The 101,962-nt window shown below is 42.0% G+C and overlaps 6 protein-coding genes across 9 annotated transcripts; 2 read left to right on the forward strand and 4 right to left on the reverse strand.

Annotated features, from left to right (window-relative positions):
- Positions 1-22,404: 22,404 nt before the first annotated feature.
- On the reverse strand, positions 22,405-30,680 carry LOC121569149 (solute carrier family 22 member 17). The gene is made up of 9 exons (XM_041879822.1): positions 30,279-30,680; positions 27,868-27,971; positions 27,234-27,388; positions 26,616-26,781; positions 25,985-26,100; positions 25,752-25,857; positions 24,909-25,132; positions 24,086-24,197; positions 22,405-23,888 (listed from the first exon to the last, which is right to left on the reverse strand). The coding sequence occupies exons 1-9, from the start codon at positions 30,600-30,602 to the stop codon at positions 23,612-23,614; spliced, it is 1,584 nt and encodes a 527-aa protein (XP_041735756.1). The 5' UTR covers positions 30,603-30,680; the 3' UTR covers positions 22,405-23,611.
- Positions 30,681-37,718: 7,038 nt separating this feature from the next.
- cebp1 (CCAAT/enhancer binding protein (C/EBP) 1) lies at positions 37,719-39,373 on the reverse strand. The gene is made up of 3 exons (XM_041881898.2): positions 39,256-39,373; positions 38,686-38,991; positions 37,719-38,513 (listed from the first exon to the last, which is right to left on the reverse strand). Exons 2-3 carry the CDS (start codon positions 38,989-38,991, stop codon positions 38,196-38,198), a joined length of 624 nt encoding a protein of 207 aa, XP_041737832.1. The 5' UTR covers positions 39,256-39,373; the 3' UTR covers positions 37,719-38,195.
- Positions 39,374-41,060: 1,687 nt separating this feature from the next.
- Positions 41,061-50,726, forward strand: ngdn (neuroguidin, EIF4E binding protein). The gene is made up of 11 exons (XM_041879823.1): positions 41,061-41,106; positions 41,416-41,475; positions 43,480-43,551; positions 43,675-43,812; positions 44,017-44,101; positions 44,229-44,281; positions 44,727-44,844; positions 45,004-45,178; positions 45,323-45,473; positions 47,225-47,291; positions 50,079-50,726. Exons 1-11 carry the CDS (start codon positions 41,083-41,085, stop codon positions 50,090-50,092), a joined length of 957 nt encoding a protein of 318 aa, XP_041735757.1. The 5' UTR covers positions 41,061-41,082; the 3' UTR covers positions 50,093-50,726.
- Positions 50,727-54,041: 3,315 nt separating this feature from the next.
- pabpn1 (poly(A) binding protein, nuclear 1) lies at positions 54,042-79,632 on the reverse strand. Of its 3 annotated transcripts, none has more exons than XM_045221395.1 (7): positions 79,144-79,632; positions 77,342-77,450; positions 77,060-77,127; positions 76,693-76,799; positions 64,233-64,320; positions 63,683-63,837; positions 54,042-54,571 (listed from the first exon to the last, which is right to left on the reverse strand). In XM_045221395.1, exons 1-7 carry the CDS (start codon positions 79,288-79,290, stop codon positions 54,385-54,387), a joined length of 861 nt encoding a protein of 286 aa, XP_045077330.1. In that variant the 5' UTR covers positions 79,291-79,632; the 3' UTR covers positions 54,042-54,384. The 3 variants fall into 3 exon arrangements, with proteins under 3 accessions (XP_045077330.1, XP_041735758.1, XP_041735759.1); XM_041879824.2 differs by lacking the exon at positions 54,042-54,571 and adding an exon at positions 55,388-55,469 and having other exon boundaries at positions 79,144-79,631; XM_041879825.1 differs by lacking the exons at positions 54,042-54,571; positions 79,144-79,632 and adding exons at positions 55,388-55,469; positions 78,760-78,859.
- A 5,443-nt stretch (positions 79,633-85,075) lies between these two features.
- LOC121569153 (zinc finger homeobox protein 4) lies at positions 85,076-97,518 on the reverse strand. Of its 2 annotated transcripts, none has more exons than XM_041879826.2 (5): positions 97,440-97,518; positions 95,356-95,514; positions 92,666-92,726; positions 88,171-92,384; positions 85,076-86,323 (listed from the first exon to the last, which is right to left on the reverse strand). In XM_041879826.2, the coding sequence occupies exons 1-5, from the start codon at positions 97,443-97,445 to the stop codon at positions 85,922-85,924; spliced, it is 4,842 nt and encodes a 1,613-aa protein (XP_041735760.1). In that variant the 5' UTR covers positions 97,446-97,518; the 3' UTR covers positions 85,076-85,921. The 2 variants fall into 2 exon arrangements, with proteins under 2 accessions (XP_041735760.1, XP_041735761.1); XM_041879827.2 differs by lacking the exon at positions 97,440-97,518 and adding an exon at positions 96,127-97,227.
- Positions 97,519-98,334: 816 nt separating this feature from the next.
- On the forward strand, positions 98,335-100,567 carry thtpa (thiamine triphosphatase). Its single transcript, XM_041881899.2, has 4 exons — positions 98,335-98,454; positions 98,676-98,751; positions 99,145-99,699; positions 100,329-100,567. The coding sequence occupies exons 2-4, from the start codon at positions 98,682-98,684 to the stop codon at positions 100,427-100,429; spliced, it is 726 nt and encodes a 241-aa protein (XP_041737833.1). The 5' UTR covers positions 98,335-98,454; positions 98,676-98,681; the 3' UTR covers positions 100,430-100,567.
- The last annotated feature ends 1,395 nt before the right edge of the window (positions 100,568-101,962 follow it).

Raw genomic sequence — 101,962 nt, forward strand, 5'->3', positions numbered from 1 at the left:
CACTTTTGCCTTATGGCAAGGTGCTCCATCATGCTGGGAAAGGCATTGGTCGTCACCAAACTGTTCTTGGATGGTTGGGAGAAGTTGCTCTCAGAGGATGTGTTGGTACCATTCTTTATTCATGGCTGTGTTCTTAGGCAAAATTGTGAGTGATCCCACTCCCTTGGCTGAGAAGCAACCCCACACATGAATGGTCTCAGGATGCTTTACTGTTGGCATGACACAGGACTGATGGTAGCGCTCACCTTGTCTTCTCCGGACAAGGTGTTTTCCGGATGCCCCAAACAATCGGAAAGGGGATTCATCAGAGAAAATGACTTTACCCCAGTCCTCAGCAGTCCAATCCCTGTACCTTTTGCAGAATATCAGTCTGTCCCTGATGTTTTTCCTGGAGAGAAGTGGCTTCTTTGCTGCCCTTCTTGACACCAGGCCATCCTCCAAAAGTCTTTGCCTCACTGTGCGTGCAGATGCACTCACACCTGCCTGCTGCCATTCCTGAGCAAGCTCTGCACTGGTGGTGCCCTGATCCCGCAGCTGAATCAACTTTAGGAGGCGGTCCTGGCACTTGCTGGACTTTCTTGGGCGCCCTGACGCCTTCTTCACAACAATTGAACCTCTCTCCTTGAAGTTCTTGATGATCCGATAAATGGTTGATTTAGGTGCAATCTTACTAGCAGCAATATCTTTGCCTGTGAAGCCATTTTTGTGCAAAGCAATGATGACAGCACGTGTTTCCTTGCAGGTAACCATGGTTAACAGAGGAAGAACAATGATTTCAAGCACCACCCTCCTTTTAAAGCTTCCAGTCTGTTATTCTAACTCAATCAGCATGACAGAGTGATCTCCAGCCTTGTCCTCATCAACACTCTCACCTGTGTTAACGAGAGAATCACTGACATGATGGCTGCTGGTACTTTTGTGGCAGGGCTGAAATGCAGTGGAAATGTTTTTTGGGGATTAAGTTCATTTTCATGGCAAAGAGGGACTTTGAAATTAATTGCAATTCATCTGATCACTCTTCATTACATTCTGGAGTATATGCAAATTGCCATCATCAAAACTGAGGCAGCAGACTTTGTGAAAATTAGTATTTGTGTCATTCTCAAAACTTTTGACCACGACTGTACATTACCACCTTGTAGACAGATTCTCACTTTCATTGTCTTGAAGGAGATACATTTCTTTCCAGCTATAGTACCAGTCAAACGTTTGGACACACCTACACATTCAAGGGTTTTTCTTTATTTTTACTATTTTCTACATTGTAGAATAATAGTGAAGATATCAAAACTATGAAATAACACATATGGAATCATGTAGTAACCACAAAAGTTTTGCCTTGATGACAGCTTTGCACACTTTATTACATTTACATTTTAGAAAAAAAATGTTGGTCATTTAGCAGTGAGTGCATACATTATTTTTTATTTTTTTCATACTGGGCCCTGTGGGAATCGAACCCACAACCCTGGCGTTGCAAACGCCATGCTCTACCAACTGAGCTACAGTGAGGGAAAAAAGTATTTGATCTCCTACTGATTTTGTACGTTTTCCCACTGACAAAGAAATGATCAGTCTATAATTTTAATGGTAGGTTTATTTGATCAGTGAGAGACAGAATAACAACAAAAAAATCCAGAAATACGCATGTCAAAAATGTTATAAATTGATTTGCATTTTAATGAGGGAAATAAGTATTTGACCCCTCTGCAAAACATGACTTAGTACTTGGTGGCAAAACCCTTGTTGGCAATCACAGAGGTCAGACGTTTCAGGTAGTTGGCCACCAGGTTTGCACACATCTCAGGAGGGATTTTGTCCCACTCCTCTTTGCAGATCTTCTCCAAATCATTAAGGTTTCGAGCTGACGTTTGGCAACTCGAACCTTCAGCTCTCTCCACAGATTTTCTATGGGATTAAGGTCTGGAGACTGGCTAGGCAACTCCAGGACCTTAATGTGCTTCTTCTTGAGCCACTCCTTTGTTGCCTTGGCTGTGTGTTTTGGGTCATTGTCATGCTGGAATACCCATCCACAACCCATTTTCAATGCCCTGGCTGAGGGAAGGAGGTTCTCACCCAAGATTTGACGGTACATGGCCCCGTCCATCGTCCCTTTGATGTGATAAAGTTGTCCTGTCCCCTTAGCAGAAAAACACCCCCAAAGCATAATGTTTCCACCTCCATGTTTGACGGTGGGGGTGGTGTTCTTGGGGTCATAGGCAGCATTTCTCCTCCTCCAGACACGGCGAGTTGAGTTGATGCCAATGAGCTCCATTTTGGTCTCATCTGACCTCAACACTTTCACCCAGTTCTCCTCTGAATCATTCAGATGTTCATTGGCAAACTTCAGACGGGCATGTATATGTGCTTTCTTGAGCAGGGGGACCTTGCGGGCGCTGCAGGATTTCAGTCCTTCACAGCGTAGTGTGTTACCAATTGTTTTCTTGGTGACTATGGTCCCAGCTGCCTTGAGTTCATTGACAAGTTCCTCCCGTGTAGTTCTGGGCTGATTCCTCACCGTTCTCATGATCATTGCAACTCCACGAGGTGAGATCTTGCATGGAGCCCCAGGCCGAGGGAGATTGACAGTTCTTTTGTGTTTCTTCCATTTGTGAATAATCGCACCAACTGTTGTCACCTTCTCACCAAGCTGCTTGGCGATGGTCTTGTAGCCCATTCCAGCCTTGCTTAGGTCTACAATCTTGTCCCTGACATCCTTGGAGAGCTCTTTGGTCTTGGCCATGGTGGAGAGTTTGGAATCTGATTGATTGATTGCTTCTGTGGACAGGTGTCTTTTATACAGGTAACAAGCTGAGATTAGGAGCACTCCCTTTAAGAGTGTGCTCCTAATCTCAGCTCGTTACCTGTATAAAAGACACCTGGGAGCCAGAAATCTTTCTGATTGAGAGGGGGTCAAATACTTATTTCCCTCATTAAAATGCAAATAAATTTATAACATTTTTGACATGCGTTTTTCTGGATTTTTGTTGTTGTTATTCTGTCTCTCACTGTTCAAATAAACCTACCATTAAAATTATAGACTGATCATTTCTTTGTCAGTGGGCAAACGTACAAAATCAGCAGGGGATCAAATACTTTTTTCCCTCACTGTACATCCCTGCCAGCCATTCCCTCCCCTACCCTGGACGACGCTGAGCCAATTGTGCGCCACCCCATGGGTCTCCCGGTCGCGGCCGGGAGACCCATGGGGTCTCCAGAGCCTGGATTCAAACCAGGATCTCTAGTGGCACAGCTAGCACTGCAATGCAGTGCCTTAGACCACTGCGCCACTTGGGAGATAGCTTTATGACAGCTTTGCATAACTCCTACCTATCTGTCAGCATGCAGTATTCAATGTGCAGGTGCATGGATATTATTTTGTTAACGGCTAAAAGAACATTGGAAATGAACTCAGGCTCTAGATGTAATATTAAAAGTTTTTAATGTTTAAAAATAATAATAGTATACTTATAATCAAAAGCAGTACATTTCCTTAAGTGCTTGAATTATACTTCAAATAAATTATTTGGGGACTTTTTTTTGTTTAAATTGGTCCACTTCTTTGTACTATTTGTATTCTCAATGCATTTTAGTCACATGTATTATTTTTTGTATAACTTATAACATAGCTTCCACAAAATACATAACCAATAAAAAGAAATGAAATGATTTTCCTTTGCTAATCAAATTAAATTATGTATTTGTATAATTAAATGTATGTCACTTAGGCTATCTAATATAAGTGGCAGCATATAATACTAATAATAACAATAATGTACTGTATCTTTGGTTAAACACCTCACCCCCATACACAGAGACCTGCATTAACGTATAACATATAAAAACAGACATTTAGGGCTCTATTCAATCAGATCCACTTTAGCCGACATCTGCATAGCGGTTGATTTAGCAGTGTCGGAGGTGGAACTGTGTTAGAGCTGTCAAATCCACAAGCGGCTCCAGGCATTATAACTTAAGCAGACATTGCCATTGGCTGCACTAAGAGTCACATTAAGAGAAATCCCATGCACCCTGGTTTACAAGTTAAAACACCGGGATGTGAGATGTAATCTACACCTCGATTAGGCTGATAGGAATCCTCATTATCTCGTTTAATGATTTTCATCTTGAGTGTCATTATTTCTATAAAGAAACTAAATATGCTTCTCTGCATCACTGCTAAAATCTCGGTAAAAGATTGAAAGGAATGTGTGCCGGTCTTGACACCTTAACACTGACATAAATTAGAGAGGAGGAGAATCTATCTCTGGCCCTCTAGTATGGTGAAAGGAATGCCTTTGTTTCAGATACAACATCCAACAATGAACATTGGGACAATCTATTTCAACATCCAAATGTTGGGAATGATGAGAAATGGAATATGGAAAATCAATGTCTATTTTGTGATGTCATTAAAAATGGTGTAAAGGCGTTATAAGGAAAACATTGTGACTTGAAGAGCTTTTACACTGTGGATATCAGGATTACATCCTTTACCTTGGGTAGAAAATATCAAGGAGGAAGGCAATGTTTTCATGAAGATAGGAATGTCATTTTAGCTTTCTAACAAGATCATAGTGATGATAATACTTTTGCCTCGTAAATAGCCACGCCCGAGGGAGCTCAGAGAGCGTGCCAGTATGACAGAAATGCCCCTCTTTACCAGAGTGCATAAAAGATTGAGTTAAGAATTATCAGATCAGAGTAGACGGACCTCAAGCTGCAGCGAGGTCCATATTGGTCCCGACCCTGAAAATCAACACGAGGTGAAGACGACAAAGTTGCCTCCACTAACCATCAATGTTACGGCTGAGTAGCTGTTCTAAGTACTGTATCTAAGAAGGTGAACTTAAGTGGGACCATCCTGTTACTCTCTTCAAACCATCGTCTACTACACTGCTCTCATCACCCCACAGGGGATCATCGACACGGCTGATTAGCCTTCCTCAGAAGATCACTTCCAGAACGAGTGAAAGTAAACAGACAACTAAGAAGAAGGACATTGTGACCTCTTGTGGACAATCTGAGCCTTCTGAAAGCGAAGGCTCAATCGACCCTTTCCCACGAAGGCCTTGGTCCAACAGAGATACACGACGAAGACCTCCAACACGTAAATACATGCAATAATTCTTACCAAACGGGCGGCAGTTCAGGGCAAGGTATTAGGATTACTGTGAGCGTAGGTCCATGTGTATCCAAGTGTTTTCTATCTCTCTCTCTCTCTCTCCTTAACTCGCCATCTTTTGTAACAAGTGTCATATTGTGTTAGTCTGCTAGGGACCCGTTTTCATTGTATTAAGTTTCTAATCCCTACCTATACCTTGTACGTGTTTGTATCTTGTGTTATCATTTTTAATTAGTTAGTAAATAATTAAATCAATTTGTGTGGTACGGAATGATCAGTAAGACCCGGGTTCGTGCAGACTTAAAGAGTCTACGACTTTCAGAATGAGACTGATATGAGGTAAATTATTAATAAATGACTGTTAAATTACGAGATCTTTAGAGTTAATTCGGGAAACGGTAACTCGTTAAACAACTTTTCCCGTGGTGCCCCAAATTCCTAATGAGTTCATTGTTACATAATTCATTTAATCTAGTAACAACTAAACATTGTAAGAAAATAGCCTTCATTTTACAGGACCTCACCTCAATGTTATATAAATTTTTTGGTGTAGGTGTTTTTAATTCAATATACGAAATAGTGTATGTTATACAGTACAATGCATGAGCTCTGATAACTTACCAGATGTGGCAGGAGAAGCCAGTACAGAGGTGGGTAATGGTACAGCTTATTTTCTACCTTGCCCAAGTGTACAACGTCGGAAATACAGGGAGAACATTCTGAGTTAGCAGCCCAGGAGGTCACACACACCCTTACTGTAGGCAGGGGAAAACAGAAGAAGTGTTAGCTAATTGTTTCCTTGTAGTCTTTGTATTTTTTATTACAGGTAAGCAAAACATTTTACTCCTTAGTGGGAAATAGATGTTCCTATATTCCTATATATATTTACCATAGTACAGTAATGTAATTCATGTTTTGTTGAATAAATATTGTGTTGATCAGTAATGAGTAATGTCATTAGTTCAATAAATTAATAAAGCAGAACTGTTTCAGTAGCCTAAATGTCTCTTTAATATTGTGCATTCATGTGACCCACAAAATACAAACATGTATGGTGTCTTTATACAGTAAGATATGTAGCCATGACCTCTTGCTTAGGTTAGTTGTCCATAACTATGACCTAATAATATTTATTATAACCCTACCATTGACATTGGCAAGCCTAAAACTGTCCAATGGACTCAAGTTTTCCTTTATGTCATGCGAAATAGACATCATGTGTTTAAAAGGGTAGCAAGGCTCTTCTGGCTGTTCTGATACACTTGTTTCATGCTTTGACATTCTCTCCAGTGTTAGAGCTATGTACAGCAATATGGCAAAACAAAAATGAATTCGCTTTAAGATTTCTGCAGTGACGCATGGGAGTGAAGTAGCTTAAGTTGATTTTACAGTGGTAATAATTACATTGACCTCTCAGACTGAAGTGAATCCCTTGCGAGTAGAACTTGTGTTTTGCATGCAGGAAAGCAAGCACAAATTCAAAGGATCAATGCAAATAGTTGAAGCACACACAACCTTAAAAATACAGTGCCCTCCGTAATTATTGGGACAGTGAAGCATTTTTTATTTTTTTGGCTCTATACTCGAATAATTTCGATTTGAAATCAAACTTTAATTTGAGGCTATATTCATCCATATCAGGTGAACCATTTAGAACTTACAGCACTTTTTACACATACACTACCAGTCAAAAGTTTGGACACACCTACTCATTCAAGGGTTTTTCTATATTTTTACAATTTTTTACATTGTAGAATAATAGTGAAGACAACAAAACTATTAAATAACACATGGAATCATGTAGTATCCAAAAAAGTGTTAAACAAATCAAAATATATTTTATAGTTGAGATTCTTCAAATAGCCACCCTTTGCCTTGATGACATCTTTGCACACTCTTGGCACTCTTTCAACCAGCTTCATGAGGTAGTCACCTGGAATGCATTTCAATTAACAGGTGTGCCTTCTTAAAAGTTAATTTGTGGAATTTCTTTCCTTCTTAATGCGTTCCAGAAGATAGCCCTATTTGGTAAAGGACCAAGTCCATATTATGGCAATAACAGCTCAAATTAGCAAAGAGAAACGACAGTCCATCATTACTTTAAGACATGAAGGTCTGTCAATACGGAACATTTCAAGAACTTCTTCAAGTGCAGTCGCAAAAACCATCAAGTGCTATGATGAAACTGGCTCTCATGAGGACCGCCACAGGAATGGAAGACCCAGAGTTACCTCTGCTGCAGAGGATAAGTTCGTTAGAGTTACCAGCCTCAGAAATTGCAGCCCAAATAAATGCTTCACAGAGTTCAAGTCACAGACATATCTCAACATCAACTGTTCAGAGGAGACTGTGTGAATCAGGCCTTCATGGTGGAATTGCTGCAAAGAAACAACTACTAAAGGACACCAATAAGAAGAAGAGACCTGCTTGGGCCAAGAAACACGAGCAATGAACATTAGACCGGTGGAAATTTGTTCTTTGGTCTGAGGTCCCAATTGGAGATTTTTGGTTCCAACTGCCGTGTCCTTGTGAGACGCAGTGTGGGTGAACGGATGATCTCCGCATGTGTAGTTCCCACCGTAAATCATGGAGGAGGAGGTGTTATGGTGTGGGGGTGCTTTGCTGGTGACACTGTCTGTGATTTATTTAGAATTCAAGGCTCACGTAACCAGCATGGCTACCACAGCATTCTGCAGCGATACACCATCCCATCTTGTTTGGTCTTTAGTTTTTCAACAGGACAATGACCTAACACACCTCCAGGCTGTGTAAAGGTTATTTTACCAAGAAGGAGAGTGATGGAGTGCTGCATCAGATGACCTGGCTTCCACAATCCCCCGACCTCAACCCAATTGAGATAGTTTGGGATGAGTCGGACGGCGGAGTGAAGGAAAAGCAGCCAACAAGTGCTCAGCATATGTGGGAACTCCTTCAAGACTGTTGGAAAAGCATTCCAGGTAGCGCTGGTTGAGAGAGTGTCAAGAGTGCAAAGCTGTCATCAAGGCAAAGGGTGGCTATTTGAAGAATCTCAAATGTAAAATATATTTTGATTTGTTTAACAATTTTTTGGTTACTACATGACTCCATATGTCTTATTTCATAGTGTTGATGTCTTCAATACTATTCTACAATGTAGAAAATAGTAAAAATAAAGAAAAACCCTTGAATAAGTAGGTGTGTCCAAACTTTTGACTGGTACTGTAGGTCCCCATTTTATGGGAACAAAAGTATTGGGACAAATTCACTTTGTGTATTAAAGTAGTACAAATGTAAGTATTTGGTCCCATATTAATAGCACGCAATGACTACATCAAGCTTGTAACTCTACAAATACGTTGAATGCATTTGCTGTTTGTTTTGGTTGTGTTTCAGATAATTTTATGCCCAAATTATTGTTAAATAATGTATTGTGTAATTTTGGAGTCACTTTTATTGTAAATAAGAATAGAATATGTTTCTGAATACTTCTACATTAATGTGGATGCTACCATGATTACGGATAATCCTGAATGAATTGTGAATAATGATGAGTGAGAAAGTTACAGACGGACAAATATCATAACCCCAAGACATGCTAACCTCTCAGCATTACAATAACAGAGGAGGTTAGCATTTTGGGGGGGTATGATATTTGTGTGTATATAACTTTATGACTCATCATTATTCACGATACATTCAGGATTATCCGACTATGTTCAAAAGGTGCTGTGATTTTGAAACGGTTCCCCCAATATGGATTAAAGTACACTCAAATTAAAGCTGACAGTCTGCACTTTAACCTCAGTTTTGAAGTATAGAGCCAAAAGAAGAAACGGAGGTTCGCTGTAAGTTAATGAATTTGAAAGAATGTATGAATTCCCCAGCCCCATCCCACAGCTTGTGGTGGGGCTGCAGTGTGCTTGTTAAGATTCAGCTTCAGCCTAGTAGGACTATTGTATCAAAGCATCACAGCATTTTCAATGTATCTGTTTTTGATCATTGCCAGAAAAATTATAGCTACATACATTTACATTTTAGTAATAGAAACATTATCAAATCTCAGAGAGAAAACATCAAATCTGATGTCAGAATCCTGAGCCTACCTTGTTCTGAGTACCCTACTTGCTGTGGAGAAGTATTTTTATTTGCTGTAGAGGAGCCTGCTAATAATAGGACCTGACTCAGTTCTGCGAGCAAAGACATTAATCAAACACTCCCATGAAAGTCCACAATTGCTCATAATATGGTAAATACACGCAGAACCTGCTACAATGTAATTTTATTTTACCATTATGTTAAACCTTTTCAAAATGCAGGCTGTTCATCAGAAATGTGTGTTAGATAATATCCTAATTGGTCAATGCAGCTTTTGTGTTTCACACTTGTTCCCTATTTTCACAATCAATAGCCCAAGTTAAAATAAATGTTATTGAAATAATTGTATTAATGTATTTATTTCCAGATCATCTTTTACCTTGTCTGACCAAGTGGAGAGGTTTACTTTGTTAGTAGACACAATGCAGACATTACACGTTTTTTTTAAAGACTGTATACCCTCTACATTTTGAGGATGTATCTGTCACAAAAATTGTGTAAGTAAATAAGACGTCCTAAATGCTTTATTGTTGTGAGTAGTGTAGTCCTACAATGTTTGCGCTTGTCCAATTTGTTGAAAGTTATTACAATCATTTGATTAGCTAACTCAATAGGGAAGGTATTTTGTCATTAATGTGGCTAGATTTTGTTACCTGAAGAATACAGAAATCCAACATGTCCCCAACAATGCTTTCCTTAGCAATCATATGATGAGCTGACAGATACTGTGCTCAGAGCTATGGCCTCTCTTTATAAAGAGCACTGGTGTCCGTTTTAGTGTTGGTATCTCAGGCATCCCACTGCATCAGTTATTGCTGTTGATTTTATTCATTCTTGCTCACAATTTACAGAAAAACTGAAGAAATGCAGAATTTACATTTTACAAATGACATAGAAAATAGTGTGTGTAAGCCAAATGTAGAATGTGGGATATAAAGAATAATGAGGCCTAGCTGTTGATATCTCTCCACTTGCTGGCTTGTGAGGTGTAACCTTAGCTGAGTCGTTCCACGAAATGAGTCCCTTTTGCGTCCCTTTGATATTTTAAGTAGACATTGTGCACCGATATTGCATTTTAAAAGCCTGTTATATTAAGTGAAGTGCCCTTTAATATAGACCACATGGAAAATTCAATAATCTGAATAAAGACTTGCTAAAGTGCCAAAAGTCAGCATTTTGACATGTCCCTCTGTCTCTGTGAGTTCTAGGAAGATTTTAACCCACTTAACCCCAAAATGTCTCCAAGTTTTCACCATCATTGTAAAGCCCTAGTTATTTCTTTGCTTTGACAAAGTCATTTCTAAAGATTATTATTTATTTAATGTGATTAGTGATTAATTTTAAGGAAGAAAAAAAGCCTGTCCCTCATTTTAAGGTCAACTCTGTTACGTGAACTGAACTCTTGTTTTAATAACTTATTTTTAAAATATTTTTTCAAAAGGAACTTTGAACATCTAATACTGAAACTATAGTGTAAAAGCAGGTGAGGTGGTTCTACTCTTTTTGACCATTTGCTGGTGTTTTGTGGTGGAAAACTGAGTGGGTCGAGCATAACATGTCAACCCTGTTACCCATAGATAGACAGACTATAAAAAAAAAAATATTTTAAACATTGTGTGAAGCTTACATTCAATTGCCCCTCCCTGTTGCACACAACAAGCTTCCATTCCCACTGTCACAAAGGGATTTATGGCTGATTTAAGATGAAATCGTCAACCCTGTTATGGTCAACCCTGTTACTTTATTTGGCACTTAGGTTGCCCAAACCTGTTACTTTATTTGGCACTTAATAGGCACTTATTATAGTATTTATTTATTTAATTAACCTCTTGAGATGGGAATATATATTTTTTATTAAGTTGAACATCTGCTCTTCATGACAGAATGTTAAAATTAGGTGATATCAAGTTTTTTTCACCAAATTACACTACCCAAAAGGGACTCATTTCGTGGAAAGACCAAGCTGTAATGTTTACACCACATTGTTTCCCTCCCTTTGTCCTTGAGTACAAAAATAACCCAGTGGCATTCCTGCTGAATGCCTTTGTTTGATTGAGTCGGACAGCTTGTGAAGTAGCCTACATTGTAGGGTCAATTCAATCCGCATCGTGGAAATTCAGTTTTACAGCTTGATTGACATTTAAAGGCAATGTTCCCACTTTAGCGGACACTGCATTAACGGTAAACACTGCATATGTCGGCTCAAACGGAAATACCTTTACATTTCTATCGGGGAATCTGTAACGGCTACGGGGCGGCAGGTAGCTTAGTGGTTAAGAGCGTCGTGCCAGTAACCGAAAGGTCGCTGGTTTTAATCCCCGAGCCGACTAGGTGAAAAATCTGTCGATGTGCCCTTGAGCAAGGCACTTAACCCTAATTGCTCCTGTAAATCGCTCTGGATAAGAGCGTCTGCTAAATGTAATGTAAATGTTTCGGATTTACAGATTGACCAGAGTCCCAGGTGCTATAAACAAGGTCACAAATGAATCCTACCACCTGCCTGATTGTCAAGGTCATGGACAGGAAGTCCTTTCTGAGAAGCATTCGCTACAAGAGAAGCAGCTGGTGTGTATGACAAGTAGCTGAGGGTGGGAATGTCGATGCTGATCTTGAATTAATTATCCAATGGACTCAAAATGGCTGTTATTAAGTCAGGATCATTTACATGCTTATTTTTATTTATTTATTTTATTTAACCTTTATTTAACCAGGTAAGCCAGAGAACAAGTTCTCATTTCCAACTGCGACCTGGCCAAGATAAAGCAAAGCAGTGCGATAAAAACAACAACACAGAGTTACATATGGGGTAAAACAAAACAAAGTCAAAAATACAACAGAAATAAATATATATACAGTGTGTGCAAATGTAGCAAGTTATGGAGGTAATGCAATAAATAGGCTATAGTGCAAAATAATTACAATTAGTATTAACACTGGAATGATAGATGTGCAAGAGATGATGTGCAAATAGAGATACTGGGGTACAAATGAGCAAAATAAATAACAATATAGGGATGAGGTAGTTGGGCGGGCTAATTTCAGATGGGCTGTGTACAGGTGCAGTGATCGGTAAGCTGCTCTGACAACTGATGCTTAAAGTTAGTGAGGGAGATAAGCGTCTCCAGCTTCAGAGATTTTTGCAATTTGTTCCAGTCATTGGCAGCAGAGAACTGGAAGGAATGGCGGCCAAAGGAGGTGTTGGCTTTGGGGATGACCAGTGAGATATACCTGCTGGAGCGCATACTACGGGTGGGTGTTGCTATGGTGACCAATGAGCTAAGATAAGGCAGGGATTTGCCTAGCAGTGATTTATAGATTGGCGACGAATATGTAGTGAGGACCAGCCAACAAGAGCGTACAGGTCACAGTGGTGGGTAGTATATGGGGCTTTGGAGACAAAACGGATGGCACTGTGATAGACTACATCCAATTTGCTGAGTAGAGTGTTGGAGGCTATTTTGTAAATGACATCGCCGAAGTCAAGGATCGGTAGGATAGTCAGTTTTACGAGGGCATGTTTGGCAGCATGAGTGAAGGAGGCTTTGTTGCGAAATAGGAAACCGATTCTAGATTTAACTTTGGATTGGAGATTCTTAATGTGAGTCTGGAAGGAGAGTTTACAGTCTAACCAGACACCTAGGTATTTGTAGTTGTCCACATACTCTAGGTCAGACCCGTCGAGAGTAGTGATTCTAGTCGGGTGGGCGGGTGCAAGCAGCGTTCGGTTGAAGAGCATGCATTTAGTTTTACTAGTGTTTAAGAGCAGTTGGAGGCTACTGAATGAGTGTTGTATGGCATTGAAGCTCGTTTGGAGGTTTGTTAACACAGTGTCCAATGAAGGGCCAGATGTATACAAAATGGTGTCGTCTGCGTAGAGGTGGATCTGAGAGTCACCAGCAGCAAGAGCGACGTCATTGATATACACAGAGAAAAGAGTCGGCCCAAGAATTGAACCCTGTGGCACCCCCATAGAGACTGCCATAGGTCCAGACAACAGGCCCTCCGATTTGACACATTGAACTCTATCAGAGAAGTAGTTGGTGAACCAGGCGAGGCAGTCATTTGAGAAACCAAGGCTATTTAGTCTGCCAATAAGAATGCAGTGGTTGACAGAGTCGAAAGCCTTGGCCAGGTCAATGAAAACGGCTGCACAGTACTGTCTATTATCGATCGCGGTTATAATATCGTTTAGAACATAATATCTTATGACAGTAATTACAATTCATTAAAACCTCAACATACTCTATCATACTTGCCAGCCAGTTACCTCATTTTCATTTGATTTATAGTAGGCTACATACTGTATCTGTGTGTGAGGGTTGAGATTGCATTTCCTTCTAAAGTATGTATTCCCTATACAATAAAACTGTAACAATGTTGCAATTGTACATTTGAAATTTGTTATCTAAATATATTGAGAGAACAAGTATCTATTCCCTAAGCCTAGTTTACAAACGGTTTTAGCCAGACAGTGTGATTATGAGTGTTAGCATAACTGGTGAATATATTGACCTGGTCCTTGACCCACTTTTTCTGACTGCTCTATTTCTGTTCCAAGATCCTGGTCATGACTTCACAGTCACCATCCTATTGCCAGGGAGCTAACATCAACCAACAGTCAAATTAAATCTAATTTTATTTTATTTGTCACGTGCCGAATACAACGGGTGTAGACTTAACCGTGAAATGCTTGCTTAAAAAATTATAATACAAATAAAAATAGTAACACAAGAGGAATAAAATACACAAGAATGGATCTATATACAGGGAGTACCAGTACCAGATCAATATGCAGGGAGGGGTATGAGGTATTTGAGGTACAGTGGGGGGAAAAAAGTATTTAGTCAGCCACCAATTGTGCAAGTTCTCCCACTTAAAAAGATGAGAGAGGCCTGTAATTTTCATCATAGGTACACGTCAACTATGACAGACAAATTGAGATTTTTTTTTCCAGAAAATCACATTGTAGGATTTTTTATGAATTTATTTGCAAATTATGGTGGAAAATAAGTATTTGGTCAATAACAAAAGTTTCTCAATACTTTGTTATATACCCTTTGTTGGCAATGACACAGGTCAAACGTTTTCTGTAAGTCTTCACAAGGTTTTCACCCACTGTTGCTGGTATTTTGGCCCATTCCTCCATGCAGATCTCCTCTAGAGCAGTGATGTTTTGGGGCTGTCGCTGGGCAACACGGACTTTCAACTCCCTCCAAAGATTTTCTATGGGGTTGAGATCTGGAGACTGGCTAGGCCACTCCAGGACCTTGAAATGCTTCTTATGAAGCCACTCCTTCGTTGCCTGGGTGGTGTGTTTGGGATCATTGTCATGCTGAAAGACCCAGCCACGTTTCATCTTCAATGCCCTTGCTGATGGAAGGAGGTTTTCACTCAAAATCTCACGATACATGGCCCCATTCATTCTTTCCTTTACACGGATCAGTCGTCCTGGTCCCTTTGCAGAAAAAACAGCCCCAAAGCATGATGTTTCCACCCCCATGCTTCACAGTAGGTATGGTGTTCTTTGGATGCAACTCAGCATTCTTTGTCCCCCAAACACGACGAGTTGAGTTTTTACCAAAAAGTTATATTTTGGTTTCATCTGACCATATGACATTCTCCCAATCCTCTTCTGGATCATCCAAATGCACTCTAGCAAACTTCAGACGGGCCTGGACATGTACTGGCTTAAGCAGGGGGACACGTCTGGCACTGCAGGATTTGAGTCCCTGGCGGCGTAGTGTGTTACTGATGGTAGGCTTTGTTACTTTGGTCCCAGCTCTCTGCAGGTCATTCACTAGGTCCCCCCGTGTGGTTCTGGGATTTTTGCTCACCGTTCTTGTGATCATTTTGACCCAACGGGGTGAGATCTTGCGTGGAGCCCCAGATCGAGGGAGATTATCAGTGGTCTTGTATGTCTGCCATTTCCTAATAATTGTTCCCACAGTTGATTTCTTCAAACCAAGCTGCTTACCTATTGCAGATTCAGTCTTCCCAGCCTGGTGCAGGTCTACAATTTTGTTTCTGGTGTCCTTTGACAGCTCTTTGGTCTTGGCCATAGTGGAGTTTGGAGTGTGACGGTTTGAGGTTGTGGACAGGTGTCTTTTATACTGATAACAAGTTCAAACAAGTGCCATTAATACAGGTAACGAGTGGAGGACAGAGGAGCCTCTTAAAGAAGAAGTTACAGGTCTGTGAGAGACAGAAATCTTGCTTGTTTGTAGGTGAACAAATACTTATTTTCCACCATAATTTGCAAATAAATTCATTAAAAATCCTACAATGTGATTTTCTGGAGAAATGTTTTCTCAATTTGTCTGTCATAGTTGACGTGTACCTATGATGAAAATTACAGGCCTCTCTCATCTTTTTAAGTGGGAGAACTTGCACAATTGGTGGCTGACTAAATACTTTTTTCCCCCACTGTATATATGTACATGAATGCAGGGTACAGTGACTAGGCATCAGTATAGATATTAATAAGAGTAAAATAAAGAACAGTAGCAGCAGCAGCATATTGTGTGTGTAAAAGTGTGTGTGTGTGTATGTGTGTTTGTGTTGTGTTGGTATGTGTGTTTGTGTTGTGTAGGTATGCGTGTGTGTGCGTATGTAATGTATGTGAATGTGTGTGGGTTTTGTGTGAGAGTGTCAGTGTAGTGTTAGTGTGTATATAATGTGCATATACAGTGCTTTCGGAAAGTATTCAGACCCCTTGACTTTTTCCACATTTTGTTACGTTATTGTTTTTTTCCCTCATCAATCTACACACAGTACCCCATAATGACAAAACAAAAACAGGTTTTTAGAAATGTTTGCAAATTTATAAAAATAAATAAAAAAATGAAATATCACATTTACATAAGTATTCTGACCCTTTACTCAGTACTTTGTTGAAGCACCTTTGGCAGCGATTACAGCCTCGAGTCTTACTTCGGTATGATGATACAAGCTTGGCACACCTGTATTTGAGGAGTTTCTCCCATTCTTCTCTGCAGATCCTCTTAAGCTCTGTCAGGTTGGATGGGGAGCGTCGCTGCACAGCTATTTTCAGGTCTCTCCAGAGATGTTCGATCTCTGGCTGGGCCACTCAAGGACATTCAGAGACTTGTCCCGAAGCCACTCCTGCATTATCTTGGCTGTGCGCTTACGGTCATTGTCTTGTTGAAAGGTGAAACTTCGCCCCAGTCTGAGGTCCTGAGCGCTCTGGAGCAGGTTTTCATCAAGGATCTCTCTGTACTTTTCTCCATTAATCTTTCCCTCGATCCTGACTAGTCTGCCAGTCCCTGCTGCTGAAAAACATCCCCACAGCATGATGCTACCACCACCATGCTTCACCGTAGGGATGGTGCCAGGTTTGCTCCAGATGTCACACTTGGCATTCAGTCCAAAGAGTTCAATCTTTGTTTTATCAGACCAGAGAATCTTGTTTCTTATGGTCCTTTAGGTACCTTTTGGCAAACTGGTGGCAGACCAGTGGCTTCCGTCTGGCCACTCTACCATAAATGCCTGATTGGTGGAGTGCTGCAGAGATTGTTGTCCTTCTGGAAGGTTCTCCAATCTCCACAGAGGAACTCTGGACCTCTCTCAGAGTGACCATCAGGTTCTTGGTCACCTCCCTGACCAAGGCCCTTCTCCGCCGATTGCTCAGTTTAGCTGAGTGGCCAGCTCTAGGAAGAGTCTTGGTGGTTCCAAACTTCTTCCATTTAAGAATGATGGATGCCACTGTGTTCTTGGGGACCTTCAATGCTGCAGACATTTTTTGGTACCCTTCCCCAGATCTGTGCCTCGACACAATCCTGTCTCGGAGCTCTACGGACAATTCCTTTGACCTCATGGCTTGGTTTTTGCTCAGTGGGACCTTATATAGACAGGTGTGTGTCTTTCCAAATCATGTCCAATCAATTGAATTTACCACAGGTGGACTTCAATCAAGTTGTATAAACATCTCAAGGATGATCAATGGAAACAGGATGCACCTAAGCTCAATTTCGAGTCTCATAGCAAAGGGTCTGAATACTTATGTAAATAACGTATTTCTGTTTTTTATTTTTAATACATTTGCTAAAATTTCTAAAAACCTGTTTTCGCTTTGTCATTATGGGCATTGTGTGTAGATTGATGAGGATTTATTTTATTTTATTAGTTTTAGAATAAGGCTGTAACGTAACACAATGTGGATAAAGGGAAGGGGTCTGAATACTTTCCGAAGGCACTGTACAGTATAGTCTTGTGAGTGTGCATAGAGTCAGTGCAAGATAAGGTCACTGCAGATAGTCCAGGTAACCGTTAACTATTACAGTGCAGGCGGAATTGTCGTGCTATCTGACATAAGACAATGGGGAGCTGACACATGCTCCTGGGCATGGGAAACGTCTGGAGTCACCCATACACTGGTAGACTGTGTAGACTGTTCCTATAGTATAATACATTTACATTTTAGTCATTTAGCAGACGCTCTTATCCAGAGCGACTTACAGTTAGTGAATACATCTTTTTTTATACTGGCCCCCCGTGGGAATCGAACCCACAACCCTGGCGTTGCAAACGCCATGCTCTATCAACTGAGCTACATCCCTGTCGGCCATTCCCTCCCCTACGCTGGACGACGCTGGGCCAATTGTGCGCCGCCCATGAATCTCCCGGTCGCGGCCGGCTGCGACAGAGCCTGGATTCGAACCAGGATCTAGTGGCACAGTTAGCACTGCGATGCAGTGCCTTAGACCACTGCGCCACTCAGGAGTTCGAAATATCAGAGGACCAGTAGTTTCATCAATATTTATATACATAAGGTAAAAGCATTACCTCAGATTTATTGCAGTTTAACAGAAGTAATGAACAGTTTATGGGAAATAGAATTAAGATGAAATATAGAACAGAGCCAAAAACAAACAAAAATCCTACATATATATACAGTGCCTTGCAAAAGTATTCATCCCCCTTGGCCTTTTTCCAATTTTGTTGCATTACAACCTGTAATTAAAATGGATTTTTATTTGGATTTCATGTAATGAACATACACAAAATAGTCCAAATTGGTGAAGTGAAATGAAAAAAAATTACTTGTTTCTAAAAATCAAAAAAACGCCCCTAAATAAGATCTGGTGCAACCAATTACCTTCAGAAGTCACATAATTGGTTAAATAAAGTCAACCTGTGCGCAATCTAAGTGTCACATGATCTGTCACATGATCTCAGTATATATACACCTGTTCTGAAAGGCCCCAGAGTCTGCAACACCACTAAGCAAGGGCCACCACCAAGCAAGCGGCACCATGAAGACCAAGGAGCTCTCCAAACAGGTCAGGGACAAAGTTGTGGAGAAGTACAGATCAGGGTTGGGTTATAAAAAAAACATCAGAAACTTTGAACATCCCACGGAGCACCTTTTAATCCATTATTAAAAAATGGGCCGCCCACGAAAACTCATGGACCAGACAAGGAGGGCATTAATCAGAGAGGCAACAAAGAGACCAAAGATAACCCTGAAGGAGCTGCAAAGCTCAACAGCGGAGATTGGAGTATCTGTCTATAGGACCACTTTAAGCCGTACACTCCACAGAGCTGGGCTTTACGGAAGAGTGGCCAGAAAAAAGCCATTGCTTAAAGAAAACAATAAGCAAACACGTTTGGTGTTCGCCAAAAGGCACGTGGGAGACTCCCCAAACATATGGAAGAATGTACTCTGGTCAGATGAGACTAAAATTGAGCTTTTTGGCCATCAAGGAAAACGCTATGTCTGGCGCAAACCCAACATCTCTCATCACCCCGAGAACACCATCCCCACAGTGAAGCATGGTGGTGGCAGCATCATGCTGTGGGGATGTTTTTCATCGGCAGGGACTGGAAAACTGGTCAGAATTGAAGGAATGATGGATGGCGCTAAATACAGGGAAATTCTTGAGGGAAAACTGTTTCAGTCTTCCAGAGATTTGAGACTGGGACGGAGGTTCACCATCCAGCAGGACAATGAGCCTAAGCATACTGCTAAAGCAACACTTGAGTGGTTTAAGGGGAAACATTTAAATGTCTTGGAATGGCCTAGTCAAATCCCAGACCTCAATCCAATTGAGAATCTGTGGTATGACTTAAAGATTGCTGTACACCAGCGGAACCCATCAAACTTGAAAGAGCTGGAGCAGTTTTGCCTTGAAGAATGAGCAAAATTCCCAGTGGCTAGATGTGCCAACCTTATAGAGACATACCCCAAGAGACTTGCAGCTGTAATTGCTGCAAAAGGTGGCTCTACAAAGTATTGACTTTGGGGTGGTGAATAGTTATGCACGCTCAAGTTTTCTGTTTTTTTTTGTCTTATTTCTTGTATGTTTCACAATAAAAAATACTTTGCATCTTCAAAGTGGTAGGCATGTTGTGTAAATCAAATGATACAACCCCCCCAAAAAATCAATTTTAATTCCAGGTTGTAAGGCAACAAAATAGGAAAAATGCTAAGGGGGTAGAATACTTTTGCAAGCCACTGTACAACATTCCTTACCCCCAGACACCCAGTAACAGTTAACTATATATCTACAGTGAGACAAAGAAAAGCTGTCTATGTATGCAATTACGTCACAATATGAGCCCCATACACTCTTAGAAAAGAAGGTGCTAACTAGAACCATAAAGGGTTCTTCAATTGTACCCATAGAAGAACCCTCTGAAAATAACTACTTTTGGTTCCATGTAGAACCCCTTCACTAATAAATGGTTTTACGTAGAACATTGTTAAACACAAAAGGCTTCTACCTGGAATCAAAAAGGGTTCTCCCTATGGGGACAAACGAATAACCCTTTTTTTCTAAGAGTGTATTACAGGAATTACTCCATATGAAAGACACAAATGCTGAAACACTGACCTTTCCATTCTGTCTCTGTCCTCACAGTGTTCTCATTGCAGTAGAGCCCAGACATACTTTAACTCCCGAGTCAGCAGGACTTCCATACAACAGGTTACGGGATGATATTTGCTCCAAATACAAGAAACGCTAACTGGGAAGTTGCTTATCCTGTTGAAGTAGCTTTAGGTTACACTGTTTAAACCATAGAGCCTGATCCATATATTTTGTCAGGGCTTTCTCTGTAAAACACGACAGATGAAGCAGTACATGTTAAATGACAGTAATGACATTGACACAGTGACAGTAATGTGCCAGTGATTGACTAGTAGATGGATGGATGAAGGGTGAGTTTGACAGACATAGGGTTTAGTGACCTCTGTAAAGCGAGGGAGTTAAGGGCAAATAATGAGACAGTGATGAAGGTGAAAGAATAGACACATGCAATGGGGCAGGCAAGACATGCTAACATCCAGTACTCATCCCAGATCCAGAGGAGGCTGCTAGATGTGACACATGTTAGAGGTCAGATTTATACCCCTAGCTGCCCAGCCCTACAAGGCCAAGGACACAGTATTCATTGCCCCTGCCTAACTCCTAAATCCATTGGATTTACCCCTTCAGCCATGCAGCCATTTATTACCCAAAGGGGCCATTCCTGGGCCATGGTCTGACTATTCCCAAACTGTGTTGTGACTAGTATCCGGGAAAGTGTCCAGGAATGCAGGATATTTTCTGTGTCATCTGCCTTAACTGGGTTTGATGTAGACCACAGGAGGTTGGTGGCACCTTAATTGGGGAGGATGTGCTCGTGGTAATGGCTGGAGCGGAATTGGTGGAATGGTATCAAACACATGGTTTGATGCCATTCCATTTGCTCCATTCCAGCCATTATTATGAGCCGACCTCCCCTCAGCAGCCTCCACTGATGTAGACCAATGTCTCATCGTGCTGCATATACTGTATATATTAAAAGCCTGTACAGGTCCAGAACGATGCACCATTTTATTTAGTTTTCCTAACCCAAGCTCACAATCACAACATAGCTGGTGCCGTAAAGGACCCGAATCAACTGTATCACTATCATTGCTATTTGTTTAGTTGTCAATTGTTTGTTAGTGTTTTACCTCTTATTGTATAAATGTGTTGTTTATGGGTGTTGTGTGGCTTGTCTGCCACCAGGTGGCATGTTTTTTCTTGCACAAAAAAAAGGAAAACGCCAGTAAAATAAAATCATCTGTATTACCTTACAAAACATTGCTGACACCAGTTCAACAGCTTTTGTCAACCAATAACAAAAACATAAGAAGTAAACAGCAGCCAGCTTGTCTCTGGACACATGAACATAGTGGTCCATTTTTAAGTGTCACTGTTTTTGTTATTGGTTGACAAAAGCAGTTGAACTTGTGTCAGCAATGTTTTGCAAGGTAATAAAGATGATTATATCATTGCTGGCCAGCATTCAATAACACTGAAATGATGTTACTGTCACACAAACATAATCTGTCCCCCAGTCATGTCATCGTAATCAGAAATACTGTCCAAAAATGTATTTACGTTGTTTTCTGGGGGGAACGGTGTACAAAACAAAAAGTCAATGATACAATGTTAAAGGCCATGTACAAGATCAATATGATGTGGGTCTGTTAGCTTTCTGACGACAAGACCTTCTGCATCCATCAATACACAGACAAGACCCACAACAACCCATTGTTTACTTAACATTTTATTTTCAATTAAATCAGGTTAAAGTTATTTACATCATTACATTGCTGTTATTACTTAATAGATCATCTTAAGGAAACAGCATTGTCTAACATTTTAATTACTATTGTCAAGTTATTAATAGTTATTTTCATCATCAATAATATCAATATTATTATTAGAATTGTTGAGTGCATTGTAAAGAATCTACCAAAGACCGGCAGAGGGAGGTGTTACGGAAGGTAAGTGTACTTTTCCCTATCCCTAACTCCCCGTCTTCAAACCCCATTCAGTCCTGTCTCCTGCCCACACCTCTGCCCTCCGCTCAGAGAAGGCTGTGGAATAGATCCAGTCAATGACACTATACATTATTTACCATTGATTTCTATTGGGTACAACATAATCCAAAATACAACCAAAACAAACTGCAAATGCATCTAACAAATTTGTAGAGTCACCAGCTTGATGTATTCATTGCGTGCTAGGAATATGGGGCCAAATACTACACTTTTGACAATGTAATACACTGTAAGTGAATTTGTCCTAATACTTATGACTCCTTCATATGGGGGGACTAGATTCATAAAGTGATTTCATTTCTAAATGGTAAAACAGACATGTATGAAAATAACCTCAAATAAAAGGTGACATTCTGTACTGTCGCCTCTAATGAAACATTTGATCTCAAAATGCTGGAGTACAGAGCAAAATTAAAAGTTTTAGCTTCACTGTCCAAATAAATACATAGGAGAGGGTAAAGTTGTGTCCATTCTCTACCGTACATTTCTATCTACACAAGGTTTTCGGGTCTGAATGCACAGGCACTCTTCCTATCATCTCTTTTTTTATCTTCAGATGAGCCTAGAGTAAGGCAGGTCTGAGAGCCCAGACAAGACCATCAAGATTAATTACCCATAAACAGTACTGGCTCCAAGCCACATCTGAAAATGTAATTCATATCATTTTATCACATTCAACCAAGTTTGCGGAACTACAGTACATTAAAATATAATTTTCAGTCTCTTTTTTTATCAACTGATTGTACGGACTCTTGGGTTTGAGGAGGGCACCTATGACTATTTATTTGATGCAAGTTCACAAAGTTTCCTCAAACTACCCTCAATTATAACGTTACTCAATTAATCTTCAATCAATCAATGTTATTTTCCCCCATTGCCTTTAAGAGCAGTAGACAAAAGTGTTCTATCATCTTGGCTAAGTGCCATGCTTTTGTGCAGTACAAAAGCAAAATTCCAAGATCCAGCACTGCGTAACAAATCTTCTACTGTTTTTTACAAACAGATAACCCAGCATTCATTCAGTTAAAGAAACTAGGTTTATGGTATTTACAGGACAGGTTCCATTGCAGACCTGCCTCTGTGAGTTTTGTGTGATGCCATGCTCTGTCAGATCATACACAGATCAAAAGTGGGCAGTCTGGAGCATGAGCACGAAGCAGCTGATGCCACATAGGCCTTATGGGAAAGGTGGGGGGGGGGGGATGCAGCAGTATGGAACATGTCACTGCGTGACAAGCTCTCTCCACGCCGCCATCTGACCAGGGCCACACACACACATACACGTGCACATACACACACATTCACGTGCACACACACACACACTTCATTGGCAGAAATGGAGACAGACGACGTATGGCCGCCCCACCTACACTCCTGTGTTAGGAATGACTAGAAAATGATATGTTAGGAAGAGTAGAGTGTGTGGTTGATTCTACCATCTCCCTTTACTGGCTCTACACAACCATCTTAAGCAGACAGCTCTTCTCCCTTTTCATTTTCATCCATCTTCCTTTCTGCAGCATGGACCTGGTGACACTCTGGGCTGGCGTTATGACTGATGTGTGACATTTGGGCGGCTAGGTCTCTGGGTTGGGGGTGGCCAGCAGGGGAACGTTGTCCCTCCTCCTCCGGCCCAGTGGGGGGCGTCGGTACTGCTCCCCGTCGGCCAGCGTCTGGGGCAGCGGTTTCCTCTTGCTCTCGGGCAGCAGCAGGATGGAGAGCACAGCCAGCAGGGCCAGGGAGGAGTACACCACATGGTGCAGGAAGTAGCCGTAGTGGTTGCGCAGGTCCATGAGGGGCGAGGTGAGGCGGCCCACGCAGCCTAGGGCCAACACCGTGCCCACGCCACTGCCCCTGGACAAGAGGGTAAGGTCAAAGGTCAGTGATCTCCAAAAGAGGAAGGGCCAGGGAAGAGATAATACGAGGACCAAGCCTAAAATGACACCCATTGAAGTCCAATATGACTTTAAGACCTAATAATACACTTAATACAAAGAACAAGCCTAGATGAGGAAGACTCATGTGACAGTCTATGAGTTGCTGGTCCTTACCTGATGATGGTGGGCATGATCTCTGCAGTGAAGAGGACACAGAGAGAGGCAGCCGCCTGGGAGGAGAACAGTCCCATCACTGAGAACACAGTGATGGCCGCCTCACTTAGATCTAAGAGAGGGACAGGAGGGAGAGTTAACTTAGCACTGAACTCCCCAGACTCTGACTGGTTTGTGATTACAGCTGAAACTGAGACATGGCTTTGACTTTCCTGCCACTGCAGTGTCCTACATGAACTGATATACCACTATTCAGCCACAAGGTGGCGCCATGCAAAGAGGGTCTGTGCTTCCAGTAATGAATGTCCATTGGGAAAATTATAGTCCTAACTACACTGAACAAAAATATAAAAGCAACATGTAAAGTGTTGGTTTCATGAGCTGAAATAAAAGATCCCAGAAATGTTCTATAAGCACAAAAAGCTTATTTCTCTCAAATGTTGTGCACAAATTTGTTTACATCCCTGTTAGTGAGCATTTCTCCTTTGCCAAAATAATCCATCCACCTGACAGGTGTGGCATATCAAGAAGCTGATTAAACAGCATGATCATTACACAGGTGCACCTTGTGCTGGGGATGATAAAAGCCCCGTTTTGTCACAACATAATGCCACAGATGTCTCAAGTTTTGAGGGAGCATGCAACTGGCATGCTGACTGCATGAATGCCCACCAGAACTGTTGCCAGAGAATTGAATGTTCATTTTTCTACGTGCGCAGCTTAGAGGGAACATAGGTTGGAACCGGTACCCGACCACGCAGGTCCCCAAAACAGGGGACTTTACATCTATTAAGGGCAACTTCCACCTTGAGCACCAACTTACACTCCATCAGTCCGAGGAGAATCAGAGATGCCAGCCCTGTCATTGTCATGGCGAGCAGCAGGATACCACGGCGGCCACACCTGTTCACGGTTGCCCATAACAACAGCCAGGCCCCTCCTCCCGCACAGACGGAGAGCAGATAGGTCCAATAGAAGCTGGGGGCTGTGCCTCTGACATCACCACGAAATGAGCTGTAACAATGACTGATGCCATGGGAAATGAACCTGACAGACAACAGGAGAGATGGAGATGGAAAATCATGGTCTGTTTGGCAACTACTATAATCCTATGGGTGCCTATGTTGATAGAAGTAAGGTTAAACCTTTACATTAGGTTGTTTGTATGTCATGCATACGCTATATGTGGCATACATACTGATACTACTATGTTTGGTTACCAGAATGTCGTACTACTTGGAATGAGTAACCAGTGCAGTTACTGAGTAGTTACATGTAATTACACAAAGAAGTTCAACTTTCATGTAACTACTGTAGTACTATTACTACTACTATGCGTGCAACTATTTAAAGCTAAAATCCTTAATTGAAACAATAACAAAGCGTCCACCCACCTCTCTTTTGGTAAAAAGCTGAGGGATGGGCCTGGAGAAATGTAACCACTCTCAAATTCATAGACAGAGCTATGGATGCAAGGACTGACCATCCATGATATCAAAATTATAGTTGTAACCATGTTTTGAGACTATACCGTGTTTGTTTACATTTATTTTGTTTACAATTCATTTATAAGTCCAAAAATGGATGTAGCAACTAAGGATTTCAGCTTTAAAGTGTGACCAAACGTGTGAGGGCTAACTTCAAATGGCACAGTTAGGTGACTTACGAGGTGAAGCCAAGCACACATATGTTTTTCCAGATGTTCCTGCTGTGTACGAGCTCTGGGAAGGACAGGTGGGGGCGTGTAGAGGGAGACGGCTCCGAGTCCAACTCTGCAATAATGACAACAATGTCATACCACCATGTCACACTGGAGGCATCAGCAGAGACGTTTTCAAACAATAGACAGCAAATCTCATGAAAAGACCCATGCAAAAAGACAAAATGGTTCCCACACACCTGTGAAGCTCTCATCATCCCTCTCTCTATCGCTTCCTTCACTGAAGGAATTCAGATCAGCTGATCTCTCAGAGAGAAGAAGCCAGCGAGGAGACTCAGGAAATACTCCTGGAATACTGAAACAAAACAGACATTTTCATGTAAATTCCTAGCTTCCATATTACTATTTTCTCTCTCCTGAAACGGCAATGTTGTTATATTAGAAAGGAAAAAAATAAGAATATGCCACTTAACGGACGCTTTTATCCGAAAGAGACTTTTACAGTCATGCATGCCCACTACAGAATCGAACCTACTATCCTGGCGTTGCAAGCACCATGCTCTACCAACTGACAGAGGACTGCATTTTATTTTCTCTGTGTTCAATTTGCTATTTGCAATAAAAGGAAATGCTGTTAACAAAAGTCTGAGAAGAACACTGCACCTTGAAGACAAATGCTAATGTATTCTGACTTTAGCTAATAGCTGAATGAAACAGAGGGCTTTAAATCAATACAATGCTGTGGTGCTCTCAGCAAGTCAGTTTGCATTTAGGTCTTTAATTAAATTACTACCATATTCCCCACTCCCTTGTCCATAGTTTTCTGTCCTCCAACACAGCACACACACACGCACGCACACACACACTCACCCATAGGTGAGGAACAGAGAGAGCGGTGCAGCCCCAGCTCCGAGTAAGCCCCTCCAGGACTGGCAAGACAGAGCAACACCCAGCAACAGCAGCTCCCCAGCAACCGTAGTTAGTCCTGCCACCATGGTGACCAGCAGACGTAGTGAGGGATCACAGAGTTCAAGACCTGTCAATCAAACAGACAAAACAATGAATGATTACAGACACAACAATGTTGAACAATGAGTAAATAGGTTTGGTCTTTGGTCAATTCTCAAAATAGTTTTAAATTGCAGTAGTCATGGCAGTAGTGTTTTGATGCTATTATTAGAGCCTTGTGTACTATGGCAAGGGTTCCTAAACGTTTTCACTTGGGCCCCCCTTACAGCATTGGGGAACATCCTGACAAGTTATAAATAGCTCTCTAAGGTATGCAATGACTAACATGACAAGAGGAACTGATGATGCACTAACCAATTTCGAAATCGCACCTTGTGCATTCTACTATTACAACTTTCAAGAGTACGTTTAAAGCCGGACTGAGTTCCTTTGTGGGGGTACGCCCGCGCCCCCCATGCCGACCCCTCGCGCAGTCTGGGAACCACTGTACTATGGAATCAGTATCTGGAGACTACTCACGTGTGATGTAAAGCGTGAGGTAGACACCAGCGCTAGCAGCAGCCAGGCAAAAGCGCATGACAATAAAGATACGGGGGGAGGTAGAGACACACACAAGTACGCCAAATACCACCGAGAGGGTTAGCGAGGTGAGCAGTGTCTTCAACCTGCCCAGTCTGAGAAAATAACAAAGAAGAGAAAATACAAAGATCTGTATCAGTAGGGCATAAGCAGAGGCCTCTGAACACCATGGGCCGGTTTCATGGAAATTAAAGCCTTGTAAAAACAGAGTTTAAAAAAAAGAAGTTAGTCCTGGATTAAGCTAGTAACGAACCAGGGTCATTTTAGATCAAATGTTTTGTAATGACCATTTAAATACATAGTAAAATACATATTATGGACACCTATTGTATATTCCCAGACTGATCAGGACTGAGACTACAAATATACTCAAACCATGTTCATTCCATCACATTTTCAGGATCCAAGTGTCTGGATTCAAGTGCAGTCTAGGCCTGAGTCTGTGAAACTGTCACCAAAAGCGTCATTCTTGTTTGCTAATTCAATTGGCTTCATCTCACTCTCAATCCTCAAGAGGTCTCGTCCCCCCAGTCTAACCCTCGCCTTATCCGCTGTATTTCTTGTATCATCTTACCTGTCAGCAGCAAAGCCCAGTCCCAGGCATCCTGTCAGAACACCCAAGATGAAGGACACCTCCTCGACTGGGACCAGCCAGTACTGACCACACACCAAATCCCACTGGGAGAGGAGAGAGAAGGAAGGAGGTGGAGAACCAACAGACGATTAAGGAAAGAGAAGAGATGGAGGTAGACATATGTTTTGTTACTCACAATCATTTCATCAATAGGACATTGTTCCAGATAATACAAAACAACTCATTTCAACCAAACTACACTATATTGAAATGTTATTTCAATCAGCTTGAGCATGGCTTTGTTATTACATCTGAAGTGCTCCATTGGTGCATTTGCTACTGTTGAAAGCGAAGTGATTACAATGAGATAGCATCGTTTCTGGGCAGAGTCAGTAAGCTGCTGCTAACAATGCCTTATGTAATTGGACCCTATGCAGGGACGCATAAAGACCCTGTCACATACTATCACTCGTCCTATCACTGGTCGGCTGCACTATATACACTGAACAAAAATATAAACGCAACACGTAAAGTATTGGTCCCATGTTTCATGAGCTGAAATAAAAGATCCCAGAAATGTTACATACGCCCAAAAAGCGTATTTCTCTCAAATGTTGTGCACAAATGTGTTTACATCCCTGTTAGTGAGCATTTTATCCTTTGTCAAGATAATCCATCCACCTGACAGGTGCGGCATATCAAGAAGCTGATTAAACAGCATGATCATTACACAGGTGCACCTTGTGCTGTGGACAAAGAAATGCCACTCTAAAATATGCAGTTTTGTCACGCAACACCATTCCACAGATGTCTCAAGTTTTGAGGGAGCGCGCAATTGGCATGCTGACTGCAGGAATGTCCACCAGAGTTGTTTCCAGAGAATTGAATGTTAATTTCTCTACCATAAGTTTTAGAGAATTTGGCAGTACGTCCAACCGGCCTCACAACTGCAGACCACGTGTAACCACGCCAGCCCAGGACCTCCATATCTCTCTTCTTCACCTGCGGGATCGTCTGAGGGGGGCTGGGGCGGGGTGCTGAGGAGTATTTCTGTCTGTAATAAAGCCCTTTTGTGGGGAAAAACTAATTCTGATTGGCTGGGCCTGGTTCCCCAGTGGGTGGGCCTGGCTCCCAAGTGGGTGGGCCTATGCCCTCCCAGGCCCACCCATGGCTGCACCCCTGCCCAGTCATGTGAAATCAATAGATTAGGGCCTAATGAATTTATTTCAATTGACTGATTTCCTTATATGAACTGTAATTCAGCAAAATCTTTGAAATTGTTGCATGTTGCGTTTATATTTTTGTTCAGTAGTTACCTCACAAATGAGAGCACAGTCGATAGCATTCATATGGACGACGTGCTTGGAAAAAATAAGAAATGCCAAACTTGCACACAAACAAGTTCACAAACTGCCCAAACCAGTTATGAACATGAATAAAAAGCATTATAATACCCTTGGCCCGAGACCTATGCCTTCCGTTTCTTCCCTCTTATACTAAAACCTCCATGTCAAAGGAGCATATAGACGTCTGCCCTGACAATCCTACTACAAAATGGTTTTACAAGGCATCTGCTTGTTTAGTTCAGTATTTCTACTGAAGCCTTATTGATTACTGGTGGAGACTGGTCAGGGCTGTTCTGGCTTCTGTGAGAAGTTGCTGAAGCAGCTATACTGGTCGATCATGACTAAAGGTAAAAATACACTCTGAAACCAACCGCTGAATCGAGCTATCTGTCTATGAACAGAGAGACGGGATGATATTCCTGCTGTCTATAAGCACATGGTAAAACCGTTGCAGTAGTCTGTCTCTTAAATTAGAACGACTCCTTGAGACCAGTGTATGTTTAGCTAACCACAGAGGGCAACGGGCTGATAGAACAGCTTACAGAAGCACTGGGTTTCCCACCCACGTCACCACACATGGAATTAAAAACAAATAGAGAGAGAGTCCACAGTGAGCCAAATGAGAGCTAAAGACCGCCATGGAAAAATGTGGGTGTGGTGGACAAGAGTTCTGCTAAAGACATTAGGCCTGAAGCGTCATAAGGTATTGTAGAATAAGTACACACATCATTAAATGAAGAAAGGCATGATGACATTACCCAAGACCTCACTCTACTGCTGCAAAGCCTTGGATCATGTTTTCTGACACTGAGAGTGCTGTGACTGTTTATGACATTCTTAATCAAAGCAGTGTTAATGGTGAAAGGATTTTTTACCATGTAAGGGTAGCAGAGCTTCACTTCTTATCAGAATCTACTCAGTAATGCATTATGTCATTGTTAAACAATCATTCCCTGTTCCGCTAGCAGCCATTTCGATTCTGAGATAGCAGCCATTTGGATTCTGAGACCGGGAAATACAAACTAATCAAGAAAACAATGAGACCGACAAAGTTCCTCGAGGTACCTCAGTAACAATGTTAATTCTCAATCCTTCTGTGACGTTGTAGTCCCAGCCAGCATCACAGTTCTCCACCCCGGACTGGGTACCGTTGATATACTGCTTGCACTGAGACAGCCCCCCGCTCTCCCCCACTCTGCCCCCCTTCTTCCAGGGCAGGGAGGCGTTGAGGACCTGCGGAGCAGGCAAAGGTCCCGGGAGTCGGCAGTTGTGGGGCGAGGAGAGGGTGAGCAGGGGATCCGAGGAGAGAAGGAAGGCCAGGAAGAGATTGGGCAGGATGGAAAGACAGATGAGCATCCTCTGTTTCTTCCTCCCCAGGGCCAGGATCATCACCTCCCCCGTGGGAGGCAAGGAAGGGGGAGGTGGGAGGGAGGAGGAGGGAGCAGGAGACGAGGGAGTGGGAGAAGAGGGGAGGGGGGGGGGCGGACAGGGGGAAGGGGAGGGGAGGGGGGACTCAGGTGAAGTCATAACTGAGGGTCAGAGAGGTTGTGGTCAATCCTCAGATGAAGTGGGAAATATCTGTGAAGGGAAAACATTAAGGATTCACCAGTACTACTTTATCCCAAATATATTATTAGCTACAGTGCACCTGCAGAATATGATGAAATAACAACAATTGTTCTGTGAGTGAATGGATCTTCTTTCTTATTTAAACAGTCCATTTTTTACTTTAATTGTGCATAATCATAAACCCTGGCAAATGACATCTCCAATCCCATAATAGAGGGAGAAACGCCAACCACATTAAGTAATGTTTAGCTTATTATTCAATTGGTGGATATATCCATTCTATTGCTGGGTGAATCACACAGGAAGTGTTTATTTGTAGCATGGTTATACACGTGTAGGGAATACGTTATACAGCTGTTTCCTATCGCCCAAGAACAAAACAAGGTATTTGGACACTGTTCTAAGCCTACACTATCAGCGATAAGTGCACATGGTCCATTCTGTTAATGTTCTAGGCTGCTACAAGGCCAGGAAGTTCTGCTAAAGGAATTCCAGTTACATAAGTGGCTTTTCAGACAGGGAACAGTACTGCATGGAAGGAAAAGAGCCAACGCATATTTTAATAGAGGTAACATAGAGCAACACACAAACCACCAGAAAAAAAACATTCATAACATTGTAACATCCCACTGGGCACGGACATCAATTCAACGTCTATTACACGTTGGTTCAACGTAATTTCATTGAAATTACGTGGAAACAACGTTGATTCAACCAGTCTATGCCCAGTGGGATTAATACATTATGAATAAATGACAAGCCTAAACTGAAATGGTGTTGTCATATTAGGTCACTGACACAAGTGGACGCACGCACCTGCCCCGGGCAGACAGAGAGCAAAACACATGATTCTGTAAATATACAATATTGTCAGTCTGCGTAGCAAGGGGACAGTAGCAGCAAAATGACTTACCCCTTTCCAGTGTTATTATAGTTGTCGGATATTATAATAAATCCGGTGGGTTAACGATTGCCCACTGTCACTTTCAAACGTCCGTTTTGGTAAAGCCAAAACATTGCAGGGGATAAAGGGAACAGTGTTCCGAATTGAGTTGGATTTTCACCGCATTCCCTTTACTCTTCCTATGCGTCTTCTCTCTGTCGGCTGTCTATTATTCCATCCTACTGTCCCGGGGTAGTATTGTATGAAGAAGCACTGTAAACTAAAGTCATGTCAGAAGAAAACGCAGTTTCAACATAGACACCTACTGAAGCAATTTTTTTGGCTGTATTGTCATGCTCGACTTCTACCGTCCCTGATTTCTAACGTTGTTGCGCGACCCAAGTTTATGTCCGCCGACATGAAACAAAGTGTTAAGTAATTCAATAATACATTATTATTTCAGACATTATCTTAAAGGGGACGGGTCACAGCCATAGTCGAACCGATCCTCTCTGGGACAAAGGGGTGGAAAACTGAATTGGGGAAGCGACATTCAGACTCGTGAGAAATCGGGCGAAATCGTTGAGGAGACGTCCCCCTCTTTCACTGCAAATGAAACCATCTACCGCATGGTGGGGCCATAAATCATAGATTATTCTCAAGGTTGAAAGAGCGCGCATTATTAGTTGTACTACACTGAACAAAAATATAAACGCAACATGTAAGGTGTTGGTCCCATGTTTCATGAGCTGAAATAAAAGATCCCAGAAATGTTCTATAAGCACAAAAAGCATATTACTCTCGAATTTTGTGCACAAATTTGTTTACATCCCTGTTAGTGAGCATTTCTCCTTTGCCAAGATAATCCATCCACCTGACAGGTGTGGCATATCAATAAGCTGATTAAACAGCATGATCATTACGCAGGTGCACCTTGTGCTGGGGACAATAAAAGGCCACTCTAAAATGTGCAGTTTCGTCGCACAACACAATTCCACAGATGTCTCAAGTTTTGAGGGAGCATGCAATTGGCATGCTGACTGCAGGAATGTCCACCAGAGCTGTTTCCAGAGAATTGAATTTTAATTTCTCTACCATAAGCCACCTCCAACGTCGTTTTAGAACATTTGGCAGTACGTTCAACCGGCCTCGCAAACGCAGACCACATGTATGGCGTCGTATGGCCGAGCTGTTTGCTGATGTCAACATTGTGAACAGAGTGCCCCATGGTGGCAGTGAGGTTATGGTATGGGCAGGCATAAACTATGAACAATGAAGACAATTGCATTTTATCTATGGCTCATTGCGCTCTAGCGACTCCTTGTGGTGGGTCGGGCGCATGCAGGCTGACTTCGGTCGTCAGTTGAAGGGTATTTCCTCTGACACATTGGTGCAGCTGGCATCCGCGTTAATCGAGCGGGTGTTAAGAAGCGCGGCTTGGTGGGTCATGTTTCGGAGGACGCATGACTCGACCTTCGCCCCTCCCGAGCCCGTTGGGGAGTTGCAGCGATGAGACAAGATCGTAATCACGAAAAAGGGGGTAAAAAAATATTTTTGATCTTTTAGGCATGTCATAGAGAAATGTGGGGTAACTAGCCCCCCAAAGTGTTGGAAAAAAATTGCTGGCATAAAGTGGTTTCTGTGCGGGGGTTTAACAAAATTATTCTGAGGTAAATTGATCTAATATTTCGTCATTTAGAAAAAGTTATATATTATAACCTAATTAAGTTAGATCTATACACTTTTTAAATATATACCATTAGGGGAGCCTAAAGACAAATAATCCACTTGTTTAGAGATAAAAATGGAAAACAGTCTTTAATAAAGCAGTAAAATTTAAGGTGAGTGTGTTGGGGACAACTGCAAAATAATTGACTAGGCAATCAGGATATATAATAAACAGAGTAGCAGCAGTGTATGTGAAGTGTGTCTATGTGTGTGTCTGTGAGTGTGTGTGTGTGTGTGGCATTAATATGCATGTGTGTGTGTGCGTGTGTGCGTGTGTGAGACAGTGCAAAAATAATTAAGATAAATACAGTGGGGAAAATAAGTATTTAGTCAGCCACCAATTGTGCAAGTTCTCCCACTTAAAAAGATGAGAGAGGCCTGTAATTTTCATCATAGGTACACGTCAACTATGACAGACAAATTGAGGAAAAAAAATCCAGAAAATCACATTGTAGGATTTTTAATGAATTTATTTGCAAATTATGGTGGAAAATAAGTATTTGGTCACCTACAAACAAGCAAGATGTCTGGCTCTCACAGACCTGTAACTTCTTCTTTAAGAGGCTCCTCTGTCCTCCACTCGTTACCTGTATTAATGGCACCTGTTTGAACTTGTTATCAGTATAAAAGACACCTGTCCACAACCTCAAACAGTCACACTCCAAACTCCACTATGGCCAAGACCAAAGAGCTGTCAAAGGACACCAGAAACAAAATTGTAGACCTGCACCAGGCTGGGAAGACTGAATCTGCAATAGGTAAGCAGCTTGGTTTGAAGAAATCAACTGTGGGAGCAATTTTTAGGAAATGGAAGACATACAAGACCACTGATAATCTCCCTCGATCTGGGGCTCCACGCAAGATCTCACCCCGTGGGGTCAAAATGATCACAAGAACGGTGAGCAAAATCCCAGAACCACACGGGGGACCTAGTGAATGACCTGCAGAGAGCTGGGACCAAAGTAACAAAGCCTACCATCAGTAACACACTACGCCGCCAGGGTTTCAAATCCTGCAGTGCCAGACGTGTCCCCCTGCTTAAGCCAGTACATGTCCAGGCCCGTCTGAAGTTTGCTAGAGTGCATTTGGATGATCCAGAAGAGGATTGGGAGAATGTCATATGGTCAGATGAAACCAAAATAGAACTTTTTGGTAAAAACTCAACTCGTCGTGTTTGGAGGACAAAGAATGCTGAGTTGCATCCAAAGAACACCATACCTACTGTGAAGCATGGGGGTGGAAACATCATGCTTTGGGGCTGTTTTTCTGCAAAGGGACCAGGACGACTGATCCGTGTAAAGGAAAGAATGAATGGGGCCATGTATCGTGAGATTTTGAGTGAAAACCTCCTTCCATCAGCAAGGGCATTGAAGATGAAACGTGGCTGGGTCTTTCAGCATGACAATGATCCCAAACACACCGCCCGGGCAACGAAGGAGTGGCTTCGTAAGAAGCATTTCAAGGTCCTGGAGTGGCCTAGCCAGTCTCCAGATCTCAACCCAATAGAAAATATTTGGAGGGAGTTGAAAGTCCGTGTTGCCCAGCGACAGCCCCAAAACATCACTGCTCTAGAGGAGATCTGCATGGAGGAATGGGCCAAAATACCAGCAACAGTGTGTGAAAACCTTGTGAAGACTTACAGAAAACGTTTGACCTGTGTCATTGCCAACAAAGGGTATATAACAAAGTATTGAGAAACTTTTGTTATTGACCAAATACTTATTTTCCACCATAATTTGCAAATAAATTCATAAAAAATCCTACAATGTGATTTTCTGGAATTTTTTTCCTCATTTTGTCTATCATAGTTGACGTGTACCTATGATGAAAATTACAGGCCTCTCTCATCTTTTTAAGTGGGAGAACATGCACAATTGGTGGCTGACTAAATACTTTTTTCCCCCACTGTAAATAAATAATAAAGAGGGTCAATGTAAATTGTCCAGGTAGCCATTTGATTAACTGTTCAGCAGTCTTATGGCTTGGGGATAGAAGCTGTTCAGGTGCCTTTTGGTCACAGACTTGGCGCATCGGTACCACTTGCCGTGCGGTAGCAGAGAGAACAGTCTATGACTTGGGTGGCAGGAGTCTTTGACAATTTTTTGGGCCTTCCTCTGACACCGCCTGGTATAGAGGTCCTGGATGGCAGGGAGTTTGGCCTCAGTGATGTACTGGGCCGTAGTCATATGATTAGATGTGCGTCTTTAAATCCTCTACACCTGTCTGAAAATGTGGGCACAATCAGAATGTAGACAAGATCAGGTCAAAGGATGCATATTAGAACCAGGCACAATAAACAGGGCTTAAGAAGTCTGAACCTCTTAAAGATGTCGCAAGTGGTGTTCACTAGGTCGCCTAACTACCCCGTTCCTTCGTAAAAGCGTGTCCCCCGCTACATTCTAACAAGTCCCTTCTAACAAGTCGCTTTTGATGGATGTGCTGGGGTGCCATCCCAATTCTGACACCAATGTAGACTGTCAATACACCAAAAAGGTCCAAGGTTTTAAGGTTTTAAGGTTGCTGCAATATATAGAAATATGGCAAATTAATTTGTGTGCCACTAATCAACCATTTGAAACCTAATTCTGTTTTTTAAAGCCACACTCTAAGATGTGCATATTACATCAAAGAGTGGTGGGACACCAATAAAAACGTAATAGAGCGATGCACCTCGTGACATTTTCACATGCAAATAGCACCTGATTTTTGTTGACAACTCAGGGGTTTGAATAACTTTTAAATAATAGGCTTTTTGAAGGTTAAAGGGGCAATCAGTGATTCGAAAAACAACAAGCAGGCACTAACTTTGGTAAACAGCTGATGGAAGGGCTGGAGAAATGTAACCACTCTCAAATTCAGGCAGAGCTATGGATGCAATGACTGGCCAACCATGCAATAAAAACCCTGTTTTAAAACTACAATGACAATGACAATGTTTACAAACAATATTAAAACAGGCTTATGGCCGGGATTCAATCAGAACACGCGTTGTAGTGCGCTAGACATTTAGAGGTATTTTCCGAGTAAGCTGACATCTGCAGAGTTTACCGTTTATTGAGATCTCCACGAATGCGGGAAAATTGCTTTTAAAAGCTGCATTGTCAGCAGCACTCTAACAATGATTTATGGCCTTTATTTTGGGGTTTGATGGGGTATGACAGTTTGACTTAGTTCATGTGGCGATTATACGTGAAATGAAATGATTCAATAATCAATGGCTATATCATTCATTTAAAAGTCAAGAAATGGATGTGCCAATCCCAGATTGTCCCTTTAAGCTTTGTCTATGATATTCATTATGACAATAAGTGCTTGAAAATCATCTGTTAATTTCCTGTTGCAAAATACCCCTCCATTTATTTTCTAGTTGTGGGTTTATATATCTTTTTCTAACATGCTTGCTGTTGAGTAACTTGGGATGAGGTGAAATACTGTCTTTCCTCATTCTGTGGAGACATTGCAGCAGTCCTGGGACCACAGATTGCCCCACAGAGACATTGAGGGTAATTTCAACACACACGTGAACTCTCATAGCCATTGCATGCACCAGCATCAGTATACAGCTAGCTATACATTGTCTTACTCCCTCTTTAACAAACATAACATTTCCTAGAGGTCATTAAAAACTGTGAGCACATGTCATGGTACTTTATCAAAGATGTGTGTCAAAAAAATGGTTTCCTATCTATCTGTCCCTTGACTGCTATTGCTGCCACAGGAAAGCTCACTCCTGTGTGCTGATGCTATCTGTTTTGGTCTCTGTCCTGTGCTGTGTTGAAATATTACCCGTCCCACAAAGGCCGGCCCAGATTTCTACCCATAAAACTACCATGTCATTGTGTCTGTTTTTAACGGCCTTTGTGAACAGAGTGAAGGGGGGCATCTCTATATGTGCCCTTACATAAAATACTACACTGGAGAAGCAAAATAGCAGGAGATAACTGGATTTAGGCATAGACATTATTATAGCCATTTTACATTTAAGTCATTTAGCAGATTTTTCACCTAGTCGGCTCGGGGATTAGAACCAGCGCCCTTTCGGTTACTGGCACAACGCTCTTACCCACTAAGCTACCTGCCGCCCCATTTTAGATGCAATATAATCACTTGGAGGAGATTGGGCTAAAGTGGAATTGTTATTATATTGGGATGCATTATATTATATTATCAGCTAAAAGGAGAAATGGCATATGCCTGGATTAATTTACAAATTTGTATTTCAAGCAGTAGTGGTCACACATGTTTAGTGTTGTTCCCAAAATAGTATTTTGGACCCTTTTTGTACCTTGATTTTCTGTAAGTCAGAATACACAGACTGTTGAGAAAGAGCCATAAAAATAATTTTTATTTTAAAAATGTTGAATTGTACAATTACATAACTTTTGCCTGATATCTAACATTTCTTGACAACTTCCTTATTCTTAGTGGTGCTTAATTAAATTAATATTTTTGAAACCATAAAAGGTATTGGGTAATCAGATAGGGTAATCATTCTTGCCATGCAATTTCCAAGAAAATGTAGTGGAGGTAGAAAGTGTACTGAAATCTGTGTCATCTAACCAAAGACAAAAGGCTTTTAAAGTACTTGGAACTTTGTGTTCTTTGACTCACAGCCTTTGTTGACTTACGCACTAACCCTGTATTATGTCAACTTTTGGGATACTCCCAGATGAAAGCACTTATGTAACTGTTTTATAAAAATGTATAGGAATGTACAATTTCCACCAGTGTGACAAAAGAGCATATTTTCATACAGAACCACACATAGTGGCTGTCATTCTCTACAGCGCTCCCCAACACACTCAACAGCCCTCTTCCCTGGCTGCATTCTCACCTCTGGGCTGTAGGTGACGCTGTGACAAGATGTGTTTGAGAGTGTCCAATTCATGTGTGAGTTGCCCTATGAGAATCTGCAGGCGGTGGTTCTCCTCATGCAGCTGCAGAGCCCTTTGGTGGGTGAGCTGTATGCGTCGCCTGGCCTTGTCTCGGCTCTTCCTCACGGCAATATTGTTCCTCTCCCGCCGCAGTCGATACTCCATGGTGTCCTTGGTCAGGCCCCTCTTCTGCAGGGGGCTTCGCAGGGGGCCGGGAGGAAGGGGGAGGAGGAAGGGAGAAAAGTCCTGTAGGACAGGGAGGAGGGATGTAGAGGGTTTGGAGGGAAGAGATAACTTAGAAATGTAGAAAGACAAAATGGATGCAATAAAAAATAAAAAAATTCAACATTGAACTACATGTTAACTGCAACATTATGCATTCTCATGAACACAGAAACCAAGCGGCGTATCCATATACCTGTTGCAGTATGTGACTCTGTTGGCCGGCAGTCTCTGTGGAAGGTGCGTTGTGGCAAGGTGCGTAGGACAGGTATGACAATCCCATCATCTGCTCTGCCATTCTGTTACTGCCAGTCCTAACCAATCCCTGAGCCCCCATCGACTGGCTGTATGGAATCCCGTCCTTCTGAGGCATATCATTGGTAAAGGGTGCCGGGGTCGATGGGTCAGGGTTCAAGGCCACGGTTGTAGAAGCGTGACTAAAGGTTGTGTATGTGGCAGAAACTGTAGGGCTGTACTCTTGAATCACAGAACACTGAGACATCTGTTAGGGATTCAGACACATTATAGTCACGTTCAGATACATTCATTATCACGTCCATTGTGAGTTAATAACATGATAACTATAGGCCTATTGTAGTGTTTTAAAATGCAAACAACATTCAAGTACTAACATTGTTAAGATTTATTTATATCCCTGATGAAATTCTCTTTTTGCACAACACGTAGCCTACAGTACATTATTGTCGGTTTTGTACTTGCTTCAATATATTATGAGCATTTCCCACCAGAACATTGACTGACTTACCTCTGAATTTGTTTATCGTCGTACTGCCTTTTCTGTTTTGTGAGTTCCTCCCTCAATGTTCTGCTCATAAACACTGTTAAGACAGGTACTCATCTGATCATCACACCATCACTTCCTCGTAAGTTAAACACCACCTCTCTCTCTCTCTCTCTCTCTCTCTCTCTCTCTCTCTCTCTCTCTCTCTCTCTCTCTCTCTCTCTCTCTCTCTCTCTCTCTCTCTCTCTCTCATGACCCATGGGCTTGTTTTTTCTTATCTCCTTGCTTCTTGCCTATAATTTACTTCTCCTTTTTTAGGATCACATCCTGACATTATAACTTTTTGGGGGACATTTTAAAAAGATATATGTGGCTGTACATGGGCATCATTAAAGAAATATTCTGGAATATTTATTTCATGCTGTTCTATGGTCAATAATATATATCCATTAATTATTTAAGAATATAACCTATAAATGCCTCATGAACTTAGTACATCTCAACTGTCTTATCTATAGACATACATAGCCTACAACATCATTGGTCTTATACTACACTGAGTGTACAAAATTGTAACAATTTCTAAAAACATGTTTTCACTTTGTCATTATGGGGTATTGTGCGTAGATGGGTGAGAGAAATAACAAATGTAATCAATTTTGAATTCAGACTGTAACACAACAAAATGTGGAATAAGTCAAGGGGTATGCATACTTAATGAAGGTACTGTATCTGTGTTTGGTATATATACAGTATGTGTTATATACAATGAATGTTCAAAACATTAGGAACCCTGCTCTTTCCATGACATAGACTGACCAAGTGAAACCTATGATCCCTTATTGATGTCACTTGTTAAATCCGCTTCAACCAGTGTAGATGAAGGGGAGGAGACAGGTTATAGAAGGATTTTTAAGCCTTGATACAATTGAGACATGGATTGTGTATTTGTGCCATTCAGAGGGTGAATGGGCAAGACAAAATATTTAAATGCTTTTGAATGGGGTATGGTAGTAGGTGCCAGGCACACCGGTTTGACTGTGTCAAGAACTGCAACGCTGCTGGGTTTTTCACGCTCAACAGTTTCCCCCGTTTGTATCAAGAATGGTCCACCACCCAAAGGACATCCAGCCAACTTGACACAACTGTGGGAAGCATTGGAGTCAACATGGGCCAGCATCCCTGTGGAACGCATTCAACACCTTGTAGAGTCCATGCCCCGATGAATTGAGGCTGTTCTAAGGGCAAAAGGGGGTGCAACTCAATATTAGGAAGGTGTTCCTAATGTTTTGTACACTCAGTGTATAAGTATACATTATACCCCTACCAAATCAAATCAAAGTTAATTGGTCGTGTACACAGATTTGCAGATGTTATTGCAGGTGCAGCGAAATGCTTATGTTTCTAGCTCCAGCAGTGCAGAAATATCTAGCAATACAAAAACAATACATACATAATCGGAAAAGTTAAAACATATTTGAAATATCAGAACGAGCAATATCAGAGTCCGGATATAGTTATATAGGATGAGCCATGACTAGAATACAGTATATACATATAAAGTGGGTATAACAGTATATAAACATTGTCTAAGTGACCAGTGTTCAATGACTCTATATGCATTGGGCAGCAGTCGTCCATAACCCAAAATATGAGGTTATTATGTTGTATTAGTTGTTTATGTTTTTGTTGTTTTGTCTTATTCACCATGGGCATTTTGCATAAATGCAATGTGCATAATCCATAATTATTTGGACATGATATTGTAATCAACGTGATACGAATTACGAAACTCTTTCTAGCAATTCCACTGTCCCTTAGCAAGTTCCGTACTTGCAACTTTTAATCAAAATGGCGGCTTCCTATAGCGAAAACGTGAGTTGGGCAATATGCTTTAGTTTTATGTCAAGATTTTGGATATTTATTGAAACGTTTCAAGATTATTAACCTTATTTCTGCCATATCTCATGACTGAAAAGACCGCAATTATCCAGCCACTTCACACAGGGCTTGCCATAGCTATTTAGTCAGAATTTGACTAGCTAGTTAGATAGCTAGCTTAGCTAGTAGCCAAGTCCTGTAGCTAGCTAGCTGTACTAGCTAACAATGGGACAGTGTTTGCCTGGGCTTACTAACTTTGACAGAAGTATTATTGTAATATTTTGATTTGCTATTTTCTTTCAGGATTTGATTGACAGTGATGGACCCAATGCTGTGCGGCTGTTGAACAGTCTCACTGAACAGGTTAGGTTCAGAATACAGCTAGCTACAGATTTGACACCAGATAATGAGAACCAAATATTTGTGGAATCCATTACTGAGCGTTACAGGTTTGCCTATACCAAACGACCTATACAAAACGTCTAAAATGTCCGTGACCAGTTGCAGGTGGTTCTTTTGAATTTCGAAAATGCTCCATTATTAAAATAAATAAATGTTTTGCTCCATGAAATAATCCAACAATATGTACGCCGCAATCTTGTCTTTAAAAAACGGAGCATTTTCTAAATTCAAAAGAACCACCTGCAACTGGACAAAGACATTTTAGAAGATTCAGTTGAAAAATCTATGACAACGTTTTGAATAGGCAAACCTGTAACACCCAGTAATGGATACCAAAAATCTTTGGCTATATCACATTATCTGGTGTACGATCTGTAGCTTGAATACAGCCAGCTGTTTGTCTTCTGTAGCTTCCTTGCTAATGATGTGACATACAGTACCAGTCAAAAGTTTGGACACCTACTCATTCCTGGGTTTTTATTTATTTATTTTTACTATTTTCTACATTGTAGAATAATAGTGAAGACAACAAAACTATTAAATAACACATGGAATCATGTAGTAACCAAATAAGTGTTAAACAAATCAAAATATGTTATGTTTGAGATTCTTTAAAGTAGCCACCCTTTGCCTTGATGACAGCTTTGCACACTCTTGGCATTCTCTCAACCAGCTTCATGGGGTAGTCACCTGGAATCCATTTCAATTAACAGGTGTACCTTGTTAAAAGTTAATTTGTGGAATTTCTTTCTTCTTAATGCGTTTGAGCCAATCAGTTGTGTTGTGAAAAGGTAGGGTTGGTATACAGAATATTTGGTAAAAGACCAAGTCCATATTATGGCAAGAACAGCTTAAATAAGCAAAGAGAAACGACAGTCCATCGTTACTTTAAGACATGAAGGTCACTCAATGCGGAAAATTTCAAGAACTTTTAAAGTTTCTTCAAGTGCAGTTCCAAAAATCATCAAGCTCTATGATGAAATTGGCTCTCATGAGGACCGCCACAGGAATGGAAGACCCAGAGTTACCTCTGCTGCAGAGGATACGTTTGTTAGCGTTACCAGCCTCAGAAATTGCAGCCCAAATAAATGCTTCACAGGGTTCATGTAACAAACACATCTCAACATCAACTGTTCAGATTTGACTGCGTGAATCAGGCCTTCATGGTCGAATTGCTGCAAAGAAACCACTACTAAAGGACACCAATAACAAGAAGAGACTTGCTTGGGCCAAGAAACACGAGCAATGGACATTAGACCGGTGGAAATCTGTCCTTTGTTCTGATGAGTCCAAATTTAAGATTTTTGGTTCCAACCGCCGTGTCTTTGTGAGATGCAGAGTAGGTGAACGGATTATCTCCACGTGTGGTTCCCACCATGAAGCATGGAGGAGGAGGCGTGGGGGTGCTTTGCTGGTGACAGTCTGTGATTTATTTAGAATTCAAAGCACACTTAACCAGCATGGTTACCACAGCATTCTGCAGTGATACGCCATCCCATCTGGTTTTTGCTTAGTGGGACTATCATTTGTTTTTCAACAGGACAATGACCTAAAACACACCTCCAGGCTGTGTAAGGGCTATTTGACCAAGGAGAGTGATGGAGTGCTGCATCAGATGACCTGGCCTCCACAATCACCCGACCTCAACCCAATTGGGATGAGTTGGACTGCAAAGGGTGGCTACTTTGAAGAATCTCAAATATAAAATATATTTTGATTTAACACTTTTTTGTTTACTACATGATTCCATATGTGTTATTTCATAGTTTTGATGTCTTCACTATTATTCTACAATGTAGAAAATAGTAAAAATAAAGAAAAACCCTAGAATGAGTAGGTGTGTCCAAACTTTTGACTGGTACTGTAGCTACGGTAGTGTTTATCAGTCATATCTATTACTAGTTACTGAGATCTATTACCAGTCACTCAGATGTATAAGGTCAGTCTGTACACATTCAATCCTAGGTGGCATCAGTTACAGGGCAGGTTCGAGATTTGCTAAAGAGGGTCCAAGATGGAAAATTCCAAACATCCAAGGTAAGTACTATTATAGGATTCACACATAAGGGCATTGAGAGTTCACATTGGCGTGGACTCAAACAGGCAGCATTGTCTCTCTCAAATGATTTATGCAAATGTAAATTTCCCACTCTCTTGTAGGGTTTGTCTTTCCTTGACCTTAGATATCAGCTGCTGCTGTTTTACCTGCAAGATGTCACTCACCTGATCAGTCTTAAATCCGAGGGTGGTAGTGTGAAAGACAGTGGTGCCCTTCACAGACTGGTCACCGTCAGAACAGTAAGATACCCTTCATTGCTGGTCACTACATGTTGTACCACTCAGTGTGTGGGGCTGTACATGTGCAACCTCTCCCATTTTCATCATCCCACATTCAAATGACTGTTGACTTCTTGCATAGTCTTCTTGGTCTTGTCTGGGCTCATGAATGCTATCTTGGACCTCTGTTGCTATATTCTAACTATTGTGATGCTCTACTTAAAGGTTTTGGAGAAGATGCGCCCTCTGGACCAGAAACTGAGATATCAGATTGATAAATTGGTGCGAACAGCAGTGACTGGGAGCTTAGGTGAGATGTGATATTGAGGAAAGGAAGCAAGTCTTTTAATTGTTATGAAAAATGTATGTACTTATCAGAATGCATGTGATAAACATTCCATGATTGTATTGCAAATAGTTTTTTTTATATTTTGTAGGGGAAAATGACCCATTGCAGTTCCGTCCCAATCCGGAGAACCTCGTTAGCAAAGTAAGCACTTCTCATCTCTTGGCATCCCTCAATCTATGTTAGATGAATACAATTATAAACTGGGTGGTTCGAGCCCTGAATGCTGATTGGCTGACAGCCGTGGTATATCAGACCGTATACCACGGTATGACAAAATATTTATTGTTACTGCTCTAATTACTTTGGTAACCAGTTTATAATAGCAATAAGGCATCTCTGGGGTTTGTGGTATATGGCCAATATACCACTGCTAAGTACTGTATCCAGGCACTCCGCGTTGCATCGTGCAAAGAACAGCCCTTAGCCGTGGTATATTGTCCATATACCACACCCCCTCAGGCCTTATTGCTTAATTATATTATTATTCATTTTGTTGCATTGTTCCCTATCGCAGAATGAAATCTGGTTTACGCAACAGCTTTTGAATGTCCTTACTTTTAAAAAAATCCAAAAAATCATTCCATAGCTAAGTGAATCAGAAGACTCAGAGGATGAAGATGGAGAGAAGGCTGAAGGCACTGAGAAAAAAGTGCCATCTAGTGGCAAGAAATATGTTCCCCCCAAGATTGCCCCAATGCACTATGGTAATGTCAAATATAACAGTATTTTATCTTCCTCTCTGTTGAATTGTATTTAGACATCCCCTCTTAAAAATGCACCCAAAGCTTTCTTATTTCTGTGATGGATGATAAAAAAACAAAACCATGGCTGTGATGTATAAGACCTCTTTACTTGACCAACAGAGGGAGACCTGACCGATGCAGACAAAAAGAAGGAGCTGGCGGACAAGCAGAGGCGTGCCGCACTCCGCAGCTCTGTGATCCAGGAGCTCCGGCAGCAGTACAGCGATGCTCCCGAGGAGATCCGCGAGCACAGGGACTTCCAGACGGATAGACAGAGCCGAGAGCAGCTGCACAGGTCAGTGCTGTCATCATCACACATTGATGACACAATCATTGATTAGATTATTGATTTGTTTCTCATTTAACTGTGTAGTACTACAGTAGTTTGAGCCCTCTCATTTAGAGGGAGTCCCTTCATGTATTTATTTTCTTCCTTTAGGAAAAACTTTGAGGAGTCGATGATGGTGCGTCTGCAAGTGCCCCGAAATGAGAGAAGTGCTAAGAAGAGAGGCATGCTGGGAATGTCTGGTCAGCTGAGCGGCATCACACGGTTCAGTGACATCACAGCCCTGACGGGCGGAGAGGGACAGGTGAGTTGGACACATTTAAGTGACACACACCAGTATTCTACAGGTCACACTCCTTGCTGATATGCAGTGAATGATAATATAAGATACAGTGTTGGAAAAAAGTATTTAGTCAGCCACCAATTGTGCAAGTTCTCCCACTTAAAAAGATGAGAGGCCTGTAATTTTCATCATAGGTACACGTCAACTATGACAGACAAATTGAGCATTTTTTTCCCAGAAAATCACATTGTAGGATTTTTAATGAATTTATTTGCAAATTATGGTGGAAAATAAGTATTTGGTCACCTACAAACAAGCAAGATTTCTGGCTCTCACAGACCTGTAACTTCTTCTTTAAGAGGCTCCTCTGTCCTCCACTCGTTACCTGTATTAATGGCACCTGTTTGAACTTGTTATCAGTATAAAAGACACCTGTCCACAACCTCAAACAGTCACACTCCAAACTCCACTATGGCCAAGACCAAAGAGCTGTCAAAGGACACCAGAAACAAAATTGTAGACCTGCACCAGGCTGGGAAGACTGAATCTGCAATAGGTAAGCAGCTTGGTTTGAAGAAATCAACTGTGGGAGCAATTATTAGGAAATGGAAGACATACAAGACCACTGATAATCTCCCTCGATCTGGGGCTCCACGCAAGATCTCACCCCGTGGGGTCAAAATGATCACAAGAACGGTGAGCAAAAATCCCAGAACCACACGGGGGGGACCTAGTGAATGACCTGCGGAGAGCTGGGACCAAAGTAACAAAGCCTACCATCAGTAACACACTACGCCGCCAGGGACTCAAATCCTGCAGTGCCAGACGTGTCCCCCCTGCTTAAGCCAGTACATGTCCAGGCCCGTCTGAAGTTTGCTAGAGTGCATTTGGATGATCCAGAAGAGGATTGGGAGAATGTCATATGGTCAGATGAAACCAAAATAGAACTTTTTTGGTAAAAACTCAACTTGTCGTGTTTGGAGGACAAAGAATGCTGAGTTGCATCCAAAGAACACCATACCTACTGTGAATCATGGGGGTGGAAACATCATGCTTTGGGGCTGTTTTTCTGCAAAGGGACCAGGACGACTGATCCGTGTAAAGAATGAATAGGGCCATGTATCGTGAGATTTTGAGTGAAAACCTCCTTCCATCAGCAAGGGCATTGAAGATGAAACGTGGCTGGGTCTTTCAGCATGATCTCAACCCCATAGAAAATCTTTGGAGGGAGTTGAAAGTCCGTGTTGCCCAGCGACAGCCCCAAAACATCACTGCTCTAGAGGAGATCTGCATGGAGGAATGGGCCAAAATACCAGCAACAGTGTGTGAAAACCTTGTGAAGACTCACAGAAAACGTTTGACCTGTGTCATTGCCAACAAAGGGTATATAACAAAGTATTGAGAAACTTTTGTTATTGACCAAATACTTATTTTCCACCATAATTTGCAAATAAATTCATAAAAAATCCTACAATGTGATTTTCTGGATTTTTTTCCCCTCATTTTGTCTGTCATAGTTGACGTGTACCTATGATGAAAATTACAGGCCGCTCTCATCTTTTTAAGTGGGAGAACTTGCACAATTGGTGGCTGACTAAATACTTTTTCCCCCCACTGTATATATGCCATTTCGCAGAAGCTTTTATCCAAAGCGACAGTCATGCTTGCATAATATTTTACATACGGGTGGTCCCAGGAATAATGGGCACACTTCAGATTTATTCTCCACTGCTGTGTTATGATATTAATATATGATAGTGTCATCCCTTCAGGACACGGATAACCCAGGGCCCAAGAAGAAGAAGAAGAAACTAATGAAGAAGAAAACTAAAAGAAAAGGTGAGCCTGAGTTTTGTTGACATCATTGAATACATTTACATGCACAGGAATAATTCGATATTAAAATGATTATGGCAGTATGCAGATTATGCAATAGTCATGTAAACGCCTTACTCTGCTTATCTTAATCGGTGTAGGGTCAAAATCGAAGTAAGCATACGCCGATTAAAACACCTAATTTTCTGAGCAATAATTAGAATTATTAAGACACAAACACCTTAATCGGCGGTCCAGCGGTGTATTTGATCTGTGCAGGTACTAGCACAAGCTGAGCGAGCTTCCCGGAACAATTGAATGCATGCGTCTTAGAAGTAGTTTTCACATGCAAACGTTATGTCAGAACTCAGAATCAAATATGCTTCCCAAAAATGACATGGGCTCTGTGGTAGAACGTTTATTTTGATTGGTAATTTTCTGCATTTATCAGAGTGCCATCAAATAAAAATCATATCACATTTTATTGGTCGCATACACATATTTAGCAGATGTGATTGCAGGTGTAGCGAAATGCTTGTGTTCCTAGCTCCAACAGTGCAGTAGTATCTAACGCTTCACAACAATCTAAAAGGAAAAGAATGGAATTAAGAAATATATAAATATTAGGACAAGCAATGTTGGAGTGGCATTGACTAGTATACAGTATATACATATGAAATGAGTAAAACCGTATGTAAACATTAAAGTGACCAGTGTTCCATGTCTATGTACAGTGGGGAAAAAAAGTATTTAGTCAGCCACCAATTGTGCAAGTTCTCCCACTTAAAAAGATGAGAGAGGCCTGTAATTTTCATCATAGGTACACGTCAACTATGACAGACAAAATGAGGGAAAAAAATCCAGAAAATCACATTGTAGGATTTTTAATGAATTTATTTGCAAATTATGGTGGAAAATAAGTATTTGGTCAATAACAAAAGTTTCTCAATACTTTGTTATATACCCTTTGTTGGCAATGACACAGGTCAAACGTTTTCTGTAAGTCTTCACAAGGTTTTCACACACTGTTGCTGGTATTTTGGCCCATTCCTCCATGCAGATCTCCTCTAGAGCAGTGATGTTTTGGGGCTGTCGCTGGGCAACACGGACTTTCAACTCCCTCCAAAGATTTTCTATGGGGTTGAGATCTGGAGACTGGCTAGGCCACTCCAGGACCTTGAAATGCTTCTTACGAAGTCACTCCTTCGTTGCCCGGGCGGTGTGTTTGGGATCATTGTCATGCTGAAAGACCCAGCCACGTTTCATCTTCAATGCCCTTGCTGATGGAAGGAGGTTTTCACTCAAAATCTCACGATACATGGCCCTATTCATTCTTTACACGGATCAGTCGTCCTGGTCCCTTTGCAGAAAAACAGCCCCAAAGCATGATGTTTCCACCCCCATGATTCACAGTAGGTATGGTGTTCTTTGGATGCAACTCAGCATTCTTTGTCCTCCAAACACGACGAGTTGAGTTTTTACCAAAAAGTTCTATTTTGGTTTCATCTGACCATATGACATTCTCCCAATCCTCTTCTGGATCATCCAAATGCACTCTAGCAAACTTCAGACGGGCCTGGACATGTACTGGCTTAAGCAGGGGACACGTCTGCCACTGCAGGATTTGAGTCCCTGGCGGCGTAGTGTGTTACTGATGGTAGGCTTTGTTACTTTGGTCCCAGCTCTCTGCAGGTCATTCACTAGGTCCCCCCGTGTGGTTCTGGGATTTTTGCTCACCGTTGCTGTGATCATTTTGACCCCACGGGGTGAGATCTTGCGTGGAGCCCCAGATCGAGGGAGATTATCAGTGGTCTTGTATGTCTTCCATTTCCTAATAATTGCTCCCACAGTTGATTTCTTCAAACCAAGCTGCTAACCTATTGCAGATTCAGTCTTCCCAGCCTGGTGCAGGTCTACAATTTTGTTTCTGGTGTCCTTTGACAGCTCTTCAGTCTTGGCCATAGTGGAGTTTGGAGTGTGACTGTTTGAGGTTGTGGACAGGTGTCTTTTATACTGATAACAAGTTCAAACAGGTGCCATTAATACAGGTAACGAGTGGAGGACAGAGGAGCCTCTTAAAGAAGAAGTTACAGGTCTGTGAGAGCCAGAAATCTTGCTTGTTTGTAGGTGACCAAATACTTATTTTCCACCATAATTTGCAAATAAATTCATTAAAAATCCTACAATGTGATTTTCTGGATTTTTTTTCCTCATTTTGTCTGTCATAGTTGATGTGTACCTATGATGAAAATTACAGGCCTCTCTCATCTTTTTAAGTGGGAGAACTTGCACAATTGGTAGCTGACTAAATACTTTTTTCCCCCACTGTACATAGGGCAGCAGTCTCGAAGGTGCAGGGTTGAGTAACCGGGTGGTAGCCGGCTAGTGACAGTGACTAAGGTCAGGGCAGGGTACTGGGTGGAGGATGGCCTTGAGATAGAAGCTGTTTTTCAGTCTCTCGGTCCCAGCTTTAATGCACCTGTACTGACCTCGTCTTCTGGATGATATGGGGGTGTACAGGCCGTGGCGGTTGATGTCCTTGATGATCAGTAGCCTGATTTCAGACGTGTCCATGTAAACAGGATTATTAGGGAACTTGTTCTTCTTGCAAAGCATGTAAACGTTAATTGAACTATTATTAATCTGACTATCCACAATCAAATTGTGTGCATTGCATGTAACCGTACTCATTGTCAGGCCATCTGATTTATTTTGTGTATTCAATTGATTCTCAATGTTAGACCATTTTACAATGACTTGAGTGCAGTGATTATGCATTGTTAGTTAATCAACATTGTTCTTTGCCTGCAGCTTTCAGAAGATAGGATCAAGAATGGAATCCTAAAACCACAAAGCAGGATGAAGAATGTTGTTTTAGGCTAAATGGGATAATTCACTTGGAATAGCTTTTCAGGATCATTTTGTGACTGTAGGTGCTCAAACCATGTGTATTATAAAGGAGCATTTTACCCAATATTTGTTTTCATACTATCATTAGTCCTTGTTTGAGTCCCTCATGCATTTTAAGAATGTTTCAGTATCATGATGCTCAAAATTCCATCCATTTGGACTTCAGAGCAGATATGTTTTCCTTATTGGGCAGAAACTGTGACTGGTTAAGCCACACATATTCAGGACAAGTGAGTTTAATTTAAAACAATGCAATTTAAGGACAATCAAACATGGTCTAACATTCATCCATACTGAATTCACTCTTGCTCAAATTCAAGTGTATTCTTGAAATACATTAACTAATTGTTCTCTAACGCCCATATTTTGTAGCATAAGGGCCTGTTGGATAGATTGTTTATTTTTTTCAATTTAAAGTTGAGTTCTTGTTTTTCCAATCAACAAACAAAACACAATCCACAGTTGCATACAATCAGGTGAAATGTCTATTTCCAATTACTTGATTGTTTCTGCCTAAGCTAATAAAACCTTATTCACTGCTTTAATACATACAGTAAGGTTTATTTTACATAACAGTACATGGCATGCTCCACGAATACAAAAACGCAATTTGCTTGAGACCTTTAAGTAAGATGTGTAAATTGTCATTCTAACTCACAAGGGTGTTGGGCACCTGCAAAAGATCAAGGCCACGGTTTCTTGTCTGACCTATCCATGTTCACGAAGCATAGTCCTGCCTTTCATGAAGAAGCTTTTACCCTTTTCGCCAAAATCAAGCCTAAAAGTAGAAACTAGTTTAACTAAAAACAGCAGAATGCCAACTTACAATTAAACAGTTATTTTGAGAAAGTAATGTCAAATGTAGATTTCAGCCTAAATGGACATACCCAATAGTAATTAATCATGTATCATGAGAGGGCCATAAACAATACCTAGTACTGCTTATTTATACTGCCAGAAATTCAAATGAGGGTACACAGTACAAATATTTTAAAAAAACAATCATGATTTGTTTTCCCCTTTAACAGAAGTGAATAGGGCTTGAAATGCTTTTCTAAATATAGTAATCAAATTATAAACGACTTACTATAATATTCCACATTAACTGTAAAATACATCATACTGAATGACAGTACAAAATTGGCACCATTTCACAACTGTACTGGTCATTTTCTGTGGAGCCAGATAGCTGCCAAAAGGTTTAACGTACGTATCATTAGAAAATCAATTTGTAAATTGTTAGGATCGTAAGAAAAGCCATGAGTGAAACATGAAACGTAAATGTGAAATTTCATCTGTGAACATACAAACACCATGTTACGATTACGAACTAATGTTTTAGACTTGAACAAATCTTGTTGCAATTCTGGCGTACAATAATACCTTTCAGAGCTTAAGTTTCATCTCACCAACAACAAAAAAAACATACAAACAGCCTGTGAGGAGTGCTACTTGAACAAGCATAATACGGTATAAAAAAAACAAGTCAGGGAAACCGGAAAGAGGTATCCTGCACGTAAAAGTCTCCATTCTCTAATACTCCTCAGTAAAGTTTATTTCACATTTAGGTCACTAATGTAATGGATCTGTTTGGTGTAAGGCCTCTAAATACTTAAGCAAAATTGTTGAAGCACATGCAGTGGCTGATAGGGAAACAGATCTGGCAATAAGAATAGGTTATAGATGGTCTTGACCATTTGGGACCCCATGGCTATTTAGCTCAGGACAGGTTATAGCCAAGATTTAATCAATATTTAGTTTTGTCTCATTTATTGATATAGCCTCTGCGTGATGGGGTTGCGCAACGCAAATGGCTATAACAAGCCTACATACAGTGGAATTCACAAGTACAACAGTCAAAATGGCTAATATAAGGCCTACAGTCTGTGCTCCCAAATACTGTAAAAAGTGTCATTCATTATGTTACATGATCGCCACAGTAACACCACGCAGCTATACAAATATAATTATGCAATTATATGGCCATTAAATAACACAACAGCATGGCATATTTAGATAGTGGAATAGGCTTAGCCTAAATCATATTTACTTTCTATTTTGCAGCCCAGGCGGTTATTCTAGACACGGCTCTTCTGTGTCTTTATAGTATCATTCTCACAAGTAATTTGCTGAAGGCCCAAGCCTATACTACGCCATCTACTGGTATAACGTCGTTTTGGAAATTAAACCGGAACCTGCAAAGCAACTCACTTCTGTGTTAGAGTTGCTTGATTGACTAGCTATGTTCGGTTCATGTCCTTTGCAGATGCCACATTCCTGACAAAAGTTTGTACATATAAAAATGATCTGTAACCGAGTAAAGGGAGATGTAAAGTAATAATTGACAACTCCGTTGTGTCCTCCTCCCAGAGTGCAAAGAGCCTTGGCGTGACCCTGGACAACATCCTGTCGTTCTCCGCTAACATCAAGGCGGTGACCCGATCCTGTAGGTTCATGCTCTATAACATTCGGAGAGTACGACCCTGCCTTACACAGGAAGCGGCACAGGTCCTAATCCAGGCACTTGTCATCTCCCGTCTGGATTACTGCAACTCGCTGTTGGCTGGGCTCCCTGCCTGTGCCATTAAACCCCTACAACTCATCCAGAATTCCGCAGCCCGTCTGGTGTTCAACCTTCCCAAGTTCTCTCACGTCACACCGCTCCTCCGCACACTCCACTGGCTTCCAGTTGAAGCTCGCATCTGCTACAAGACCATGGTGCTTGCCTACGGAGCTGTGAGGGGAACAGCACCTCCGTACCTTCAGGCTCTGATCAGTCCCTACACCCAAACGAGGGCATTGCGTTCATCCACCTCTGGCCTGCTGGCCCCCCTACCTCTGCGGAAGCACAGTTCCCGCTCAGCCCAGTCAAAACTGTTCGCTGCTCTGGCACCCCAATGGTGGAACAAGCTCCCTCACGACGCCAGGACAGCGAAGTCACTCACCACCTTCTGGAGACACTTGAAACCCCACCTCTTTAAGGAATACCTGGGATAGGATAAAGTAATCCTTCTACCCCCCCTTACCCCACCCCAAAGAAAGAAAGAAAAATAAATAAATGGTAAAGTGGTTATCCCACTGGCTATAAGGTGAATGCACCAATTTGTAAGTCGCTCTGGATAAGAGCGTCTGCTAAATGCTAAATGTAATTTAACGTGTAAATGTTGATTCAGTCTTAACATAGGGTGTGTACGTTTACAGATCTAATTTAACGGTTACGTTTTATATTTCACACATGGCTTTTCTTATGATCCTAACGTTCAACCTTTTGGCAGCTATCTGGCTCCATCATTTTCTTCCCAGCGTCCTCTGAGCAACACAGACCCTATTCAAATGCCTGTCGATTCTTTACAACTCCAGCTTTAAGCACGACATGATTTTGTCCCTCTAACCAACAAAATGTGGTCTTGTTTCAATTCTACTAAAGTACTTTATTTTTTAAATGTTGAAAGCTCTAAATCCATCCGAGAACATCACAGCGATATTATACTGCTTTTGCTGCAATCGCTAGGGTCTCCCGTTTCATATTCTGTATTGTAAACGGAGCTGCGAGGTTCACAGGCAGGGACGTGTCGCAATGCAAATGAGGTGTCAGATTTCACATACTGCATTTCAGAGAGCGGCATGTGAAGCGGAACAACCAGAGCGTTCACGGAGTGCACAGCAATTGATGTTGCGCCATTCACAGATCGCCCTGTACACATAAATGTCGGTCTGAACCGCTCAAAGTCCCCTAAATAGGAGACTTAATTTTCCAAAATGCTTTGCAACTCTTGGACAAAAATCAAACAAATTAGTAATTTTTACACAATGTCTTTATTTTTTTTTCTAATTACAGACTTATGGGTTAAAAATAAAAAAAAGCAAAACTTTTTTTTTTTTACCCACTCTCGTTTCCAAAAACCAAACCTCTCCACACAAACCCACCCCCTAACCCCCCCCTAAAATAAAAGCTCTGCTCCTCTTTTTAAATTAATCAATGACTTTAGCCCCACTCCTGGTCCTCAGACAAGCCGTGGCTGCACTGCGCACTGTCAGAGACGGGGCCAGGTAACCCCCACCCCTTCTCTGGTCCCATTTTTCTCACTCTCCCAACTAAAACAGCTGCTGCCCTCTTGACTTTAGCTCTCTCTCTATAAATATGTGTGGCGGTTGGTTGTGTATTGTCTGCGAAGTGTGTGGGCCTAGTGTGTGTGTGTAAGACAGCTCAACGCTTGTTGTAGTAAATGCCCCCTGCGGTGGCCCTGTGGTCACCCTGACCCCCTCCCCCCCACACAGACAGGATGGGGTGAGTGTGCATAGCAGGAGCAGAGAGAGAGAGAGACCCTGCCGAGACATTGGGGGGCGCCGCGGCCACCGGAGGAGGGGTTGTCAGCCTCCACTGGTCCTGAAACCTGAAACGACAAGAAGTGGTCTAATATACAGAGAGAGGAGAGGGGGAGAAAGAAGAGAGAGGGACATGAAGAGGAGGAAGTGAAGGACAAATGGGAGGAGAAGCAGGACAGAAAGGCAGAGGGGTGCAACGAGGGAAAAAAAGTTCCAGGCCCACAAAAATAAACAAATGGCAGAGCTCTGGCCATGCTTTCTTGGGGTGAATGCTATGGCCTAAAGGGTGGTACAATGTTTTTTTTACCCACTGAACAGCAACCACTGTCAAAATTACCAAATGCTGGAAGACACTGAAAACAAGAGAGCATGGGATGGAACCAAAGGGAGATGGTAACAAAAGTGATGAAGGTTAAAGGATGGGGCAGGGTAAGTGGCAACTGGTCAGAGAACAGAGAGACAAGGGAATATGAGAACTCCAATACCACAACTTAAAAAAATAAACAACATTCTTGCTATTGGAAGTTTCACATGTACAGTACATTAAAAAAACAAAACAGATTCCTTTCTCCTCGATGTTTGCTTTTCGAATGTAAGCATTTGGGGGCTGTGTTGGGTGTGAGGGTCACAGCCAGACAAAGGAGACACATCTGCAGCCTGAGATAACATCTTCTCAAAAGAAATGCCACCAAATCTCCCCCACGGCCATCATATACCTTACCAGGGTGACCGCACCAACTCCGCACACGCACGCTCACACACACACAATCGCACACTGCGGCCAGTCTGTCTGTCCAGGAGAAGTTTTTTTTTTTTTTTTTTTTTGTCTTTTTTCTTCTCAGGGTTCCTTCCTTTATTGGGGGACTTTTTTCATTCTTTTTTTCTATGGGCACAGGGGGGGGTGATAGTAAGGAGGTTGGGGGGTATTAGTAAGGGGAATACCACGATGTTGTTCGCCCTCGGCCCCTGGAAAAGAGAGAGAAAAAGAGGGTGAGTTTCTTGATTGGCTTAAAAAGACGGCCTGGTGAGATCTCAATCCTTCAGGTAGACTGGGGGGGAATGTATGCATAAAGATTTTTTATTTTATTCATACCATCATAATGGTAGTGTGCCTTTGATAAGTGTTGAATTACCACAATTTCAATTATGAAGAATAATTGACAGTACAGAAAGAAGCTGAAACCAGCTTTGTCAACAGTAAAATGTTTAATTCTCAGATTATACAGGACTATGAAAATAATAGTAGGGGTGTGGGGACAGTGAGGCACTGGCTCTCCCTCTTTCTCTCTCGCGCTCTCTCTCTCTCTGTGTGAGAGCAGCTCCTGAGGTCGCTGTAGGGAGAGAACCTGAGAACAGCAGCCTCCATCCCACCCTACAAACCCTCCCAGCAGAATGACAGGAGCACTAGAACAGTCACAAACAGTCATTCACATGGCACATGCTATAGGACGGGCCACATACATACAGCTCGAGCATGCAGACAAACAGACTTGACTGACCCATTCTCCTGACAACCTGGACCATCTCAAAACACAGACAGCATCAAAATCAAATCACACATTGCTTTTCCATTCTCACACGTCACCACCATCAGAACCAGGCATCCAGTGCCCACAAACACAGGGGTCACACTAGAGCAGAACCCACTGGTTAGAATGCTGAAGTCAAAATCAGGCTGCAGGAATGAACCCTCCATTCTGGAAGTGAAGGCAGTGGGTGGGACTGCCTGGCCAAGTGGCCATCTAGCCTATGTATCTGATGCACCAATGTGTAGTTAACAACCAAGTTGGTTTTAGCAACAAGGCAAAGCACCCGCACTCTCCCCATAGCGGGCCAACCATTCCTAGGTTAGCCCATCTATAGGCAATATGCATGAGCCCAACCTGGTCTCAGAGCATTTTGTATTATTCTGTACGTAAATTCGAGACACTCCATGTTACGTTTCGTATGTATTAATTTGTGGATGTCCATCACCCATTTCGTATGATATAATACTAATTGTAATTCGTAACATATGTTACAAATTTTCCAAATGTAAAACATGTTACGAATTTGCAAAACATATGTTACGTGTGGCTAACGTTAGCTAGCTGGCTACTGTTAGCTAGGCTAGGGGTTAAGGTTAAGTTTTGGAGTTAGGTTAAAGGGTTAAGGTTAGCTGAAAGGGTTAAGGTTAGCTAAAATGGTTAAGGTTAGCTAAAATGGTTATGATTAGGGGAAGGGTTAGCTAAGTAGTAAGTAGTTGAAAAGTTGCTAATTAGCTAAAATTATCTGTGACGAGATTCGGACTCCCAACCTTTGGCTATGTAACCATATTAAAACGTAACATATCATACTAATTTGAGTGTCCCGGTTTTACATTTACTATATTATGTCTAGTCTATGAGACCAGGCTGATGAGCCATCTATCATAGCACATGGGGCATGAGATTCTGACTTGAACAAAATAATTTCCAATCACAGGATGTCATCCTACTAATTGTCTTAAATAGGACTTTGCAGATTTAAAATAGGCTATCATTCAGTGATTGTTGATTGACAATCATATCAGCAGCTCTCACAGAGGGGCCAATGAGATACTAAAGATGACCAACTCCGATATCATTGGTCTAGGTGAATGGAAAGGTTGGTCCATTGGTCAGAATCTCATTGCCTGTCAGTTGGTGAGGATGCTCATTTTGCTTGCTCTGCAGCCCTTCAGCAATACATATAGAACAGGACATGGGCCCAGAGACAGAGCTCCAACACGAGGCCCACTGTGAGCACTCAATGAGTCATCACGGGAACCCCCCTCTCACCTCACACTGAGAGACACAGCAGGACACACACTCCAGGGAGACACACCAGACTCCTAGTGCACAGCGCTTTGATCCACTCCAGGTTTTACATACATAGGGGGCAGGCTTTTGTATGGATTGAAAACAAATACAGATAGCAGGGATGTTGCTTTGGAAAGGTCACAGGCAAACCACGGCTCTGGAGCAGCTGCACCTGGTGAACACTCAACACACTGTGTTGATGAGACGGAACACACAGATGGATATATTCTATTACTCTGAACACAGTGCACCCGTCTCCTAAAAGTGAATCATTAGAACAACATCTAGTTAACTGAGCGGAAGACTACAACAGGAAAACGAATACTAAACTCAGCAAAAAAAGAAAAGTCCCCTTTTCAGGACCCTGTCTTTCAAAGATAATTCGTAAAAATCCAAATAACTTCACAGATCTTCATTGTAAAGGGTTTAAACACTGTTTCCCATGCTTGCTCAATTAACCATAATTAATGAACATGCACCTGTGGAACGGTCATTAAGACACTAACAGCTTAGACGGTAGGCAATTAAGGTCACAGTTATGAAAACTTAGGACACTAAAGAGGCCTTTCTACTGACTCTGAAAAACACCAAAAGAAAGATGCCCAGGGTCCCTGCTCATCTGCGTGAATGTGCCTTAGGCATGCTGCAAGGAGGCATGAGGACTGCAGATGTGGCCAGGGCAATAAATTGCAATGTCCGTACTGTGAGACGCCTAAGACAGTGCTACAGGGAGACATGACGGACAGCTGATCATCCTCGCAGTGGCAGACCACGTGTAACAACACCTGCACAGGATCAGTACATCCGAACATCACACCTGCGGGACAGGATGGCAACAACAACTGCCAGAGTTACACCAGGAACGCACAATCCCTCCATCAGTGCTCAGACAGGCTGGACTGAGGGCTTGTAGGCCTGTTGTAAGGCAGGTCCTCACCAGACATCACCGGCAACAACGTCGCCTATGGGCACAAACCCACCGTTGCTGGATCAGACAGGACTGGCAAAAAGTGCTCTTCACTGACGAGTCGCGGTTGTCTCACCAGGGGTGATGGTCAGATTCGCGTTTATCGTCGAAGGAATGAGTGTTACACCGAGGCCTGTACTCTGAAGCGGGATCGATTTGGAGGTGGATGGTCCGTTATGGTCTGGGGTGGTGTGTCAGAGCATCATCGGACTGAGCTGGTTGTCATTGCAGGCAATCTCAACGCTGTGCGTTACAGGGAGGACATCGTCCTCCCTCATGTGGTACCCTTCCTGCAGGCTCATCCTGACATGACCCTCCAGCATGACAATGCCACCAGCCATACTGCTAGTTCAAGACAGGAATGTCAGTGTTCTGCCATGGCCAGCGAAGAGCCCGGATCTCAATCCCATTGAGCACGTCTGGGACCTGTTGGATCGGAGGGTGAGGGCCGATCCGGTGCAGTCCATGAGGAGAAGATGCACTGCAGTACTTAATGCAGCTGGTGGCCTTACCAGATACTGACTGTTACTTTTGACCCCCCCCCCCCTCATTTCTGTTAGTCACATGTATGTGGAACTTGTTCAGTTTATGTCTCAGTTGTTGAATCTTATGTTCATAAAAATATTTACACGTTAAGTTTGCTGAAAATAAACGCAGTTGACAGCGAGAGGACATTTATTTTTTTGCTGAGTTTATATCATAAATATACACACACATACCAATTAATGTTTAAGCAACAATGCTAACGTGTCTACCTAGAGAACTTATTTGAAATAGAAACCATCCATGGTACACTAAAGACACCTATTTGCATTTATATCTTAAATGGCATCTTAATTATCCTTATGGTCGCATCAACATTCTAAAATGGAATCCAAATGGTTGCATCAAGTCACTTTGCCTGTCACCTTTTTAAGCATTAATGACCAGCACTGTGGGAGAGATGCTCACTCTCAGTCAACAGTGTGTATACGTAATGAAGCTCCAAGTCGTACAAAGAGCCTGCCACTCATACATGTACAGCCTGGGAGGATCGCACTGCCGTGCACTGAGAGTTTGGCTGCCTCCTCTGAAACGGTTGTAGGTGGTGCATGCAACAAGACCGCTCCACACTGACTGACCCACCTGACTCCCTCCACCAGTCTTGCTTACCTTTCCACTCACCATAACCCCACTCTAAAAGAGAACCTCTCCTCCACTGTACTCTGGATACACACCTTCACTGATATTGCTGGAATGTTGTTCAGCAATGCTAGCCAACGCTTCAGTCCCTTCCCACTACCGACAGGCTTATAGACATTCAGTGCCTATAGAAAGTCTACACCCCCCTTGGATTTCTTCACATTTTATTGTGTTCACAGTGGGATTAAAATAGATGTAATTATCATTTGTTAACAATCTACACAATATACTCTGTCAAAGTGGAAGAATAAAAAGTTAGAATTTAAGATGAAAAATAAAACTAATATACCTTGAAATGGACAAGCATTTACCCCTCTGAGTCAATACAAGTTAGAAACACCTTTGAGTCTTGGGTATTTTTTTTTTTTTTTTTTTTACATTTGAGTCATTTAGCAGACACAGATAATGACTTACAGGATCAATTAGGGTTAAGTGCTCAAGGGCACAGACAGATTTTTCAACTAGTTGGCTCGGGGATTTGAACCAGCAACTTTTCGGTTACTGGCCCAACCCTCTTAACCACTAGGCTACCTGGGTAAGTCTCATAAGAGCTTTGCTGTATTGTGCAATATTTGCACATTATTCTTTAAAACATTTCTTCAAGCTCTGTCAAGGTGCTGGGGATCATGGCTAGGCAACAATTTTCAAGTCTTGCCATAGATTTACAAGCAGATTTAAGTCTAACTTGGCTACTCAGGAACAGTCACTCTTCTTGGTAAGCAACTCCAGTGTAGATTTGGCTTTGTGTTGTAGGTTATTGTCATGCTGAAAGGTGAATTCCTCTCCCAGTGTCTGGTGTAAAGCAGACTGAAGCAGGTTTTCCTCTAGGATTTTGCCTGTGCTTAGCTCCATCAAGCATACCCATACCATGATGCAGCCACCACCATGCTTAAAAATAAGAAGGCATTTACTCAGTGTGTTGTGTTGGATTTGCATTTAAGCCAAAAAATGTTATTGACCAAATACTTATTTTCCACCATCATTTGCTAATAAATTCATAAAAAATCCTACAATGTGATTTTCTGGATTTTTTTTCCTCAATTTGTCTGTCATAGTTGACGTGTACCTATGATGAAAATTACAGGCCTCTCTCATCTTTTTAAGTGGGAGAACTTGCACAATTGGTGGCTGACTAAATACTTTCCCCCCCACTGGACATATGCATGTTTTGGAATATTTATTATTCTTTTCACTCTCATTTAGGTCATTATTGTGGATTCACTACAATGTTCTTGATTCATCCTCAGTTCTCCCATCACAGCCATTGAACTCTGTAGCTCTTAAAATCACCAATGGCCTCATGGTGACAACCCTAAGCGGTTTCCTTCCTGTCCTGCAGCACAGTTCAGAAGAACGGTTTTGTTCCACCAGCTTCAAAAAGCTGCAATAACTATATTCTGTGTTATTGAAAAGATAATTCACAGTGATTAAAATGGTACAATGATACCCTACACTATTCAGTGCTTGTTTTCTCATATAAACTGAAATTGAGCGAACAGAGTAGAATTTTAGCAAACAGGAAATGACAGAGCGATTTCCACTAGATAACACAGCCACAAAGCCAGAACATTTTGACAACAGCTGCTGCTCTGGCGGGAGAAATCAATAGGCAAATATCACAGCCAATCACAACACTGGTGGGTAAGTGATACTATGAAACACTATTAGCGGCAGATATATTATGGATATATTCTGAAATTACAACGCAAACATTTTAAAAGCCGTCTGGCTTAGTTGGTTGAGCATGGAGCTTGCAAAGCCAGGGTTGTGGGTTCGATTCCCACGGGGGACAGTAACAAAAATGTATGTATGCGCTCAATACTGTAAGTCGCTCTTGATAAGCGCATCTGCTAAATGACTAAAATGTAAACATAAAAATAAAAGTGTAGCACCTTCAAGTCAAATTTTACTTCTGAAATAATTTAGGTTTGCCTAAGCAAAGGGGGTGAATATTTATGCCACAGCTATATTTGTTATTACATTTTAAATATTTTGTAAAAATGTGTAGAATTTTATTTTCACTTCGACATCATGGAGTATTGTGTAGATCAAAGAAATGTTTTTATTAAATCTATTTCAATCCCACTTTGTAACGCAACAAAATGTGAAAAAAGTTATATGGGGTGTAGACTTTATATACAGTGAAGGAAAAAAGTATTTGATCCCCTGCTGATTTTGTACTTTTGCCCACTGACAAAGAAATGATCAGTCTATCATTTTAATGGTAGGTTTATTTGAACAGTGAGAGACAGAATAACAACAAAAAAATCCAGAAAAACGCATGTCAAAAATGTTATAAATTGATTTGCATTTTAAATGAGGGAAATAAGTATTTGACCCCTCTGCAAAACATGACTTAGTACTTGGTGGCAAAACCCTTGTTGGCAATCACAGAGGTCAGATGTTTCTTGTAGTTGGCCACCAGGTTTGCACACATCTCAGGAGGGATTTTGTCCCACTCCTCTTTGCAGATCTTCTCCAAGTCATTAAGGTTTCGAGGCTGACGTTTGGCAACTCGAACCTTCAGGTCCCTCCACAGATTTTCTATGGGGTTAAGGTCTGGAGACTGGCTAGGCCACTCTAGGACCTTAATGTGCTTCTTCTTGAGCCACTCCTTTGTTGCCTTGGCCGTGTGTTTTGGGTCATTGTCATGCTGGAATACCCATCCACGACCCATTTTCAATGCCCTGGCTGAGGGAAGGAGGTTCTCACCTAAGATTTGACGGTACATGGCCCCGTCCATCGTCCCTTTGATGCGGTGAAGTTGTCCTGTCCCCTTAGCAGAAAAACACCCCCAAAGCATAATGTTTCCACCTCCATGTTTGACGGTGGGGATGGTGTTCTTGGGGTCATAGGCAGCATTCCTCCTCCTCCAAACACGGCGAGTTGAGTTGATGCCAAAGAGCTCCATTTTGGTCTCATCTGACCACAACACTAACACCCAGTTCTCCTCTGAATCATTCAGATGTTTTTTGGCAAACTTCAGACGGTAATGTATATGTGCTTTCTTGAGCAGGGGGTCCTTGCGGGCGCTGCAGGATTTCAGTCCTTCACGGCGTAGTGTGTTACCAATTGTTTTCTTGGTGACTATGGTCCCAGCTGCCTTGAGATCATTGACAAGATCCTCCTGTGTAGTTCTGGGCTGATTCCTCACCGTTCTCATGATCATTGCAACTCCACGAGGTGAGATCTTGCATGGAGCCCCAGGCCGAGGGAGATTGACAGTCCTTTTGTGTTTCTTCCATTTGCGAATAAATCGCACCAACTGTTGCCACCTTCTCACCAAGCTGCTTGGTGATGGTCTTGTAGCCCATTCCAGCCTTGTGTAGGTCTACAATCTTGTCCCTGACATCCTTGGAGAGCTCTTTGGTCTTGGCCATGGTGGAGAGTTTGGAATCTGATTGATTGATTGCTTCTGTGGACAGGTGTCTTTTATACAGGTAACAAACTGAGATTAGGAGCACTCCCTTTAAGAGTGTTCCTAATATCAGCTCGTTACCTGTATAAAAGACACCTGGGAGCCAGAAATCTTTCTGATTGAGAGGGGGTCAAATACTTATTTCCCTCATTAAAATGCAAATCAATTTATAACGTTTTAGACATGAGTTATTCTGGATTTTTTTGTTGTTATTCTGTCTCTCACTGTTCAAATAAACCTACCATTAAAATTATAGACTGATCATTTCTTTGTCAGTGGGCAAACATACAAAATCAGCAGGGGATCAAATACTTTCTTCCCTCACTGTAGGCGCTGTACCTTCTCAATGATTCTCTATACGCCCAGTTTGGGATTGGGATTGAGCATACTCTCTCCTTGAGCACTCTCTCCTCAGTACTCTCTCTTTGCTGCACATTCTGAAGCCAGGTCGGAAAAGCAACACTAGCGTCTACCCCTTCAGTGTTTGTCCTAACAAATTACTTACACCTATTCGGTGCTTTAAGGTCTGCAAACAGTGAGTGGGTACAGGCCTGGGGGGTTGGCTTCAGGCTTTACGGTGTCCTCTCTCCCCACCGTCTCCCTCTCTGATCAACTGCTCATCCTCACTACTTCCATAATTTCACTCAGTACTCATTCTATTGCCCTTCAACTCGCTCTCCCATACATTTCCTCTCTCCCCCTTTTACACCTCCCCCCGCTCCCTCCTCCCCCTCTCTCAGGTAATGGCCAACTGTCTCTCAGTCTCAGGGTATTAGTGTCCCGGGGTGCTCACCTGAAGGCCCGTCCTCTGCCTCTGGGCGGTGTGTAGCCGCTGTAGTAGCGTGCGCGCGACGGGTTGAAGTTCCCTCCTCGTGAGCGGAAGCGGGCACGGGGAAACCCGCGGTCTGTGGTGCTGATGCCTGGCCTGTTTGTTCTCTTCACGCCTACCTGCCAGGACCAAGACAAGGGAAACCACAGGTTAGACAATAGCACAGGGGACACAGAGTTCAGAAGGGCACAGGGGTCAGTCCCATTTAACTCCCAGTCAATGTAGGAAATCTAACTGAAAATCAGTTCATACAGATAAATTGCACTTTCACCACTCTGAAGTTCTGCATAACTTAATCTGTAACCTAATAAACTATAGTCATAGTGGGAGGACCACACAGCATATCATCGCGTGACTACAAGTTTACTTCGATATGATGGTTATTATATCAATATTTGCACATAAATATCTGTAGTTGCCATGGCAAGCCTGTCTGACTTTTTTCAACATGTACTTTACTGGCATAAAAAGGTTGAATGGAAACCTGGTCCATGAAACAGTGTTGCGTCCTCACCTTAATCTGCCTTCCTCTGAACAGAGACTCGTCCAATGCCATGGCCGTCCTCACAGACTCCTTGTCTGAAAACTCGATATAGGCAAACCTGCAACAGCAGCAGAAATATAATGGGTCACTAAAACGACATCTCAGAAAATGGGCGTCATGAAGCACTAAAATCACAGAGCACAATTCACTGAACAATCATGGACACCTATTTTTCAATAACTCCCTAATAATGAGAATAAAGTGTGTGATAAGCAACACTTTGAAACAGTTTAGCAACCCGATCATCCTAACTGGTTTCTCTCATACACAAATACGAGCTTTAGAAAATAACTCCAGGCTATTAGAATAAGCAGTTACTTTCAATGAACTAAAGTAACACTACTGAGACCTGAATCACAGAGTGCTATTAGCTAGTTTAATTGCATTACTTAAAGTGGAAAGGGAATGATAAAAGCTTTTATATGATTCATGAATTGTACACCTGTGTGCGTGGCTATTAAATGGACATGGAAATGGGCACGAGTGAGCTAGACCACCATGTCAGTAAAGAAATCCTCTGTGCTGCAGTCCGAGTCATCTTTATAGAGAGTTAGGGCAATGTGGTTTCAGTCTGAACCTTCAGAGAGCGCCACTTTCTCCTCCTTATGCAATTTGTTGACACACAACACCCCCCCATATGGGGGGGGGGGGGTAGATCAGCTTTAATATTGCAGATAGATTAACTTCCATCAATGTAATTGTCTGCATCACTTCCAATCCTCCATATGTTTTTTTTTCCTCCCCTTGCAAATATACATACACACACACACAAATACATATCCTTTAAAAAAATATATTTCCCTTTATTACTTTCCAACCCTACCACCCCTTCCCCAATTGGAGCAAACTAGTAAACATCAATGTTTGGCCTCTACTTCCAGCTTATAAATACTAGAAACATTTTATGGACACAGTCAACTCTACAATAATTCCACCTTGTTTGTTTTTACTCCTGAACTTCCTCTACCCTCAACCTCTCTGATCATTTTCATGATGTCCATCCGGTTTGCTTCTATATGCCATATCTCTCCAACTGTGCTCCTTCACAAAAGCTCTCAATCTATTACTTATTATGGACACAGCATGCCCTACATTAGTTATCTTGCTGTTATTAGTTGTTGTTAGTAGTTGTTAGTCCCATCCTTCAGCTCCATTCAACACCTCTCATCTATCTCTTAACCATCCATATTGGATTTCTATTTGCCATATATTTCTCAACTGTACTGTTTCACAAAAGTTCTGAACCCTTCTATTCTCATTGTTTCTACAGATTGTAAATTGAAAATATTTTTTTTTGCTAAAAGTATTATTATATTATTGATCGACTGACTATAACTTTTCAGATCACCCAGTAGTGCTATCTGCAGGGTTAGCTCCAGGTAAATATTGCAACCCTTCAGCCATTCCTGGACCTGTGACCAAAAACAAGCCACAAATGGACAGTACCAAAACAAATGATCTAATGATTCTGTCTCTTCGCAGCAAAACCTGCAGAGCTGGGAAGATTGTATCCCCCATATAAATAACATTCCATTGGTAGCAAGAATTTTGTATAATAATTTAAATTGGGCTTTGTGTAGCTTAGTTGGTAGAGCATGGCGCTTGCAATGCCAGGGTTGTGGGTTCGATTCCCACTGGGGGCCAGTATGATTCTTTTATTTGTTTTAAATGTATGCACTCACTAACTGTAAGTCGCTCTGGATAAGAGCGTCTGCTAAATGACTAAAATGTAAATGTTAATTTAAAAATGCAAAGTTTTGAATCCGGCGTCGTTTTGCATATCAGTTTATAAACACTATGCCATGGAATCGGCACGTCGAAAATCTCTTCAACTATTTTGCAATCAATACGGGATGGCTGTCAATCCTTTGGTCCTTAAATGAAACTGGTATACTTTTTTATTTAACCAATTATGTTATTTATTGCAGGGCCGACAGACAAGTTCCTTACTTTTTTCCCCTTCCACTTTCCTCTTCCATTTTTGCGGTAATGCTGCAATTATTTGGTTGTAATTTTGGTTAGAGCAGACATTTCCATATGTTATTGTTAGCTGCATGTGCGACATAACTCCAACAGTCCTACAGTTGAAGTCGGAAGTTTACATACACTTAGGTTGGAATCATTAAAACTCGTTTTTCAACCACTTCACAAATTTCTTGTTAACAAACTATACTTCTGGCAAGTCGGTTCAGACATCTACTTTGTGCACGACAAGTAATTTTTCCAACAATTGTTTACAGACAGATTATTTCACTGTATCACAACTCCAGTGGGTCAGAAGTTTACATACACTAAGTTGACTGTGCCTTTAAACAGCTTGGAAAATTCCAGAAAATGATGTCATGGCTTTAGAAGCTTCTGATAGGCTAATTGTCATCATTTGAGTCAATTGGAGGTGTAACTGTGGATGTATTTCAAGGCCTACCTTCAAATTCAGTGCCTCTTTGCTTGACATCATGGGAAATTCATAAGAAATCAGCCAAGACCTCAGAAAAACTATTGTAGACCTCCACAAGTCTGGTTCATCCTTGGGAGCAATTTCCAAACGCCTGAAGGTACCACATTCATATGTACAAACAATAGTACGCAAGTATAAACACCATGGGACCACGCAGCCGTCATACCACTCAGGAAGGAGTAGCGTTCTATCTCCTAGAGATTAACGTACTTTGGTGCGAAAAGTGCAAATCAATCCCAGAACAAAAGCAAAGGACCTTGTGAAGATGCTGGAGGAAACAGGTACAAAAAGTATCTATATCCACAGTAAAACGAGTCCTATATCGACATAACCTGAAATGCCGCTCAGCAAGGAAGAAGCCACTGTTCCAAAACCGCCATAAAAAAGCCAGACTACGGTTTGCAACTTCACATGGGGACAAAGATCGTACTTTTTGGAGAAATATCCTCTGGTCTGATGAAACAAAAATAGAACTGTTTGGCCATAATGACCATCGTTATGTTTGGAGGAAAAAGGGGGACGCTTGCAAGCTGAAGAACACCATCCAGACCGTGAAGCACGGGGGTGGCAGCATCATGCTGTGGGGGTGCTTTTCTGCAGGAGGGACTGGTGCACTTCACAAAATAGATGGCATCATGAGGAAGGAAAATTATGTGGATATATTGAAGCAACATCTCAAAACATCAGTCAGGAAGTTCAAGCTTGGTCGCAAATGGGTCTTCCAAATGGACAATGACCCCAAGCATACTTCCAAAGTTGTGGCAAAATGGCTTAAGGACAACAAAGTCAAGGTATTGGAGTGGCCATCACAAAGCCTGACTGCAATCCTATAGAACATTTGTGGGCAGAACTGAAAAGGCGTGTGCGGGCAAGGAGGCCTACAAACCTGACTCAGTTACACCAGCTCTGTCAGGAGGAATGGGCCAAACTTCTGCCAACGTATTGTGGGAAGCTTGTGGAAGGCTACCCGAAACATTTGACCCAAGTTAAACAATTTAAAGGCAATGCTACCAAAAACTAATTGAGTGTATGTAAACTTCTCACCCACTGGGTATGTGATTAAATAAATCATTCTCTCTACTATTATTCTGACATTTCACATTCTTAAAATAAAGTGGTGATCCTAACTGACCTAAGACAGGGAATTTTTACTAGGATTAAATGTCAGGAATTGTGAAAAACTGAGTTTAAATGTATTTGGCTAATGTGTATGTAAACTTGACTTCAACTGTACCTATGATATCATTTACGAAGATTATACCTTTAAAAAAAAAAATCTAAAAATACTGGCTTTTATCAGTTAGTATATTTGAGTTGAACCACAATATTTGTTGCATTATTTGTTCTGTCGTTTCTGGAGGATTAAATTGAAATTGTAACCAACTTTCTATAGCTTGTTTTAGAAATAGTGATATTTGAGAGATGATTGCCTTTTCAAATAACTGAAAGTGAGAGGTTGTAATCTGAATAAAGGGAAAAAGGCCATTCTTGAACATAGGGTGAGACAATCTTACTAATTTGCTAGAGAACCAGTTCGGATTTACAGTGGGGGAAAAAAGTATTTAGTCAGCCACCAATTGTGCAAGTTCTCCCACTTAAAAAGATGAGAGAGGCCTGTAATTTTCATCATAGGTACACGTCAACTATGACAGACAAAATGAGAAAAAAATCCAGAAAATCACACTGTAGGATTTTTTATGAATTTTTTTGCAAATTATGGTGGAAAATAAGTATTTGGTCAATAACAAAAGTTTCTCAATACTTTGTTATATATCCTTTGTTGGCAATGACACAGGTCAAATGTTTTCTGTAAGTCTTCACAAGGTTTTCACACACTGTTGCTGGTATTTTGGCCCATTCCTCCATGCAGATCTCCTCTAGAGCAGTGATGTTTTGGGGCTGTCGCTGGGCAACACAGACTTTCAACTCCCTCCAAAGATTTTCTATGGGGTTGAGATCTGGAGACTGGCTAGGCCACTCCAGGACCTTGAAATGCTTCTTACGAAGCCACTCCTTCGTTGCCCGGGCGGTGTGTTTGGGATCATTGTCATGCTGAAAGACCCAGCCACGTTTCATCTTCAATGCCCTTGCTGATGGAAGGAGGTTTTCACTCAAAATCTCACGATACATGGCCCCATTCATTCTTTCCTTTACACAGATCAGTCGTCCTGGTCCCTTTGCAGAAAAACAGCCCCAAAGCATGATGTTTCCACCCCCATGCTTCACAGTAGTTATGGTGTTCTTTGGATGCAACTCAGCATTCTTTGTCCTCCAAACACGACGAGTTGAGTTTTTACCAAAAAGTTCTATTTTGGTTTCATCTGACCATATGACATTCTCCCAATCCTCTTCTGGATCATCCAAATGCACTCTAGCAAACTTCAGACGGGCCTGGACATGTACTGGCTTAAGCAGGGGGACACGTCTGGCACTGCAGGATTTGAGTCCCTGGCGGCGTAGTGTGTTACTGATGGTAGGCTTTGTTACTTTGGTCCCAGCTCTCTGCAGGTCATTCACTAGGTCCCCCCGTGTGGTTCTGGGATTTTTGCTCACCGTTCTTGTGATCATTTTGACCCCACGGGGTGAGATCTTGCGTGGAGCCCCAGATCGAGGGAGATTATCAGTGGTCTTGTATGTCTTCCATTTCCTAATAATTGCTCCCACAGTTGATTTCTTCAAACCAAGCTGCTTACCTATTGCAGATTCAGTCTTCCCAGCCTGGTGCAGGTCTACAATTTTGTTTCTGGTGTCCTTTGACAGCTCTTTGGTCTTAGCCATAGAAGAGTTTGGAGTGTGACTGTTTGAGGTTGTGGACAGGTGTATTTTATACTGATAACAAGTTCAAACAGGTGCCATTAATACAGGTAACGAGTGGAGGACAGAGGAGCCTCTTAAAGAAGACGTTACAGGTCTGTGAGAGCCAGAAATCTTGCTTGTTTGTAGGTGACCAAATACTTATTTTCCACCATAATTTGCAAATAAATTCATAAAAAATCCTACAATGTGATTTTCTGGATTTTTTCCCCTCAATTTTTCTGTCATAGTTGACGTGTACCTATGATGAAAGTTACAGGACTCATCTTTTTAAGTGGGAGAACTTGCACAATTGGTGGCTGACTAAATACTTTTTTTCCCCCCACTGTACATATTACCTCAATTACCTCGACTAACTGGTACCCCCCCTCCCTGCTGTGATTTTATTTTACTGCTGCTCTTTAGTATGGACTCGACCTAAATTGTTTTTGTTTTCGAGATTTTCTGAATTGCATGGTCTCTAAAGGCACATTTAAGTGTCCCATTCAATAAGGGGATCTATGTTGTCGAAAAAATCAGTTATAAATTATTCTGTCCTAGTTAAAAACGAGTTAAATTTCCAATATCCTCGCCCATGTGGAAATTCAGTAAGAGTAATGTATATGCCATTTATATGATCGCCCGACCGCATTCTGTCCCCTATAAACACTTTTAAACTTTTGGTGCCAACAAGTACGACATAAGAAAGAAGTCAAGACGACTAGCTTGATTGAGTCTCCGCCATGTATATACAGTGGGGAGAACAAGTATTTGATACACTGCCGATTTTGCAGGTTTTCCTACTTACAAAGCATGTAGAGGTCTGTCATTTTTTATCATAGGTACACTTCAACTGTGAGAGACTGAATCTAAAACAAAAATCCAGAAAATCACATTGTACGATTTTTAAGTAATTAATTTGCATTTTATTGCATCACATAAGTATTTGATACATCAGAAAAGCAGAACTTAATATTTGGTACAGAAACCTTAGTTTGCAATTACAGAGATCATACGTTTCCTGTAGGTCTTGACCAGGTTTGCACACACTGCAGCAGGGATTTTGGCCCACTTCTCCATACAGACCTTCTCCAGATCCTTCAGGTTTCGGGGGCTGTCGCTGGGCAATACGGACTTTCAGCTCCCTCCAAAGATTTTCTATTGGGTTCAGGTCTGGAGACTGGCTAGGCCACTCCAGGACCTTGAGATGCTTCTTACGGAGCCCTGGCTGTGTGTTTCGGGTCGTTGTCATGCTGGAAGACCCAGCCACGACCCATCTTCAATGCTCTTACTGAGGGAAGGAGGTTGTTGGCCAAGATCTCGCGATACATGGCCCCATCCATCATCCCCTCAATACGGTGCAGTCGTCCTGTCCCCTTTGCAGAAAAGCATCCCCAAAGAATGATGTTTCCACCTCCATGCTTCACGGTTGGGATGGTGTTCTTGGGATTGTACTCATCCTTCTTCTTCCTCCAAACACGGCGAGTGGAGTTTAGACCAAAAAGCTATATTTTTGTCTCATCAGACCACATGACCGTCTCCCATTCCTCCTCTGGATCATCCAGATGGTCATTGGCAAACTTCAGACGGGCCTGGACATGCGCTGGCTTGAGCAGGGGGGACCTTGCGTGCGCTGCAGGATTTTAATCCATGACGGCGTAGTGTGTTACTAATGGTTTTCTTTGAGACTGTGGTCCCAGCTCTCTTCAGGTCATTGACCAGGTCCTGCCGTGTAGTTCTGGGCTGATCCCTCACCTTCCTCATGATCATTGATGCCCCACGAGGTGAGATCTTGCATGGAGCCCCAGACCGAGGGTGATTGACCGTCATCTTGAACTTCTTCCATTTTCTAATAATTGTGCCAACAGTTGTTGCCTTCTCACCAAGCTGCTTGCCTATTGTCCTGTAGCCCATCCCAGCCTTGTGCAGGTCTACAATTTTATCCCTGATGTCCTTACACAGCTCTCTGGTCTTGGCCATTGTGGAGAGGTTGGAGTCTGTTTGATTGAGTGTGTGGACAGTGTTCTTTTATACAGGTACCAAGTTCAAACAGGTGCAGTTAATACAGGTAATGAGTGGAGAACAGGAGGGCTTCTTAAAGAAAAACTAACAGGTCTGTGAGAGCCGGAATTCTTACTGGTTGGTAGGTGATCAAATACTTATGTCATGCAATAAAATGCAAATTAATTACTTAAAAATCATACAATGTGATTTTCTGGATTTTTGTTTTAGATTCCGTCTCTCACAGTTCAAGTGTACCTATGATAAAAATTACAGACCTCTACATGCTTTGTAAGTAGGAAAACCTGCAAAATCGGCAGTGTATCAAATACTTGTTCTCCCCACTGTATTTTAAATCATCCATCTACCTTGCGGATCTGTTTGGACAATTTGCACATTTGGATCGAAATTACGGTCAATTAATATCATCACCACTTTTGAGTTTCTTTGCCCATGGGAGAAGTATATTTCGCCCCCCCAGTCCTTTTTCCACACAACTTCATCTAGAATTGTTGAGTTTCCTGTAAACAATATATATTATATTACTTATCTTTGAAACATGTAAATATTGTTCTTCTTTTGTTATATTATCTGCTAAGCAATTACAATTATAACTGGCTATACTTATTTCACCACTTACCATAATGAGATACAGGTTTCAAATCTATTTATCATAATATATGTTTGTAAATTTACCAATAAAACCAGTGATTGAGTGTCCATATAGCTGTACCATGATATTTGCATTTCTACTAAGTAACCCTCCAATTGTTTGCCACTATTCCCCCCGCTAAAGCCCCTCCCCATCCCAAGTTGGGTTTCATCCCAGTGATCGGCATACCACCCCCGTCCCCTGGATCCCTAGGCCCCCCGAGAGGCCAGGACCCATCCTTCGAAAACAGCACACTGTGCCACCCACAAAACAGAAGCAGGTCAAACACCAAAAGCATTTCCAATGCTCTCACTTCAATATATTTATATAGCTATTTAAAAAATATCTATTCAAATATCTTGCATATCTTAATTTCCATCATTATCAATTAATATGCGTAATAATGTCGGCAGTTCATGCGAAGTATTGTTACCTATAACCCGGATTGCCATTGTATTACATTACATTTTTATCAAGCAATTCTTATTTTATCAAACAATTATTGTGGTCCATCCTATATTCTCCCTAACATCCTTACCCCCTTGCAACAGATGTGGGATACATACACACGCACATACTCTAATACACTCAACCCCTTTCCTCTACAATCAACCATAAGCTCAGATGCTCAACGGTTGTTACATCCCAGAGCCCAACTCAAGAAAGGACCTGATTTACAAATGCATATACAGTTACAGCTGTTTAAGAAAGCATGCAAGATTGAGCAAAAATTTACAAAAATGTGCGATTTGATTAACCTATGTCAAGTCCTAGGAGATGGAGATCAGATCCACCCTCTTCCCCTGAGACACAAACACTCTGGTCCCCCGTTGTAACGATTTTTCCAAGCATCTCCGAGCAGTCAGACCTTTGATTATTTTGTGCCACAAGGGCCACAATAATATGCCCCCTCTCTGATTGTCCGAGTGTGACCCCCTCCCCATGGGTTACTGCAGCCAGTGTTGCCAGCACTGCCACTACCTGGGTGGGGGTACCCCACCGGAATCCCCACCGGCTAGGTACAAGGTCGACAAGGTTCTCATTAGCAGCTTTGAGAACTTCCTTGTATATTATGCTCTCCCATCAGCGGGCTCTGGCTTTGTTGGACCAACCCTGCCAGGCAGGCTCAGAATCTTTAGGGGGCGGTGCTGCTCTAGTAGGTCTCTGACTGAATTTATCTTTCTATTTTGGCTGCATATAGGTAACTTACAGCTGGGCCATAAAACAGATGGGGACTTCTCTTTGGTGTATGGGTTGCTCAGGTGGGTGTCTAGGATATAGGGTTGGGGACCGTTCCATCATGACAGGACAATAAAATAATAGATTAGATGTATACTTTACTTTGTGTCGTGGAACATTTGGTTGTCAATATACAGTTTATCAACTACGACAGCAACACGCTTCCCTTTTAATCTATTTTCCTTGAAGATTGCAGAACGGCGCAAAGTTATTTTCCCAATCTCCCTCGGGAACTGATCATTCATGCCTATTTTCGTGCCAGCAAGTCTTTTACCTAGGCTTTTAACCATTCCTTTATCCTTAAAGAAAGCAAATTTGGCAACGATTGGACGCTCATACAGTGAGGGAAAAAAGTATTTGATCCCCTGCTGATTTTGTACATTTGCCCACTGACAAAGACATGATCAGTCTATAATTTTAATGGTAGGTTTATTTGAACAGTGAGAGACAGAATAACAACAACAAAAATCCAGAATAACTCATGTCTAAAACGTTATAAATTGATTTGCATTTTAATGAGGGAAATAAGTATTTGACCCCCTCTCAATCAGAAAGATTTCTGGCTCCCATGTGTCTTTTATACAGGTAACGAGCTGAGATTAGCAGCACACTCTTAAAGGGAGTGCTCCTAATCTCAGCTTGTTACCTTTATAAAAAGACACCTGTCCACAGAAGCAATCAATCAGATTCCAAACTCTCCACCATGGCCAAGACCAAAGAGCTCTCCAAGGATGTCAGGGACAATATTGTAGACCTACACAAGGCTGGAATGGGCTACAAGACCATTGCCAAGCAGCTTGGTGAGAAGATGACAACAGTTGGTGCGATTATTCGCAAATGGAAGAAACACAAAAGAACTGTCAATCTCCCTCGGCCTGGGGCTCCATGCAAGATCTCACTTCGTGGAGTTGCAATGATCATGAGAATGGTGAGGAATCAGCCCAGAACTACACGGGAGGATCTTGTCAATGATCTCAAGGCAGCTGGGACCATAGTCACCAAGAAAACAATTGGTAATACACTACGCCGTGAAAGACTGAAATCCTGCAGCACCTGCAAGGTCCCCCTGCTCAAGAAAGCACATATACAGGGCCGTCTGAAGTTTGCCAATGAACATCTGAATGATTCAAAGGAGAACTGGGTGAAAGTGTTGTGGTCAGATGAGACCAAAATGGAGCTCTTTGGCATCAACTCAACTCGCCGTGTTTGGAGGAGGAGGAATGCTGCCTATGACCCCAAGAACACCATCCCCACCGTCAAACATGGAGGTGGAAACATTATGCTTTGGGGGTGTTTTTCTGCTAAGGGGACAGGACAACTTCACTGCATCAAAGGGACGATGGACGGGGCCATGTACCATCAAATCTTGGGTGAGAACCTCCTTCACTCAGCCAGGGCATTGAAAATGGGTCGTGGATGGGTATTCCAGCATGACAATGACCCAAAACACACGGCCAAGGCAACAAAGGAGTGGCTCAAGAAGAAGCACGTTAAGGTCCTGGAGTGGCCTAGCCAGTCTCCAGACCTTAATCCCATAGAAAATCTGTGGAGGGAGCTGAAGGTTCGAGTTGCCAAACGTCAGCCTCGAAACCTTAATGACTTGGAGAAGATCTGCAAAGAGGAGTGGGACAAAATCCCTCCTGAGATGTGTGCAAACCTGGTGGCCAACTACAAGAAACGTCTGACCTCTGTGATTGCCAACAAGGGTTTTGCCACCAAGTACTAAGTCATGTTTTGCAGAGGGGTCAAATACTTATTTCCCTCATTAAAATGCAAATCAACTTATAACATTTTTTACATGTTTTTCTGGATTATTTTGTTGTTATTCCGTCTCTCACTGTTCAAATAAACCTACCATTAAAATTATAGACGGATAATTTCTTTGTCAGTGGGCAAACATACAAAATCAGCAGGGGATCAAATACTTTCTTCCCTCACTGTATCTCTGTCCTCTTTGTCAGAAACAGTGTACACGTTCGAGTTGGATTTTATCGACAGCGTCAAGTGGGATTTGAAGCGCTGTAAGAAAGAAGTCCTTCACAATTTTTTCGGTAACCTCTCCTTTTTCTTGGATACCCGTAAGTACTAGATTTTCTCTCATCAATCTAGTCTGTATGTCTAGTAAGGCTTCTCTCAGAAAGTTGTTCTCCCTTTTAAGTTCCTTAACGTCCGTTTCTATCTTAGTGACTGTCCCTTTTAGCTTTTTTGTATCTTTCTCCATTAATCGCAGCTTTTTCATCACTCATTGCAAGACTCGCCTTCAACTCGTTTACATCCTAACTGACCAACTCTAGTATGCCGAGGTTTGTCATTTATCGACTTCAACAAATCGCTTTCCACACTTACCAGTCACAGTGGTGAAAAGCATACATCATCTGTATCCGTCGAGGAGTCACGTTCTCTTGGAGATTGATTCTCCTCGTTTACCCTCCATCATGTTTGAGTGTTGCTTGTTGTTGTAATATTTGTCGATACATTTCTCTAGCCTTATGATTTGTTTGGTGTTATTATCCAGATTGAATGTTATCATTCACAAGTATATGAAGTGCTAATATTTAGTCTAACTTACTGATATTGAATATAACGTTTTTTTCTTGAGGTGATTCGCATCGCTGTGCGTTCAATACGCCATCTTGTCACGTGTCTGAATGTTTGTGTCCTCTGGTAAATGTGTGTATTATGTGTGTTAATCTTTATCTATATGTTTGTGTCCTCTGGTAAACGTGTGTAGTATGTGTGTTAATCTGTATCTATATGTTTGTGTCCTCTGGTAAACGTGTGTAGTATGTGTGTTAATCTGTATCTATATGTTTGTGTCCTCTGGTAAACGTGTGTAGTATGTGTGTTAATCTGTATCTATATGTTTGTGTCCTCTGGTAAACGTGTGTAATTGTATTTATTTTTGTAACCTGTATTTAAACAGGGAAATCCCATTGAGATCAAGGCCTCTTTTACAAGAGAGTGCTGCATGTACAAAATTCATAAAAATTCACAACATGACGATCAACATAGACATGTAGATGATCTTGAGGCTGAAAGTCTTAACTCTAGATCACACAGATCTAGATGACTTGGACAATGTACCTACGTACCTGTGAATAAAAGTGCACTACTTTGCTAACCTGCACATGGACTGTATGCAATTACCCTCTTGGATGCCGAGAGGGTATAGCTAGTAAAATAGTGTCTACACCATCTTTAGGGTGGAGACTGTAAACATGTGCTCACAGATCTGTAAGTGAAAGAGCACTGCTGCACATGGAGGGAATGGGGGTGTAGGCATTTACCCTTTGGGATGCCCTGTGAACTTGTCACACAGGATGGTGACTCTGTTGACTGAGCCGCAACCATGGAAGTGAGCTTCTAGCTCCTCCGCCGTGGCGCCGTAATCAACCTGTCCACCGAGAGGGAGAACAGTGAGATACCTCTGACACACACAGAGTGGCTAGTCAATTCCGCATACAGAATCAAACACCAAATTTAGGTTTTTGCATTCAAAGTAGTGTGAAAATCATGCATTGATGTCAATTTGAAACTTTGCTACACACATCATATGATAGAATTCACCTTGAACCCGATAGGCCTAACCAGGTGAATTCCACATACAACCCAAATAGAAACACCATCTGAGGTTAAGAGGGGGTGAAGCCTTACGTTTCCAACATAGATAGATCTTGCGTCGGCTTCCATTTTCTCCTCGATGGACATGATGACGGGACCGGCTAGAGAGAGCAAAATTGAGACGAGGAGTGAAATTTAAAATGGTGAACTTCAGAACAAACTTATACAGATTTGGAAGGGTCTGATATTAACTAATCTGTCTTGTAGCTGCTCTGGAAACTTCCGTGAAATACAACAATCATTCTGTCTTCTCAAACAGTCATTTTTGGGAGACATTCTGAGGCACATTATTGCTCTTTCTTCCCACAAACTCACCTGGTGGAGGGCTAAGATTCATCTGTTTCTCCACTTCGTTCTGCAACTCCTTCAGCTTTTCCGCTTCCTCCTCCATCTCTCGCACCCGAGCTTTGATCGCCTCCAGCTCCTGAAAAATCAATACACAGATACCCATCAATTACAACACACACCACACCGCAGGACTGACAGACATCATCGGAAGAAAACAAGAAATATTTACTAAAGGAATTAATTCATCATATTCATCCATGCCGTGCAAGCCATGACACACTTGACATTTCAGTAGCCTAAGCTGACACTGTTCCTGCACTGGCTGCTGAGTGGAACAGCCTTGCATATGACCATCCCATCAGCTCAGGGTCTTTGTAACAGGCAGCATTTATTCACCATTAATTTCACAGACTTCTCGCTCCGCAAGAAACCCCACCGCCCCAGTGATGGTCAATAAGACGGTGGTGCCACACGTCATGTTGGGTGGGATCCCTTATTGGTTTCATGCCTCACAAGAGCAGGCTCCCTTGACACTGCTGCATTGCAGCTCAATGGGAGTTGCTCCAAATCCATCCTGGACTACTGACACTATTTGCATTGCAGTGAAATCCATTCCGGGTCTTGGGGATATCATACATGGTCCCATTGATCATAAGAATCAATAAACAAATTCAACAGCTTTGACAGGCTTCAAGAGGAAACAGTGAAATTCATGATGAATACATGGCTTATTTGATTCGGTGATGACTGGCTGCATTTTGTTGCATATTTACTGTAGTCTCTTCCCTCCTTCCGAAAATATCTAAGGATGCATGCCCAGCCCTAAAAAAATACCGCACCCCCAGTCTCGTGCTTACAGAATTGCTTTCGAAAACATTCTATGCCAAAGACCACGATCACACTTGCATATAAAATCAGAAAAATTGTAGATAACATTTAAATGCAAGCCAACAGCTTTAATTTCAGAGTATTTGCAAACCGCATATTTGCACACTACTACAGTAATATCCATAACCCACTAATTTTTCAAGAGATAATACCTCCTTATAATAGTCAAAATTACATTTTTTTTTTTTTTATACTTGCGTTTTGCATGTCACTCATTGTCTTTAGTGGGAGAATACACTTGCATGTCAGGTGCATGTCAGCAACATCCCAATTATTAGCTAGCTAACTGGCCAACTAACATTAGCTCGTCGGCTCCCTCCACTATATCCAGGCCAAATATCCATATCCATTCATCCATACTACAACAGAGCAAGTGCCGCATACCCTTTGCTTGCATTTTAGTTATATACAGTTAGATAGTAAGTCAGCACATTACAACGCGTGTTTGCTAGTCAACACTTCATTTTCACGGAGTTGACGATCATGTTCAGTATGCGCATCAGCGCTTCCATTTCAGCAGCTGTCAGCGTTTGAGAAAATAAAGGAGGCGTGTTTACCGTGAGCTCTCACCGTGTCTGCGGATGGACTCGCAATACCGCGGCTAATGGCGGCCTGTCCTACCCTCGCCCCTGTCGACATCTCCGTCTTGCATTTTTGCGACGAATATTTTTTCCCCCACTAGGTCGACAGCACTGGCGCAGAGAAACTACCACCGCTGCTGCGCCAACATGGCCGCCAAAATCACGCATGTCACCACCCATTTGTACTAAGCCACAATGTCGGTTATCGACCAGGAGATAAATGACACACCACGGGGAATAATAATATAGCTGATTGCAGCTTAAAATAACGTATTTACACCCGCAACCTCTATTGTACAATACACATGTATTATCTCAATTTGAGTGAGGTTTTGGGCATAAACTATGTTCTTCACTTACCGGGTCCTCGATCGCGGCCTCTCCCTCCTCTAATCCCGGTTCCTCATCGCCAACACCCGGGTCTTCTAGTTCTGGGTGCCCTGGGTCTGAGTCCAGCAGGGATTCCTCCGTCATCCCCGAGTCCATTCCGTTACCGAACTCCGCCATCTCCCAATTCCGGCTTATCCGACGCGCCTCGTGGCTTAAAGCAACGTTACAGGCCCCTACTCACACAGCTGGAGAGTGAGTGGGGCGAAAGAAAAAAACGGCGGAAAACGCCGCTTAGGAAAGTTAAAACCTGAAATAAAAGGCCAGCTTCGACTCTAGCCACTGTCCGAACGGGTTCCAACTACAATTGCACAGGCTACTTCAGTTTTCTGTATCGAATTTTCAGCAGAGAGCCTAACGTTACAGTTTATTTACATTAAGAAATATACATAAAATCGAAGATTCACTTCAGAGCGCCGTGTCCTCACTTCAGAAATGGAAGTCGGGGGTGGAGTTACGTACTGCGGGCGTAAACTCGCAATCTTATTAGTCAGTTAAGCATTGTAGACACACCTTCTACCGTAATTTCCTGGCGTCTATTGGATAAATGGCAGCACATTTATGCGTTCCTACCAATTTTGCCTTACACTTCAAACTCTGATTCGATAAGAAATCTGTCAAATACAAAGCCAACCCCATTTGTCTTTCGACCTATGACTGTATTTTCAGATATTTCACCAGATGTATAAATGTGAAGCATCCGCTTCGCGTTTCCACAAACTACCAAATATGGTAGTGAGAAGAAGCCCAGTGCCCGGCATTTGGAAAAGATGGAAGGAGATGATTTTGACTAACATTCTGCCAAATTTCTCATCGATAAAACGTTTGATCTCAATACAGTTTTCTGTTCCCAAAACTAGAATCTGTTATGAATAGAGTGGACTAAGTCTTGTACACTTTACCCTTTGCCAACATGTTTTTTTAAATCGCGTTATTTAGAAGGAGTGCAAAGGCGAATTGAGTTAATGAACACGCGTACTTCACATAGTAGGCGTTCCCTAACGGAAATATGCCGACGCATGCTAGAACTGGCCAATAGGATCTCGCTTGCTCGTGCTTGGCTCTGCACACCTCCTTGCGTGTTCTGCCCACTATAACTCATTTGTTCCCATTGGAAACGATATGCTGTGGTCTATCTTGGTTTAGTTATATAAATCTTTGCAACTAGTGTGACACCTTCGAGTCAGGTGAATCCACCTCAATGACCTTTCACTGGCAGCAATGCACACTTTCAATATTGAAATAATAAAAATGACAAAAATCCTCAGAAATGGTGGTGATTGATGTTACTGCAAGAAACGTGTAGTGAGAGAAAGCTTTGTGAATAAAGCACATTGCTAAATGTAATTTATACCATTTGTTTATATTATACTACCAGATCAGGTTGCAGATTAGGTTGTAATCTAAAAACTAAATGGCTGGCTGTTTAATAACTGTAAATATCTAACTGCAGACGACCGATGTATATTGAGAGCTCCTCACAGGCAGTAGCACTATCATCACCCTATGCTACTGCGTCCACGTGCCCAGGCCCCATAGGCGTATCCAAATGAGCTTTCACAAAGGCCCAATAGGCATCCCACCTCTGCCACCAGTGTAGCCGACTGATGTATACAGAAGTACAGTAGTTGGGTGCGATTGTACTATCCTGCGGTCCAGAGACAAGAGCTCTACCATCCATGCCAAAAGCCCAGGGGCCTCATTTATCAATCACGCATAGGCACAAATCTGTGCGTAAACCATGCGTGGGATAATTTCCACGAAAAGTGTGAGATTTATCAATATGAACGTTTGCTTGAGAGTGTGCGTAAATTTACGCACAGCCATGACCATGTGTATGCACAGTGCCAAGTGGTGGAACTGCTTGTCAAACGTAGAATGGGGAAAAGGTGTTGGAAATGGTGAGAGTAGGCCTAATAATTAAATTATTTTCCGATGTAATTGTATTTCCATTGTGAATTTATGCAACATACTGTATCTTGATAGGCTATGTATAATTTGACCACATCAGTGCATTTGGTTACGATAATAATCCATATAAAGTAAAGTAATTTGTTAAATTAGAGGCATGTGTGAAAGTGAAACCATTGTTGAAATACTATTTTAAAAAGATTGAGATAATGGGAAATCGAATGCCAGATGGCTGATCTTGCTCTCTTGGAAGATTTGGCACACGCTACTTTTAGCAGAGAGCGCGTTTTTAGAGACAAGTGGGGCTTTTTTGCAAAGTACAGATTGGCTCATCAGATATCGTTTCCCAAAACCAATCTTATAGGATCTTTGCGAGGATTTAAGACCTACTTTAGACAGGCAAACACATGCCATTCCGGTGCACATCAAACTGCTATCCACCCTAGGGTTTTTGGCAACGACACTTTTAAGCGGGAGCTTGCCAATCCGCATCTCACATCCGTCGATGATCCAATGTTTCGGATGCAATCATCAGCAAAGCGAACTGTAACATACCATTTCCATACAGCATCGCACAACAGGTTTAATTAAGTCAAGAGGGGATCAATGGGTTCTCAAATATGAATGGAGAAAAGGCTTCCACTCTTTATGTGCAGGTGATAGGTTATGTGATGCGCAAAAGACGCTGCTGAATGTAGCGGCAATGTGGAACGCACGACTCCTTCATTCTGCAGAACAGCTAAATTGACCTAAACGCCTACATGAGCTGTTGGAGATGGATGCTTATTGATGAGTGTTGCCTACTCATTTGCCTACTCATTAGCCATTGCTAAAGCAACTTAATTGTCCTAATGGTCCACTTGAATGTGCACCGGAGTGGCATGTGTTTGCCTTCTTAAAGTAGGTCTTAAATCCTCACAATAACCCTATAAAATTGGTTTAGGGAAATTATATCTGATAAACCAATATGTACTTTCTGCAGAAAAAGTCCCACCTGTCTCTTAAAACGCCCTCTCTGCGAAATGCAGCGTGTGCCAAATCAAGCAAGATCAGCCATCTCTCATTCGATTTCCCATTATCTCAGTCTATTATAGTATTTCAACAATGGTTTCAATTTCACACATACCTCTAATTTAACAAATTACTGTACTGTATATGGATTATTATGTAACAAATGCACTGATGTGGTCAAATTACATTGAACAAAAATATAAACGCAACATGTGAAGTGTTGGTCCCATGTTTCATGAGCTGAAATAAAAGATCCTAGAAATGTTCCATACACACAAAAAGCTTATTTATCTCAAATGTTGTGCACAAATGTGTTTACATCCTTGTTAGTGAGCATTTCTCCTTTGCCAAGATAATCCATCCACTTGACAGGTGTGGCATATCAAGAAGATGATTAAACAGCATGATCATTACACAGGTGCACCTTGTGCTGGGGACAATAAAAGGCCACTTTAAAATATCACCGTTTTGTCACACAACACAATGCCACAGATGTCTCAAGTTTTGAGGGAGCGTGCAATTGGCATGCTGACTACAGGAATGTCCACCAGAGATCTTGCCAGAGAATTGAATGTTAATTTCTCTACCATAAGCTGCCTCCAACATCGTTTTAGAGAATTTGGCAGTACGTCCAACCGGCCTCACAACGGCAGAACACGTGTAACCACGCCAGCACAGGACCTCCACATCCGGCTTCTTCACCTGCCGGATCGTCTGAAGGGGGATGGGGTGCTGAGGAGTATTTCTGTCTGTAAAAAAGCCCTTTTGTGGGGGAAAACCCATTCTGATTGGCTGGGCGTTGCTGCCAAGTGGGTGGGCCTATGCCCTCCAAGGCCCACCCATGGCTGCACCCCTGCCCAGTCATGTGAAATCCATACATTAGGAGCTATTGAATTTATTTCAATTGACTGATATCCTTATATGAACTGTAACTCAGTAAAATCTTTGAAATTGTTGCATTTATATTTTTGTTCAGTATATATATAGCATGTCAAAGATACGTTGCATTCACAATGCAAATACAATGAAATAGAAAAATGATTGAATTATTACTCACAATTTTAAAACCTATTTTCCCCATTCTACGCTTGACAAGCGGTTCCCTTATTCTACCACTTGGCACTGTGCGTACAAATGGTCATGGCTGTGTGTAAATGTACACACTCAAGCCAACGTTCATATTGATAAATCTCACACTTTGCGTGGACATTTTCCCACGCATGGTTTATGCACAGATTTGTGCTTACATGTTATTGATAAATGAGTACTAACATGGCAAAAAGGAAAATATGCTATTGGTTCATCATGAATTTACAAATACATCAATTCTCTTGGCTATGATAACAAGGACAAGCCTATTACAAAGGACTAGTGAAATTCATTTACCAAGCAATTAACCTAATTCACATACCCATAACATGCTAAGTAGACCAGTTTTGTTGTTCAATTGATTTTATTTGTTTTCTGTATACCAAAAGAAAACTGAATGGAGATCCAACACAAAATGAAAGTACAAGTGAGGAAAAATATAAGCTTAATCAATATTCTAACATCTTATAACACACTGCCACCATTATTGTTCAATATTCATACCAATACCATCTTTCTTGAGAAAAGAGGCATCATAAAAACCGTTATGGGTCAATAATAATAAAAACAGTGATGAGAGTAATGATAACAATAGCAGAAGTAGTACAGTTATAACAATAGTGATAATCAAGTGACAATGAAAAATGATTAGAATAAAAAGCAGATCTCCATAAAACCTATCTACCTTGGACAGTGCAACACCGTGTAATCCCATACTTGAAGCACTGCAACCCAGTCCTTGTTTTAGACAAAAGCTACAGCTCAACACCATTAAAAAACCATTAGTAATTATTAAAACTTTTAGTCTTTGAGCCCAATCAAGTGCCTTCCCCATGTTGTGAAGGCTGAAATTAATTAATCTGTAGCTCATGGTAAAAATGTTGGACTGGCTCAAGTGTCAAGACATGGAAGTTCCTTTACAGTTTGCATGAAGAACATCTCTCCTGCTCTCTGTCAACCTCAAGATTGCTTTTTGGTTTTTTTAAATGACAGAAAGCAAAAGGAAGGATAACTTTGGAATATCAGTTTTTCGTAATATATTTCTTTTTAAAAAATCATTTAATTTTGCATTTTGTTAAAACTATTAATAGTAACATTATTAATAACAATAATATACAACATAAAACCGAAGGAAAAACATATTTAGTATTTTATGCGTCCTTCAAAACAGCACCTTCTTTGTTAGTGCCGTCTTGACTTTTTGTACGTCCCGATTGCTTACAAAAGGTGACTAGAGTACCCAACTGACTCCCCTCTCTTGGTTTCTGGACTAGTTGCATTATTTCTACCCGGTACAAAGATGACAAGTATTAGCTTGCAACCACATATGTTTAAAGACAAAGAAATATAAATTAAACCCCCAAAATTCAAATCCTGTTCTTTTCTTATCTTTGTCAAATCTGTTTCATTTGACCTCCACAGGAAGTTGATGTATATTGATGGTTATAAGCAATAGCACTTGTTCCAATCTTATGGAATGATCCGTTGTGGATATTTTAATTGACCAAATAAGAAAAAGGGAGGAAATATACAATTTTCTTGCTCCACATACTCATTCAATAGATCTTGCACACCAGTAGTGAATTAATAGGAAATAATTCAACAATAGTGTCTGGACTAAGAGACTCCTTGCACGGCAGTAAGGTCTGATCCGCCTTTTGTTTGGTGTTTAATGAGCCAATACATACCTTTTTCCTGACAGACTGCAACTATCAAAAAACAATGTTTCAATTTAATTATTGTGACTTACCATAAGATATCCAACATGCGCATATTTCATTAAGTAGAAAGACGCTCTGCATAAGAATGCTTAAGAATAAAAACGTTTCATACAATGTGAAACACATAAAAGTGCTGTATAATGAGTCTGCCCTCTTCAGCCTCTCATCCCCCCGCCCATCTATAGAGGATTGTCATGAGAACAGAGTGAGTTGGTCTCTAGTCCCATAGGGTTCTAGTCAAAAGTAGTGCACTATATAGGGAATAGGATGCCATTTCAGCCGCAGCCAATGTGTTTACAGGAGGGGATAATAATCTGTTCAGTTTAACAAGCCAATTCTAGTCACAACCAGTTAAAAGTACCTTTAAAATCCAAGTAAAGTGAAATACACCTTCTCCTCTAATTGAACACTCCACCTGTATCGTAACAAAAAGGTGTTGATACAGATCAAATCAAGACTGCTTGAGTTCAAAGCCACTAAAACAGAGCTACTTCTCATTTGTTCTGGTCAAATGACTTGGGAAGAAGTATACTACAGGAAATGTAATATCGGACCCCGTCTCAAACACAAGTGCCTGGTCCACTTTTAAAAACACCAATTTCTAGGAGCACTTATGAGGATAAGAATCTTGCAATCAGTCATATAATGGCCTAATCGTTTTGCATAAGCACAGTCTTCAGGGGATAATACACAAGTATTGTAAGAGTAATTTTAAGGACAAGGATGAGACAACAAGGATTATAACTGCAGGCCAGGAAAATATCAAAAGGGGACTGGTACATGTTCATCAGTCATTTGATAACTTTTGATGAAGCGTGAAGCAGTGTATCCAAATGAGTCCAGTTTGGAAACAAGAACTCGGCAGAAAGACGTCCAATGAGAGGGAGCAAGGGCGACAGGGCCTTTCCAAACATCGGAAACCAAAGAATATTAGCTTGGAAGACCAGTGCCCAATTTCTGTTTATTAAAATGTAAGGAGCCCAATGGGTCCTGAGTCTTTACCAGCACTGACGGGTGCCTTAGCTGATGCTGCTGGCTGGGGGTGGGGTTGGGGAAGCTGGAGGGTCCTCCACAACAGACCCTAAGGCGGAGACAGAACTGGACCCGGTATCAGATCCGTTGTTGATTATGGTCGCCGGCTGGCCAAAGTTAGTGGTTCTCAGAGTGGCTAGATGTCGAGGGGAGAAGACATGGGATCTTGCTGCTGCTCTGGACTCAAAGCCTGCATTGCAGGCCTCGCACCTGCCTCTCAGCGTCTCTCGACCTGCAGGCTGGCCCCTGGCTGGGGGAGAAGAGGGCTCCAGGACAGTCAGCTGAACCGGTTTGGGAAGGATAGGACGGTGGGCTCGCAGAGCGTTGTACTGCAGATAGCTGCCTGAGCTCATGTCAACCTTCTTGGAGGGATCTGACGACATTGGAGACTAGAAGAGGGAGAGAGAGGGGCAGAGAGATAAAGACGTTACTCCAACAGTGGTTTCTGAAATACATGTTAACAAAAAGCCGAAAAAGGTCACTGGTGAGTTACCTCAACGTACAGTACCAGTCAAAAGTTTGGACACAGCTACTCATTCCTGGGTTTCTCTTTATTTTTACTACTTTCTACATTGTAGAATAATAGTGAAGACATCAAAACTATGAAATAACACATATGGAATCATGTAGTAACCAAATTTTTTTTTAACAAATCAAAATATATTTTATATTTGAGATTCTTCAAAGTAGCCACCCTTTGCCTTGATGACAGGCTTTGCACACTCTTGGCATTCTCTCAACCGGCTACATGAGGTAGTCATCTGGAATGCATTTCAATTAACAGGTGTGCCTTGTTAAAAGTTAATTTGTGGAATTATTTCCTTCTTAATGCGTTTGAGTCAATCAGTTGTGTTGTGACAAGGTAGAGGTGGTAAATCCGTATTATGGAAAGAACAGCTCAAATAAGCAAAGAGAAACGACAGTCCATTACTTTAAAAGACATGAAGGTCAGTCAATCCGGAAAATGTCAATAACTTTGAAAGTTTCTTCAAGTGCAGTCGCAAAAACCATCAAGCGCTGATGAAGAAACTGGCTTTCATGAGGACCGCCCCAGGAAAGGAAGGCCCAGAAGTTCATTAGAGTTACCAGCCTCAGAAATCGGCAATTAACTGCACCTCAGACTGCACCTCAGAGTTCAAGTAACAGACACATCTCAACATCAACTGTTCAGAGGAGACTGCGTGAATCAGGCCGTCATGGTCGAATTGCTGCAAAGAAATCACTACTAAAGGACACCAATAAAAAGAAGACACTTGCTTGGGCCAAGAAACACAAGCAATGGACATTAGACCAGTGGAAATCTGTCCTTTGGTCTGATGAGTCCAACCTTGAGATTTTTGGTTCCAACCGCCGTGTCTTTGTGAGATGCAGAGTAGGTGAACAGATTATCTCCACGTATGGTTCCCACCATGAAGCAGGTGGTGTGGGGGTGCTTTGCTGGTGACAGTCTGATTTATTTAGAATTCAAAGCACACTTAACCAGCATGGCTACCACAGCCTTCTGCAGTGATACACCATCCCATCTGGTTTGGGCTTAGCGGGACTATCATTTGTTTTGTTTTTCAACAGGACAATGACCCAAAACACACCTCCATTCTGTGTAAGGGCTATTTGACCAAGAAGGAGAGTGATGGAGTGCTGCATCAGATGACCTGGCCTCCACAATCCCCCGACCTCAACCAAATTGAGATGGTTTGGGATGAGTTGGACCGCAGAGTGAAGGAAAAGCAGCCAACAAGTGCTCAGCATATGTAGGAACTCCTTCAAGACTGTTGGAAAAGCATTCCAGGTGAAGCTGGTTGAGAGAATGCCAAGAGTATGCAAAGCTGTCATCAAGGCAAAGGGTGGCTACTTTGAAGAATCTCAAATATAAAATATATTTTGATTTGTTAAACACTTTTTTGGTTACTACATGATTCCATTATTATCATCAATATTCATCCGTTATTTCATAGTTTTGATGTCTCCACTATTATTCTACAATGTAGAAAATAGTAAAAATAAAGAAAAACACATTGAATGAGTAGGTGTGTCCAAACTTTTGACTGGTACTGTACATATACACACTTCTAGACAAGGAGCAAAGTTTTAGGGACAGTTGCCCAGACACAGATTAAGCCTAGTCCTAGAGATATGCACAGCAGATCTGTGTCTGGGAAACCGGCCTTTAAAGTACAGAAAATATGAACAACTTCACACACCAATGCATTACATACTATACAGTCAAATGTCTCACCAGTTTCTCCTGCTGCAGCCTCCAGCGTTTCTCCTTGGCGCGGGTATTCTGGAACCAGATCTGCACCACCTTGAGCGGCAGCCCCAGCTCCGTCCCTATTGCCTCACACTCCAGCGCGTTAGGGTGGGCACACGTCTCATAGCAAGACTGCAGGATGGACAGCTGCAGGCAGGACAGGTGTGTGCGCGGCCTGCGGGTGGTGGAGTGGTGCAGGAAGCTACTCTCCGATGGAGCAGTCTTGGCGATGGTGACAATGCTGACAGTGGTCTGAGGGCTTGCGCTTGCTGTCGTGGTGGTGGTGGTTGCAGCGGTAGAAGCAGCAGCAGAGGCAGCAGCAGAAATACTGAGCGCAGCGGTGGCAGCAGTGGCGCCGACAACTGTGGGAGTACGGGGGGTTGACAGACCCAACTGTTCCCTAGAAAGCGTGTTGATCTTAAAGGGGCCCTTGGCCGACCAGTAGTTGAGCCCATTTTTTTTTTGAGATGTTGCAGCAAGGGACTTGCTAATTGGAGTGGAGGGCATTTTTGGTACCATGCGGTTGGTGGAGCCAGGCCCAGCTAGTGGCTTCTCTTGGTTATGATCATCCACTTCCTCATCGGAGTCATTTTCCCCAACTTCCTCTTCAGGTGCATGTTTGGGAGGAGGGCGAGGCGGGGTAGGACGGGTCTCCTTGGGTACGACAGGGAGAGACTGAGCGATGCATTTGGGGGCGATTTTGACCATTGTGACATTGTTTGTCATCTCCATTTTGGTCTTTGGCACTGCAGACACACTGCTGCTCATGGAGGAAACGGAAGAGGCCACCTCCTTGGGCCTGTTTGGAACTTGGTTTTTGATTTTGACAATTTCCTCCTTCTTCACCTCCATTTTTGGGAGGGCCTGTACTGGATTGGCTCCAGTAGACACACTGCTGTTGGTGTTTGATTTGGGGGTGCTGGAGAAGATGGGTTGTGACAGTGGCCAGGTGAACTTGATGAGTGGTTTGCCAACTGCTGCCAGAGTGCCATCACTGACGAAGCGAACCTCACCCTTGCGCTCTCTAGCCCGCATGTTCTGGAACCAGATCTGTACAACTTTCTTTGGGAGATGGACCCACTCTGATATCTGCTCAAACTCATGTTTCCCAGGATTTGGATCTTTGAAATAGCAACCATAAAGCACATCGAGCTGCTCAGCCTGGATGATGGTCCTGGAACGTCTCATGTCCCTGTACCGTCGTGCTTTGGGCCTGCCTTTCTGGTCCCTCTCCTCTTTTTCCCTTTCCCTCTCTCTCTCCTTTTCTCTCTCAATTATGGAGGTGTTCAACCTCTCTGCTGCCCTCATGTAAACAGTGCTGGCCTTGGCCATGTTATTGCCACTGGCAAAGCCACTGCTGTTGGAAGTTGCTTGCTCAGGTTTGACCTTGACCACACCGAGTCTCCCTTCCTCAGGTAACCCAAAAGCTGTGGGCCTTAGACCGAGCCCGTCAAGCAGACGGCCCTTTTGTGCTGAAGTCTTGTCACCCATGAGAGACGTGGAGGAAGCAGATGTTGAGCTGTGTCTTTTCCTGATGCTGAGATCTAAAGCAGCCTCACAGTCTCCACCATTAGACATGTAGTGGGAGGTGTGGGTATGGAGGGAGAGGTGTGATGTAATGAGAGGGTCAGAGAACCGGGTGATGTTAGGGGGGTTTGGAAAGGCAGGTAATTTGCCTCCATCTCCTTCTGCAACTCCGAGGCCAACCACTGAGGGAGGGAGAGAGAGAACATAGGGGCTAAGGAACTGAGTAGAGAATGGAGCAAGGGACAAAGACAGAGGGAGGGAGTGTAGAATGCCACTTGGAAGGCCTCGTTGGTCAATGGCGATAGAAAGTTGGGAAGGAGGATCAGCTTGGGCCTCCAGTTCCAAATCCACGTCGGGGTCTAATCTCTCCTTCTTGACCTCCACCTCTTCCCGCTCCAACTCCCTCTTCCTCTTTCTCCTCTTTGCTCTCTGAGCTGCAGCCTCCTCGTCATCATAGTCATCCTCGGCGTCCGAGAGAAACACAGTGGTGGAGCGCAGTACCTTTCCTCCTCCTGAGCCCTTGTCTTCTGCCAGTTCTATCAGAGCCTCCTCTTTAGCAGGGCTGCCTGGCCCCTCCCTCATGGAGCCACTCAGGCTGTCCTCCTCACTCACGATGACAGAGGTGTAGAATTCTTCATTGCCTGAGTCAGAGGCCAGACAAGAGTCCCCTTGGCTCTCCCTCCCCAACTCATTCCGCCTTCGTCCACTATTGGACAAATCCATTGCGTGACTGCCAGAGGCCCCACCGCTGTCCCCACCCTCAGGCCCATCTATTGTAAGAGCACCTCCATCCTCTTCGTTATCAAGACGCTTGTATCTTTTATTGTAGGCTGCAATGCTGCGCATGTACCCTGCACCCCCACCTTTCTGCCTTTCTTTGGCGCTTTGGGCGTCAGTGAGCCACTTGTGTACCTCCGCCTCGGTGAGCCCCACCTCCCTGCCCAACGACTCACAGTCATCATGGGGAGGACTGGCTGCGTCAGTCCCACTACGAGACTCCAGAAACGCATGCAGAACCTGTATCTGGAACTCTGACAGTATCGGGGGGCCTTGGGAGAAGTGCCGAGCCCTCCAATTAGCATGGGGACGAGTTGGATCAGGGGAATTTAAGGCGCGTTTAAAGGGGCTCAATTTTGGTGACAAGACAGAGGCACAAGGGCTTGTGCCAACTTGAGATTTTTGAGGAGTACAATCAGGGCTAAGCATAAGATTTAATGTGGTAGGACTCATGCTTGAGTTGCTGGTAACAGATGGTGAGCGGTCAATACACTTGTCAATGTCCCCCCCTTTTCCATCTGCAGAGTTCCCTTCGTCTGTTGTGCCATCATTCATTTCATTATCTCCATCTATCCTACACGACTCAACCCTGTTATTTTTGCTTACTAAGGCGCTGATGAGCTCTTGCGCATATCCCTTACTATCCTCCTCCTCACAAATCTCTCTTTCTCCATCATCACATTCCAGAGGCCAATGTTTCCCCTTCCCAGCCTTCAGTGACACTTTCTCCTCAATTGTTGTCTCGTTCGTCTCTTCCTTCAATTTGCTCTTGTTTGTTTGGTTGTCTTCTGAACAGGTTTGTGTGGTTGCTTGGAGGCTGACAGTTGGCCACTGGTTCTGTAAGCTACTGAGTCTTTGGGCCAGGATAGCTTGCTGGGCAGCATTGAGACCTAGAAGGGGTACAGACTGTGTCAAAAGCTCTGGGTTTAGACTCTGGCTTTGTGTTTGGAGCCCATTCACGATAAAGGGCATGAGCATCTGATGCTGGGGTATGAGTTGAGGTGTGGCAGGGGACGCCCCAGCCGCAAACAGAGAGGGGAGGAGGGAGTGCGAGAGAGAGCTTGGGCTGGACGTGAGAAGGGTGAGAAAGGCAGAGACTGCCTGAGCAGAGGCCACAGGGGAGGAAAGCAGTGAGGGAGCCGGCTGGGTTTGAATTGGTTCTCCGTCTTTGGTTGTCATTGCTGCTGCTGTCAGGCTTGCCGGGGTGACACAATTGCTGCTGGTGGGGCTAACCAACTGTGCAGTGCTGCCCCCAGAGGTAACAACTAAGTTTGTAGCCATGTTGTTGCTTCCCGAATTTCCAGTTGCACTGTTGGCAGAGATTCCTGCATTTCTGCTGCGGGTCTGGTGCAAAACAGATTTCAAATGACTCTCCAGGGTAATGGCATGGTTGTAAGAGACTCGACACACAGCGCACTGGTAGGGCTTGTTTGATAAATATGGCCGAGACAGAAAAGGGACTGAGGGAGCAGGGGTGTCATTTTCTCCACCCTGTTTTAGGGATCCTGTTCTCATCTGTTGCACATGGGATGCAGAGTTGTAGTGAACACACAATGCGGTCCTGGTAGGAAAAGCCTCTAAGCACGCATTACACTTGAATGGACGGCTGTCATCGCCATCAGCCAGTACACCATTTTTTCCTGTGGACTTTTCATTGTCGTCAGGTGTTTCTGTGGACTGATCTCTCTCCTGATCCGACCCCAAAACAACTCCACCTCCCTCCGGGTCTCTCACTCCCTCTACTTCCTTATCCATCTCTTTATCTTTGTCTCCAGACCCAATGAGAGTGTGCCTACTGTGGTAATGCTGGGGTCCTTCAGTGTTCTCATTAATTTGACATGGGTCTGAGAGGGAGGCTGAGGCTTCTAAAAGCTTCAGTTGTAATGATGCAGCATCTGATATGAAACAGAAAGACAAGATATTTCAGCAGCTGTTTTGGTCGATGGAACCCTGACAGAACCTGATTAACTAACAACACAAATACAGTCATAGCATATTGATACTTGTAGGTGTAACAACCTTCTAGGGACAGGCGTTTAAAATGAACACAAGCTAATTGTTTAGGCTACTCAATATGTAAATGTGCTTGTATCTATTCAAATAATCCATAACTCAAATAAATTCATAAAGACAGACAAAACCGTAGGTACTGCTATTAATCAGAGGACAAACTCGCCTGCGTCATGCTTAACATCAGTGTCCCCGTCCACTCCACTCGCCCCCTGTTTGGGAGCAGCCTGGTAAAGAGAGAAGAAAACTTCATTACGAAAAATATGTCAAGGAAACTTTACCTTAAGACTCAATTTTGCTGACACAGGAACTCGCTGCTTAGTGTTGCAGTCCAACAAGAGAGCATCTTGGTACAAATTGGTGACTCATTCTATGATTTTGCATTATTTCACATAACCAGAGAACCTCTACTAATTGCCCTAAGGGAAGTTGCATTGTTTTGTGTCATCACATCCTAGGCCCGGTTTCCGGATAGCGATGTTTTAACGATGCATATTTCCTACAACGGCTGCAGATATAGCATGCGTTTCCCAAAACACCACGCAGAGAGAACATTCGCCAAGTCTTCATCGACCTGGCCAAGGCTTTCGACTCTGTCAACCACTGCATTCTTATTGGCAGACTAAATAGCCTTGGTTTCTCAAATGACTGCCTCGCCTGGTTCACCAACTACTTATCAGATAGAGTTCAATGTGTCAAATCGGAGGGCCTGTTGTCTGGACCTATGGCAGTCTCTATGGGGGTGCCACAGGGTTCAATTCTTGGGCCGACTCTTTTCTCTGTGTATATCAATGATGTCGCTCTTGCTGCTGGTGATTCTCAGATCCACCTCTACGCAGACGACACCATTTTGTATACATCTGGCCCTTCATTGGACACTGTGTTAACAAACCTCCAAACGAGCTTCAATGCCATACAACACTCCTTCCATGGCCTCCAACTGCTCTTAAACGCTAGTAAAACTAAATGCATGCTCTTCAATCGAATGCTGCTTGCACCCGCCCGCCTGACTAGAATCACTACCCTCGGCGGGTCTGACTTAGAATATGTGGACAACTACAAATACCTAGGTGTCTGGTTAGACCGTAAACTCTCCTTCCAGACTCACATTAAGCATCTCCAATCCAAAGTTAAATCTAGAATCGGCTTCCTATTTCGCAACAAAGCCTCCTTCACTCATGCTGCTAAACATGCCCTCGTAAAACCGACTATCCTTCCGATCCTTGACTCCGGCGATGTCATTTGCAAAATAGCTTCCAACACTATACTCAGCAAATTTGATGTAGTCTATCACAGTGACATCCGTTTTGTCACCAAAGCCCCATATACTACCCACCATTGTGACCTTTACGCTCTCGTTGGCTGGCCCTCACTACATATTCGTCGCCAAACCCACTGGCTCCAGGTCATCTATAAATCACTTCTAGGCAAATCCCTGTCTTATCTTAGATCATTGGTCACCATAGCAACACCCACCCGTAGTATGCGTTCCAGCAGGTATATCTCACTGGTCATCCCCAAAGCCAACACCTCCTTTGGCCGCCATTCCTTCCAGTTCTCTGCTGCAAATGACTGGAACGAACTGCAAAAATCTCTGAAGCTGGAGACTCTTATCTCCCTCACTAACTTTTAAGCATCAGTTGTCAGAGCAGCTTACCGATCACTGCACCTGTACACAGCCCATCTGTAATTAGCCCACCCAACTACCTCATCCCCATATTGTTATTTATTTTGCTCATTTGCACCCCAGTATCTCTATTTGCACATCATCTTCTGCACATCTATCATTCCAGTGTTAATACTAAATTGTAATTATTTTGCACTATGGCCTATTTATTGCCTTACCTCCATAACTTACTACATTTGCACACACTGTATATAAATGTCCTATTGTGTTATTGACTGTACGTTTTGTTTATTCCATATGTAACTCTGTGTTGTTGTTTTTAATCGCACTGCTTTGCTTTATCTTGGCCAGGTCGCAGTTGTAAATGAGAACTTGTTCACAACTGGCTTAACTGGTTAAATAAAAATAAAAATTTTAAAAAGTGCATTGTTGAGGCATGTGTCGATTCTGATAGGATCGAAAGGCAGCGATGCTCTCGGATCAGCTTTCTCAATTAAAATCTTACCTTAACATTTCAATTATTCCACAAAACTGACGACGGATCAGCTCCTAGAATGATATCACCTATGGCTGAAAATATTGAGGCGGCTTATTCTAATGCTTACCCTATAATAATGCAGTAAATCAAGATTTGGCACATTGCACACGTTGTTACGCATCATTAAATATATTGAGGCAAAATTATAGACTGTAGCCTACAATTAGCAAAATAGAACTCGAATGAACATGAAATGTATTTAAATATTATTTAATTATATAGGCCTATGTAGCTTATACTGTAGGCTATTTATCTTTTAAAGCAACATATTGATTCTGTTTAGTGGAGAACTATGTATAAAAGTGGCGCGTTAGAGAGAAAAAACGCATCTTACAACGGACTTAGCTGTTCTACGAGTGGTCTAAGGCAGTCCGTAAATAACAAGCGTTTTCAAATGCAGCTTTAGTAACGATGGTTTTGGGAAACAGCTCGGAGATTTAACAATGTTCCTACGAAGGTTCTAAAGATGAACTTAGCCTTAAGAGGCTTTTGGGAAACTACAATAACAATAACGTATACAAATAATGCATGTACAATAATTGTTAATGTATTATGTTTGCCATCATCCAAGAATCATTCATTAAATACATCAACATAAGACACAAAAGTCAAGTTTTGTTTATTTGTGTGATGTATCCTACATGGGAAAAGAAAATACTATTCCAGAATGAACTTGCACAGCGCTACTTACAATGTCCAGCAGCTTGTCTACACAGTTAGGAAGCACACTATGTCCGTCATTCAGGTGCAGAGCAAGGGAGCCCCTGTCTGGTAACCCTTGTTGACACAGGGGACACAACCACACCGTCACCCTGTTGCTGTCACGGCACACTGTCTCACCTGACTCCTCCTGCAAGATCAAAATGTATTTTAGTGGATTTAAAAATATTGCTTTTAAATCATTACCATATCCAGTGGTGTATCTCTGTAGAACAAAAATTAAATAAGCTATACAGTGCAAATATTTTCATTAAGTATGTTGGAAATAAAAATAAACCTAAACAGAAAGTAATCCAAGTTAGGCCTCAATATAGATAATGAACTATTAGATAACATAAATATATAGCCTAGCCTAATTGTTTAGGCTACATTAGACCTACCAAGAATAGTATCAATTAAACTTGGTCCAAATCAATTAATCAACATCAAATTACATTCCTCTGAGGACTGCCAATTAACAAGTAAAAAGACTGCAATAAAAATACTTTATATTTCTTACATGTAATTGCAATGTCATGTGACACGAAGAAACATTTAAACCACTTCCAATTAAAACGTAAGTGAATGGCCTGATTATTGACCTTGACCAGCATTAACTGTGCACATTTAAGAGACTAGTATGATATTTAGTGTCATGCAAAACATAATATCATATCGCTTTATAACTAATGAGCGAATAATGGACATTTGATCACACACACATTAACGTTAACAAAATAGCCTAATGGCCAACATACCTCACCATGAGAACTCAATGCAGTGTTGTCCTTTTCCAATGCTACTCGGCAGAAATTTTGTGATTAGACTAAACGACTTACATCGTCGCTATTATTAAGATCCAACTTTGAATAATACTAAATTAATCGAGGCGCGATAAAAACAAAAGCCAAATACCAACACTTGTATTTGCCCACTTCCGTCCACACCAATTATCTAGCCGTGCCCAGAAAATATCGTTTTACCAGCAAGGTTGCATGATTATTTATGGTTGAGAAAGTGTAATGAGTTATAAAACATAGTTTAAGGCTTTATATAACAACGGTATTGATAAAAAATGGCCAATGCTCGTGATTCTTAAGCTAATTAAACGTCCAGCCTAATTAGCTACGCCGAACAGCGTTGAATCAATTAGCTAGCAAGCTAACGTTAGTTAGCCAAGCTATCAACGTCGCAATAGTTGTTTCTATCTTATGTTATGAAATGCAAGAAACACACCAACTGTGTCCTGCAATTATGAACACGGTTAAAAACAGACTCGAAAATACGTACCGCATTGTCTATTCATTAACGTTGCGAAATTAAACAAAAGGACCAAAATAACAGTCGTGGCACTTAGCCTACTAACGTTAGCTAGCAAGATAACTTAACCCGTCGCACTCTTAACCTTCCTCAACTAGTCTGGGAAAAAAAAAGCCCAGGTGTACATGGCTACACATTCTGAAGCATAACGTTCTACTACAAATATATAAATACTGTAGGCTTTAGTTATTCCGTCTGAAACCTCGGCCTCGAGTGTTTCACTTAACGTTCGGATTGTGGGCTGCCAATCGGGGATCCAGTATTACACCACCCGCTGCCTGCTCAACAGCGCAAATTGAGGCCTACATGGACTAAGCTATTTAATTAATGAATATGGGTTCCCTTTACAGATGTGTAAAAAAACCTCGCGCCCCCTCCTCCCCCACAAAACCTGAGAACACATTTTAATGATCTGCTTCATTATCCAAAATATTTAGTATTCATGAACATCTTTACAATCATTTTAGATGGCTTCGTACAATAATTGACAAAAGAATCAAATGCTAAGCTACTTGAAACAGACTACTTGCACACTGCGCACAGCAAAAGGGGTGGTGGGGTGAAGAGAAACGGAGACGGAGGTTGAAAAGTTTGGAATTTAATGTTCGAATTCGGTGAATAGAACCATTTGATATACAACATTCATCGTTCGATTGAAACTATCATTTGCACAGAAATCTTTCAAACACACAATCGCAATTAAGCCATCGCCAATATCGTTTAATTAACTTCAGCGCAATTAGCTAATGCATTTACCTGCATGGTCGCCGCTCCAGCGCACGCTTCCTCTCGCTCTTTAAAACTGAAAAGTTTTATCTTGCTCGCCCTCCCTCGCCTGTTCTCTCCCTCCCTCATTTGCCCTATCTCTCTCTTTCCCCTCTTCCCTCTAGTAAACACACGACAGCTCCCCCCAAGGCTGATTGCTAACATTCAGCAGGGACGAAGACATTTGGCGTCAATATAAAACCTTTCTGTAATAATATTAGTTGATTCAAATAGCCTAATATTTGTCTCGTCGAACCAGTTCTGCAGGTTAATGTAATTACATTAATTGTTGAAGCATGCTGAGAGTGGGCTTCTCCAGAGCCATGTCCACTGATCTGAAAAAGCATTTGTAGAATTCAATCAGCCGGATTGAATCAGATTTCATACCCCAAATCCTGATCCTCTATATCTATGGGGTCAACAGATTAGGATGAAAATTAACAAGCAGGGCGAATAGCCTACAGATTGAAACTTTAAACAATCACGACATGTATCTAGATAAAACGTTGCGTAAAGTTTTACATGTATTTATAATCATATATATGTGTTTGATTAAAGCTATTTGGTTGCTGTTTTGTTTCTGAATCCATCAGTAAACTATTGAATGAGATTGGCACTTTCCAATTAGGCATTATAGAACCCCTGTCCAATTAGGTCACTTGTTACAGTATGTTCACCAAACCCTTTTATGTTACTGTACATCTTATTGTGTAGTACTGCATGACAGTAGTTTAATTATTCACGAAATATGGGGGATTATGGTTATAACAAAGATACAAATAGTATAGATCATAGGTGCTACAGTGGTTTTCCAATCTCTGTAATGTACTTGTTCTGCGTTATTATGACGGGCTATGATGCTCGGGAATGCAGTAAACACCTAGGTGTCCATACTGCGCCTGTCTAAAATACTTGCGGCTGTCAGGGATTAAGGGAAAACTCAATCAACAATCTCGAACCTATTTTACAAGACTGTTGAATCCGTAATAGAGATCGTTAATTGAAGGTGAGGGGTAGCCTATATGAAATGTATAACGCTAATGTACTAATCTAGTGTTACTCCTGCACGCGCTCTGTATTTATTACAGATCGTAGCTACGTTTCCACACGGCAGCAAGGCCAATATTGGGACCACATACTATTTCCCAAATGGAATTTATGTGTAGTTGTTAGATGAATTTATATCACAGTGAGCATTTTGATGCTGATTAATTTGTGTCATTACAGAGTACAATGAGTGTGGAAGTGGAGAGGAAATTTGTCTGTGATGCTGACATTCAGAAACAATTGGAAGAGATAGGAGGTGTGTAGCCTCCAAGTTGTACCATTGTGCCCAGAGGGCATCTCCATAACTCTTGATTTTATATTAAAAACACTTAAAAATATGATTGATGTAGGCTACTTACAATATAGAATACACTATTTTAATGTATAATGTGGGCTAACTACTAGATTCATTCTAGTGGAATGCTGCTGATGAAGGTTGGTAAAGAAAGCTAAAATGTAGACTACCATGTTAATCTAGTTTTATCGGGATTGATTTAATTTTTAATACTTACTTGATATAATTTCTCACTGTACTTACAAATTACTAACAAAATTGCATACTTTTAGCAGTGAAAACTATTCATTCAAATGATATGTACTACATTTTCTCTGCACCCCTCCCTCTTTCTTACAACTTTTCTCTCACCAGCGGTGTGTATTGGTCAGAAACAATTCCAAGATCAGTATTATGACACCCCAGACTTCCTTCTCACCTTGAGAGATGTGTGGCTGCGTTGTCGCCAGGGATGTTGGGAACTCAAATGCACCACAGTTACGAAGGCAGAAGACAGAGGGGGGGAGCCTCAGAAGGCAGAACTGTGTTCACGCTATCAGGAGATAACCAATCTTTCTCAAATTCAATTGAAAGTGAGAGAGGTCATGAAAGAAGGTAATGGGGAGCAAAAAACTGCCGACCAGATGCACCCAGCGGTCCACCAAGACACACCCAAAGCTGAAGGCGCAGAGAATTGCCCCACAGGGAATGATTCCTGGCTGATGGAGCTGAATCTGGTTTGCTTTGCAGAGTTTACAACACAGAGGTGTTCATTCACTTTTGAGGGGGAAGGAGATGAAAGTGGAGTGCGTGTAGACCTTGACCAGGCCGACTTTGGCTATTGTGTTGGGGAGATAGAGGTTCTCGTGCCAAAGAGAGAAGACATTCAGTCTGCACTGAGGAAGATTGAAAAGACTGCCCAAAGACTGGGTGAGCAGGGGATGCTGGGTATCAGTCATTTATGCTGTTATTATTTTTTATATTTTCATTTTCATGGTAATGGTTGTTTCTGCCAGAAAGCATGCATCATACAGATTGATGGCATATATGTATTGTACTAATGTCTTCTAAAAGATAATTTGGTAGCACTTTACGTTATAGCACGGAATAAAATGGTAATAACATGGAAATAGTAACGTAACAAATTAGTTATACTCACAATAAAAACATTCATAACCCTTAATTTCAGTATAATTACATTATTGTTTAAGGGTAATACTTTGTGTTATAAGACTTTAAGGATGAAATAAGAGTTTAATAAGGAAGATGGTTGGAAAAAGGGATCCGTATTGTTACCATCTATACTATGGCACAAAGTATGTGGTGTAACCCTGAAATAAGGATATAATTATACTAAAATTACGGGGTATCTGGGCTAATAACGTTTCAATGTGAGTAACTATAACTTGTTACCATATCATTACCATGTTATTACAACTTTGTTCCGTGCTGTAATGTCACATCTTACCGTTCATTTTGTTCGTATGTTATATTTATGTTCAAAATATTTTCTATTTTCTTTATTTTTTCTCTATTTCACGCTCTCCCCTCCCCTTTAGGTCTGTCTGGCGATCAGAGGGTTCAAGGAAAAATGGATGTCTACCTGCAAAGATACTGCCCAGAGCACTATGCAAAATTACTAAGTGCACATATATTGTAAGAAATAGTAGCTGGAAGGTAGCTGACAAATGTCATTGAAAATTCTGCATCTCCTTAACTTTATCTAATTAAAGTGGGTAACACAAAAATGATATGGTATATTTTTGTTATTACAATAAAGAATGAAAAGTAATTATGATTGGTGCCCTTGATTCTGCTTTCACAAGACAGATGTTTCAAAATATGTCCTGCTGTGCTGTCTGGGTGTCATAGACCTAGTACATGGTATTCAACCACTTCTAAAGAATAATTAACTACCAACCTGTCCATATGTGGAGTCAGTCAAATCAGAGCAATCACTTGCAGAGTCACTGAATGATACTTACATCTGCCATTCAGCATGTTTTGGTCCATTCTTGCTGGGGACATAGGATGATTGGGAATGGGAATGTCTTCCAACCTCTTATCGCCACACTATGTGTGGTTGGTCTTGTCTTGCTTACCAATCTTGAAAAAAACGAATAAACTAATTCCATTGAGTTAGTATAGTATATAATTCCCTTGCCAAATGAAATACAAGACATAAATGAAAAAAAAAAGATCCTGTGCAATCATACATTTAAAATAGTTGTATAGCTATATCTATAATATAGAAAATATATATTTTAAAGAAATATTAACAAAAAATACTTTATAGCAACCATATGCGATTATGACATCAAAATGTTATCATAAGACACAAGCACATTTCCCGTTTTGTAACAACGACCTAACAATTATTCAGCTCATGTCAGAAATTGTTTAGATATAAAAAATAAATAGATTTGATAATTTTCTGGTTTATATACCTATTTGAAATCGTCACCGTTTTTTCATTCTTTGGTTATTTGCACATGGTTTGAAACAAATCAATGCTAGGCATCACAGTAGGCTAGTTAAGGCAGCTAGGGGAAGTGCTAGCTAAAGTGCTACACCTTATGTCATCCTTATAATTTACATTTTAGTCATTTAGCAGACGCTCTTATCCAGAGCGACAGAGTGCATACATTTACACAGGAAGCGGCACAGGTCCTAATCCAGGCACCTGTCATCTCCCGTCTGGATTACTGCAACTCGCTGTTGGCTGGGCTCCCTGCCTGTGCCATCAAACCCCTACAACTCATCCAGAATGCCGCAGCCCGTCTGGTGTTCAACCTTCCCAAGTTCTCTCACGTCACCCCGCTCCTCCGCACACTCCACTGGCTTCCAGTTGAAGCACGCATCTGCTACAAGACCATGGTGCTTGCCTACGGAGCTGTGAGGGGAACGGCACCTCCGTACCTTCAGGCTCTGATCAGTCCCTACACCCAAACGAGGGCATTGCGTTCATCCACCTCTGGCCTGCTGGCTCCCCTACCTCTGCGGAAGCATAGTTCCCGCTCAGCCCAGTCAAAACTGTTCGCTGCTCTGGCACCCCAATGGTGGAACAAGCTCCCCTCACGACGCCAGGACAGCGGAGTCACTCACCACCTTCCGGAGACATTTGAAACCCCACCTCTTTAAGGAATACCTGGGATAGGATAAAGTAATCCTTCTACCCCCCAAAAAAAAAACA

The sequence above is a fragment of the Coregonus clupeaformis genome, chromosome 7, assembly GCF_020615455.1.
Source record: "Coregonus clupeaformis isolate EN_2021a chromosome 7, ASM2061545v1, whole genome shotgun sequence".
In the NCBI taxonomy this organism is placed as follows: Eukaryota; Metazoa; Chordata; class Actinopteri; order Salmoniformes; family Salmonidae; genus Coregonus; species Coregonus clupeaformis.

Excerpts from the sequence above, each read along its gene's own strand:
- pabpn1 (XM_045221395.1), bottom strand. The coding sequence starts at position 79,290 with ATGGCGGAGTTCGGTAACGGAATGGACTCGGGGATGACGGAGGAATCC. Across the intron at positions 76,800-77,059 it reads GATCTATCTATGTTGGAAAC|GTTGATTACGGCGCCACGGC; the intron begins GTAAGGCTTCAC and ends CTCGGTGGACAG. Across the intron at positions 54,572-63,682 it reads GGCAGAGGACGGGCCTTCAG|GTTTCAGGACCAGTGGAGGC; the intron begins GTGAGCACCCCG and ends TTGTCGTTTCAG.
- ngdn (XM_041879823.1), top strand. The coding sequence starts at position 41,083 with ATGGCGGCTTCCTATAGCGAAAAC. Across the intron at positions 43,552-43,674 it reads GAAAATTCCAAACATCCAAG|GGTTTGTCTTTCCTTGACCT; the intron begins GTAAGTACTATT and ends ACTCTCTTGTAG. Across the intron at positions 44,102-44,228 it reads AGCAGTGACTGGGAGCTTAG|GGGAAAATGACCCATTGCAG; the intron begins GTGAGATGTGAT and ends TATATTTTGTAG.
- LOC121569149 (XM_041879822.1), bottom strand. The coding sequence starts at position 30,602 with ATGATCCTGGCCCTGGGGAGGAAGAAACAGAGGATGCTCATCTGTCTT. Across the intron at positions 26,101-26,615 it reads TCTCTGTTCCTCACCTATGG|TATTCCAGGAGTATTTCCTG; the intron begins GTGAGTGTGTGT and ends GTTTTGTTTCAG. Across the intron at positions 25,133-25,751 it reads TGTGTGCTTGGCTTCACCTC|GTTCATTTCCCATGGCATCA; the intron begins GTAAGTCACCTA and ends GTTGTCTGTCAG.
- LOC121569153 (XM_041879826.2), bottom strand. Across the intron at positions 92,727-95,355 it reads TAGACAAGCTGCTGGACATT|GCTGCTCCCAAACAGGGGGC; the intron begins GTAAGTAGCGCT and ends TCTCTTTACCAG. Across the intron at positions 92,385-92,665 it reads TGATGTTAAGCATGACGCAG|ATGCTGCATCATTACAACTG; the intron begins GCGAGTTTGTCC and ends GTTTCATATCAG.
- cebp1 (XM_041881898.2), bottom strand. The coding sequence starts at position 38,991 with ATGTCTCAGTGTTCTGTGATTCAAGAGTACAGCCCTACAGTTTCTGCC. Across the intron at positions 38,514-38,685 it reads AGAGTCACATACTGCAACAG|GACTTTTCTCCCTTCCTCCT; the intron begins GTATATGGATAC and ends CCTGTCCTACAG.
- thtpa (XM_041881899.2), top strand. The coding sequence starts at position 98,682 with ATGAGTGTGGAAGTGGAGAGGAAATTTGTCTGTGATGCTGACATTCAG. Across the intron at positions 98,752-99,144 it reads ACAATTGGAAGAGATAGGAG|CGGTGTGTATTGGTCAGAAA; the intron begins GTGTGTAGCCTC and ends TTCTCTCACCAG. Across the intron at positions 99,700-100,328 it reads AAAGACTGCCCAAAGACTGG|GTCTGTCTGGCGATCAGAGG; the intron begins GTGAGCAGGGGA and ends CCTCCCCTTTAG.